Source organism: Moschus berezovskii, chromosome 3 (assembly GCF_049115385.1).
Source record: "Moschus berezovskii isolate FMDL1 chromosome 3, NW_MosBer_1.0, whole genome shotgun sequence".
Taxonomy (NCBI): Eukaryota; Metazoa; Chordata; class Mammalia; order Artiodactyla; family Moschidae; genus Moschus; species Moschus berezovskii.
The window spans coordinates 27,123,321-27,267,499 of record NC_142462.1 but is presented as its reverse complement, the minus strand read 5'-3'; the positions used below and the strand labels follow the sequence as shown (position 1 = coordinate 27,267,499).

The following is a 144,179-nucleotide window of genomic DNA, read 5'->3' as shown; positions in this document are numbered from 1 at the left end:
AGGACTGGAAAAGGTCAGTCTTCATTCCAATCCCAAAGAAAGGCAATGCCAAAGAATGCTCAAACTACCACAAAATTGCACTCACCTCACACGCTAGTAAAGTCATGCTCAAAATTCTCCAAGCCAGGCTTCAGCAATATGTGAACCGTGAACTCCCAGATGTTCAAGCAGGTTTTAGAAAAGGCAGAGGCACCAGAGATCAAATTGCCAACATACGCTGGATCATGGAGAAAGCAAGAGAGTTCCAGGAAAACATCTATTTCTACTTCATTGACTATGCCAAAGCCTTTGACTGTGTGGATCACAATAAACTGTGGAAAATTCGGAAAGAGATGGAAATACCAGACCACCTGACCGGGCCTCTTGAGAAACTTGTATGCAGGTCAGGAAGCAACAGTCAGAACTGGACATGGAACAACAGACTGGTTCCAAACAGGAAAAGGAGTATGTCAAGGCTGTATATTGTCACCTTGCTTATTTAACTTATATGCAGAGTACATCATGAGGAACGCTGGGCTGGAAGAAACACAAGCTGGAATCAAGATTGCTGGGAAAAATATCAATAACCTCATATATGCAGATGACACCACCCTTATGGCAGAAAGTGAAGAGGAACTAAAAAGCCTCCTCATGAAAGTGAAAGAGGAGAGTGAAAAGGTTGGTTTGAAGCTCAATATTCAGAAAACAAAGATTATGGCATCTGGTCCCATCACTTCATGGGAAATAGATGGAAAAACAGTGGAAACAGTGTCAGACTTTATTTTTTTGGGCTCCAAAATCACTGCGGATGCTTATTGCAGCCATGAAATTAAAAGACTTTGGAAGGAAAGTTATGACCAACCTAGATAGCATATTAAAAAGCAGAGACATTACTTTGCCAACCAAGGCCCGTCTAGTCAAGGCTATGGTTTTTCCCGTGGTCATGTATGGATGTGAGAGTTGGGCTGTGAAGAAGGCTGATCACTGAAGAAATGATACTTTGAACTGTGGTGCTGGAGAAGACTCTTGAGAGTCCCTTGGACTGCAAGGAGATCCAACCAGTCCATTCTAAGGGAGATCAATCCTGGGTGTTCATTGGAAGGGCTGATGCTGAAGCTGAAACTCCAATACTTTGGCCACCTCATGCGATGAGTTGACTCATTGGAAAAGAGTCTGATGCTGGGAAGGATTGGGGGCAGGAGGAGAAGGGGAAGACAGAGAATGAGATGGCTGGATGGCATCACCGGCTCAATGGATATGAGTTTGAGTGAACTCTGGGATTTGGTGATGGACAGGGAGGCCTGGCATGCTGTGATTCATGGGGTCACAAAGAGTTGGACACGACTGAGCGACTGAACTGAACTGAGCCTGCATCTGGAAATGGACTGGGAAACAGACTCATGGAGGCCACAGACAAAACCTTGTGCACACCAGGTTCCAGGAGCAAGGAGCAGTAACCCCACAAGAGACTGACCCAGACTTGCCTCTGAGTGTCCAGGAGTCTCTGGCAGAGGTGTGGGTCAGCAGTAGCCTGCTCAGGGATGGGGCACTGAGTGCAGCAGTGCATGGGACATTTTGAAGGAGGTCGCCATTATCTTCATTTCCTCCACCATAGTTTGGCCTCAGGTCAAATAACAGGGAGGGAACACAGCCCCGCCCATCAACAGAAAATTGGATTAAAGGTTTACTGAACAGAACCCCTGATCAGAACAAGACCCAGTTTCCCCCTCAGTCAGTCTCTCCCATCAGGAAGCTTTCATAATCCTCTTATCTTTCTCAGTCAGAGGGCAGACAGAATGAAAACCACAGTGACAGAAAACTAACCAATCTGATCACATGGACCACAGCCTTGTCTGACTCAATGAAACTGAGCCGTGCCATGTAGGGCCACCCAAGACGGATGGGTCATGGTGGAGAGTTCTGACAAAAAGTTGGCTTAAAACTCAACATTCAGAAAGCTAAGATCATGACACCTGGTCCCATCACTTCATGGCAAATAGATGGGCAAACAATGGAAACAGTGTCAGACTTTATTTTGGGGGGCTCCAAAATCACTGCAGATTGTGACTAGGTATGAAATTAAAAGATGCTTGCACCTTGGAAGAAAAGTTATGACCAACCTAGACAGCATATTAAAAAGCAGAGTCATTACTTTGCCAAAAAGGTCCTACTAGTGAAAGTTATGTTTTTTCCAGTAGTCATGTATGGATGTGAGAGTTGGACTATAAAGAAAGCTGAGTGCTGAAGAATTGATGCTTTTGAACTGTGGTATTAGAGAAGACTCTTAAGAGTCCCTTGGACAGCAAGGAGATCCAACCAGTCCATCCTAAAGGAGACCAGTCCTGGGTGTTCATTGGAAGGAGAAATGCGGAAGCTGAAACTCCAATATTTGGGCCAACTGATGTGAAGAACTGTCTCATTTGAAAACCCTGTGATGCTGGGAAATATTGAAGGCAGGAGGAGAAGGGGATGACAGAAGATGAGATGGTTGGATCTCATCACTGACTTGATAGACATGAGTTTGAATAAGCTCGGGGCGTTGGTGATGTACAGGGAAGCCTGGCGTGCTGCAGTCCTTTGGGTTGCAAAGAGTCGGACACGACTGAGCGACTGAACTGAACTGAATGGAATGTGCCATCTTCTTGGTCAGCTGGCTCCCTAAATCTATCTCTTCCTTGTCTTAACCTCTTTTCTCTTAGATTTATTGGCTGACCATGCAGCCAGCAGAGTGAGTTTGGACTAGGTAACAAGAATACCTGTGTTAGGAAGGCTAAACCTACTCATAAATTTCCTCAACATCTACCTATGTGTTTAGCAGAGCTCTGTTATGTGGCCCTTAACTCTAAGTCAAATAAGAACAAGTAGCTTTCTGTCTGTTTTTATATGTCTTTTAACCTGGGTATTTTGCTACTTTGAACAAAATGAGAGCTCTGTTAATAAGAAAGAACTAAAAATGCCATTTTGACTAAATAACAGAATTTACCACAGGAAATTTTATGAATCCCTGAAATATTAAAACATTCTCTGTCAGGTCCTTTTTTCATTGTCCCTTGCTGCTGTTTTCACCTGTAACATTTTTTCATAACTCTGATGTACCTGGCTAACTTCTACCTATGCCTCAGGTCTACCCTAAATATCACTCCTTTCAGAATGTATGTTTTGAACCACTGTTGTTTCACTTTCCCTCAGATTGCAAACCAACACTTCCCGTGTACTCTCATGATGGTTGGATTTTTAGACTCTGACATAATTTTCTTTTTACTCCCCAGGCTTTCCCACAAGACTGTCTATTTTGCTCACCATTGTATGTTCAAAGTATGCAGTATATACACTCAGTATAACTTGTTGAATGAATATGAAATACACAGGAATATGTTAGTGATTGGAAGGATGTATATAATATATATATACTATTTATATATGTTTTATATCTATTTAACACAGTATACAGATATTCAGTTCAGTTCAGTCGCTCAGTCATGTCCGACTCTTTGCGACCCCATGAATCACAGCACGCCAGGCCTCCCTGTCCATCACCAACTCCCGGAGTTCACTCAAACTCATGTCCATCGAGTCGGTGATGCCATCCAGCCATCTCATTCTCTGTCGTCCCCTTCTCCTCCCACCCCCAATCCCTCCCAGCATCAGAGTCTTTTCCAGTGAGTCAACTCATCGCATGAGGTGGCCAAAGTATTGGAGTTTCAGTTTTAGCATCAGTCCTTCCAATGAACACCCAGGATCAATCTCCTTTAGATGGACTGGTTGGATCTCCTTGCAGTCCAAGGGACTCTCAGTCTTCTCCAGCACCACAGTTCAAAAGCATCGATTCTTCGGCGATCAGCTTTCTTCACAGTCCAACTCTCACATCCATACATGACCACGGGAAAAACCATTGCCTTGACTAGACGGACCTTTGTTGGCAAAGTAATGTCTCTGCTTTTTAATATACTATCTAGGTTGGTCATAACTTTCCTTCCAAGGAGTAAGCGTCTTTTAATTTCATGGCTGCAATCAGCATCTGCAGTGATTTTGGAGCGCAAAAAAATAAAGTCTGACACTGCTTCCACTGTTTTTCCATCTATTTCCCATGAAGTGATGGGACCAGATGCCATGATCTTTGTTTTCTGAATGTTGAGCTTCAAGCCAACCTTTTCACTCTCCTCTTTCACTTTCATCAAGAGGCTTTTGAGTTCCTATTCACTTTCTGCCATAAGGGTGGTGTCATTTGCATATCTGAGGTTATTGATATTTCTCCCGGCAAACTTGATTCCACCTTGTGCTTCTTCCAGCCCAGCGTTCCTCATGATGTACTCTGCATATAAGTTAAATAAGCAAGGTGACAATATACAGCCTTGACGCGCTCCTTTTCCTATTTGGAACCAGTCTGTTGTTCCATGTCCAGTTCTGACTGTTGCTTCCTGACCTGCATACAGGTTTCTCAAGAGGCAGGTCAGGTGGTCTGGTATTCCCATCTCTTTCAGAATTTTCCACAGTTTATTGTGATCCACACAGTCAAAGGCTTTGGCATAGTCAATGAAGCAGAAGTAGATGTTTTTCTGGAACTCTCTTGCTTTCTCCATGATCCAGATATTAGTAGTTAGAATAGGAAAAAGGAATCCAAAATGGCAGTGGCTAAAAGACAAAGAAAGGGAAAAGCCATCGAAAATGGAACGAAAGAAAATCCAGGGACTGGAGTGAGAACCTCAGGTGAAACAAATACACCCCCTTCCTGGCTAGGCCAACTTGCATAGGGCAGCCTGGTTGGGAGTGGGGTGGGGGTGGGCGGAGGAGGAGACAAAACATACAAAAAGAGGAAGCTAAGAGGGATTGAGGCCTCTCTTTTGGGGCCAGCCTGCCCTCACACCTCCAGGGTTTACTATCCTTTGTTTGCCAAATAAAACTCTGAGTTGTAACCAAGCTATAACACTGGTTCACCATTTTAAATCTTTGTTGTGGCAAGACAGAACCAAGGAAATGACACACTCTCCCACACAGAGATCCAAGGAATTAGAACATACTTGAAGAAAAATATGGGCTGAATCATGTGGGGTGGATCAGTTTTACTCAAAATTAATAATATGTTCTCACTATCCCCTGCCACCACCCCTACAATGTTACTGGCCACTTGCTTGGATGTGTCATTTTTAAGATGTGAGTATATGGAAGACAGATCAATGAGATTCAAAAAAGCTAGCTACTCTGAAGAAATGAATGACTAGAATAAAGATCAGGATTAAAGAATATACCAGATGATGAATCAAAAGAGAGACTGTAATATTTCTCTCTTTCTTTCTCTCATCTTGGCAATGAAAGCTTTCTAATTGGAACATAATAGTTTTATTATCACTTTATGAAGCCTTACTCATGTTTTAAACTATCATAATCAACTTTCAAATGTCATTACACATCCTCTCCAACTTCCCAATGCCTTAGCGTTTAGCAGACAGTAAACAAAATTCTGTTGGATAAAAATGTGCCAGGAAAGTGGCTGGATATGTCAAGAAGCAACAGTTAGAACCAGACATGTAACAATAAACTGGTTCCAAACTGGGAAAGGGGTATGTCAAGTCTATATGTAGTCACCCTGCTTATTTAACTTATATGCAAAATACATCATGCAAATGTTGGGCTGGATGAATCATAAGCTAGAATTAAGATTGCCAGGAGAAATATCGACAACTTCAGATATGCAGATGATACCACTCTAATGGCAGAAAGTGAACAAGAACTAAAATGTCTCTTGATGAGGGTTAAAGAGGACAGTGAAAAAGCTGGTTTAAAACTCAACAGTCAAAAAAATAAGATCTGGTCCCTTCACTTCATGGCAAATAGAAGGGGGGGAAAGCAGAAGCAGTGACAGACTTTATTTTCTTGGGCTCTAAAATCACTGTGGACGGTGACTGCAAACATGAAATTAAAAGATGGTTGCTCCTTGGAAGGAAAGCTATTAAAAAGACAGCATATTAAAAAAGAGAAGACATCACTTTGCCAGCCAAGGTCCATATAGACAAAGCTATGGTTTTTCCAGTAGGCATATATGGATGTAGAGTTGGACCATAAAGAGGGCTAAGCACTGAAGAACTGATACTGGAGAAGACTCCTGAGAGTTCCTTGGACTGCAAAGAGATCAAACCGAGTCAACCCTAAAGGGAGTCAACCCTGAATATTCATTGGAAGGACCGATGCTGAAGCTCTAAAACTTTGGCCACCCGATATGAAGAGCCGATTCATTTGACAAAAACCTGATGCTGGCAAAGACTGAAGGCAAAAGAAGAAGGGGCTGGCAGAGGATGAGATGAATAGAAAGCGTCACTGACTCAATTGGTATAAACTTGAGCACATTTTAGAAGATAATGGAGCACAGAGAAGCCTGGTATCCTGTAGTTAATGGGGTCACAAAGAGTTGGACATGACTTAGTGACTGAACAACAACAACAAAATGTCATTATTCTTCATTTAAGGAGAAAAATGGCGAAACTTAGCTTAGAAATTGTTGTCTAAGGATTTCCATATTGTATTTTGCAGAAGAATAAGACTCCATGCAGGTTTCTCAGGCCTAATTTTTCTACTTTGTAGAATTCTGTATCTTTTTATTAATCCTTATGACATGTATCGATAATTTACCACATCCATCTTCCCTCTTAGGTAAACCTGGACTCCAAAATCTATATGAATTATTTATGAATTAATGCTTTCTGAAAATTGAAGAAAAATTGAAGTGTAAGCTAAAAATTAAGATTGAAGAAGAGTTAATGTTTGCTAACCTCATTCTGATGCTGGGAAAGATTGAAGGCAGGAGGAGAAGGGGACGACAGAGAATGAGATGGCTGGATGGCATCACCGACTCAATGGACATGAGTTTGAGTGAACTCCAGGAGTTGGTGATGGACAGGGAGGCCTGGCGTGCTGCAGTCCTTGGGGTCGCAAAGAGTCGGACATAACTGAGCGACTGAACTGAACTGAACCTCTTTCTAAGTGGGACAGTCATCAGAGAATATGCTTTGGGAAGATAAGCCATATCTCTGAATGAAATAAATACTTTAACTTCCACATTTCACTAACATGAATAATGTAAAACATTACAATGTAAAACATCAAATGATGACATTTACATTTTCAGTGAGCTGATATAATGTTATGAAACATTATTTAAAAATTAAAGAATGTCAAGGCATAAGTGAAGTTAAAAGTCTTCTTGTAAATAAGACATTACTTATTCATTCTTTCTATCTTCATCCAAATTAATCACCTGCTGTGATACAAGGGAGCAAATGTTTGCTTTCAAACCTAGAAACAATATTTTTCTTCTTTTCTCCCTCTAATATTACTTCTTCTCAGATTTACTGAGATATAATTGACATATAACATTGTCAAAGTGAAAGATACATAGCCTGTTGACTTGATACACTTAAATATTGTAAAGGATATCCTTTATAGCCTTAGCTAACACTCCCATGCCATCACATAATTACCATTTCTCTTCTGTAGGTAGAACATTTAAGCTGCTATTCTCTTACCAACTCTCAGTGTACAATGCAGTGTCATTACCATAATCACCATGCTCTATGTCAGACCCCTAGAACTTGTTGATCTTATGACCAAAAGTTTGTACCCTTTAACCATTTTCTCCCTATTTCCTCCACCCAGACCCTGGTGACCACCACTCTGCTCTCTGTTTCTCTACTGTTTTTTTGATTCTGTATTTAAGAGCAACCATGCAGTTCTTTCTTTGTCTAACTTATTTCACGTAACATAAAGTTTTCAAGATAGAACCAACATTTCTTAATTAATCATTTTGTGCACTCTCTGGGGAATAACCTTCACTTCATAACTTTGGTGGATTTCCCCCAAAGGATGATGAGGAAAGCAGCTTTTCTGATTCATACAAGGCTAATACATCCTGTTTCACATTTCTATTTGAGTCATCAGAAACTGAATGAGTGTCCAAAAAAATTGGGGGAAAGTAAACTCCTACATAATAGAGAGTTGCCAAACAGAATTTACATAATTAAAAAAGAAAGAGAAAAAGGAAGGAAGGAAGGAAAGGAAGAGAGGAAGGAAGGAGGGAGGCCTCTCTGTTTCCAGTGGTTTTCCCCAAAATGTTTTTCTTTTACCTTGGCTTTTCATCTATCTCTGAAGACCTTACTATTCAAACCATCTCCAGAATCTATAGATAAGCTGAGTCTGAGCCTGTGTTTGGAAAGATGGTAGGAGGAGTTCAAGCGAGAACAAGTTCTAAACAGCTGCAGGAAATTACTGAGAAAGTCCACAAGCATTAATAGTAGCTACATAGATTGGTTCCTATTGATTTCCTCATAAAAATCTACATTCTAATAGTCTTTGACTTTTCTTTGTTTTTGAGTCATTTCAGTGGGTTATCTCCACACTAGCTCAGAGTCACTGCCAGCTTCACTGGCCGTGGACAGCCCACGTATGTCATTGCTTTTCCACAGAACTTACTAGACCCTAGATCCTACTAGCTAAATGCATTTTGTTGTGCCTTTCTTGCTCTTTAATCAACTCTTTGCTTTGGATTCTGTTCTTTCTCTTCGTCTGTTTCCCATAAACTGAATGTTAAGACCGTCCCCTCACCCCCTCTGACTCTGGCCTCATAAGATGGTACTTCCAACTCAACTCTCATGCCAGAATGTGCTTCCAACTGCGACCAATTTTCGACCAGGGTATGAAGAGCTTCTTGGTTTGTTTCTCCGTCCTCACACCACCATGCTGCTTCTATGAAAGGGAGCAGAGGCTAGCAGAACCTTGCCCCACATTTGTTTTTTTCTTTCTTTTTATTTTTTTGCCACACTGCAAGGCATGTCGGATCTTTGTGCCCTGAAAAGGGATCTAACCTGTGCCCCATGCAGTTTCGTTCTGTTTTTATTTACTTTTTAATTGGCTCTCTAAAAGATAGTATTTGTTTATTTTTAAGGGTGTATTACAACACTGAGATCACAGACAGCTGGTAAGGAACATTTAAGTGAGATTTTTATGATCAGAAAATAAAGGCAATTTCTCTGAAAAGTTAGGATGTGTGTATGAGTGTGTATATGTACACCAGGCTACTCATGATAGCTCATATTCAGAGATGGTTATAGATGTTCAGGAAAAGAAAAGATTTCTTCTGACCTGACCAGAGTCACCAGATCCCTCCAGCCTGATGCTGTCAGGACTTTCAATTCTAGTTGGACAACAGATGTCCTCTCCACACCTTCAGAACTTCATTCCCTGCACGATGTGCCTGGGAAACTGATTCCCAAAATATTACCTTCTCATCTGAGAGTGAAAATTGCTATCATATTGCCTTCTGGACTGTGCTGCACTAATCCAGTTACAATCCATTGCAGCCTGGAGCAACTGCAGGTAAGCCTGGGACCCTGCATTTTCTGGCCCCAGAGCCTCCTTATTTTAGCACTGCAAACCTGTCAGAGTTTATACCCAGGGCACCTTCCAAAACAACAACAGCAGCAGCTATATTGTAAAACCCTCTGGAGCCCTAGCAGCCAGTGTGAAAGAAAGTGAAAGTGTCCATTGCTCAATCATATCTGACTCTCTACATCCCCATGGATTGTAGCCTGCCAGGTTTCTCTGTCCATGGAATTCACCAGGTAAGAATACTGGAGTGGGTAACCATTCCCTTCTCCAGGGGCTCTTCCCAACTCAGGTATCAAACCCAAGTCTCCTGCTGTCAGTTTGCTGCTTCTGCTGCTTCTGCTAAGTCGCTTCAGTCGTGCCGACTCTGTGTGACCCCATAGACGGCAGCCCACCAGGCTCCCCCGTCCCTGGGATTCTCCAGGCGAGAGTACTGGAGTGGGTTGCCATTTTCTTCTCCAATGCATGAAAGTGAAAAGTGAAAGTGAAGCTGCTCAGTCATGTCCGACTCCTAGGGACCCCATGGACTTCAGCCTACCAGGCTCCTCTGTCCATGGGATTTTCCAGGCAAGAGTACTGGAGTTGGTTGCCATTGACTTCTCCGTGCTGCCAGTGTACCAGGGACTAATAGACGTAGCCAATACAGGACAGTACCTGTACTCTGAAAACTTTGCTTTTTTTGAGTCCCATTTGATACTGAATAAGTGAAGCCATCATGAGCATCAAATACACTCCAGTAGTCTACATATGTGAAAATTCCAAGGCCCCCTATGGGATGCTCTGTGTAAAATGGGGACTATATATTTTGGGGAGCAGCCCGTGGCCAGGATTTGCCACTATGGCATTTTAGCCGGCTACTGTGGTTCTCTTAACATATTAAATATGGTTTAGAGGAGGGATAGTGATTTGTATTGTGATATCTATCTCGAGTTAAGTAGTAGTCTAATGCATTATTTAAGCCATTTTCTTCTTCTGGATGACCATGTCAATACTTTTTCTGGATTTTTGTCTCCTTCTTAATGTGTGGTGGTGTTCTGTACCCACACCAAAATGACACATGATCTCTAGCACGTCTTGTCTTATCACCACTCCAGGCATCACCAGTTAAGGTAATCTTCTGATCCCATAAACAGGTCCAGCTCCCTGATTTATGGCTTCTAATTTTTAAAGATGGTGTTCAAATACAGCCAAGTCTGCATTTACCTTTCCACGGGGTACTGTCCGTACAGAAGCAGACCAATCCATAGACAAATGCAAGATCAAATGTGCTCTCAAAGAGGATAAACATCTGTGCAGTTGCCTATTTTCACCCACCGAGTTAAAACCTACAACAGCTCTGTCCAGAACACTTCATACTCTACAGCAATTACAATTCCTGTTTCTCATATTCCATGAGTTCCCCAACTTCACTGATACACTTGAGGCAGTCTGTATCTAAAAGAAAAGATGTGTGCTGTGTGCTCAGTCATGTCACATGACTCTTTGAGACCCCATGGACTGCAGCCCACCAGGCTCCTCTGTCCCTGGAATTCTCTAGGCAAGAACACTGGAATAGGTTGCCATTTCCTACTCTGGGAGATCTTCCTGACCCAGGGATTGAAGACACGTTTCCTGAATCTCCTGTATTGGCAAGCCAATTCTTTTACCTCTGAGCCACTGGGAAGCCCAAAAAGAAAAGATAGGATGGTTAACAATACCTCCAGGATGGCATTTTACCCATAGGCAAAAGGCAGGACACAGCACCAAACTATAGAGAGATCATACAAGGAGTCTTAGCTTCACCTCTCAACACAACCACTCTTTACAATCACATGTCTCCTCTAAAATGATGGAGACAATGAACCTTACTTCAGTTGCCTTCCTTCCATGTTTATCTTAACCCCCAAACTCTATCCACTGTGAGCTCCATAAAGCTTAACCATGCGAAGCAAGACTTTCCAGAAGGTATTGCATTACTGAGAGCTCCTAACTCAACTGCTATTTCCAGTTCATTGGAAAGGGAAGGTATCAGGAGAAATTTTTATCTCCATAGCATCTATGATGGGTCAAAAGTCCAGCAAAAACCTACCCACATTCATCTAATCCTCTGACCTTTCTAAGGAGTTAAGAACTATTCTTGGTTGTTCTCACTTTACCCCACCCAGGGCTCATCAGTCTCAAGGGGAAGAAAGATCTAACAAAATATATTCCAGTTATAGATCTAGCACAAGCTAATGCCAGTGCCAGATAATTAGTAAAACTGAAATTAGTTCATTCTTGTTTACTTGTTTACCAAGGAGTTGGCATTAGCCAGAATGATTAGGATAACATCAACATTAATCTTAATTCATGAATTATTAAAACCTTAGACTGAGTCACAGTAAATATGCAGGAATAATATTTTAATTTGGTTCTGTTTGCAATCAGTGCTGAAATGATGGAAAAGCATCTTATGATTAAGTGTTGGTAATAAAGGTGTCATTTTCATTATAATAACATTAAAAATAATCCCTCTAAATAAGATGAACTTTGTCAGGTTAACTAAATTAAAAGACCCATTTTTCACCAGGATGTTCATTGGAGGGACTGATGCTAAAGCTGAAACTGCAATACTTTGGCCACCTCATGCGAGGGGTTGACTCACTGGAAAAGACTCTGATGCTGGGAAAGGCTGGGGGCGGGAGGAGAAGAAGACGACCGAGAATGAGATGGCTGGATGGCATCACCGACTCTGTGGACATGGGTTTGAGTGTACTCCGGGAGTTGGTGATGGACAGGGAGGCCTGGCGTGCTGTGATTCATGGGGTCGCAGAGAGTCGGACACGACTGAGTGACTGAACTGAACTGAACTGAACTGAACAGAAAATATTATGACTCATGAATTCTTATTCTTGCACTAGGAGAAAAATATGTTAGAAATCATCATTCTGAACAACTAGAGACCAGGCAAAATATATGCAAATATCACAGCCAATTATATACTGAAAACGATATCTTAATAGGAGACTTATGTTGTCCAATAATAGTCAATTGTTTTTCATATCACTATGAAAGAAACACAAGTTGCAAAGCACAGGGGAAACAATATTTCTGATTTATCTTCCAGTGACTGCATTATACAAGGAAATTACTAATCAGTATCTTCAATTCTTTGCCAATGCAAAAAAGAAACTTATCACTTAAAAATTCAGTTACATACCTTGGTGAACTTTTATATGCATTTCTGTTGGGTTTATTCCATGGAGTAGAATTTCTAGGTTATAAGATGTGTGTGTGTGTGTCTTCAGTCACTCAGTCTTACGCAACTCTTTTGTGACCCTGTGGACTGTAGTCTGCTAGGCTCCTCTGTCCATGGAATTATTCAGGTAAGACTACTGGAGACAGCTGCCATTTCCTTCTCCAAGGATATGTGTATGTTCATTTTAATAGAAAGTGAAAGCTTTTCAAAACCAACGTATCCTTTCATATTTTCACCAACCATGGATGAGAGTTCCAGTAACATCACATCCTCTTTAGTATTTTTACTTTGTACTAACAACTAAAATATTTTATTTTAGCCATTCCCCAATGAATACTTTTAACCACTTTCTGTAAGTCTAATGGCTTTTGTATATCATTCTTTGTGAAGTGCATGTATAAGCCTCAAGTTATTTGTCTTCCCAGGGACAACAGCAAGCTAGAATGAATGGTCATTCTACATGTTTTAGACCTATGCAGCTTTAAAATTCAAACCCAGGTCAAATACATAGTAAATACCTATCATTTTCTTCCTCTTAGTTAAGTACGTCTCAACTTATTATTTTAGTAGAAAAGCAGGTTTCTTTACACAATGATATATGTTCCCAGCGTATAGTTTTGGAAAATGACTAATATGAAAACTGCTGCATGGCTGAGTGATGAGCCAAGTGGACAGATGCTTAAAGTTATCGTGTGTTCCTAACCATTCAGTTCAGTTCAGTTGCTCAGTTGTGTCCGACTCTTTGCAACCCCATGAATCACAGCACACCAGGCCTCCCTGTCCATCACCAACTCCCGGAGTTCACTCAAACTCCCCTCCAGTGAGTCGGTGATGAAATCCAGCCATCTCATTCTCTGTCGTCCCCTTCTCCTCCTGCCCCCAATCCCTCCCAGCATCAGAGTCTTTTCCAGGGAGTCAACTCATCGCATGAGGTGGCCACAGTATTGGAGCTTCAGCCTCAGCATCAGTCCTTCCAATGAACACCCAGGATTGATCTCCTCTAGAATGGACTGGTTGGATCTCCTTGCAGTCCAAGGGACTCTCAAGAGTCGTCTCCAGCACCACAGTTCAAAAGCATCAATTCTTCAGCGATCAGCTTTCTCCACAGTCCACCTCTCACATCGATACATGACCACTGGAAAAACCATAGCCTTGACTAGACGGACCTTTGTTGGCAAAGTAATGTCTCTGCTTTTTAATATACTATCTGGGTTGATCATAACTTCCCTTCCAAGGAGTAAGCTTGGCAACCATTACTTGAGGCCAGATATTAGAAAAATACAATATGGAGGCAATTCTATTTACCAGGACTGTTAGAAATAGGTGGTGTGAAAATCTATTTGATAAGCAACATGAGCTAGGAGATGAGAATACCAAGAATTATGCTTATATAAATATTGATGATCTCAATAAATGACTCAAGGTAAGGGTTGTTGTTGTTGTTGTTCAGTTGCTAAGTCAAGTCTGACTATTTGCAGCTCCACAAACTGTAGCACGCCAGGCTTTCCTGTCCTTCACTAGCTCCCGGAGCTTGCTCAAACTCATGTCCTTTGAGTCAGTGATTCCATCCAGCTATCTCATCCTTGCTGCCCCCTTTCCTGCCCTCAGTCTTTCCCAGAACCAAGGTCTTTTTCAATGAATCACTGATAGAAGAGAGTATGTACTTTGAGCACCTGAATGACAAAATGGGAATGGTTTCTGCTAATAATAGATCTGCATCCCTGCTGAATCCAGGAAAAGGAAACTTCTTTCCTTGCATGTGATTATATATTAGGTAAATATGCCAAAATATCACTTCCAAGGGATGTTAAAATACTAGCCTACTCAAGAACATACATTTCTCTCTCTTTCATAGGTATCCAGTCAAATGTCTTTGTTTAGATCCGTGCGTGTTTGATAAATATAAAATGTTTTGGGTGTATTTTAAAAAAAAATATTACTGCACTACACATCAAAAGTTTTGAGCAATTTGTACAGCTATTAAGGGTGTATTTGTGAACCTGTGTCCCTATACTCTGATGATTACTAACATTTTGATATTTTAACATTTGCCAGTTTGGTAGATAGACAAAAAATATGTTTCTTCTGTTTAATTTTGAATTTATTAAATTATGAGTGTCATAGAACATCTTTTCCATATTTATTGGTCATTTTCATTTTTTTCTCTGAACTATCTCTTCATATCTTTTGACCGTTTCTCTATTGGACTGTTGACTATTGATCTTTAAGAGTTCCATTTCAATGACAGAAATTAGTATTTGTGTAGTGATAATGTTAGCTGTATGTATTACATATTAATTTCCAAGTTTTTCAGTTTTGGGTACTATGTATGTCACAGTTTCATCTAATAAAGCATACTATATTTTTCTTTTAATGCCTTCTGAGATGGAGAAGGAAATGGCAACCCACTCCAGTATTCTTGCCTGGGAAATCCCATGGACAGAGGACCCTGGAGGGCTACTGTCCATAGGGTCGCAAAGAGTTGGACATGACTGAAGTGACTTAGCACACACTAAGCAGTGACAGGGATGACTTTAAGCACTTTGCCTTATGTACTGCGTCACTTAATTTTCATAGTGACTCTAAAAAAGTGTCCATTATGTTCCTTATAAGCACAGACAGGGACTAAAGAGCTTTTATACCTTTGTAGACAGTGCATTGGTATGCTCCTTTGGAGGGCAATTTGGTAGTACCTAGCAAAATTGGAGAAGGAAATGGCAACCCACTCCAATGTTCTTGCCTGGAGAATCCCAGGGACGGGGGAGCCTGGTGGGCTGCCGTCTATGGGGTCACACAGAGTCGGACACGACTGAAGTGACTTAGCAGCAGCAGCAGCAGCAGCAGCAGCCTTCTGAGAGCCTATGCTTTTGCTGTGATGCATACAGAAATTGTCTGTACAGCTGTGGTTTTTTTTCTCTCTCCTTCAGGCTGGTTAAAACTTTTGCAACAGGATTAAGTAATCATTTTAGGATCTAAAATCATTCTATTTTATCATCTTGCCCAGATCCCATTTTTTTAGATTTCCATTCAATGAATATTAACTGAGACTCAGTTATTTGCCTAGGCCTATGCTGAAATATGGGATGAGAAAAGCCAATAGCTAAACTACAGAAACTTAAATACAACTTACATTGAACCAGCAACCTTATTCCTGACTAATTTCATGAAAAAGTCTTCTTTAGACATTTTCTTCTCACTAGCTTTGAAATATACAATTAAGCTTGCAGGAGGAGAAGGGGCCAACAGAGGATGAGATGGTTGGATGGCATCACCGACTCAATGGGCATGAGTTTGAGCAAGTTCTAGGAGATGGTAAAGGACAGGGAAGCTTGGCGTGCTGCAGTCCATGGGTCACGAAGAGTAGGACATGACTGAGCAACTGAACAACATAAGATATTAACACTTATAAATATACATGTTTTTATTTTTTACTCCATCATTATTCCCAGAAGTAGCTAGATGGCTTCCTATAGCATTCTTGTTGAGTGCAGGGAAAGTGCTACCATTATTAGTGCTCAGGTTAAGCTGCTGTAGCAAGACAAATTTAAAAAGAAAAAAAAAATTATTTTTGGCTGCACTGGATCTTTGTAGCTTTGTGAAGATTTTCTCTAGTTGCAGTGAGTGGGGGCTACTCTTTGTTGCAAATTGCAGTGGCTTCTCTTGCGGAGCACAGGCTCTGGGCACGTGGACTGTAGAGCACAGGCTCAGCACTTGTGGTGCATGGGTTCGTTCAGTTGCTCTGTAGCATGTGGATCTTCCCAGACCAGGGATCCAAACTGTGTCCCTTGCACTGGCAGGCAGATTCTTAACCACTACACCACAAGGGAAGTCCACAGATGACTTCTTAGGCAAATGTCTTATTAGGTAAATGTCAGCACTGAGTCACATGGCCACAGTCAACTCCGAGTGAGGCTGAGAAATTTCACTTCTACTTGGACCACCATATATTTGCTAAAATTCTGGTGGCTTCTATGATTAGAAGGAATTAAGAGATATTGATACTAGGGACACTTGGCAGCTTTTGCCATAACCCATTTGGGTGTAACTCAACTTTTTTTTTGCTTCTTTTACCCCAAGTGGACACAGCTCTTTTCCAAAGGTGAACAATGTAGAGTCCAACACAGTTCAGCTCAAAATTTAGAATTCCTACGTGATGTGAAGTTCTTTCCATGAGTCCTGAGCAGGTTTCATCTGGTTCTGTGATTGACTAACAAGTAGATAATTTCCCTGCCACTTCCCATAGCTCCCATGTTCCCCAAAAAACACGATATACAGTAGTGCAATAGAACCAGGACAACTGCAATAAAAATTCCTACTTGGCAAAGAGAAGGATATAAATGACACAGAGAAGCTGGTCTCTAGCAATGCAGAAATCTTGCTGGGCAGCAAGTGCAGACTCCCCTCACTAGCACTGGAGTGAGCTCCTTGATGAAATCCTGGCTCTGCCCTCTTGGAAACCCACAAGCCACTGTCCTTGTGGTCTACTGGCTGTGCTATAGGAAATTCTTCTTTATCCATCATCCCCAGGAGACTTCTACAGTGCACCCTGGAAAGCATATTCTCTTTTCACTTTAGATGTGATGATAGACAAGGAGTTTCAGGGTTTAAATTGAATGCAGCCCAAGTTTCTCAGTTCCCTGCAAATACAGGGTTAGAATCTCAGGAGGTGTTTTCTTAACAAACTTTTACACCTTTTACACACTAGACTTGCAAGTCTTTGGCAGTATAATTTGCTCAAAAAATGATTGAGTTCTTGTCTATTCCAGGTAGCTGTAGGTGAAACAAAACACAGCCAAAGGTCTTATCTGTGTATAACCCTGATGATGCTATATTCTCTCTCTCCCTTGAATTAACAGCAGTTACCCTGGGGTTTTTTTTTGGGCTCCAAAATCACTGCAGAGGCTGATTGCAGCCATGAAATTAAACGACGCTTACTCCTTGGAAGGAAAGTTATGACCAACCTTGATAGTATATTAAAAAGCAGAGACATTACTTTGCCAACAAAGGTCTGTCTAGTCAAGGCTATGGTTTTTCCCGTGGTCATGTATGGATGTGAGAGTTGGACTGTGAAGAAAGCTGATCGCTGAAGAATTGATGCTTTTGAACTGTGGTGCTGGAGACGACTCTTGAGAGTCCCTTGGACTGCAAGGAGATCCAACCAGTCCATTCTAGAGGAGATCAATCCTGGGTGTTCATTGGAAGGACTGATGCTAAAGCTGAAACTCCAATACTTTGGCCATCTCATGCGACGAGTTGACTCCCTGGAAAAGACTCTGATGCTGGGAGGGATTGGGGGCAGGAGGAGAAGGGGACGACGACAGAGAATGAGATGGCTGGATGGGATCACCGACTTGATGGGCATGAGTTTGAGTGAACTCCGGGAGTTGGTGATGGACAGGGAGGCCTGGCGTGCTGTGATTCATGGGGTCGCGGAGAGTCAGACACGACTGAGCGACTGAACTGAAGTGAACTGAACCCTGGGTTTGGAAACCACATCCTTAATATGATTTTGGACTGGCTCACATTCATGGAGAATCCTTAAGAGAGGGCACTAGAGCAAGGTCCTGGGTGACAACTTTTATCGGCTATGATTTTGTTTACAGAAACAGTTGTCTTTTCCAAGTTACTAATCCCTCAGTCAATTTAGATTAAAGGCCACCTGCTGAGAATAGAGCCGAATTATACTCCCTTTTCAGCTCTGTGTCACACTGATTAATCCTTGCCTGACTCATCTCTCTCTTAGTGCATTGCTAAAAGCTGCAAGGGACAGCCAAATCACATTTATATTCTGCAACTTTCTGATCCCTGTTCCAGGAGATACAGAATTGGTATGCACATGATCTGCCTTCTTAGTTACCATGGGTAACAGTTTTAGTTAATGTTTACCATAAAAAGAATTACTGGCTCTTCAGTCTGAAGTATCTATTTACACATGCTCAGCAAGTCTGTCATCAAGGAAGGGCCATGTATGTCAGAATAGTTTTACAGTGTAAAACTCCACGTATGGTATCAATTTTTGTATTAATTAGGGTTGAAGCTGAACTGCTTTAAAAAGAGACTTCAATGGCTCTAAGGAGAAGAACATTCTTTTTATCTATTCATCTTAAACAAGATTGTAATAGGCAAGCTCTGTTAGCAACTACATGTGGCTTCCATCTCTGAGCCCAAGGTGGCTGTTTGAGCTCTTGCTGTTTCACAGCCAGTGGAAAAGAGAATAGAAAAGTGGAGGACAAAGAGCTTTCTTTTCAAGGAAGTGACTACTCACCTGTCTTCACAACTCAAAGAACTTTTGCTCATATCATCAGCCTGAATTTATTCAGTAGGGACACAGAGAATGTGACCTGCTAAGTCACTCAGGGGGGTTTCTGTTACTAACAAGAACAGAAGAATGGATAACAGACAACAATCAGCGGCTACAGAAAACACACTAACGTATTTTACAAACAAACATATTGCTTGTTTTTTTGACATCATTTGGGGGAATGGTATGCATATTTACACAGTTTTTAGCTTCCAAGTTACAAAATTACATATTTTCAATCTACATTTCATATCTTTTGAATATTCAGGCTGTTTATCATCACCAAGTCACTAATCAATAAAAGCATTTTTTATCTGTTACTTTCAGCTTTTATGTTTTTTCTACTTCGAGTTACACATAGTTTTTTTTTTCAAAGCTCTCTAAACTTCTACCCTTTACTTTCTGAAATGTTCAATAAAACAAATGCTTCTTGCTAATGTGTTTGATGGTAGGAGACTATATATGCTAATGCAAAAGATGAGTGAATACATAAAACAGCTGTTGATATTCTATTAAGAAGTGTTTTCTTCCTTCCAACAAAGGAGGAATTCTCCCTACCTTCTGAACTGGTATTCTTCATCTTAATTTTTACTTCTCACCTCTGCATATATAACCCATCTCATCACGAGTAAAGTACTGCAAACTAATAATAGTTTTGGGCATTCAGTTTTGTTCCCTATGGCCCCGCCATCACCGTTTTTGTTGTTTTATTTATTCTACTCACCCCTTGAGCTTTCCCCAATATTCCCTCCTTTCCACAAGGTTTCCATGAGCAGTTGAACAATTATGCCTATATTTCCCTTTCTCGGCACTCTTGGATGCTATCTGTTCATTTTAGTTTTGTTCAGATAGTCTTTCTTTTTTCACCATATTTTGCATGTCCTGAGCCTGTGCCATCCTCTCCTTCTCTTCTCATTTAGCTTAACCAGGGGCAGCAGTTCAACAACCCTGTGCTGACTTCCACCAGCTTTGCTGTGTTTTTTTTCCCTAGCACCCACACTGAACAGTGAAGGGCACTGAGCAAGTGGAGTGTAAGAAGAGTAGGCAAGCAGATGCATGCTTAACCTTGAGAGAAACTGAGGTTAAAACACAAACGATTTACCTCATATATTTAGTTCAACTAGCAGTGGTGGAATTAGGATTCATCCCAAGAATCCTGACATCCTTTTAATTAGAGGATTAATTAAAATACTTATCAGGACATCATACAGTGTTCTTTAGCATTGCACTGCTATTGTAAACAGCCACACTGCTCTCAGACAAAGCAAAGGAAGTCCTAGAGCCTCAGTAATCTGTCAGTTACATTTGACTATTAGGGGTGATCCATGGGAGGCTCAGGCAGGGAACTGGTTCTGCCAAGGCTGAGTAATGTACCTTCTGGGAGAAAAACCATGCCCAGAAATTTGAATGAAATTACACCCATTTCTTTTGGGTCTCCCTTAAAAATTATGTTAAAAGCTAACAAGTACAAAATGCACTTCAAAAACCTATAAAAGTGGAAATTTTAGGATCATAGAATATTTTAACAAATTATAGGGTACAACCAAGGTCCATCTAGTCAAGGCTATGGTTTTTCCTGTGGTCATGTATGGATGTGACAGTTGGACCGTGAAGAAGGCTGATCGCCGAAGAATTGATGCCTTTGAACTGTGGTGCTGGAGAAGACTCTTGAGAGTCCCTTGTACTGCAAGGAGATCCAAGCAGTCCATTCTAAAGGAGATCAATCCTGGGTGTTCATTGGAAGGACTGATGCTAAAGCTGAAACTCCAATACTTTGACCACCTCATGCGACGAGTTGACTCACTGGAAAAGACTCTGATGATGGGAGGGATTGGGGGTGGGAGGAGACGGGGACGACAGAGAATGAGATGGCTGGATGACATCACCGACTCGATGGACATGAGTTTGAGTGAACTCCGGGAGTTGGTGATCGACAGGGAGGCCTGGTGTGCTGTGATTCATGGGGTCGCAAAGAGTCGGACACGACTGAGCGTCTGAACTGAACTGAACTGAATTGAGGGTACTTATAATCCTTGTTGGGAAACAGAACAAAAACTTCCATACATTTTGTTAACTATTTTTTCATTAAAAATTGGGGAATCATTATTCTATTGCTTTTTTCTCCAACACATTATTCTAAGTTTGTGTTCATTTTAGTGCTAGACTTGATGGAATGATTTGCTCCATGTATCATTTATGAAATTCCCTGAGAAATATATTGTGGTTGGCAGAAACCTCTTCTCTTAAGGAATATCATCATGGAAACATAAAGTAGAGGCTTAAGTGGATTCTACAGGAGTAGTTCACCATTATATAAAGTTTCTGCTTTGAGTAACTGATGACCACTTGGGCCCTGAAACATTACAAAGAAAAGAACAAAACTACAGTCTATTCAACTATCGCTTAAAAAAAAGATGTTATCTTTGGTGCTTTAAATAAAAGTTCACGTAAAATAACTGTTGTTGTTGAGTTGCCAAGTCACATTAGATTCTTTTCAACACCACGAACTGTAGCCAGCAAAGCTCCTCTGTCTATGGGATTTCCCAGGCAAAAATACTAGAGTGGATTGCAATTTCCTTTCTGAGGGGATCTTCCCAGACCAGGGATCCAATCTGTGTCTCCTGCACTGGCAGGTGGATTCTTTATCACCTAACCACCAGGGAAGCACCATGTAAAACAATATTTGATGTTATAAAAACATGATCTTTTCCAAACACTTTAAAGGAGAAAAGGAAAGATATAAGCATCTGAATGCAGAGTTCCAAAGAATAGCAAGGAGAGATAAGAAAACCTTCCTCAGCGATCAATACAAAGAAATAGAGGAAAACAACAGAATAGGAAACACTAGAGATCTCTTCAAGAAAATTAGAGATTCCAAGGGAACATTTCATGCAAAGATGGGCTCGATAAAGGACAGAAATGGTATGGACCTAACAGAAGCAGAAGATATTAAGAAGAGGTGGCAAGAATACACAGAAGAACTGTACAAAAAAGATCTTCATGACCAAGATAATCACGATGGTGTGATCACTCACCTAGAGCCAGACATCTTGGAATGTGAAGTCAAGTGGGCCTTAGAAAGCATCACTACGAACAAAGTTAGTGGAGGTGATGGAATTTCAGTTGAGCTATTTCAAATCTTGAAAGATGATGCTGTGAAAGTGCTGCACTCAATATGCCAGCAAATTTCGAACACTCAGAAGTGGCCACAGGACTGGAAAAGGTCAGTCTTCATTCCAATCCCAAAGAAAGGCAATGCCAAAGAATGCTCCAACTACCACACAATTGCACTCATGTCACACACTAGTAAAGTCATGCTCAAAATTCTCCAAGCCAGGCTTCAACAATATGTGAACCGTGAACTTCCAGATGTTCAAGCAGGTTTTAGAAAAGGCAGAGGAAGCAGAGATCAAATTGCCAACATCCACTGGATCATGGAGAAAGCAAGAGAGTTCCAGAAAAACATCTATTTCTACTTCATTGACTATGCCGAAGCCTTTGACTGTGTGGATCACAATAAACTGTGGAATATTCTGAAAAAGATGGGAATCCCAGACCACCTGACCTGCCTCTTGAGAAACCTGTATGCAGGTCAGGAAGCAACAGTCAGAACTGGACATGGAACAACAGACTGGTTCCAAATGAAAAGGAGTACGTCAAAGTTGTATATTATCACCCTGCTTACTTAACTTATATGCAGAGTACATCATGAGGAACACTGGGCTGGAAGAAGCACAAGCTGGAATCAAGATTGCCGGGAGAAATATCAATAACCTCAGATATGCAGATGACACCACCCTTATGGCGGAAAGTGAAGAGGAACTCAAAAGCCTCTTGATGAAAGTGAAAGAGGAGAGTGAAAAGGTTGGCTTGAAGCTCAACACTCAGAAAACAAAGATTATGGCATCTGGTCCCATCACTTCATGGGAAATAGATGGAAAAACAGTGGAAACAGTGTCAGACTTTATTTTTTTGGGCTCCAAAATCACTGTGGGTGCTGATTGCAGCCAGGAAATTAGAGGACGTTTACTCCTTGGAAGGAAAGTTATGACCACCCTAGATAGCATATTAAAAAGCAGAGACATTACTTTGCCAACAAAGGTCCGTCTAGTCAAGGCTATGGTTTTTCCAGTGGTCATGTATGGATATGAGAGTTGGACTGTGAAGAAAGCTGATCGCCGAAGAATTGATGCTTTGAATTGTGGTGCTGGAGAAGACTCTTGAGAGTCCCTTGGACTGCAAGGAGATCCAACCAGTCCATTCTAAGGGAGATCGATCCTGGGTGTTCATTGGAAGGACTGATGCTAAAGCTGAAACTCCAATACTTTGGCCACCTCATGCGACGAGTTGACTCACTGGAATAGACTCTGATGCTGGGAAGGATTGGGGGCAGGAGGAGAAGGGGACGACAGAGAATGAGATGGCTGGATGGCATCACCAACTAGATGGACGTGAGTTTGAGTGAACTCCGGGAGTTGGTGATGGACAGGGAGGCCTGGCATGCTGTGATTCATGGGGTTGCAAAGAGTCGGACATGACTGAGTGACTGAACTGAACTGGTCTGAATATTCGGAAGTTATGATCTCAAATAATAATTATTCTCATTCAAATCTGAGTTGAATATTATATACCATTAGAAGCCTGTTGGCTAACCTTTCTATGACTCACTGAGAATATTATCATTCTAGCAATGTTATTACTGGCTCTTCAAATACATAACATTTACTACTCTCAAAACCAAAGCTCAGGGCTCCTGTGGTGGCTTAGTGGTAAAATATCTGCCTGCCAATGCAGGAGACACATGTTCAATCCCTGGTCTGCAAAGATCCCAGATGCTGTGGAACACCTAAACCCGTGCACCACAACTGCTTAGCCTGTGCTCAAGAGCCCGAGAGCTGCAGCTAAGAAGCCTGTGTGACTTGAGCCTGTGCTCTGCAACAAGGGAAGCCACTACAATGAGAAGCCTATGCAACTAGAGAGTAGCCACCACTCACCATCGGAACTAGAGAAAAAGCCCATGCAGCAACAAAGACCCAGTACAGCCTAATAAGTAAATAAAAACTCCAAAGCTTAAAAATGACCTTACTAAGTTAGATGTTTAATTAATCAAACTATTTTATTGTTGGTTAGACCCTGAAAAATTGTCATACCTACTCCCTTGTCTCCAAAGTGTCTCACGATAGGATATTTACCAGCGTTACTCTAATTGTGAAGATAACAAGTGCCTTACACGAACCTAGTATGAGAAATTTCTTTCTGCATCTGTTTGTAAGAGGGTCAGGTTGAAAGCAGAATACTCTCTTGCAAGGATTAGGAAAGAGATGAAATATTGACTAGATTTCCCACTAGCTACAATTATATTTATTTTCTATTTTAAAATTGGAGTCTAAGCTGAAGGACAGAAGAGAGTGGGAAAATGTACTGGCTTCCCAGGTTATCAGCTTTTATCCACTATGGCAACCAACTAGAATACTGGCTTCCCTGTATATCTTTCTACCCAGTGGGGCAGTGGAGTAACAGCCCCTAAAGATGACCACATCTTGTCCTGAACCTGTGAAAGTATTACCTTACAAGGCAAAGGGACATTACAAGTGTGAGTAAATGAAAGATCTTGAGAAGGGGAGATTATCTAAGATTGTTCAAGAGGGTCCAAGAAAATATAAGGATCCTTATAAGTGAAGGAAGGAGGCAAGAAAGAGCGAAGGAGAAATGACTGATGGTCACATGGCAAAGGGCAGATAGGGAAAGAGATCTCTGAAGATGCTACACGGCTATCTTGAAAGACTGAAGAAGTGACCACAAGACAAGGAATGCAGGAGGTAGGCCAGTAGAACCCAGAAAAGGCAAGGAAAGGAACTTTTCCCCCAAAGCCTCCAGACGGGATGTAACTCTTTGGCCCAATTTAGAATTCTGAACTCCAGAACTGGAAGATGATATATTCATGCTGTTTTAAGCCACTACATTTGGGATAATTTGTCACAGCAGCAATAGGAAATAAATATACCATGATTCAACAATATCAATTTTAAATATAGAATATCAAAGAATAGTGGAGTGAATTGCCATGCCTTCCTCCAGGGGATCTTCCCAACCCAGGGATTGAACCCATGTCTCCCGCACTGCAGGTGGATTCTTTACCTGTATCCATATATCTTATCTTATTTTATACTATTTTATTTACTCATTTATTTTGGCTGTGCTGGTGCAGTTTGTGGGATCTTAGTTCCCTGACCAGGGATTGAATCTGCGCCCTTGGCAGTGAAATCATGGAGTCCTAACCACTGGATGGCCAGGGAATTCCCTATCCATCTGTTAAATAATTAAATCTTGGGTATAGGGTTTCTGTTTCATAATGGCAAGAATATATAGCAAATTTAGTTAATTAATTAAGAGCTCTCATTTAGTCCTTCATGTGAAACAACATGTTAAAAAATAAAAATAAAATGAGGCAGTTGTCCTACCATATGGTAGTTCTCATTTTAGCTTATTTCCTTAAAATTTCTCTGAAGTAACAGTGTATTTTCATTTTGCACTGTAATGACTCTAGGTTAGGGATTCACAGTCTTGACACTACTGACATTTTAGACTAGACAGGCCTTTGTTGGCAGAGACCTTCCTGTGCATCCCTGACTTCTCTACCCTCGAGGTGCCATAGTGCTAGATGTCCCCCAGCTGTGACAACCAAAATGCCATCAGACATTGTCAAATATCCCAGGGGGGCACAATCGACACTGGTTGAAAATCACTACTTAGCTAACGAATTATTTGGGGATAAATACCCGACAAGTATCCACTAGAATATTCACAAGAATATTTGGCTATGCTATTAGGAAATAGAATAATATGCTATTATTCTTTTTATTTCTTTTGGCTGCATTGGTGCAGCTTATGGGATCTTAGTTCCCTGACCAGGGAACTGGTCCGGGCTTCCCAAAGGTGGCGCTAGTGGTAAAGAACCCACCTGCCAATACAGAAGACATAAGAGAGGCGATCCCTGGGTCAGGAAGATCCCCTGGAGGAGGGCATGGCAACCCACTTCAATATGTTTGAATCCCATGGACAGAGGAAACTGGCGGGCTACAGTTCACATAGTCGCTAAGAGTTGGACACGACTGACGCGACTTAGCACACACACATTAGGAAATGATCAGAAAGACAAAGGCTGCTGTTTCTTTGAAATTCATGTTTGTAACTAAAGGAGATGGAGAACCTCAACAAGGCAGTCTCTCGTGGGCTCTCTTGGTTTTCTTCTTGCCTCACCAGGATTTTCGCATCCTCTTTGCTGCCTCTGCCTCACCTCTACATGCGGGAACAGCTCAGGACTCAAGTTATCCACTCAGAGGTCTTCTTTATTGACACCCTAGGTCGTCATATTCACTCTTAAGTCCCCAAAAGTATCTGTACACTGACTCACAGTAAATATACGTCCCCGGCCATCAGTTCTCTACTGAACTAGAACAGCTACTCAACAACTTCAATTAACTGTCCAATAGGATAAGCATCTCAAAAATAAACACATTCAGCTCCTGCTTCCCAACTCAAACCTTCTCCTTCCACCTTCCCAGCTCAGTAAGCTACAGCTCTTCTGATACTCAATTTCTCTTGTTTTCTCACAGCCTCTATCAAATCCACTATCCTCTCACTGGCTCCTTATTCAGAACACATAGGAATCCAATCCTCCTTTGCCACCAGCACTATCAACTCTGTCTGGAATTAGAATCAGCGCCTCCTAACTGGCCTCTCTGTTCTGTCTTCTCATCCTGCAGTCTCTTCTCAACTCAACAGCCAGAGTGATGCTTTGAAAATGTCAGACAAATCGCATCATTCCACTAAATCCCATCCAGAGGGAAAATGAAAATGCCACGAGTTGCATATGATCTAATCTTTCTGATTTCGCTTCCCACACTTCTCCAGCTCTCCATCACTCTAGTCACACTGACTTCCTCACAATTCCTTGAGCAAAGCAAGTAGCTTCTGAGGCCTCTGCATAGAAAGGCCCCAAGCAGAGATGTGCCCAAGGCTCTGCGTTAGTCATTAGTCATGGTTCTTCATGGAACAAAACCAACAGGATAGACAGATAGATACAGATCTTGGTATCTACTTACATCTATCTATACAAAATAAGATTTATTATAAGTTATTGGCTCACATGATTATGAAGGTTGAGAAGTCCCACAATATGCCATCTGCAAGCTGGAGACCCAGGAAAACTGGTGGTATAAATTTCCAGTCTGGGTCCAAAGGCCTGAGAACAGGGTTTCTGAAGATGTAAATCAGCCCAAGCGCAGGAGAAGACTGATGCCTCACCTCAAGCAGTCAGGCAGAGAGAGCCAATCCAACCTTCCCCCACCTTTGTGTTCCAGTAGGTGGAATGATGCCTGCCACATTGAGGAAGGCTGTCTGCTTTACCCAGTCCACCAATTCAAATACTAATCTCTCCAGGAAACACCTTCACAGATGCATCCAGAAATAATGTTTAACCCGGTAACTGGGCATCCCATAGCCCATCAAAATGACACGTACCATTAACCCTCACAGTTCATTCCCTCACTCACCCAGGTCTCTGTCCAAATACCACTCTGGAGAGATCTTTCCTGTTCACTCTATCTAAAATAGAATTGCTCATCTCACAATCCCTGGTCTTGTTTTCCTTCATAACACGACTAATTGACAGAATATGGATTTTAGTATTTGCGTCTTTCTGTTTCCACCCACTAGACTGTAGCTTCACTGAGGGAAGGTATCCTTAACTATCTACCCTCTGCTGTATTGCCAGCACCAGGCTATGGAACAGGATACAGAGATTGAGAAAGATATATATTCACATGTATCTATCTCAGAAAGACACACACACATCAGGATATACATGCCAGGATAGCCTAGCAAGTAGCAAATATATTTTAAAAGCAATATATGGTTGCATTCTGTTAGGCTTCCCTGGTAGCTCAGATGGTCAAGAATCCACCAGCAATGCAGGAGATCCAGGTTCGATCCTTGGGTCAGGAAGATCCCTTGGAAAAGGGCATGCCTCAGGATATACATGCCAGGAGAGCCTCAGTTCATTTCAGTTCAGTCGCTTAGTAGTGTCCGACTCTTTGCGACCCCATGAATCACAGCACGCCAGACCTCCCTGTCCATCACCAACTCCCGGAGTTCACTCAAACTCATGTCCACAGAGTCGGTGATGCCATCCAGCCATCTCACTATCTGTCGTCCCCTTTTCCTCCCGCCCCCAATCCTTCCCAGCATCAGAGTCTTTTCCAGTGAGTCAACTCGTCACCTGAGGTGGTCAAAGTATTGGAGTTTGAGCTTTAGCATAAGTCCTTCCAATGAACACCCAGGATTGATCTCCTTTAGAATGGACTGGTTGGATCTCCTTGCAGTCCAAGGGACTCTCAAGAGTCTTCTCCAGCACCACAGTTCAAAAGCATCAATTCTTTGGCAATCAGCCTTCTTCACAGTCCAACGCTCACATCCATACATGACCACGGGAAAAACCATAGCCTTGACTAGACGGACCTTTGTTGGCAAAGTAATGTCTCTGCTTTTTAGTATACTATCTAGATTGGTCATAACTTTCCTTCCAAGGAGTTCAGTTCAGTTCAGTCGCTCAGTCGTGTCCGACTCTCCACGACCCCATGAATCACAGCACGCCAGGCCTCCATGTCCACCACCAACTCCCGGAGTTCACTCAAACTCATGTCCACAGAGTCCGTGATACCATCCAGCCATCTCATTCTCGGTAGTCCCCTTCTCCTCCCGCCCCCAACCTTTCCCAGCATCAGAGTCTTTTCCAGTTCCAAGGAGTAAGCGTCTTTTAATTTCATGGCTGCAATCAGCATCCGCAGTGATTCTGAGCCTAGTAGGTAGCAAATATATTATAAAAGCAGTGTATGACTGTACTCCACTCAACTTCAAAATTGGAAAACAGTATAAAATACTTCCACAGCCACATCTGACCTCTTTAGAAAGTCATTCAGTTGTGTCCGATCTGCTTACAAGTACTCTTCATTTCCAATCTAAAATAAAAGTATTGACTGTACTTTTCAGTGTTTTCAAGACCCAGCAAAAAATCTTTCTTTATTAAAGTGAACAAAGAGTGCCCTCTACTGTGCTATACAGATGCATGCATCTCTGAAGGGATTTTTCAGTTCAGTTCAGTTCAGTCACTCAGTCGTGTCCGACTCTTTGTGACCCCATGAATCACAGCACGCCAGGCCTCCCTGTCCATCACCAACTCCTGGAGTTCACTCAAACTCATGTCCACAGAGTCGGTGATGCCATCCAGCCATCTCATTCTCTGTCGTCTCCTTCTCCTCCCACCCCCAATCCTTCCCAGTATCAGACTCTTTCCCAGTGAGTCAGCTCGTCGCATGAGGTGGCCAAAGTATTGGAGTTTCAGCTTTAGCATCAGTCCTTCCAATGAACACCCAGGATTGATCTCCTTTAGAATGGACTGGTTGGATCTCCTTGCAGTCCAAGGGACTCTCAAGAGTCTTCTCCAGCACCACAGTTCAAAAGCATCAATTCTTCGGAGCTCAGCTTTCTTCACAGTCCAACTCTCATATCCATACATGACCACGGGAAAAACCATAGCCTTGACTAGACGGACCTTGGTTGGCAAAGTAATGTCTCTGCTTTTTAATATTCACATGGACATCACCAGATGGTCAACACCGAAATCAGATTGATTATATTCTTTGCAACCAAAGACGGAGAAGCTCTATACAGTTAGCAAAAAACAAGACCAGGAGCTGACTGTGGCTCAGATCATGAACTCCTTATTGCCAAATTCAGACTGAAATTGAAGAAAGTAGGGAAAACCACTAGACAATTCCGATATGACATAAATCAAATCCCTTATGATTATACAGTGGAAGTGAGAAATAGTTTTAAGGGACTAGATCTGATTGCTAGAGTGCCTGATGAACTCTGGACGGAGGTTCGTGACATTGTACAGGAGACAGGGACCAAGACCATCCCCATGGAAAAGAAATGCAAAAAAGCAGAATGGCTGTCTGAGGAGGCCTTACAAATAGCTGTGAAAAGAAGAGAAGCGAAAAGCAAAGGAGAAAAGGAAAGATATAAGTATCTGATTGCAGAGTTCCAAAGAATAGCAAGGAGAGATAAGAAAGCCTTCCTCAGCGATCAATGCAAAGAAATAGAGGAAAACAACAGAATAGGAAACACTAGAGATCTCTTCAAGAAAATTAGAGATTCCAAGGGAATATTTCATGCAAAGATGGGCTCGATAAAGGACAGAAATGGTATGGACCTAACAGAAGCAGAAGATATTAAGAAGAGGTGGCAAGAATACACAGAAGAACTGTACAAAAAAGATCTTCACGACCAAGATAATCAGGATAACGTGCTCACTGACCTAGAGCCAGACATCTTGGAATGTGAAGTCGAATGGGCCTTAAAAAGCATCACTACGAACAAAGCTAATGGAGATGATAGGATTCCAGCTGAGCTATTTCAAATCTTGAAGGGATTTTTGGGTTTTTTAATTATTTATTTCTTATTGGCTGTGCTGGATCTTCATTGCTGTGTGTGTTTCTCCAGTTGTGGCTACCAGGGGCTTCTCATAACAGACTCCAGGCGCACAGGCTTCAGTAGTTGTGGTAGATGGACTTGGTTGGTCTACGACATGTGGAACTTTCCTGGACCAGGGATTGTACCTGTGTCCCCTGCACTGGCAGGCAGATTCTTATCTGCTATACCACCAGGGAAGTCCTGAAGGTATCTTTTTTTTTCTTAATTTTTGCTTTAATCAAGCAGAACACTGTTTGAAGAGGTTTACACAGAGATAATTTTCATCTTTGATGCTATTAGTATTTCTAGAGTAAACAGAAAGTAAATCTTACGCCGCTAGGGTGTAGATTTTTCGTTAATGGCTATTTACCACCTTACATTGGATTTGAGGCAACAGTAGAAGCAAGCCACTCCAGTACTCTTGTCTAGAAAATCCCATGGATGGAGGAGCCTGGTGGGCTGCAGTCCATGGGGTCGCTAAAGGTCAGACTCGACTGGGCGACTTCACTTTCACTTTTCACTTTCACTTTTCACTTTCATACATTGGAGAAGGAAATGGCAACCCACTCCAGTGTTCTTGCCTGGAGAATCCCAGGGACGGGGGAGCCTGGTGGGCTTCCGTCTATGGGGTCACACAGAGTTGGACACGACTGAGTGACTTAGCAGCAGCAGTAGCAGCAGTAGAGCATAAACAGAGTTTTTAAGTCAAAGAGATGTTTTGCCAGTTATCAAATACTGTGAAGGCTAAGCAGCTACAGTTTTTGTTGCTTCTTGCATCTGCTTCTTGCATCTCCTGGAGAGCAAAGCCAGGAGAGAACTGTATGTGATTTGCAGAAGGCTCAGTACTCTTGCCTGGAAACTCCTATGGAGGGAGGAGCCTGGTGGGCTGCAGTCTACGGGGTCAGTAAGAGTCGGACATGACTGAGCAACTTCACTTTCACTTTTCACTTGCATGCATTGGAGAAGGAAATGGCAACCCACTCCAGTGTTCTTGCCTGGAGAATCCCAGGGATGGGGGAGTCTGGTGGGCTGCCGTCTATGGGGTCGCACAGAGTCGGACACGACTTAAGCAACCTAGCAGCAGCAGCATATTGTATTCACCTGGGAGCAGTTGAAATTATTAACACCCAGATCACTTCAGCAACAATACTCAAGTCTTCCTTGCCAGTCTGTGAGCATTTTAGTTCTTTCTCTTGCTGCACTGAAGTGGTTTTCCACTGGGGGCAATTTGGCTTCCTTCTCCCCCGAAGGATATCTGTAACATCTGGAGACAGTTTTAATTATTACACTGGCAGAAGGGGTAGGGGAGGAAGGGGTTACTGGTATCTGTTAAGCAGAAGCCAGTGACGCTACCAGTCATCCTGTAACACCCAGGGGAGCTCCCAGAGCAAGAATTCTCAAAATGTCCATAGTGCCAAGACAGAAACTCTGCCTTCTCAGCCTGGTTTTGACCTCCAGAAAAGCACAGAAGGGATGGAAACAAACTTCTGTATTCCATACCAGTCTTAGTGGGAAAACATTTGGTCTTCTGCTCTTAAATTTGATATTGGCTGGTGGTGCTCAGTCATGTTCTACTCTGTGACTCCGTGTACTACAGACCCATCAGGCTCCTCTGTCTATGGGATTTCCCAGGCAAGAATACTGGAGTGGGCTGCCATTTCCTTCTCTGGAGGATATTCCCAACCCAGGGATCAAACCCGTATCTCCTCCATTCGCAGGTAGATTTTCTAGCGCTGAGCCTCCTGGGAAACCTACATATGGTGTTAGCTGCACATTTTTTTTTTTTTTTATAGACACCCTTTTTAACATCAAGGAACTTCCATTCCATTCTATACCTAGTTTGCCCAGTTTTCATTATCAGTGATTGTTGAATTTTATCAACTACTTTTCTGCACCTATCCAGATATTCATATGATTTTTTTCTGTTTAGTCTGGTAATATGGAGATTAATTTTTAAATGTTAAAATGGGTTCCTAGGATAAAACCCATTCAATGTAGATTCAATTTGACAAATTTTAAAGATTTTTACATCTATGTATGGAGGAATACTGGCATATAGCATTCCTCTCTTATAATTATTTGTTTAGCTTTGATATTAGGGTAGTACTGGCCTCATAAATGGGTCCGAAAATGTTCTCTCATCTTCTGTTGTTGGGAACGGTTTGTACAGAATTGGTATAACTGTTTTTTCAAATGGTTGATAGAAGTCACCAGTGAAGCCCAATTAGACCTAGGCCTTTTTCTGCCAGAGACATTTAACTACGAATTCCATTCAATCCCTGGGTTGGGAAGATCCCCTGGAGAAGGAAAAGACAACCCACTCCAGTACTCTTGCCTGGAGAATCCCATGGACAGAGGAGCCAGGCGGGCTACAGTCTGCGGGGTCGCAAAGAGTCGGACATGACTGAGCGACTTCACTTTCACACATTGGAGAAGGAAATGGCAACCCACTCCAGTGTTCTTGCCTGGAGAATCCCAGGGACGGGGGAGCCTGGTGGGCTTCCGTCTGTGGGGTCACACAGAGTCGGACATGACTGAAGTGACTTAGCAGCAGCAGCATGTGCCACTACTGCTCCCTGGCGGCTCAGGGTAAACAATTTGCACAGCAATGCAGGAGACTCAGGCTTACTCCCTGATCTGGGAAGATCCCCTGAAGAAGAAAATGGCAACAGACTCCAGTATTCTCCTCCGGGAAATCCCATGGACATAGCAGACTGGCGGACTATCATCCATGGGATCACAAAGAGTAGGATACAACTCAGCGACTGAACAACAATAATGTGTTGCTACTTAAGTTCTGTTTCTTCCTGAGTTAACTAGTTTCTGTCTTCCAAAGAATTTGCCCATTTCATCACTGTCAGATTCATAGGCATAAACTTATGTTTCTTATTTTCTTTCCAGTGTCCATAGATTCTGTGGTGTAACCCCTCTTTTATTCCTGATATTAGTATATATAAATATAAATTTATATTTCCCCCCATTTTCTGTAATGAAAGTGAAAGTGAAGTCGCTCAGTCGTGTCCGACCCTTAGCGACCCCACAGACTGCAGCCTACCAGGCTCCTCCATCCATGGGACTTTCTAGGCAAGAGTACTGGAGTGGCTTGCCATTGCCTTCTCCGCAAGATGATAGTAGAAACCAACAAAAGTTTGCAGTTGACACCTGCTTTATAACATAGCAGTAAAAAGGAGGGTCCATTACAGTAGAAAGAGCCTAAAGACAATAATAGTCTGTATTAATCATTTTCTTCTGTTTCCTTTAGATTTAATTCACTCAGTTTAAGGAGGAAGTTTACACCATTGAGGCCTATTTATCTAATATTAACATTTAGTGCTATAAATTTCCTTTTAAACCCAGAGTTACCTCTATCCCACACATTTTAATAGGCTGTATTTCAATTCTCTTTTTTAGTTCTACCAGTTTATTGCTACCAACCCATCTCCCTCCACCATCATGCACACATGCTCAGTCATGCAACCCCATGGACTGCAGCCCGCCAGGCTCCTCTGTCCACGGACTTTTCCAGGCAAGAATACTGGAGTGGGTTGCCATTTCCCTCTCCTTCAATTTTCATTGGGATAAAAAAAAATTTGTTTCCCTTGTGATTTTTTCATTTATCCAAACATTTGCAGATTAGAAAGATATCTGCCTGTTATTTCTATTTTAATTCCATTGTAATTAGAGACACAGTTTGTATCTCAATATGTAACATTTGTTGAAATTTGTTGTATGGTCCCGAATATTTTCTCTCTTGGCAAATAAGTTAAGTGCCCTTAAAAACCAACGTGTACTGCCATTATTGGTGCCGGCTTCCCTGGTGGCTCATATGGTAAAGAATCCACCCTCAGCATAAATACAGAAATATAGATCAATGGAACAAAATAGAAAGCCCAGAGATAAATCCACGCACCTATGGACACCTTATCTTTGACAAAGGAGGCAAGAATATAAAATGGAGAAAAGACAGTCTCTTTAACAAGTGGTGCTGGGAAAACTGGTCAGTCACTTGTAAAAGAATGAAACTAGAACACTTCCTAACACCATACACCAAAATAAACTCAAAATGGATTAAAGATCTAAATGTAAGACCAGAAACTATAAAACTCCTAGAGGAGAACATAGGCAAAACACTCTCCGACATAAATCACAGCAGCATCCTCCATGACCCACCTCCCAGAATATTGGAAATAAAAGCAAAAATAAACAAATGGGACCTAATTAAAATCAAAAGCTTCTGCACAGCAAAAGAAACTATAAGTAAGGTGAAAAGACAGCCTTCAGAATGGGAGAAAATAATAGCAAGTGAAGCAACTGATAAAGGATTAATCTCCAAAATATACAAGCAGCTCCTACAGCTCAATTCCAGAAAAATAAATGACCCAATCAAAAAATGGGCCAAAGAACTAAACAGACATTTCTCCAAAGAAGACATAAAGATGGCTAACAAACACATGAACAAATGCTCAACATCCCTCATAATCAGAGAGATGCAAATCAAAACCACAATAAGATACCATTTCACACCAGTCAGAATGGCTGCTATCCAAAAGTCCACATGCAATAAATGCTGGAGAGGATGTGGAGAGAAAGGAACCCTCTTACACTGTTGGTGGGAATGCAAACTAGTACAGCCACTATGGAGAACAGTGTGGAGATTCCTCAAAAAACTGGAAATAGAACTGCCATATGATCCAGCAATCGCACTCCTGGGCATACACACCGAGGAAACCAGAATTGAAAGAGACACATGTACTCCAATGTTCATCGCAGCACTGTTTATAATAGCCAGGACATGGAAGCAACCTAGATGTCCATCTGCAGACGAATGGATAAGAAAGCTTTGGTACATATACACAATGGAGTATTATTCAGCCATTAAAAAGAATACATTTGAATCAGTTCTAATGAGGTGGATGAAACTGGAGCCTATTATACAGAGTGAAGTAAGCCAGAAAGAAAAACACCAATACAGTATACTAACACATATATATGGAATTTAGAAACATGCAAATGATAACCCTGTATACGAGACAGCAAAAGAGACACAGATGTATAGAACAGTCTTTGGGACTCTGTGGGAGAGGGTGAGGGTGGGATGATTTGGGAGAATGGCATTGAAACACGTATGGTGTCATATGTGAAACGAATCACTAGTTCAGGGTCGATGCATGTTATAGGATGCTCGGGGCTGGCGTGCGGGGATGACCCAGAGGGAGGATAAAGGGAGGAGGGAGGTGGGAGGGGGGTTCAGGAGGGGGAACTTATGTAAACCCGGGGCGAATTCATGTCAATATATGGCAAAACCAACCAATAAAATATTGTAAAATAATCTGCCTCCAATAAAAAATAATTACTTAAAAAAAAAAAAAAGAATCCACCCTCAATGCAGGAGACTTGGGTTCAATCCCTGGACTGGAAAGATCTCCTGGAGGAAAGCCTGGCAACCAACTCCAGTGTTCTTGCCTGGAGAATGCCCATGGACAAAGGAGCCTGGTAGGCTACAGTCCATAGGGTTGCAAAGAGTTGGACACAACTGAGCGACTAAGCACTTTATTGGTGAAGTGTTCACTACACATCAGTTAGGTTAAAGTGGCTGAGAAAGCTGTTCAAAATCTGAAAGTTATAACCAACCTAGATAGTATATTAAAAAGCTGAGACATTACTTAGCCAACAAAGCTCTGTCTAGTCAAGGCTATGGTTTTTCCCGTGGTCATGTATGGATGTTAGAGTTGGACTGTGAAGAAGCTGATTGACGAAGAATTGATGCTTTTGAAGTGCGGTGTTGGAGAAGACTCTTGAGAGTCCCTTGGACTGCAAGGAGATCCAACCAGTCCATTCTAAAGGAGATCGATTCTGGGTGTTCATTGGAAGGACTGATGCTAAAGCTGAAACTCCAATACTGTGGCCACCTCATGCGACGAGTTGACTCACTGGAAAAGAGTCTGATGCTGGGAAGGATTGGGAGCGGGAGGAGAAGGGGACGACAGAGAATGAGATGGGTGGATGGCATCACCGACTCGATGGACATGAGTTTGAGTGAACTCCGGGAGTTGGTGATGGACAGGGAGGCCTGGCGTGCTGTGATTCATGGGGTCACGACTGAGCGACTGAACTGAATTGAGGCCCTTACTGATTTTCTTATTCTATCAGTTCTTGAGATTATCTCCCCATTACAATGGAATTCCATGTTTTAGTCTATTATTTGCAGTTTCAATTTCATATTTATAATTTTGAAACATATGGATTTATCCAGGCATATACAATAAAATATGTATCCAACCTTTTCTTTTTCTTCTTTCATCACTAAAGTATTTCATTATTAATATTTTAGGTAGTACAATAAGGAAGGTATTTAGGAGAGACTGTTTTAGAAAATATATAATATACATATCATACTTTAAAAATATCTAACATGTATTTAAAACTAAAAAGGGAGAAATAATAATGGGAAAAAACCTAAAGATAGAGCAAGAAACAACATTTTGAAAATACAGTTTTTAAACTACAAGATGTGCTTCCTTATATGCAATGAATACTAATATTCTTTTCTTTCTTTAACTAGAATTTAATCTCTCTGAGTAATCTGTCTAGCACAGAAACTATTTTGAAGCCAATTCTAGGACAATCTTGAAAAACAAACAATGCTCAGACACAAAACAATAGTTCACTTTACATAGGTTCTTTGTTTCCTGGTCTTTTGTTCAAAGTTAATGCCATGATCCAATTCCTTATCTGAAATTCCTGAGCCTGCTACTTCAGAAGAAGTTGTAAATAAGAAATACTTATTTCTGACGAGTACTTGACTTTCGTGGATTCACTAATGTTCTTTCCGGTCACAAACTTCACACAAAGACCAGTTTGCTATAGTTTTTGAAGCAAAGAAAGGTCTGTAAAGCACTAGCTGAGAGCTAAATTTGTTACAGTTTTTCATCCCAAAAATCTTTGAGGAAAATCAGAGACAATAAAGCAATCTAATCTTTCATATTAAATATTAGTAGCAATAGCTGCATTCTAGAAAAATAGAAAATAAATGTGACTTTTATATTTATTAATTCGGCTGTATGAAAGTGCATTTCAAATCCAAGAGACTAATTTCCATATGTGTTTACGTGTAATTATAGTTTTAAGGCTACACGATATCACAGAACGATGGCCCTGCTATAATCCACCAAATGTCCTTTTTAGAGTAGACTGGTTCCCCTGCCCTAGGCTGACTTCACACGTGTTGCAGGCATTTCTTCCAGCCACATCAGTTTTGGGTGTGAAATGCAAAAAGGAATTCCCTAGCTCACCTTTTTCAGGTAATTTTTACAGATCCTCTTTATCCCCACTGTCCACCAGCAGCCCTTCAATTGACTAACGCAGGACTGATGCTACAGCAGCTGTATTTGCTGGTAATTTCTGTGACCGCCCTCAGGGCTTGTATTGATGATGCACCTCAGGCATTGTCATCCCTGCCTCCGAGTGCTTGCCTTCGGGATTTGAGAAAGTCATGTTTTCACAGCGCAGGCTTAAACAGCTGGGTCTGTTAAGGTGACTGTTTTGTAGCCCAGTGGTAATAGGAGAGAACCCGGAGGCATCACCCCGATTTTTTAGGCTTCAGACCCATTGAAGTGTGTTCTCTTGGTAAAACTCTATTAGCCTTTGCCCTGCTTCATTCCGTGCTCCAAGGCCAAATTTGCCTGTTACTCCAGGTGTTTCTTGACTTCCTACTTTTGCATTCCAGTCCCCTATAATGACCCAGCAAGCTCCCACCTCCAGAAACAAACCAAGATCTAAGACTGTTAAATGCCTCACAGGTTACGAAATCCAAACCTAAGGAAAGCCAATCACAATCAACTAGGCTTCAAGCTTTAGCCAATCAGCAGCAATTTCCTTGCTTTCTTGCCACATTTTCTCCATGAAAATCTCTCGCCAGTGCTCTGTTTGGCACTGCTGGATCCAAGAAGGTTTTTGCGCAAAAAAAAATTCTTAAAATGGTTAATACGCTTCTATTTATCTTTTAACAGGGCCTGGGTTTCATTTACACTATGATATTTAACTCTATAATGATGGAAAAGTTTAATTCTAACTACTTAATGAGAATGTAGACATTCTAGGAATGAACGTAGACATTCTAGAATGAAGGTAGACATTCTAGGAATCAGTGAACTGAAATGGACTGGAATGGGTGAATTTAACTCAGATGAACATTATATCTACTACTGTGGGCAGGAATCCCTTAGAAGAAATGGAGTAGCCATCATGGGAAACAAAAGAGTCCGAAATGCAATACTTGGATGCAATCTTAAAAACGACAGAATGATCTCTGTTCGTTTCCAAGGCAAACCATTCAGTATTACAGCAATCCAAGCCTATGCCCCAACCAGTAACGCTGAAGAAGCCGAAGTTGAGCAGTTCTATGAAGACCTACAAGACCTTTTAGAACTAACACCCAAAAAAGATGTCCTTTTCATTATAGGGGACTGGAATGCAAAAGTAGGAAGTCAAGAAACACCTGGAGTAATGGGCAAATTTGGCCTTGGAGTACAGAATGAAGCAGGGCAAAGGCTAATAGAGTTTTGCCAAGAGAATGCACTGGTCATAGCAAACACCCTCTTTCAACAACACAAGAGAAGACTCTACACATGGACATCACCAGATGGTCAACACCGAAATCACATTGATTACATTCTCTGCAGCCAAAGATGGAGAAGCTCTATACAGTTAGCAAAAAAAGACCAGGAACTGACTGTGGCTCAGATCATGAACTCCTTATTGCCAAAATCAGACTTAAATTGAAGAAAGTAGGGAAAACCACTAGACCATTCGGATATGACCTAAATCAAATCCCTTATGATTATAGAGTGGAAGTGAGAAATAGATTTAAGGGACTAGATCTGATAGATAGAGTGCCTGATGAACTCTGGACGGAGGTTCGTGACATTGTACAGGAGACAGGGACCAAGACCATCCCCATGGAAAAGAAATGCAAAAGAGCGAAATGGCTGTCTGAGGAGGCCTTACAAATAGCTGTGAAAAGAAGAGAAGTGAAAAGCAAAGGAGAAAAGGAAAGATATAAGCATCTGAATGCAGAGTTCCAAAGAATAGCAAGGAGAAGGAGATAAGAAAGCCTTCCTCAGCGATCAATGCAAAGAAATAGAGGAGAACAACAGAACAGGAAAGACAAGAGATCTCTTCAAGAAAATCAGAGATACCAAGGGACTATTTCATGAAAAGATGGGCTCGATAAAGGACAGAAATGGTATGGACTGAACAGAAGCAGAAGATATTAAGAAGAGGTGGCAAGAATACACAGAAGAACTGTACAAAAAAGATCTTCACGACCAAGATAATCACAATGGCGTGAGCACTCACCTAGAGCCAGACATCTTGGAATGTGAAGTCAAGTGGGCCTTAGAAAGCATCACTATGAACAAAGCTAGTGGAGGTGATGGAATTCCAGTGGAGCTATTTCAAATCCTGAAAGATGATGCTGTGAAAGTGCTGCACTCAATATGCCAGCAAATTTGGAAAACTCAGCAGTGGCCACAGGACTGGAAAAGGTCAGTCTTCATTCCAATCCCAAAGAAAGGCAATGCCAAAGAATGCTCAAACTACCGCACAATTGCACTCATCTCACACGCTAGTAAAGTCATGCTCAAAATTCTCCAAGCTAGGCTTCAGCAATACGGGAACTGTGAACTTCCAGATGTTCAAGCTCGTTTTAGAAAAGACAGAGGAACCAGAAATCAAATTGCCAACATCTGCTGGATCATAGAAAAAGCAAGAGAGTTCCAGGAAAACATCTATTTCTGCTTCATTGACTATGACAAAGCCTTTGACTGTGTGGATCACAACAAACTGTGGAACATTCTGAAAGAGATGGGAATCCCAGACCACCTGACCTGCCTCTTGAGAAACCTGTATGCAGGTCAGGAAGCTACAGTTAGAGCTGGACATGGAACAACAAACTGGTTCCAAATAGGAAAAGGAGTGCGTCAAGGTTGTATATTGTCACCCTGTTTATTTAACTTATATGCAGAGTACATCATGAGGAACGCTGGGCTGGAAGAAGCACAAGCTGGAATCAATTGCTGGGAGAAATATCAATAACCTCAGATATGCAGATGATACCACCCTTATGGCAGAAAGTGAAGAGGAACTAAAAAGCCTCTTGATGAAAGTGAAAGAGTAGAGTGAAAAAGTTGGCTTGAAGCTCAACATTCAGAAAACTAAGACCATGGCATCTGGTCCCATCATTTCATGGGAAATAGATGGGGAAAAAGTGGAAACAGTGTCAGACTTTATTTTGGGGGGCTCCAAAATCACTGCGGATGCTGACTGCAGCCATGAAATTAAAAGACGCTTATTCCTTGGAAGGAAAGTTATGACCAACCTAGATAGCATATTAAATAGCAGAGACATTACTTTGCTAACCAAGGTCCGTCTAGTCAAGGCTATGATTTTTCCAGTGGTCATGTAAGGATGTGACAGTTAGACTGTGAAGAAAGCTGATTGCCGAAGAATTGATGCTTTTGAACTGTGGTGTTGGAGAAGACTCTTTAGAGTCCCCTGGACTGCAAGGAGATCCAACCAGTCCACTCTAAAGGAAATCAGTCCTGGGTGTTCATTGGAAGGACTGATACTAAAGCTGAAACTCCAATATTTTGGCCACCTCATGCGACAAGTTGACTCACTGGAAAAGACTCTGATCCTGGGAAAGATTGGGGGCAGGAGGAGAAGGGTACAACAGAGAATGAGATAGCTGGATGGCATCACCGACTTGATGGGCATGAGTTTGAGTGAACTCCGGGAGTTGGTGATGGACAGGGAGCCCTGGTGTACTGTGATTCATGGGGTCGCAAAGAGTCGGATACGATTGAGCAACTGAACTGAACTGAAATAGAATGAGTTTTTAAAAATTAAATTCATATTTATTTATCTATAAAAGTAATTTAATCTTAAAAGTTGACCGTGTAATTAACTCACACATCACACTTGAATAAAATGTCACAACATGTCACCTTTTTAAAGATATGTATTTTAATGATAAAAGATAGTATTAGTGAAGCCTTTTTGTATGTATCTTTTGTGACATTAAACATGTACTGTCAAATATATAGATGTATATAATAGCGTGTTAAGAATATAAATCATTTTGTCAAGGAAGAGCTGTGCTTTCAAAGCCTTCTTAAAAGGCCAAAAAGGTAAAGTTTCTCTTAGGAAATGATGCTTAGGAGTTAACACTATCACAGTTACATCAGCTAAAGAAGGAAAATAACAAACTTGTTAAACCATCTTAACAGAAATCTTACTGCAAATAGGTGATTCTTTTCAACACAACACAAAGAAAGAATAACCTCAAAGGCAGGTGTAACTTTCTTCCATAGTGTATTAAAAGTACGAGTTTGGCTAATGGCTCCTGAATTGTAAAAGTTGCTGACAAACTCCCCTAGACTGTGTATAGTTTTTCCCCTTTAAAAAGTCATATAAAAAGATATGTCAGCGTCCAGCAGAGCTAATATTGGTCCATAAGAAAAGTTATAAAAATATTAACATAAGAAAATTCCAGTTTAAAAGAAATTTCAAACCAATTCTAAGCATGGAAAAATAGCCATATGGCTGAGGTTAATTTTCTAAAGTCAAACAAGCTCCTCCTTCCCCCTAAAACAGTAATGGGACAGCTGCCCCATTATATTTGTTTTTTTTCCTACAAAAATCAGTTTACCACCTGCTGGAATCCCAGCCCAGGAACCAGCCTGTGAAAGTATGTGGCTCATGCCCCTGTTTTATGATGACAATTGGCGTCCTCTTATCTCTTCCAGAAGGGTCAGTCTCAAGGTATATTTTGGCTAAAAAGAGTTTAAAAAACAAATAAATTCAGTTAGTTTCAACTAAAGTAAAATAACTAAAGAATGAGAAGCCTTCCAATAAAAGTAATAAATCAAATTTTCATTGGCCCAAAGTAGCCAACGCTACTCTATTTGAACAGTTCCTTATTATTTTCTCACATCTGGAATGTGCATGTCTCATTATTTCCTGAAAAAAATTCCAAACTTTATGGAATTATCCTTATAGCATAATTATTCTTTACTTTGCAATAATGAAAAAAAAAAAAAAGTACTGCCAGAAAGAATAGCATTCCTCAAAAGGAATTTATAAAAATCTAGATTATCAGAGTAATGGAGCTTTTACTATTTCCATAATTTAAAAAAATGAATTTAAAAGTCTCAGAATAAATTGACATACTTATATCCTAAATTAGATAACAAAACATAATTTTGTGGTTCCTATTCTGAAATTCTTCAGTTTTTAAAAAATTCCATTACTCTTTACTTCTGAAGATGAAAGCTAAGATTCTTCTCATTCTCGGTTTTGATACATGGTTTTGGAGGATGTGGTGCAAAAAGAAATCAGGGAACTTTCTAACAACTGTTCAGAATTATGTCCTAATTGCCCATGGGATCCAGCTTACCAGACTTCAAAGATTCTGCTTTCTCAACTTCATTGGCATCTTTTCCAATCCAAATAAAAATCTGAAAAATGAAGCAATAATAATACTCATAATTTTGGGAGTATCGATGCGGTGTGAGCCTTATGCAAAGTGCTTCTCATACCATCTCACTTAATCTTCACAACAGCCCCAAAGTCAGGGATGTGGACATGCACGTGCAGAGAAGTTCAATCGCTCTCCTAATGTCTACACTTATTAAGAGCTGCCTGAATTTGTATCCAGCCAGTTTGACTCCAGATATCACATTCTGGTATTTAATGTTTATGTAGTATTTTTCTAGTTTACAAAGTGAGCCTTCCTGAAAACAACAGGCTGGTTGTTTTGCACACACGCTCCTGGGGTGTGTAAAGCAGGCATTATTCCCATATTATTATCCTGAGGGAGCCACATGTAGCTTGTTCATGGGCACCCCACACTCTCTTTAGGAACCCCTAACTTAAACCTAGTCTTCTCCTATGTTATAGTATCCTGTCACACTTTGGTAAAAGTGCTGTGTGTGTGTGTGCTTAGTTGCTCAGTCGTGTCCCACTCTTTGCAACCCCAAGGACTACAGCTTGCCAGACTCCTCTGTCCACGGGGATTCTCCAGCCAAGAATACTTGGAGTGTGTTGCCAATTCCTTCTCTAGGGGATCTTCCTAACCCAGGGATCAAACCGGTGTCTCCTGCATTGTCAGGCAGATTCTTTACCAACAAACCACCAAAGAAGCCATTATTAGTTTACATAGAGATTAAAGGAAAACGACTCTCATGTATGACTTCCCTGGTGGCTCAGACAGTACAGAATCTGTACAAAGAGTCAGACACAACTGAGCAACTAACACACATCGATGTGACATACAAAATCACCATTAATTTGCTACAAATAAAGATATCTATATTAACAGTAATGTATTTTAGTGTGTAGATTCAAAAGTATTCTGTTTGTTTCTTCTCCAGAGGAGAGGTCTCCTATGACTTCTTGTCAGATTTCAAGAGAAATTCTGAATATTTCAGTCTCCCTGAGGCATTGGAATCCACTAATGCATTTATTACTTAAATGTATGAATAAATACGGAGAAGGCACTGGCAAGCCACTCCAGTACTCTTGCCTAGAAAATCCCATGGATGGAGGAGCCTGGTAGGCTGCAGTCTATGGGGTCGCTAAGGGTCGGACACGACTGAGCGAGTTCACTTCCACTTTTCACTTTCACACATTGGAGGAGGAAATGGCAACCCACTCCAGTGTTCTTGCCGGGAGAATCCCAGGGATGGGGGAGCCTGGTGGGCTTCCGTCTATGGGGTCACACAGAGTCGGACATGACTGAAGTGACTTAGCAGCAGCAGCATGAATAAATAAGAATAAATGAATGTCTGAATAAATAAAAATGAATGAATATCTGAATAAATAAGGAACAAATGAATCTTACAAAATAAATGAAAAACAGGAGTTTTCTGTTGTTTGTTTGTTTCTTGTTTTCACCTAAATCTATACAGCCAAAGATGGATAGCCATGGAATTATTTCCAGCTTAAGAAAACAACGTGCCGTATGCATTAGTTTTATTTTTTGCCAAACCGTGGAAATTTTCTTATAAATATAGCCTAAATCCATGGGTCTATTTATTATTAAACTTGCCATTTCTCAAGGAAGGTTGTATCAGCTCCCATCTATAAGCACGCACTCTCGCCATGAACAAAACACAGTTTTACCTGTTCCCAAGCATCTAAGAGCATGACATCATCTTCTGCTAAATCATCCTGGGTGAACTCTCCTGGAACCTCTTCAATCTGAAATGTATAAAAAAGCTTTATAACCCAACAGTCAAGCAGTGATTTTTCTAATATAAAGGATACAAATGTTTTGTATTATCTGGAACATAGGGAAAAAATAAAGCTTGTTAGTCATTTTTTCCTTCCCTTTGGGCAATAAAGACTTAAATAATTGTTTATCTATTTAATCATGTATCACAAACTGAGGCTATCTTATTTAGGGAGGGGAGTACTTAACATAAATATTGCATATGGCTTTAGAGAGACCATGCACAAGCAACATAGCCATAGTTTCCTCTACTTCCAGTTCTTTGTGACAAGTTGCTTCGCAAGTTTCTGTTGCCTTCCTAATTCCTAAAGACATTTAAGTGTATGATGCAGGTATTAAATCTTCTTTCATTTTGTAGGTAGGTCAAGATTATTTTAATAAAATCAACAGGTGTGGTCATTTTTAAAAAGCAACCATTTTCAATAAAATATTATAACAATATTCCACAAGCAAAGTGTCATTATTTTTATTTTAAATGGGTTAAACTGTGTTCTCCAGAGCTAACACTAAAGGGTAATGGGCTAGTTTAACACACCCAATATCAGCAGGCATTCATTAAAGTTCAAATTTTTGAAAGAATTCTGGATGAAACTCCCCCTAATCATTAGGAAGGTGGTGACAGATTGGATTAGGGTTTGCAGTTCTTCACGTTTCCTCTCTGCTGTGTGTGACACTGCAGGTGAAGTTGACTCTGGCCTTGGCCATGTCTTGGTAAATACAAGCTTTACTTTTGAACACACACATGAAAATTAATATTTTAATGTAAGCCAGTGGGACTTACTTAATTGAGCCAGTGGGACTCAGCCGAGCATCCTGTGCTCCTGGGCTCTGTCCACGGATAAACGGGCATGAACCTAACCTGCAGCCCCTTAAGCATGACAGTACCTATTTGTTGTAATCTTATGGTATTCTCAAATTGTTACACAAAAAACAAACACTAGCCATTTACAGAGGGCAAGAAATGAGTTTATATATCTTTTTACAGAATATACCGTGCCAGGCACCGTTCTAATTCTTTATATGCAACAACCAAGATAATATTCACAACTCTCTGTAGTCAGTACGAGGATTAGCCCCATTTTTCAGATGAGAACATTATAACACAGAGAGGCTAAGTGACCAGCCTAAAGTTACACAGCCAGGAAGAAATATCACCAAGTAAGTGATATCGAGCAGGCACACTGGTTCTAAAAGCTGTGCCTATAGACTCTGCTGTCTTGTATGAATCTACACGTCTAGAGCCTGTTTTCTGATGATGGTAATAAGATCAAACACTTGTTAGCAACACTCCTTTTCCTTAAAATGTTAAGAATTAGAGTTCCAAATGTCAAACAAGAAAATGAATAAGTGTAAAGAAAAAAGTATATTTTTCTTAAGTATGTAAATAACAAAAGCCGAAAACTAATAGATTTTTTTAAACCTAAGAAAAAAGCCTAGGAATTATGTTTGTAAGTATATATTTGCATATTCATTTTTGTAAAATATATCTTCATTGGAAACAAGCATGATATTTATGGCAATATTAGCAAATAATACTCTCAAGAAATTAGAAAGGCTCACACTGAAAAAGATGTTATTTGGATGCGATATCAAATAACAATCAAAAGAGTAAACAGATTTTCCTGACGATGAATTTATAAAATACAGGGATTTCCTGCAAAGCAGATGAACAACTGTGGTGCCTAACAACCTAATATTTATCACAATTCACCATTTAAATCTTTAATCTTTAGGTCAAGTCACTTGTAAGCTTCAAGTGTGTTTCACATATGAGCAGTTTCTTCTTCAAAGCATTTTATTTCAAACATGCAATGTACCTGGGAAAATATTAATTTTCATGTGTGTGTTCAACAGTTAAGCTTATATTTACCAAGACATGGTGACCAAATCTTTAGATCAAATTTTATCAGCAAAGAATCTGTTCCTTAAATGAAAAATTTACACAAAAGCCTAGTATGTCAAATGGAGAAAGCAGAATTTTTGTGATTAAACTGAGATGAGGGGCTAAGCCCAGGATATTTCAGAGACCCATAGAAAATCACTCTTGTACACTGATATTTTTATTTCGAATTGCCTAGAATTCAAAGCTTGTGAATGTGACTGTGACATAAAATATTCCTGCTGATTTCAGCTCACTTGCAGGTGTGTGTAGAGTTCTGTGATTTTGCTCAATGATCATAATATTTCCATAATGTTTTTCATTCCATCAACATGGTGAGACTTTTTACTCCCCTGGGAAACTCAAGTGTAAAATTTTACGTAGTTTGATCAGAGGAACCACTGTTGCTGCCCACCGAAAGTGTCAAATTATTAAATTAACAAATCCAACCATGTGCATATGCATACAGCAACAACCACGCGCTGACACAGGTGCAAAGTAGCTGATATTTTTAAGAGCCGCTTGATTTACATGGTACATTACAGTATTCCTATGCTTTCCTATCCATTATCACTGGCTCTTAAATCAACCCTGCGTGGAGCAAAGATTGTCATTCGTGGTTTGCAAGTAAACCAAAACTGAGAATTGGAGTAGGAATGTCACTGGAAAGAACCAGAGCAGTATCAGAATGCCTCTCTTTCCTTCCCCCTACTGTTCGGTTCAACCCCGTGGTTTCTCAGGACACTTACAATGAATCTTCCAGTTTTGTTGGAGCAGCCGTAAAGCCGAGGTGGATGGTCTTCAGCCTGGGATTCTAGCAGAGGAGAGGTCTGGTAGTCTTTTTTCCCTCCAAGGGAATTCCAAAATTCCTCTGTGGAAAACACACTGAGTTAACCTATGCATTTTCAGGAGCATATGATCGGTATTGCTTTTCAGTAACAAATAATTGCATCTCACGTCAAGTTCATTGTTAAGTTACTTAAATACAGCAGGAGAGGTTACACAAATAGAGCAGGTACCATCACCCATTCTTGAAGCTAGTAAATGGGTTCTTAATGCCCTATAACCATTACAAAGTTCCTATTTATAAAAAAGATAAATTACATGATGAGCAAGTACACCAAATATAAGTTCTGGCTGGAGTCCTTGGCGCCACCTATACACACCTGGTTCCTCGCCCTCCTGAATCATTGCAGTTTTGCATTTGAGGACACTTGCCACGTATTCTGCTCCTTTCTCCTCCTCCTGTGTGGCACCTTTTCCTACCCAGATGTAGCCATTATTTTGTCGCAGTTTCAGGACAAAAACATCATTGGAATTCAACGAATTTGCATCAACATCTACCTAGAGTATGAAGAAAAATAACACGATTTAAATTCATTGCTGGTCCCTCAGTAAACATGCCCAAGAAGCTGTGCTGCTGCCAAACTACCTACAGACTTCTGTTCTGATCCAGGAATTAATTCAGGGGGCACTAGGACACCACTTGTTATTGTTTTTCAGTTGCTAAGTTGTGTCCAACTCTTTACAACTCCATGGGCTGCAGCACACCAGCCTTCCCTGTCATTCACTATCTCTGGGAGCTTGCTTAAATTCATGTCCATTGAGGTGGTGATGCCATCCAACCATCTCACCCTCTGTTGTCCCTTCCTCCTCCTGCCTTCAATCTTTCCCAGCATCAGGGTCTTTTCCAATGATTCAGCTCTTCACATCAGGTGGCCAAGTATTGGAGCTTCAGCTTCAGCATCAGTCCTTCCAATGAATACTCAGGACTGATTTCCTTTAGGATTGACTGCTTTGATCTCCTTGCTGTCCAAGGGACTCTCAAGAGTCTTCTCCAACACCACAGTTCAAAAGCATCAATTCTTCAGCGCTCAACCTTCTTTGTAGTCCATCTCTCACATCCATATATGACTACTGGAAAAACCATAGCTTTGACAAGATAGACCTCTGTTGGCAAAGTGATGTCTCTGGCTTTTAATATGCTGTCTAGGTACAAAAACATTCTCAGAGCCATGTTTCAATAGTACATAAACTGTGAACTTTCACATGTTCAAGCTGGATTTAGAAAAGGCAGAGGAACCAGAGATAAAATTGCCAACATCCACTGGATCATTGAAAAAGCAAGAGTTTCAGAAAACCATCTACTTCTGCTTTATTGACTACGCCAAAGTCTTTTACTGTGTGGATCACAATAAACTGTGGAAAATTCTGAAACACAGGAATACCAGACCATCGGACTTGCCTCTTAAGAAATCTGTACGCAGGTCAGGAAGGAACAGTTAGAACTGGACATGGAACAACAGACTGGTTCCAAATAGGAAAAGGAGTATGTCAAGGCTGTATACTGTCACCGTGTTTATTTAACTTATTTGAAGAGTACATCATGAGAAACACTGGACTGGAAGAAGCACAAGCTGGAATCAAGACTGCCAGGAGAAATATCAATAACCTCAGATATGCAGATGACACTACCCTTATGGCAGAAAGTGAAGAACTGAAGAGCTTCTTGATGAAAGTGAAAGAGGAGAGTGAAAAGGTTGGCTTAAAGCTCAACATTCAGAAAACGAAGATCATGGCATCCCATCACTTCATGGCAAATAGAGGGGGAAACAATGCAAACACTGAGAAACTTTATTTTTCTGGGCTCCAAAATCACTGCGGATGGTGACTGCAGCCATGAAATTAAAAGACGTTTGCTCCTTGGAAGAAAAGCCATGACCATCCTAGACAGCATATTAAAAAGCAGAGATATTACTTTGCCAACAAAGGTCCGTCGAGTCAAAGCTATGGTTTTTCCAGTAGTCATGCACAGATGTGAGAGTTGGACTATAAAGAAAGCTGAGCACTGAAGAATTGATGCTTTTGAACTGTGGTGTTGGAGAAGACTCTTGAGAGTCCCTTGGATTGCAAGGAGATCCAACCAGTCCATCCTAAAGGAAATCAGTCCTGAATATTCATTGGAAAGACTGAGGCTGAAGCTGAAACTCCAATACTTTGGTCACCTGATGGGAAGAACTGACTCATCTGAAAAGACCCTGATGCTGGGAAAGATTGAAGGCAGGAGGAGAAGAGGATAACAGAGGATGAGGTGGTAGGATGGCATCACCAACTCGATGGACATGAGTTTGAGTAAGATCCTGGAGCTGGTGATGGACAGGGAAACCTGGCATGCTGCAGTCCATGGGGTTGCAAAGAGTTGGACATGACTGAGCGACTGAAGTGAACTCACCTAGGTACCACTAGGTAACCGCTAGGGGGTTAGAAACATTAGAACAGGAGCATATATTGCTGGGTCACTGTAAGGCTCACCTGCCTGAATAATCCTCTGAGAATAAAATGAGGCAAATTTAAGTGATACATAACAAGGATAATATTCAAAGAGACCGCAAAAAGGATGATGGCCTATAACTGATATTTGGAAAGAGGATGTAATATTCCCAAATGACACAATAAAGCACAATGTTCAGGTTTTCTCTCCCCTACTGAAGAGGTTTGTCAAATAATCAAGGGGACATCTAAAAATCATAAAACAGGGATTGAGATTTAATGTAAGAAAAGACTGTAACAGAGATTGACTAAAAGCTTCTCCAGGCTCAGATAAATTATAGCTCAGATTATAAAAGGATATTTAGAAGGCATTAAAAGCATATGACCAACCTAGATAGCATATTAAAAAGCAGAGACATTACTTTGCCAACCAAGGTCCGTCTAGTCAAGACTATGGTTTTTCCAGTAATCATGTATGGATGTGAGAGTTGGACTGTGAAGAAAGCTGAGTGCCGAAGAATTGATGCTTTTGAACTGTGGTGCTGGAGAAGACTCTTGAGAGTCCCTTGGCCTGCAAGGAGATCCAACCAATCCATTCTAAAGGAGATCAGTCCTGGGTGTTCTTTGGAAGGACTGATATTAAAGCTGCAACTCCAATACTTTGGCCACCTCACGTGACGAGTTGACTCACTGGAAAAGACTCTGATGCTGGGAGGGTTTGGGCCAAGAGGAGAAGGGAACGACAGAGAATGAGATGGCTGGATGGCATCACCGACTCTGTGGACATGAGTTTGAGTGAACTCCAGGAGTTGGTGATGGACGGGGAGGCCTGGCATGCTGCGATTCATGGGTTCGCAAAGAGTCGGACATGACTGAGCGACTGAACTGAACTGAACTGGAAAGCATAGCACTGACAAACCCCCTTCCTTTTAACCGAGATGTCGTGGACACCGTCTGGGATGAGCCACATGAGTGCAGTTCTGGTCCCTGTGGCCCAGAGCCAGTGAGAGAGGCCTGGCTGAGACCAGACTCCAGCCTGAGGGTGAGCCTTAAGGTGGAGCCTCAGAGCAGCAACAAGGCATGAGCAGAGTCTCAGGCTTGGGAGGGAGCCTGAGGTCCTAGGATGGGCTTGTGTCTGTAAGCTTGTCATCGTGTGTCTCTGCACTGGTCTGAGGCCCTCTGGACACAGGAGTGTGTGACCGTGACTGTGTGTGTGACTTTCCATAGAACTCCATGTGACGTGTGCTAGCAGGGAGATGAAGAAGGAGGAGGAAACAAGACTGTGATAGGGAGGCCATGAGTGAGGAGGAATTCCAGAGTGTGGTGTCCTGAGGCCGAGTGCAGAGAGCCCTTCGGGAAGCAGCATGTGATGCCGTTTGACCAACTGTGCGGAGTGGCCAGAGGAAAGCATCAGCGTGTGGAAAGCTGGTCTCGCCCAGGTTCATCAGGCCCCTGTCCCCAGAGACGGCACCGGAGGAGCAAGTGAGCACTGCTGGAAGATTTGAAGATGTGCCCCAGGTGTTGGTCACATTCAGGGGAATGGTTATCATCCTCCTTCAGTAAGAAGTTGGCCCCATGGACCAAGCTCGAAGGAATCCCTCAGATGTGATGATGAAAACTGATAGGAATTGTGACTCCCAATTGCTAACCCAAATGACTCCTTGTGTGTGTGTGTGTTTTCAGTCACTCAGGCATGTCCAATTCTTTTTGACGCCATGGACTGTAGGCCCACCAGGCTCCTCTGTCCAGGGAATCTTCCAGGTAAGAATACTGGATAGGATCCCCACATTCTCCTCCAGGGGATCTTCCTGACCCAGGGAACGAACCTGCGTCTCTTGCACCTCCTGTACAGGCAGACAAGCTCCTTACCAACTGCACCACCTGGGAAGCCAAATGTCTCCTTGCTGGTATCGAGGCAAGAGCATGGAAGACGGAGAGGCAGGTGATAAGAGGCCCATGCCCAGACTAGTGTGAGGTCGGGGTAGGAGCTCCACAAAAGAACCTTAGAAAGTTTTAGCCTCCCAGGAGATGAAAACAGAAAGCCTTATCAAAAGCGTTTCGGCCGGTGCATTTCAGAGAGGCTAGGAATGCAAAGGTTAGTTTGAGAGGCTGCAAGAAAAGAAAGAATCTTCATCACAAGCAGCTCACGATGCTTCATAAAGAAGTGTCCACTGGGAAGAGACCAGGACTGTTACGATTCTCCTTGACTCTGGCCTCTGAAATCAGCTAAGAAGGCCTGGAGATGAAAACTTCACTTTCAATTTGACAGATTAAAAAATCAGTCACAATTGAACACATGAGAATCTATGCACAGAATGTCATGGATGAGTTGATACAGAATGGCATTTAAATTATATGACTAAACCAGATCACTCTAAAGAAGGCCAAGACAGCCCTGGAGAGCTCAGGAGCTTTGAGGACAAGCAGAGGGGGAGAATTCAGCAACTGGGTGGGAGTGAAAACAACCTTCAGAAGGGTGACCCTCAAGTGTGGAAGAAATCCTGGTAAGTGTGAGGTTTCAGAAGCCTAGTTAAAAAATAGTGTTTAAGACAGAAAAGAGCAACTGAGTCAAATGCTACAAAGAGGTTGAAAACAATAGCATCAGAGAAGAGAATTTTGATGGCAAAAGGCAGGTCATTGGCAAACTAGATAAACCCCATGTGGATGGTGTGGCGGGAAGGGATGGCTGAGTGGAGTGGCTTTTGATAGAGGAGGCTTGGCACAGCAGGGACAGTGAGGGGGCGAAGATGACTCTTCTGAGGATCTGTACTCTCAAGGATGTACTCTCAGGGATGTGGTAGCCAGGAGGGTCAGAGTCAAGAGAGTTTTTAAAGAAAGGATGAAAGTGTCTTAAAGGCATGTTTGTGCTGCAGAGTAAGTAATCCAGGGGAGAAGAATAAATCAGTGATATGAAGAGAAAGGAGATGACTGCCTGCAAGAATGATGAACTAGAATTAGGATGATAGCATCGGACAGAGAAATCCAGGGAAGTCCTCGGAAAGCCCCAGGACAGGGGACCCAGGACAGAAGTAGTGGTGGGGAATGGGGGCAGATGGACTTTGAGCTGAGAGACAGGAGTCATTTTATTTATGTAATAAATATATAGCCATTTATTTACCAGTATATTAGTTTATACAAACATTATTATTTTATTAATGTATGCATAGCAATATATCAATATTAATGTGTACTTTAGTGTTTACATGTAAATTACTATTATAAAATATTTATTAATTGTTCAGTTCAGTCGCTCAGTCGTGTCCGACTCTTTGCGACCCCATGAATCACAGCACGCCAGGCCTCCCTGTTAGCTATCAATAAATTAACAACTTAAATTGATTTCATAAAATAGGCAAGAAGGAGAATTCCATATACAGATGCAGACAAGCTGGTGATATTGGAGGAGAGCAGATAAGGTAATCAGGCTTCCCATGTGGCTCCAGTGGTAAAGATCACCTGCCAATGCAGGAGACATAAGAGATGTGGGTTTGATCCCTGGGTCAGAGGGCATGGCAACCCCCTCCAGTATCCTTGCCTGGATAATCCATGGACAGAGGAGCCTGGCAAGCTACAATCCATAGAGTCACAAAGAGTCGGACACGACTGAAGCAACTTAGCACGCACGCATGTAGATAAGGTAAATCTTGTGGGATTATTTTTAAATTCTCTGTGAACTCAGAATCCATTAAAATAGAGAACTGGGATGTTGGAGACGTTGGGGGATGTGATGGGTGGAGAGGGTTCATGGATTCAGCCATGAGACTGGAGAACTGCTGGAAGAAATGGGGGCTAAAGGACAGGAGACACTTGTCACATATTAGATGCTTGAGGTGCTAAAGTTATCACCCAGGACAAGGTCTGGTACAGGACCACAAGCTGAAGTGGGGTCAAGATAAGACTGCTAGATGAGAGGAGCCGCGATGGAGATAGTGAGACAAGAAAGCCATTAAAGAATAAGAGAGTAGGACTCTTGGCTCAGCAGACAGAAAAGGGATGAAGGAGGGAAACGGATAAGAAGGAACGGAGTCAACGGGGCAAAACTGAGCAAGGAGGGGTGCCCACTGTCCTATCCCTGGCCAGCCGGCATCGGGGAAAAACACAGCTTCCACTCGAGAGGGCTGTATGGGCCTCTGTGACCTCAGAACACAGAACAAGCAAGGGGCGGCTTAGAGGAGAGGTTCCAGCGGAGGGATGCTGTGACCCACCTGCTTTTAAGGCTCATCCGAACAACATGGCAGAGCAGTCCAGGTTTGCAGACACACAGAGAGTGCAGGGCAGTTAGGAGACCTGGGTTTCAGTGATGACTGAGGTGATGGGGTGAGGAACTGTAAAGAATCCTCCTTGAAGTCAAAGTACTCAGCCATTTAAAACCCTGGGCCCACTGGCCTGCTCCATCCCTGGCGGGCTGGGGGCCTGACACCGCGATCTGGGGCTTGACTTCTTTCACAGCTGCCACTCAGAGGCAGCTCGTTCGGCCAGCTCAATGATGACTCTCGCCCAGTGGGGCAAAGCTTGCTTTCCGTGTTCTTTACATTTGTGCAAATAAGGGCCTTCTCTTTCAACTTCCCCAGTGTGGTCACCGGACCATCACCCGTGATCTATCTTCCCCCAGGCCTTGCAAGACAGAGCTTAAGCTGTCTCATGCCTTCAACAACTTGATTTGTTACATCCTTCTTTTTTGTATATATTAAACTTATTTTTAACTAAAGGATAATTGCTTTACAGTACTGTGTCGGTTTCTATCAAACATCAGAGTGTCCTCTCTCTATTATTCTTAAACCCATTTGTTTTGTTACAGTGTGGCTGAAAAATATGAGAGGCCTGTTATCTGATTAACTTTTTTACTTTTTACTTGATTCTCCTGCTTTTAGTATTTTTAACGGTGAAAACTGGGTAAGTTACAGCAATGAAATTGGTTTACTTGCCATTTTTTTTTAAAGACTAATATTGGCTGATGGCTCAGGTCCACTGGGAAGTCCATGAGCAGGGCAGGTTTTACTGACTGCGTGACATTACCTCCACAATTCTGGTGATCGAAGCCAGGTTTCTTCGGACTTGAAAGAGGCGTGTAGGGGGCGCCGGCGCCTGACCTTCTTTCTTTGATGTTCCATTCTTGTAAATAATGAGTGGTTTGTCTTTGAACAAACTCAGCAGGTGAGCAGGTTCTTTGCCTTGGGAGACTCGAATCTGGGGGCAGAGGGGATAAAGAAATGCAATAAAGAGGGCAATGAAAGAAGCCTGCATTTCCAAAGACATCCTTATTTTTCTTTTCGAAAAAAAAATTAAAAGTAAATAAAAAGTCAAGTGCAGGAGGAACGATGATTAACAGAAAATATAGGTTAATAATAATCAAGCACAGCTTCCTTGCTGACTTAGGAACCATTCGTTATTCCAGATACAGAACACTGGGGCTGGGGGAGGTAGGTACAATGCCACATTGCATAGCTTTCTGCTTCCACACTGCACCACTCACATCTTAGCACAAAGATGTAAAAAAAAGAGTAATTTTTATAAAAGATGACAAAGATGAGCACTTCGTTGTTTTCCCCACTTGGAGATGTAGATGGACACATGTGTGCAAGTGCTAGTCGCTCGTCCTGTCTGACTCTGTGTGACCCCATGGACTACAGCCCGCCTGGCTCCTCTACCCATGGGATTCTTCAGCAAGAATACTGGAGCGGGTTGCCATTCCCTTCTCCAAGGGATCTTCCCAACCCAGGGATCGAACCCAGGTCTCCTGCATTGCAGGCAGATTCTTTACCATCTGAGCCACCATCGTAATCTAGGAGTGAATAAAGATTTCAATCGAAAACAACAAATGCTGGCAAAATAAACAGAATAGACTTTTATTTTTTAACTTACCTATGGAAATGGTAATAGTAGATTTACTTAATATAATCATTTGTCAGGATAAGGAAATTGAAGAAAATAAATGGTAAATGACTTAATTTCATCTATTAGTTTAACAGTCAGATACTGGATTAGACATGAATTTCCTATTTTTTGCATAAAGTATTGATGCATTTATTTACATGAAGAGTTCAAATTCTGTGTCAGTCTATTTTTTTCTTTTCTTTTTTTTAGATTCTCAGTAAGTTATTATTATTTTCTTTTCCTTTTTTTCTATTTTTTTCAATTACCTTGCCTTTTGCAAAAATTGAACCATCTCCCCTACCCTGGTCTGTTTTTTTCTAAGAAACCAAGTGAATAAGAATGCTGAAGTACACACCATCATGGGGAGGCCTAGGGAGTGGTGCAAGTAACTCCACAGATAACCTTCAGTTAGCAGACATTTATTTAAATAAGCAAGCAGCCAATTATGAAACTGTGCTGGGGCAAGGTTAGCTAAGAGTACCTAAAACTGTTGTTGGCTTAGCATTTCCCATACCATTGAGAAAACCTCAGCTGGCAAATTGAGAGAAAGAGGGCTACTGATTGAAACCCATTCTCCACTGTGAATGAAAGCAAGACAGAAAAAGGGGAATTCCCTGGCAGTTCATGCTTAGGACTGTGCTTCCACTGCAGGGAGTTCAGGTTCGATCCCTGATCAGGGAACTAAGATCCTGCAAGCGACACAGCAAGGCCAAAGACAGAGAAAGAGAGAAAGGTAAACTGAAAATTTTTCAGCACTGTATGAAGGAATGTTTAAAACAAACAGTTTATAACAAACAGTATACTGTTATAAACAAACAGCATGTAGGAATGTTTAAAACAGCGATTTTATTTATTGTAAACCTCTGCCATCTAGTGGTAAAATGAGGCATTACGTTTTCATTGTTAATTCAGGGTTCAAATGGCTGACAATAAATTCATTCATTGGGTGTATTAAATATTAGTAAACTCTGAAATATTAGTAAACTCTGAAATATTAGAATTTATAAGGCACAGTGCATATCTTCAAAGTTTTGTGTGATTTGGTAAGAATAGTTGAAAGGTTAATTAAATGACGTAGATGATGTCAGTTCTTAGACATATTTCATTCAGGAAATGAATGTAATAAACAGTTCATGGGGAAGTTCACAGGGAGTTAAGTGTATTTAAAGAATTCAATAATCTTGTTAACTTGTTAACTGACAATTAGAAACGTTAGTTTATTTTTAAAAGTTAATATGCATCTTTAAATTTAAGTCTAACTTGCTTTATTTAGGAACTAAAAACCAAGACGGAAAGAAAACCAGCTAGAAGATAAGATTGGACCTCCATATCTTACATATTATGCACTAAAGTATTGGACTTACTTTTTTAATTAATTATTACCTTTGAATCAGGTAATAATTTAGATAGAGATTTGATTTATAAAGATCTGAAAATATATAAAGATTTGAAAACTGGAAAGTGATCAGCTGGAAGTGATAACTCAGGTAGAATGGTTTTAATACTTAGTAACAGGTGGCTGCCATTGATCTAATATGATTCTAAAGGAAAGATTCTTTGGGGCTCTAAATTTGTTAATAGCTTATTTTTGTTTCTATTTTTAAAAATTTGTTTGTTCCCTCTTTTGCAGAATCTGAGAGAACAAGTACGGCATGAGAGTAGGAATATTTAAATTCTTAAATGAAAAAAAGGAAATATTTAGAAAGTGTCAAATCTGCATCCTGACGTGGGAGAAGGGTTTTAATGAGACATTGGGCTTGCAAAACTTGTATGAGTTTAGGGGGTAAAAACATCCCAACCTGCACAGCCTGTCCCCCAAGGGATCTATCCAACTGAACAGTCAGGAATGCAGAGGTGGTCAGCTCATCCCGTGTGGCATTTGCTCCTTGCCTGGAGGAACCAAAGTAAAACAAATTAGCTTATATTTAAGTTTTAAGATCTTCTAATTAAAAGACGCTTACTCCCTGGAAGGAAAGTTATGACCAATCTAGATAGTATATTAAAAAGCAGAGACATTACTTTGCCAACAAAGGTCCGTCTAGTCAAGGCTATGGTTTTTCCCATGGTCATGTATGGATGTGAGAGTTGGACTGTGAAGAAAGCTGATCGCTGAAGAATTGATGCTTTTGAACTGTGGTGCTGGAGAAGACTCTTGAGAGTCCCTTGGACTGCAAGGAGATCCAACCAGTCCATTCTAAAGGAGATCAGTCCTGGGTGTTCATTAGAAGGACTGATGCTAAAGCTGAAACTACAATACTTGGGCCACCTTACGCGACGAGTTGACTCACTGGAAAAGAATCTGATGCTAGAAGGGATTGGGGGCGGGAGGAGAAGGGGACAACAGAGAATGAGATGGCTGGATGGCATCACCGACTCAATGGATGTGAGTTTGAGTGAACTCCGGGAGTTGGTGTTGGACAGGGAGGCCTGGTGTGCTGTGATTCATGGGGTTGCAAAGAGTCAGACACGACTGAGTGACTGAACTGAACTGAACTGAAGGCAGGCATTTCAAACAGAAACTTAAGTTAGTATGAAAGATCAAGAAGAAACCTTGCTGTTTTGACATAAAAAAGGCCATAGAAGCTATTGTTTTTTAAAGTATTAACATTGAGCCATGATCTATCCTATGTATTGTTTAGAACAACATATCATAGATATGTTTAATCTCCATTTCAAGGGTCCATTTTTAGCTCCATAATAACTTAGCTAATTTATTAGCTGATTTCAAGTTGGAGCTGCCTATTTTGGAAAACAATCTCAACAGTGAAAATAATCCATTTGAGTAGTATATGAGCCACATCTACAGGGCTGGATATTAGAGGCAGTTTATTTTTCCATGACTATTTGGTGAGCATAGTAACAATTGTGTGGACCCACAAAAGTCAAGAAAATAATGATCAGAAACAGGCAATGGAGGGGTGTTCCAGGTGGCTCAGTGGGTAAAGAATCCGCCTGCAATGCAGGAGACGCAGGAGACGTGGGTTCAATCTGTGGGTCAGGAAGATCCCCTGGAGGAGGGCATGGCAACCCACTCCAGTATTCTTGCCCAGAGAATCCTGTGGACAGAGGAGCCTGGCGGGCAGTCTATAGTGTCACTAAGAGTTGGACATGATTGAATCAACAGATTGCGTGCACGCACACACACACACAGGCAATGGAGAGGCCTCCATTTTGTAATTCTGGTCATTCTTTTTTTCTTTTTTGTAAATGGTACAAAGCACAATGCCAAAAACATCAACAGTTAAAATTTCACCAAATGAACAAATACTATAGAATGCTGCTGCTAAGTCACTTCAGTTGTGTCCGACTCTGTGTGACCCCATAGACGAAAGCCCACCAGGCTCCCCCGTCCCTGGGATTCCCCAGGCAAGAACACTGGAGTGGGTTGCCATTTCCTTCTCCAATGTGTGAAAGTGAAAAGTGAAAGTAAAGTTGCTCAGTCGTGTCCGACTCTTAGCGACCCCACGGACTGCAGCCTACCAGGCTCCTCCATCCATGGGATTTTCTAGGCAAGGGTACTGGAGTGGCTTGCCATTGCCTTCTCCGATATAGAATATACAACTATAGAATATACAGTTGTAAAAAGCTACATTAAGTTATTTTACAACTGCCTCAAGCTGCAAAAAGAAAAAAAAACCCAAGACCATACCTAAGTTATCCCTCTCTCAAAATAATGCCATTTATGTTATAAACCATGATCACCCCATCAAAAGATAGGAACTGCTTTTGTTAATTCATATATATATATATATATATATGACTGTATCACTTTGCTATACACCTGAAACAAACACAACACTGTAAATAAAATATAGTACAATATAAAATAAAAATAAGTAACAGACCTTTGGGGCTTTACACTGAGTTAGAGTTCCTATCAGAGGGATAACAGCACCACAGCCATACTGAATCCACATGAAGGAGGCACACGAATGACTGGATTACAAGAGTTACAGGACTGAGACCTGCTCACTTCCCAGAAACTACAGCTCACAGAAAGCCAACAAAGGCACGAGATACAGACCATGAATGTGTAAAACTCAAGAAAGTCCACATTATTCCTACAACATGTTGAACGTGCTTCAGAATCCACACAATACTGATTTTCTTATGGTTCTGATTAAATTATATGTACCAGTTTATAACAAATGGTAAAATCTGTAACTCTGTTCAAAGTTTTAAAAGATTACTTAAGAATAGTTTCTTGTATTTCTATGCCACCTTTATAGTTCTGGTTTTTCATTTCTTAATTAGTAAATTCAGCGTGAAGGCTCTATCCCAGGTTCTATCTGGTCATTCTTTAAAGGGATTTCCCATGGACAGAGGAGCCTGGCGGGCTGCAGTGTATAGTGTCACAAAGAGTTGGACACGAATGAATTGACTGAGCGCGCGCGCACACACACACACACACACACACACACACACACAGGCAATGGAGAGGCCCCCATTTTGTCATTCTGGTCATTCTTTAAAGGAATTATGAATAAAATGGTAAGAGAAGCTAAAGTATCAGTGACCGGATAGGAGTCAATAAATCAGTTCATTCAGTTCATTGGCAACTTCTCTTTCTAGGATAACTTGTGGCTCTAACTCCAAACACTGGCTTAACCTACACAACAGCGTCTGGGAGATCTGCTCGTTTGATGACTGTGGGAGGGAAAAGCCAGGGAAAGCACTGAGCATTGTTTGTAGCCAACCCTCCCATGTCTACATTACTACAGGTTAGCAGGAAGAATACCAACCCTGGAAATGGATTTTGATAATTAATTATATTCTTGCTTCTGAAGGTTTGAGAGTGACCTACCTGTTCCATACCCAGAACCAGATTAACAGTAGGCTCCCAAGCTGGACAACACACACAAACACACACACTCATACACATCACACAGGCACATATGCACACACATCCCCCACAGCACTGCGTGTAGGAAGCATGTCTCATTTATCTCAGAATAGTTCATTGAACCAACAGAGTCAAATGGTTGATATGAAAATGCTGTACAGTGTGGTGAAAAAAAAGGGCATACTTATGTCAGACATATGTTTAAAAAAAACAGAAAATGCTTTCCATGATAAGGGCACACATGAAGATATAGTCTTTTAATGCAAATAACTAAAATTTTCCATGAGCCTGTCATGCTAGCAAACACTTCTGGGAGCCGCTGGAAGCACCAGGTGGGGAGTAACACAGAGCTGAGGAAACAGCAGGGTCTGTTATCACCTGTCCTTTATTCTCTAGCTCGGCGATTTCTTGGATATTTCTTTATTTTCTTTTTTTATTTCTCCAGGAAAACACCAGCTAACAGACAACATCACTAAACTTTTGTCATCATTTTACTTGCTGTTGTTTTCTTCCCTGGAGTATTTCAATCAGCAATACTGAAAACCCTCACCAAACTTTTGCCTTGTGACACTCTCAATAAATATTTCACTGTTTATCTCAAACCCTTCTTCCTCATCCTGTCAAAGTGACCACGCTGCCACCCACACAGATTCAAACCAATTTGCTTTACGGATCTGTGACCCAGGCAGTCAGTGACTGCCCTGCAATCAAGACCATAAGAAAATTGCTCTTTGTCTTGAACTTTGAAATCCTGTGCTTAGAGGGAGAAAAGACGCTGTCTACTTTGATATGCTTTCTTCTTTATAAATCTGTGGTACTTGTTACTCATTAAAAATAAATACTGCATGAAAATGGAATTTACTGCTTCAAGAGACTCATCATCACCACTGATCAAAGTTTGTTTAATTTCAGTTACTTTACATTTCACAGAAAAGATCACTGCTGAAATTAGTTTTCTCTTGTCATTTAGAGTATCAGTAGTTTCAGAAATAAAAAGACAAATTTGTGCATTGAGCAGTGATTTCATTCAAATTTGTCACCTTTAACTCTGCCTCTTGGATTTAACCTGTTCATATCCCATGAGTGAAATGACCACATAAACTGGAAAGTTGTTCAATCTAAAGCTAGTCTTCAGGAGGCATTTCCTAAATGCCTCTTAACTATGCTTATGGAAGTTTTCAAAGTGTTGCAAACTATACATCAACAAACTGACAACTTTAACATCTGTGCTATTAAACAACCCCATGGACTGTCGCCCACCAGGTCCTCTGTCCATGAGATTTCCCAGGCAAGAATACTGGAGTGGGTTGCCATGCCCTCCTCCAAGGGATCTTCCTGACCCAGGGATCAAACCCAGGTCTCTGGCATTATAGGCAGATTCTTTACTGTCTGAGTCACTAGGGAAGCTCAACTAATCACTTGGCTCCTTCTCATTCACTGGTTTTATCTTTTGCTTCCTAACTTTGCTCGTGCCATACACCATTACTAATAGATTAGAGCACGCTTTTTCTTGCATTGCTAGGAACACCTTCCTATTTGCTTGCTTTCCTCACTCTCATTTCTGCTCCCACTTAGATGTCACTTTAGGAGTCCTTCACCAATAAGTGAGCAGTGAGCTTGAGTGTCTGTTCCTAATTCTACACAGATCATTCAGCTTGGTTTTATCTTAAGCCTTCATACTTTATTGAAATGGCTGATAACCATCTTTCTCTAAGTATAAATTCTTGGGGAAAGTTTTTTCCACCATTGTATCTTTAGTATTTAGGTCAGTGCTTGGCACTTAGAAAGCGCTCAATGGATACTTTCAAATGATTTAAAGAATAGCTTTTACATTCAAAATTTGTAACCTGATTTAATCCGCTTTATCTATATCCACATAGTTATTTATATGGATTGCAAATTGCTAATTCCTCAAAACATTCTCTTGAATTACTTATTTAATCTTTCCTGTTTGATATAAGTGCCACAATTATTAACTATATTTTTTACATACCAAAAAGAATTTAGAGGAAGACCAAGAAACAGAATATAAAAGAAAAGCTTACTCAGAATGTAAGTAATGTAAATTCATTACCTACTTACAATGAATTTACCCCTACAGATGCCATGCTTTGCACAGATAGTTTTCTGAAATAAAATTTTAGAAAAGGAGATTGCAAAATAAGGACTTAGCTTCTACCAGGGGATAGCTGCAGGCAGGCCTTAAAGACAGCTGCAGATCAAGGTGTGAAATGTTGCTTCACCCGTTACAAGAGTTGTGACTTTGCATTAAATTATTTACTCTGATTCCCTCCTCCTTTTATATCTTTTAAAAATTACCGGATTGTGAGGAAGAGAGATAATACATGGTAACATCTAGCTTTTTGCTGGCACAAACTTGCTGCTCAAAAAAACTGGTTGCTATGAAGATGGCGTCTTAAACACAGAGCTAAATAGCTAAATACATTCATCTTTGACAGGATATGATGCGACTGTGGGGTCAGAAACATCTCTGAACACAGTGGTTCTCATTAATGCCATGGTGTACATTAGAAACTCGAGTCCCGCCAACTGGGGGTCTGATTTATTTGGTATAAAGAGGGCACCAGGTATTCCACTTTGGGAAAACTTATCTGGATTAGTATGTGCAGCTAGTGTTTGCAGCCATTGCCTAAGGCCGTGCCTGTCAATCATTAAGGTGATTCTGAATCATCCTGATAACTTGTTAAAACACACGTTCCGCTTTAGCAGGTCAAAGGTGGGGCCTGATATTCTCTATTTCTAACCAGCTCCCCAGTCACGCTGATACTCCTGGTTTCCAGACCATCCTCAGGGTACCAAGAACCCATGGGGTGGGAACAATCATCTCATCTCCTGATCTTGGTTAAGCTCAAGGCACTGGCCAGTATAAGGGGGAAGTGGTCACACTGTGAGGACAGATGTCTCTGTCATCCGGTGGGACACTCACCATAGAGAAAAGTCACTCTGTCAGCAGATACCCGAGTCCTCGTCCACTGAGCAGCCTCACTGAAGACAGCTACTGCCACGTAGGCAAAGGCAGGATCCTGCTTCATCCTCGCAACTTCAACCTATACCTCTCAACTTTAATATCTTTTTTGAAAATTCTTTTCTTTATCTCAGGCTTCTCAGAAATATTCCACTTTATCTGATTTCACTTAATGGTTTGAGAATCCAGCATTACATGATTCGTTGCAGAATCCTGTCCATTTGGACTAGTCCAGCATGCTATGTGTGCTTCACTTACTTGGTTGGACATTTCCACTGGCACTGACTCTAAGTCAACTTGAAGGTGAAAGTGTTAGTCGCTCAGTCATGTCCTGATGCTTTGAGACCCTATGGACCATAGCCCACCAGGCTCCTCTGCCCATGGGATTCTCCAGGCAAGAATAGTAATGTGGGTTGCCATTTTCCTCTCCAGGGGACCTTCCTGACCTGAAGATCAAACCCAGGTTTCTGCACTGCAGGCAGATTCTATACCATCCGAGCTACCAGGGAAGTAAACTTAACCTTCAATTAACTCAAATCATTATGCAAAAGAAATGGATAAGAAATGGAAGCAACAGCATTTTTTATTTAGTACTGCTATGAATTTCCTGAGGACAAAGGATAAGGATGCATCAATTTGAGATCTCCAGAGTCTGAAATAGAACCATAAATTAGATATATGCCTTAGAGAATCTGATTCATTGGAATGTTGCAACTCCCATCAGGATGAGCCTCTGTGAATTTTAACAATAAGAAGACACGGTACCTGATGCTGGCCAGTTGGAGTGTTTGTTAGCTTTCAAAGGAGAGGAGTTATTCAACCACATATCCACTAAAAGAACACTACCCTTCAGCTATCAAAACCTTTCTCCTAAATTAGTAAGGATGAGTTTTATCTAAACTGCTCGTGGACAGCAGCTACAAAACACATCATACTAGAAGAAAATACTACATTCATGTTATACAAAGCTCACTAGGATGAATTATAGGATAATTTTATCCCATATTGCATGGAATTTAATGAAATTTAACTTTGGAGCAAAATGTGGCCTCTACAGAACTTGAGATTTTATGAAAAAGGGAAACTTACCACGTGTAGATAATCTGTCCTCTGGGATAAGTGTAAAGTATAATGTAGCAGTCACCACCATAGAATTCACCATATGAGTTTGGGTCAATTTCGACCCTACCGTTGTTTTCTACACGCCAAATCTAAAAGGAATAAATATGTGTATCAAAATCAAAATCTTCTTTATCTAATAATACTTCTCTAAGGTTTAAAAAAACATTTTGGTTTAGATCTGTCATTAAAAACCTTTTACTTTTCTAACTAGTTACAAATCAAGTAACAGGAAGAAATTTTTGTCAGTTTGGTTATTGACTTCTTAAGTGTTTAGAGTTCTTTTATACTCTTTTCTTTTATACCCTTCATAGTACTTATCTCAGCTATGAGCCTGTTGATTAATAAATACCTATTTGATTGATCAGTGAAAATAACATGACACTCTAGTTAAACGACAAACCGAAATATTTAGCTCAGAAATACATCTCTTAACTTATACAAATTTTTCATCAGTTGGGAGGCAATTTTTTAAAACTTCTCCTTCCCTGTGCTTTAAGGCATGAGACTGTTTCTTTTTCCCCAGGTTAAGAGTGGCAGATTGTGACTAAACAATAAAAATGCCAAATTGCATGACTTCTATTTTCAAAATGTGCCATAAGACTAAGATAGAAGCAGGCAGAACTAGTTATTTTCTGTTACCTCCTCCTCATCACGAACTAAAGATACTTTTAATTAAAGGTTAAAAGTTGGAGAGATGAGAGTTGTAAATGAAATGGGAAAGTAACATGTGAGTGAGAGACTGTAGGCATGGCATGCACACACATCCTCCTGCCTGGGTCCTGGGGAGGCTCAGGATAGATCCTCTGTTTTGAAATTGAAGATGAGCAAGTGGAGCGGACCAGTGCAGTGCTTTCAGAAAGCAGCCTTCCTTCCATCCCAGAGGAACAATGGCAGCACGGCTTGGCTAAACCCAAAATCCTAGAGAAAACCCTGGACATCATCTTCCCAGGGTGGCATGGGAGGACGTCTCAGAACACTATGCTCTGATGTGGAGATTGCAGCCAGGGCGCATTTGGAGCTGGGGATCCATGTCCACCATGGGGCTCTCTGGCTGTGCTGAGCTCCAGAAAAGGATGTCTGAGCAGGACACAGACTTAGGCCCCAAAGCTGATAACCCTCTGACAGTGACCCCAGGAGGCACTTCTCCCTTTGTAGTTCCCATAACCCCTACCCAGCTTAGATTCACATTTCAAGTCTTTGAAAAAAGGAAAAACACCTTCTTAAATCTCTTACATTAAATCTCTTAAATCTCAGACTTTGGTCTGAGCAGTGTGTGATAAGCTCTGGGAATGAAGAGACAGATTATTCAATTCCTTCCCTCAAGGAACGACAAGAGGTCTGGGAGGAGAAATCTCTAAGTAAATGAACAACTCTGTGGTACTTCTACGATGAATCTGTGAAGAACATGGCTTCTGGCTTGAGAACAGAGAAAGGTCATTTCAGCGCAGAGAGAAGTCTCTGCAGAAGAGATGAAGCTTGTCATTTGACTGAGTTGCACAGGAGTGGGAATGTCACCCAGACGGCGGAGGGGAGGAGCCCTCGAGGCTGTGAAGGCTGAGGTGCAGAGAGCAAGGCTCAGTCATGGAAGGCCTGGGAGGCCCACCTAAGGACGGATGTTCTCAGGAAGACTGTGGAGAGCCACCAACATACTCTAGAACAGAAGTGATCTTAAATGCTTCCCCTTAATTAGATGACTCAATGGCAGACCAAACATGAAAAGATTTTAGTTAGGGAGAATTCTTAGGAGGGTTTCAACAATTTTGGTCAAAAAATAGCAATAATCAACAAGTTCATTTTGAATGCTCTAAAAACATCTTGCACATAACACACAATTTGCCTTTGTGAATGTCCCTAAGGAGCAAGGGAAGGACAAACTTAGGTCCTTGGAGCTTTTGGAACAATGTACCCATATGGACAAGTCTAGTTCTGAGAGCAGAAGCAGGCTTGGACCAGGAAACAAGATGGAGACAGCTGGGTTCCTTGGAGGCCTCTAAGGTGATTAGGTGATCTTACACAAATTACCTAGTTTCTTAGAATCTCAGCAAACACACTACACACTAGGACTGAAGGTCAGACAACGCTGTCTTCCAACTTTCAACTCCCTGGTTTCATATACAGTCTTGGATCATCTTCATTAATCATTAAAATGCACATTTTATAATTTGTAGCTTCCTGCAGTTATATTTCCACATAAACTGGCATAAATGGGCTTGACAAACAAATAAACAGAAATATGTAAATACCTCCACTTTGCCAGAACCATCATCCACCATATGATGCTTGGCTGCCATCTGTGGAGAACTGTGCAATTTTGAGGCATCAAATGGAATTTGTTTTATTTGAGCCACTTTTTCTGTGACATACACCTTCCCGAAGCCATCGCTCTGATCTCTGTCTCTCCAGTCCTTAAAGAACTGTTTGAAGATTGGTGTTTCACCTCCTTCTGGAAGAACTTGAATCTGAAATGTAAAAAATTATTATTATTATTAGCTCAGTGGGTAGAGCATCAGATTTTTAATCCAAGGGTCCAGGGTTCATGTCCCTGTTCAGGTGCTCTGGTTTGGGCTTCCCTGGTGGCTCAGCAGTAAAGAATCCGCCTGCCAATGCAGGAGACATGGGTTTGATCTCTGGGTCAAGAAGATCCCCTGGAAAAGGGAATGGCAACCCACTCCGGTAGCTTTGCCTGGGAAATTCCATGGACAGAAGAGACTAGCAGGATATAGTCCATGGGACTGCAAATAGTCGAACACGACTAGTGACTAAACAACAATAATTATAAACAGAAAAATAAGAGACCAAGGAGAAACAATAATCTAGTTGTGGAGAAAAAAATAAGGAAATGCAAAGAGGATCCTTTTTTGTTTTTTAAAGATGACAAATGTACACTTAGACGCTGGAATTCTTATATGAATACTAAAGGAAAAGTATCAAATATGAAGCTAAAACAATTCAACCCTGCTTTTTTTCTTATAGTTAAAGTAATTGCCAATGAATTTGGATGTTTGAGAGAAGAATCAAGTCATTTCATATGTTTCCATTACAGTCAAATAAGTTTGACTGTTTCTCTATATTAGGTTCATGAGAGGTCTGTGACCTGAAAGAAATTATCTTCTTGCGCTACTTTTGCCAGGACATAAAAATGAAGAGAAAAGATGAAGCTAGGAGATTCAGAAAAGAAGAGCAACTAGTCAGTATCTAAATTAATCTCCATGAAGGCAAGTATTTTCTGGGCCTTAGTCCATGTTTATACAACTTGCTCTAGGGAATAATTGATATATGCTCTCAGTTAATTCAACTGTGCTTGACCATCCTAAAGGCTGTGCAGGAAGTGAATGGGCTTTTATTCTAATCACAGAGTCCAATTGAAAGTCTAATCTCCAATTTCTGCAAAATTCCATCCTCCACACAGAGTTCTAGGAGCACAGGACACAAGATTGCACGCACATAGGTAAGAACGACTTCTGTGTATGTTTTTTTTGAACCAAATTCGCTCAGGAGTTTTGCGGTGATGTCATGAGCTCCCATATCTAAAAAATTTTTCCTAGCTAGTTCATTTCCATACATACCTGGGTATTCGCAGAATAATTCATTTGCTCTAGGAATTCCTCAGCTGTCTTCATGGCAGCCTTTCTCTCCTGGGGATTAGCATCTTTACCTAACATGCAACATAAATGAAAGAGAATTTTAGAGAGGCAAGATATTACGTGATTAAGAGATACTTGAGCACCAAAAATTAAACATAATTATAATTTAACCACAACACTGAAAAATGGCAAAAACTTCCTAGTATACTAAATATATTTAACAATGTTATAATATAGAATATATAAAAAATTCTATTTCTAGTGCCCAAAGACTTTCTTTTACCCCATCATCCCTAGTAAATAAGGCAAATAGAAAGAAAATATGGTTTTGATGTCTGCATTGTATAGACCATGCAGAAAGGTAAGCTTTTAAGTCAGAAAAGATGTTTTATTTCTCTTTCTGAAGAAATACATATAAATCTGAAGTATGTCAACAATGCCACGGCATTGTTTTTTTTTCACCTTTCCATACGAAAATCTGTTTTGCAGCACTGTGGTCCAAAATGAAGCATTCTTCAGACAGAAGCATCGCCATGGAGAAGGGGTTTTCTTCCGCCACCACACTCACTTTCATGGAGCCACTGGCATCTGAAACCTGACATGGAAACCATGAGCTTGCTTGAGGATGATCAGTGAGTTCTAAACTGTGATCACGGTGACAGCTGCACAACTCTGCGCATGTAATAAAAACCACCAAATTGCACACTTTAAATGGATAAACTATATAATATGTAAGTTATATCTCAACAAGGCTATTTCAAAGAAAACAGAGACCAAAAAACACCCCTCACGAACCCAGTTATACCTAGGAAAAGACTTTCTTAAAGCCCTTTAGGATAAAAGTACTACTAATAAAAAGCTACGTTTCAACACAGAAAATAATAGTGATAATAATCATGGATAAAGTTTGTTTCAGTTTTCACATATACCAGGCGCCACACAATGAACTTTACATGATTATTTCTTAGTCTTTATAAAAATCTTTGAAATAGATAACCTTGTACTCATTCAGTTCAGTTCAGTTCAGTCGCTCAGTCGTGTCCGACTCTTTGCGACCCCATGAATCACTGCACGCCAGGCCTCCCTGTCCATCACCAACTCCTGGAGTTCACTCAAACTCATGTCCATCGAGTTGGTGATGCCATCCAGCCATCTCATTCTCTGTCATCCCCTTCTCCTCCCACCCCCAATCCCTCCCATCATCAGAGTCTTTTCCAGTGAGTCAACTCTTAGCATGAGGTGGCCAAAGTATTGGAGTTTCATTCAGTTTTAGCCATCAGTCCTTCCAATGAACACCCAGGACTGGTCTCCTTTAGAATGGACTGGTTGGATCTCCTTGCGGTCCAAGGGACTCTCAAGAGTCTTCTCCAACACCACAGTTCAAAAGCATCAATTCTTTGGCGATCAGCTTTCTTCACAGTCCAACTCTCACATCCATACATGACCACCGGAAAAACCATAGCCTTGACTAGATGGACCTTTGTTGGCAAAGTAATGTGATTTTGGAGCCCCCAAAAATGAAGTCTGACACTGTTTCCACTGTTTATCCATCTATTTCCCATGAAGTGATGGGACCAGATGCCACGATCTTAGTTTTCTGAATGTTGAGCTTCAAGCCAAGTTTTTCACTCTCTCCTTTCACTTTCATCAAGAGGCTTTTTAGTTCCTCTTCACTTTGTGCCATAACGGTGGTGTCATCTGCATATCTGAGGTTACACACACACAAAGCTGAAGCTTAAACGTTCATTCATTCAATATTCACTGAGTACTACCATACACCAGACACTGCGGTAAGGAAGGCACTGATACATTATAGCTTATGCTTACAGACTTCCTTCAATATGGAGCCTGTAATTTACTTAAATACTTTGTATAAATTATCAAAGTAAACCTCATGTCACAAATAAAACATCATAAAATAAAACTTGTGACATCTGTATCACAAGTAAACTTACCTAGACTCCCGAAGTTTGGAAACGGCAACAGAACTTTTTTTTTTTTTTTTAAGCTGGAGACTTACAGCTTACAAAGTCGTACAAAATTTCCTAGGTTAGAATTCAGTTTTTTCAAGGCCTGGTAGGTTGCAAGGTAATCCACCTGGGCACTTGTTAAAATATGCAGATTTGAGGGTCCTCCCTAGATGAGTGGTAGGGTTTTACAGCACTGCAGTGGGGCTTGAATTCTGTATTTTTAGAAATCACCCTAGGTGACTCAGCTTCGCAGCCCTGTGTTGTTGCGTTAAGTCACTTCAGTCGTGTCCAACTCTTTGAGACCCTGCCAGGCTCCTTTGTCTATGGGATTCTCTAGGCAAGAATACTGGAGTGGGTTGCCATGCCCTTCTCCAGGGGATCTTCCCTACCTAGGGATCAAACCAGAGTCTCGCGTCTCCTGCATTGGCAGTAAAGGTCTTTAACACTAGCGCCACCCGGGAAGCCGTGTTACAGCTATTTCAAATTATTTTCAGGACTGAAATAGAAGTATGCAATACATGATATACCCACTAGAGGGAGCACTGACTCAAGATTAACATGTGTGTGTTAGTCGCTCAGTCGTATCCGACTCTTTGTTACCCTATGGACCTGCCAGGCTCCTCTGTCCATGGAATTCTCCAGGCAAGAAATCTGGAATGCGATGCCATTCCCTTCTCCAAGGGATCTTCCTGACCCAGAGATCGAACCCCGGTCTCCTGCACTGCAGGCAGATTATTTATCAACTGAGACACCAGGGAAGCCCCAGGATTAACATGTTCATGCTCATTTCTTTACTCTCATGATGCTATCTGAGGGGAGAACAGCTTTATTAAACGAAGTGACATAAAAGGTATTTGTTAAACTCTTGAAATCGGGTTTTAGAAACCCAATTCTAACAATAAAAATAATAAACATAAATTAATGTTTTAAAAATAAATAATTATTTAATTAAAATTAATTTTAAAATAAATAAATAATTTTAAAAAATAAATAAAAATCATAAAAATGAAACCCAATAATAAAAAATAAGCAGTCACAAAATCTTTAGAATAACAACTTCTGTGTGGCTTTTATTAAAATTATCAGCATTTAGGAGTGGTAAAGACATTTTTCCCTTGCCATCTAGATAAAAAGTATTTCTCCTTTCTTTCTACAAAAAAGGAAGTTATTCTACATAAGACAGTAACTTGAACTTCATTTAAAGATCACAGTGTGTCTGAGCTAGACCATCCCTTTAAAGAGCAGAAAATAGAAGTCCTTCTTGTCAGAGATGAGGAAAGGACTCAGTTCTACAGGGAGATTGTGGTCTGCTCCAAATCATGTGCTTGGAAAGTTGCAAAGGGAGGGAATGCTTAATGGATCCCATGTGAACAGTTTCCTCACCTGGTACATCTTGTGGATTTTGTTATGCTCACCAGCAATAAAATCATAAAATTGTGGATTGGAAGGAACCTAAGTAGTCTTCCAATTTAATCTCTCTTTTTTCAGATAAGAAAACTAAGACCCAGAATGGCCATGTCTTGGCCAAGATCACCCTGGCAGTCCTTCCCACAGAGTTAACATGGAACTAAGTCTGCCAACACCTAGGACAGTTTTTACCCTTTTTCCTTTCAGCTGTTTGATTTATAGCCTTACCCTGTTATAAAAAAGACTTCATGGTGGCTAAACAGGATATTTCAAGTGAGGTCACAATTTTATAGCTCATTAGGATTTCTTAAGAAAAAGCTTACAGTCTTTTTACTCTATGAAGGAAACACTTTCCTGAATGTATTGTACTGAATGTAAGATATCAGGACATATTGTCGCTGGAGCAATGAGCAGTGGCTGCGCAGCGCTGGAGCAGCAAGCAGCCGAGAAGAGATATCCCATGTCCAAGGTCAATAGTGGTGGCCGTGAGGAGATACCCCATGTCCAAGGCAAGGAGCACCAGCTGCGCTTTGCACCAAAGAATTGATGCTTTTGAACTGTGGTGTTGGAGAAGACTCTTGAGAGTCCCTTGGACTGAAAGGAGATCCAATCAGTCCATCCTAAAGGAGATCAGTCCTGAATAATCACTGGAAGGACTGATGTTGAAGCTGAAATTCCAATACTCTGGCCACCTCATGCGAAGAGCTGACTCATTTGAAAAGACCCTGATGCTGGGAAAGATTGAAGGTGGAGGGAGAAGGGGACGACAGAGGATGAGATGGTTGGATGGCATCACCGACTCAAAGGACATGGGTCTGGGTAAACTCCGGGAGTTGGTGATGGACAGGGAGGTCTGGCGTGCTGTGGTCCATGGGGTCACAAGGAGTGGGACATGACTGAGTGACTGAACTGAACTGTTGCAAACTAGTACAGCAACAATATATATAATTTTTAACTTAAATCACAGCAAATTATTTGTTGTTTTTAATAAAAATTTTAAAAGTAAAAGAAATAGGAGTTTTAAATAACTGTGTTAAAGCAAAGAACAAATTCTTCCCACACATTTCTCTTTGAGGGCAACCAGGAGCATTGTCATCTGTGGCAAACAGCCCTTCCCCAGCAGGTCTCCCCAGCACCATCCTTTCCAATAAAAACAACAGAACTTCCTACCAGTGAACTCACCATGTAGAGTTTAGCCATTTTCCTATTAGTTATATCTGCTTTGATGTCATCATCATCTTCTCCATCCCTAAGCTCTGGCTTCTTCCCTAATACCTGGAAAAAAGTACAGATGAAAAGATAAAGACCTCGCATTAATGGTGCAAAGTTTAAAAAAAAGATTCTAATGTCATAGATTATAAAACATTAGCAACTGAAATGACGAGGCTCGGACATTTCTCACCAATCACCCTTAACTGGCCTTCTCCCACAGGTCAAATCAATCGAAAGCATTAAGTAAACAAACACTGAGCTTGCTGGTGATGTGAACTTTCAAGAAAGTGAAATCCCAAACTTGAAAGTGTAGGTCTCTGTATTATTGAAAACTAGTGGGAATTAATTAAAATATGAGTTCTAAGTTCAGCTGTGCAACAAAATATCTTCCATAACCTCTGTTTCCTCAAGCAGTCTATAGGTTTTATTAACTTATTATAACAAAGTCTTGGGCAAAATTACTATTTGAGGGTAGGGTACTATTATTATTATTGATATAGGCTTGGCTAGATAAAATGTCATTTAATCACATCATGCTTTGCTTCCTGCTACATTTTTGACACAGAACAAATGAACGTCGAATGAATGAATGTGCTTATGTACTCTTTGCACACCTGATGCAATCCAAAAGTTTAAGGAAAGCATTTGGTAGAAAATACATTGGGATCTGCTCTGAATTTCTGTACACCAAAATCATCCAAAAAAAATGCCTATAAAGACCTTAAATAATGAATTTAATTAATTGACATAAGTATCATGGTATGTTAGGAACAGGAATCAAATATAAATTTATTGAAAACAATATGAGTTTTATAACACAAAAATATAAATTCAAGTTTAAAAATGCAAAGATGCTATTCATTTAGATTTAATAAATATTTAATATACAATGAGATTCCATGCATAATGTGTTTTACAGTCAGTATTCCTTACAAATATACTGTATGAAAATACATACTGCTGAACACCAGACAACACTAAAAGTTTAAATTCTATTCTATGCATGAGTACAGCACAATCTCGAGCTTAGAAATATACTAAAGACTTATTTTCCTCTGGGAATATGTCCATCTTTTTGCTTACACAATGATCCATAAAATCCTTTAATTATTGAACATACTAAATGATTGCAATGTAGTTTTTCTTCTTTGCTAAAAGTAGGATCAAGACAAAAGTTAAAATGCAACCAAAATTGCTTTTTTTTGTGAAGATTTAGATTTTCTTTCTTTCTTTTTGATTTATTTTATTGGAGGCAAATTACCTTACATTAATATATTGGTTGGTTTTGCCATACATTGACATGAATCCGCCCCGGGTGTACATGTGTTCCCTTTCTTGAACCCCCCTCCCACCTCCCTCTTCCCCATATCCTCCCTCCAGGTCATCCCCGTGCACCAGCCCCAAGCATCCTGTATCATGCGTCGAACCTGGACTGGTCACTTATGATAATATACATGCTACAATGCCGTTCTCCCCAATCATCCCACCTTCACCCTCTCCCACAGAGTCCCAAAGACTATTCTATATACCTATGTCTCTTTTGCAGTCTCGTATACAGGGTTAAGGTTACCATCTTTCTAAATTCCATATATATGCGTTAGTATATGTGAAGAAAGCTGATCGCCGCAGAATCGATGCTTTTGAACTGTGGTGCTGGAGAAGACTCTTGGGAGTCCCTTATACTGCAAGGAGATCCAACCAGTCCATTCTAAAGGAGATCAATCCTGGATGTTCACTGGAGGGACTGATGCTAAAGCTGAAACTGCAATACTTTGGCCACCTCATGCGACGAGTTGACTCACTGGAAAAGAGTCTGATGCTGGGAATGGTTGGGGGCGGGAGGAGAAGGGGACGACGGAGAATGAGATAGCTGGATGGCATCACCGACTCTGTGGACATGAGTTTGAGTGTACTCTGGGAGTTGGTGATGGACAGGGAGGCCTGGCGTGTTGTGATTCATGGGGTCGCGGAGAGTCGGACACGACTGAGCGACTGAACTGAACTGAACTGATACTGTATTGATGTTTTTCTTTCTGGCTTACTTCACTCTGTATAATTGGCTCCAATTTCATCCACCTCAATTTTATCTTGGTTAGAAATATGTATTCCTTATAAGAGCAGTGAAAGATATCATATACCCTTTTGAAATTCTACTCCAATGAAGACAGTAGTTTGGAATCAATAGTTTGGGTTAAAGGACATATTTAATACTGAAACAGAGAAATCTTATCTGAGAATGCTCCTTGAATGTTTCACCTAAACCAAGACCTGTCATTCCAGTTTGGAGTTCCCCCTTTCCTTCAAGTATTTCCTGTAAGTTTACACTAAAAGTACCACCATCCTCTAACATGCTCCAAACTTAACTTTATCTTTCCAGAAAACTGACCATATTCCATCCGTGTCAGTGAATCTCTATTCTTCTTTCCACCTGGACTTAAAATCATGACATCAGTTTTGAATACCTGCTGTCCTTCATTTTGAATCTCTTAGCTGCTTAGTCGTTAAATTCTCCCTCTTCACTGATGATGGTGAAAGTCTCTGATTCCTGTCTACATTAACCTCCACCCTAGTGAAGCTCTTCATCACCCAAGTCACAGGTTATGTCTACTCCTGTCAGTTCCCTCCTGTCTTCAGTGTCCACTCATCTTTTCATCCAGAAAGTTATTCTTTACAGTGGCTGGAAGACTCCTTATTTCACTTTACTTCAGCGTTTCAGGACGATGACTCCAGATAAGATTTACATCTTTTATCTGCAGTAGTGATTCTTTTTTTTTTTTAATTCGTTTTATTTATTTATTTATGGCTGTGCTGGCTTTTCCAGTGGTCATGTACAGATGTGAGAGTTGGACTGTGAAGAAAGCTGAGCACCAAAGAATTGATTCTTTTGAACTGTGGTGCTGGAGAAGACTCTTGAGAGTCCCTTGGACTGCAAGGAGATCCAACCAGTCCATTCTAAAGGAGACCAGTCCTGGGTGTTCATTGGAAGGACTGATGCTGAGGCTGAAACTCCAATACTTTGGCCACCTCATACGAAGAGTTGACTCATTGGAAAAGACCCTGATGCTGGGAGGGATTGAGGGCAGGAGGAGAAGGGGACGACAGAGGACGAGATGGCTGGATGGCATCACCGACTCGATGGACATGAGTTTGGGTGAACTCTGGGAGTTGGTGATGGACAGGGAGGCCTAGCGTGCTGCGATTCATGGGGTCGCAAAGAGTCGGACACGACTGAGCGACTGAACTGAACTGAACTGGGTCTTCGCTGATGCCCGGGCTTTCCTCTAGTTGCAGAGAGCAAGGGGCTTTTCTCGTTGTGGAGCATGGCTCATGGCTCTAGGGCATGCGGGCTTCAGTAGTTGCGGCTCCCAGACTCTACAGCACAGGCTCAGTAGTTGTGGCACACTGGCTCAGCTGCCTCAAGGTGTGTGGAATCTTCCTGGACCGGGGATGGAACCCATGTCCCCTTCGTTGGCAGGGGGATCATCAGTGAGCCATCAGCGAAGCCTGGCAGTAGTGATTCCTAAGGTTCAATGTGCTCAAGCAACATCTAGGTAACTTGATAAAATATAGATCCCCAACTGCCAGTTATTACAGTGGATTTGAGGTGAAACCCAGGAATCTTCAGGATTCCCAGGCGGCACTAGTGGTAAAGAACCCACCTGCCAACTCTGGAGCCATAAGAGAAGTGGGTTCAATCCCTAGGTTGGGAAGATACCCTGGAGGAGGGCATGGCAGCCTATTCCAGTATTCTTACCTGGAGAATCCCACGGACAGAGGAGCCAGGTGAGCTACATTCCATGTGGTCACAAAGAGTCAGACACAATGGAATCGACTTAGCACACAGGCATGCACCAGAAATCTGCTAATGATTCTGAACTGGATGCTACTGACAGAGCCCCAACTCCTCTGCTTGGATTCCAAGGCACCTCCAGAGGCTGGATGTAACGTACTCGGCATTATTTCCCAGCATCTACCAAGTAACCTCCTCTAATCAGGCTGATGTTTTCCATGTTCCCTGGCGGCCATGCACTTTCCTTCCCCAGGGCTGTACATAATGCTTCAGGTAACTGTCACCCAGGTTGACTGGGTGTGGCAGAAGCAAAACCGAACAATTACTCTTTGGTTGATTCAGCTAATTATAATTAGTACAATACTGTTCAGCATAGTATTAGCTACCACTTATTGAATGTCTCCTATGAGTCACACATTGGATCAGGAGATTTAGACACATGTTAATTTCAACCTTATAAGAGCTCCCGTGAACCAGATACTGTTATCATTTTACAGAAGAGGTCACTGATACCCAATGAAGCAAAGGGATTGTTTTACACACTGCTACGTGTTGAAGCTGAGATTCTGGTTGCTGTTCAGTTGCTCAGTCATGTCTGACTCTTTGTGATTCAATGGACTGCAGCACACCAGGCTTCCCTGTCCTTCACCATCTCCCAAAGTGTACTCAAACTCATGTCCATTCAGTGATGCCACTCAACCATCTCATCTTCTGTCATCCCCTTCTCCTCCCACCTTCAATCTTTCCCAGCATCAGGGTCTTTTCTAATGAGTTGGCTCTTCGCATCAGGTGGCCAAAAAGATTGGAGTTTCAGCTTCAGCATCAGTCCTTCCAATAAATATTCAAGGTTGATTTTCTTTAGGGTTGACTGGTTGGATCGCCTTGCAGTCCAAGGGACTCTCAAGAGTCTTCTCCAACACCAGAGTTCCAGAACATCGATTCTTTGGCTCTCAACTCTCATAACCATACATAACTGCTGGAAAACTGTAGCTTTGACTATATGGACTTTTGTCAACCAAGTGATGTCTCTGCTTTTTAATACACTTTCTAATTTTGTCATAGCTTTTCTTCCAAGGAGCAAGTGTCTTTTAATTTCATGGCTACAGTCACCATCCACAGTAATTTTGCAGTCCAGGAAAATAAAATATTTTATAAGGTTTCTCAGGAGGCAGGTAAGGTGGCCTGGCATTCCCATCTGCTTAAGAATTTTCCACATTTTGTGGTGATCCATACAGTCAAAGGCTTTCAAGTAATCAATGAAGCAGAAGTAGGTATTTTTCTGGAATTCCCTTGCCTTTTCTATAATCCAACAAATGTTGGCAATTTGATCTCTGGTTCCTCTGCCTTTTCAAGACCCAGCTTGTACATCTGGAAGTTCTCAGTTCACATACGGCTGAAGCCTGGCTTGAAGGCTTTTGAGCATAACCTTCCTAGGAGGTGCAATGAGCACAACTGTGTAGTACTTTGACCATCCTTTGGCATTGCTCTTTTTTGGGACTGGAATGAAAACTGACCTTTTCCAGTCCTGTGGTCGCTATTGAGTTTTCCAAATTTGCTGACATATTGAATGCAGCCTTTTCATGGCATCATCTTTTAGGATTTGAAATAGCTCAACTGGATATCCATCACTTCCACTAGCCTTGTTCATAGTAATACTTTCTAAGGCCCACCTGACTCCAGACTCCATGATGTCTGGCTCTAGGTGAGTAACCTTACCATCATGGTTATCTAGGTCATTAAGACTTTTTTTGTACAGTTTTTATGTGTATTCTTGTATTCTTCTTAATCTCTTCTGCTTCTAATAGGTCCTTACTGTTTCTGTCCTTTATCATGCCCATCCTTACATGAAATGTTCCCTTGATATCGCCAATTTTCTTGACATGGGTTATTTTATATTTGTCTGAGATTGATGATTTTATTTCTTTGAAAATTATCCATTAATGATAGTACCCCACTTATCTAAACACCATGTAGTGGGATGCATTTATATATTTATTGCTTTTTATTATGTTGCATGTATTCAACTAAAACTTTTCAAGTGCCATAATGTGCCACACTTAATATAACTGATGCTTACATATCAATGTATACCAGATACCTTTCTAAGCACTTTACATTTATTAAATTGTTTCATATTCATAACAAGCTCTGAGGTTGCACTTTCATTATCCCATTTTACACTTGAAGAAACAAGACTAAGTTCATGCAGCTAGTAAGTGACAAAGTCCAGATTTGAACTCTGACTCCAGAGTATGTATTCTTAACTGACAGGCTGTGCTGTCTCTCCAAGCTATGTCAAAAAGTCTTCACTTAACTGTTTAGGACTTGCGCTGGAGATGAAGCCGAAGGTGTTTCATCTCAGAGATTGTATATTTCTGTTTATTGTCATGTTTATTTCTCCCATTCTGATCAGAACAATGCGTGCAGCACTCATCCTACACACAATGGGTAGAGTACTCTCCCTTCCTCGCCACATAGCTTTCATTTTTCTCCAAGTCCTATCTGTCTACTCCCCTTTCCTTTTGGTTCTGCCTATGCTGTGGGCATTAAAGGCTGAAAGAGAGAAGTTCTTTCATCTATCAGTGTTGTGGGAGCAAACAGCCCTTAAAAAGAGAAAACAAACATGAAAGAGCTATTAAAAACTAAAATAGTAAAACTATGATACTTTTTTATCCATAAAATCATCAGAGGTTAGGAAAAAACTGATAATATCCAGTGTTGGGAAAAATTCATTATTCTACCAGGCATTCTGGTGAGAAGGAACATTCTTCAAAGTGATGAACAGTAACAAATATCTTAAAAACATGGCCTATCCAGCCTACTCTGTTGACCATACTTCACAAGATACGTGAAATGTCCATTAAATACATATCCTAACACAAAAAACCCATCTGTTCACCTTCTGAAAGTCACAGCCACCAATAATCCCACAGCACATTTCTCTGTATACACATAGTTTAGCCAGGTATGCTACTAAATTATTAAAAGCAAACTTCATAAATTAAACTATGAACGATGGCCACTCCTTTTATAATTATATTTTAAGGATATGGAAGAATAATAAATTTTCAGAAAAATGCATGCGTGGCATCAACAGTGCTTGCATCATGTTTTAAAATAATACAGGTCAGAGATAAGAAAGAGTTCCTCCACCAACTATGTCTACTCACATTTGGAAGGTAGCTCTGCTCACCATTATGCCACCAACACTGTACTCTATTTACTCATGTGTAAGGTAATTCGTGTCAACATATGCATATAAATACACATTAAGGAATACGATGGCGTTTCAAATAAATGACTTGGATAGGAAAAAAAAAGGATGCCTATCATTTGATCCAATCCTTCTATTCTAGTAGTTTATTCTAAAGAAATAATTAAAATGTATGGACAGGGAGACCTGGCGTGCTGTGATTCATGGGGTCGCAAAGAGTCGGACACGACTGAGCGACTGAACTGAACTGATGTAAAAAATTAACTTGGTAAATGTTCATTACACTGTTTTATAATATTAAAACCACCTAAATGCTCAACATGGAAGGAACTGATTAAATAAATTAGGCTATAGCAATACAGTGGAAAATTGTACAGTCATTATAGTATGAAAATTATTTGATGATCAGGAAAATGTTTACAACATTTCAAGTAAAAATTTAGATTTCAAAACATTATCTACAGTATGAACTCTTGCTTACAAAAGCACTGAGCTGTGTATGTGAAAACAAAGACTAGAGAAAATTTGGTTACTCTATTTTCAAAGGTGGGACTTAGGGTAATACCTTTATTATGACTAATTCAAAAATTTCAACAACATGTATTTTTCTTTAATAAAACTGTAAGGTCGAAATGGCCCAATGATATTAAATAAAAGAACCCAGACGCCAAACAGATAATGTAACAGGCTTTACTGGCCAGGCGCCCCGGGCAGAATTCCAGGACCCAACAGAGTGGGGGTCGAGGAAGTCCGCACCGAACAAAGGCAGAGAGCAACTTTATAACCTCACAGCTGAAACTGTCCCAAAAAAACCAAGGTTTGGGATGGCAGTCTCTCATAGGTCAGCTAGTCGAGATGGCGGGACCAGATTGGTTGCTCCGGAGGTCTAAGAGGGAGGGTTTTCTGTCGAAAGCTGTTTCCTCAGAGGCTCTTCTCCGGTCTGGCGGGAAATGAAGAGGAGAAGAAGAAGCCAAGATGGCCACCGGGGTCCAGCCTTACAAAAACTATAAAAACTTTTATTTAAAAAATGTTGACATCTCGTATTTGTTTCCCAGTGGTAACTTATTACTTTTTTTTTTTTCCGTCGCTCAGTCGTGTCCGACTCTATGCGACCCCGTGGACTGTAGCCTACCAGGCTTCTCTGTCCATGGGATTCTCCAGGCAAGAATACTGGAGTGGGTTACCGTTTCCTTCTCCAGGGGATCTTCCCGACCCAGGGATCGAACCTGGGTCTCCCGCATTGGAGGCAGGCGCTTTAACCTCTGAGCCACCAGGGAAGGCCCAACTTATTACTTAAACTAGAGTAATTACCACTTCATTTTAACTTTGTGATGGTTGTTTAGTCGCAAAATCGTGTCTGACTCTTTGTGACTCCATGGTCTACAGAGTCCAACAGACTTCTCTGTCTATGGGATTTCCCAGGCAAGAATACTGGAGTGGGTTGCTATTCCCTTCTCCAGGGGATCCTCCCAACCCAGGGATCAAACCCAGGTCTCCTGCATTGCAGGCAGATTCTTTACCTTATCTGTCTCAGCCTTATTCCCTCAATTCATCAAAGGATAGTAAATATTCAGTTCAGTTCAGTTCAGTTCAGTCGCTCAGTCGTGTCTGACTCTCGGTGACCCCATGAATCACAGCACGCCAGGCCTCCCTGTCCATCACCAACTCCTGGAGTTCACTCAAACTCATGCCCACAGAGTCGGTGATGCCATCCAGCCATCTCATTCTCTGTCGTCCCCTTCTCCTCCCGCCCCCAACTTTTCCCAGCATCAGAGTCTTTTCCAGTGAGTCAACTCGTCGCATGAGGTGGCCAAAGTATTGGAGTTTCAGCTTTAGCATCAGTCCTTCAATGAACACCCAGGATTGATCTCCTTTAGAATGGACTGGTTGGTTCTCCTTGTTACTGGATCCCTAACAGCTCTAGGCATTTTGACCAGAGAAGCACTTGTTAATGTAAAGACCTAGAAGGAGCCAGCAGGGGCCCAGGGTTCTTAAGTTTTCAGCTAGAAAATGAAGTAGCTCCAAAGATCATAGGGACTAGTTTGTTACAGATGAGGGACTAGTTTGTTACAGATGGGATGTGAATACAAAAACGGGAGTATCTGTATCTTTTCCTCTCTGTTTTATCAGTAACATAATGGAAATGCTTACCAACGTAAAACACTACTCCAAATATATTAAAGAGGTTGGAAATTTGTGGAAATACAATTTTGTTCTTTGCCTAGACTTTCTTTTGTGTTGTTTCTTCTTTGCCTTCAACAGGAGCTCAATTCAAAACAACTCAGGAGATATTTACATTTAATTATTAAAGCAAACACACAACCCAGCTCTATATTCACAATCCCCTGTCTTCAGAATTTCTAGGTTTTCATGACCTGTGCCAAGACCATCCTCAGCGTCCTGTGTGTTTCTTTTTTAAGATCCACTGCAACTTTGTTTAAAGCATAAGTAAATTTGTTTTCTTAGAAAGAAGGATCAAGCAGTTAAGGAAAACTTTGCTATACTTTCATAATCCTTACTGACTTCTCACATTTGCAGTTGTCTTTATTTTGAAGCTTTTAGCCAGAGCCATCTATTTTGGATACAAAATTCCAACATTTGCAATCCACCTCATCCAAGATGCATTTTCCCTTCTTTGATATTCAACAGAAATGTCAAGATGCTTGGACACTTTACAGTAAGAAATTGAAGTAAATCATAAGAAAGGAAGAGATAATTACGTGGCCTGGAAGAAGAACAGTACATAACTCAAACTCCAAATCACCTGGGATAAAAATTATTTACACTGGGGTCAAGTCCTACAGTGTTAAACAGAGGGTCTTATGTACTTCTTAACCCAATTTCATCTCAAGATTAGGAAAATGAGTTAGGGGTGTGCCTTAGGCCCAGGTCTTAAAATCACTGAAGCAATGATGTAACTAATCGCCTGGAATTCCAACTCCTACTGCAGTGCTTTTAAGAGAATGAGACATGGCATTGTTTTTACCTTAATTATTTTACTGTAAATGGCTCTGCTTCTTTTTTCAGTAAAAACAGAGTAAGTTTCTGCATTCTAAGAGCTAAAGTTTTAATTGTTCAGTAGTTTTTGTGTCTTATTTCCTTTCCCTAATTGGAAAAAAGATCAATACAGTGCAAGCATATGGTGAATAGAAAGAAACTGTTCAAGTGAAGGACAGCCTCATAGTTACGGTGTATTTACTCACTTCGAGACAGTCTATGTCTTTGCTAAGACTAATGTTTGATAACAGGGAAGAAACATTCATATAAAATGACAGGCAATTCTGAGAAAAGCGGCACCCTCCCGTAGTCAGCTCCACCTAATATGGAAACAGTCCAACATTTGCCCTCCTGCTCTCTCACTGATGTACTTCCCCACCTCTAAAACACCATTATCCCTTTCCTGATAAGTCATATAAAGGGTAATTTAATACATCAAATAGTGGGTAAGGTATTTTAGACTGAGAGAAAGCGTGTGAAATACATGTTTGGATAAAAGGACAGACATGAAATGAGTGTCTTCAAGAGAGCTTCACTTCATTATCTCACTCAGGGCTGTCCAGTAGAATTTTCTGGGACTCTAATGTTTCATATCTGTGTGCTCCAATACAGTAGTCACTAGCTACCTGGAGCTAATGAGCACCTGAATGTGCTGAATGTCACCAAGTAACTAAATTTTAAGTGTTATTTAATTTCAGCTAATTTAAATCAAAGCCTAAATAGCCACTTGGGTCTCACACGTCAAATACAAGCTTCATTTGACAATGTAGCGCAGGAGGATGCAGAGAATGCTGTGGCCTAGGGGAACTGATCATGACAGAGACCTGAACTCAGCATTACTGTAACATCCACATTGTAGAGATTATAATCAGGGGGTCAACGTCATGAGAAAGTTAACTCATAAATTATTATAATATAGAAAGCTAATCCACAAATTACTGCTACATAAAGCTAACATGACTTTCTTTAACATGGAAACATAATTCCCAAGTTATTAAAATATCTAAGCCAGAATGTCAACTTACTAAACTAGAGCAGCTGTTTTCCGCTGACTGCATACTAGAACCACCTAGGAGTTCTGATAAAGAACACTCAAGTCTGAATCCCAGCCCCAGAGATTGTGAATGAAGCCCTGGCACTGTGTATTTGGAGAGACTCTGGACTGGGTACAGTGATACAATTTAAACCTTTAGTGGTATCAGCTTTGTTAGCATGGCTCACTCATCTTAACCATCAGGACAAGTCTGCCGAGCATTTCTGACTTTCACTGCATGCAGGCTAAGTCACTTCAGTCGTGTCCAACTCTTTGCGATCCTGTGGACTGCAGCCCTCCAGAATCCTCAGTCCATGGGATTCTCCAGGCAAGAATACTGGAGTGGGTTGCCATTGCCTTCTCCAGGAGATCTTCTCAACCCAGAGATCGAACCCACGTCTCTTACATCTCCTGCAGTGGAAGGTGGGTTCTTTACTACTAGCACCACCCGGGAAGCCCGTATCTTCACGAAAAGAATTAATCTTGTGGACAAATTAGCATAGGCTGGTGGTCTGGAGGTTGCCCTGGGTCAAATCTTAAAGATTCTAGGTTTTCTGCTCCTCTGGGGATTATTAAACCTTTTTCCTGTAAGATCTCAAACCCATGTGGACATTTCTAGCTGATCAGCGCTTGAATGGACACTTTCATCATTGGCCTTTATGGTTCCTAATCTTTATGCTTCACGATGAGCACCCTCCACCCTTGTCTTTTTCACAATCCTTTCACTTACTAATATTAGACAATCTGAGCTGGATGGACCCACAACTAAATGGCTCTGTCACCTTATTCTCATATTTAAAATGGTATAATAATTAATACCACTCACAGTTATGATCATGATTAAATGAGGTAAATAAACCTGACTTACATATAACATATAATCAGATTAGGTAGAGTTTTATGACAAGAGAGTTGTGAAAGTTTCCTCTTAATCTAATTCAGAAAATTCCCAAGCACCAACATTCAACTGAGCAAATTCAAAATGGCTTTCATGTACTCTGAGGTGCTTGAAAAATATCTGCCTACCTTTTATACTCACATTAAAACAATGTATTATCTTTCAAAGAAAATGTCTACCTCAATTACCCTGCACCTAATGCCTCTACAGTATGGATGAAAGGTTGCATGCTAATCCTAAGTGATATAAAATAAAGGGTCAAAGCAGCCCATTGAGCACAAAAATTGTGCTACAAAAGGTAACACTTTCAATATGAAATACACAAAATAGGTATGACTGTCAATGCATAGCAAAATTTTGGAAGATCAACAGATGTGGGTCCCCTCTCTCTGTATGTTTAAGATCTGCCATGGAATGAAAATCTGCCATGATGTATGAACCACAGATGTCCTATTCCCAACCCACGTAGGCAAGTTACATAAGCTCTCTCCAACTTACTTTCTTCATAGAGTGAGGATGCAGAGATGCTATTGGTGTTTTGCCCATCTCACCTGGGTCTACCCCCAGACTCATCAGCAAGTAATTCCCTAAAGACCAAAGCCTTCTGCTCTCTTATCTGATGGCATGATCTGGCCACGAAGCTGTACCCCACCCACACACAAGGCAGTTGGAGGTTCTGGGGAGCTAATACCCAAGGGGTGACCCTCAACCAGTGAGGGATGAGTTACCAGCTAAATCCTGCAGCCACCTCAGCCTTCAGTGGGCCAGTTCTTAAGTGTTTTCCACACAATTTCTCAGAGGATCCCTCTGGGACTAGGTCCCAGTTGCCTCCAGCAGTAAGTAATTTACTAACAAACTATTGCCTCATTTTACCCCTACTCCGTGCTTCCAGGATCATCTTCCAAATAACAATCTGCTTTCAAGTCCTCTTCCCCAAATAGGCATTTGAGAAACATAAACCAAGACAGGGGATAATAAATGTATCCACTTCACAGGGCTGTTTATGAAGTAAATGAGAGGGTAACAGGCAGGAAGGCCAGGGGTCTCCAATCGGAGGAAATAGGCTGAAAGCGACAGACATTTTTTCTCTCTCTCTTAAGTGGAAGGAGGAAACAAACTAGAGATATTTTTTTCCTTCTCTATACAAATTTTAAAAGGAGGTTCCTCTTAAAATACTGTGCTGCCATAATGACACCTGGTTCCACCTCAAGTTAACTATTCTCAAACCTTGAGTTTACCAATGCATTTTTCTTATGGAAATGTTTGTCTTAAGCTATGTTAATATGCTATGCATTTACCCCAGACTCTGTCTTCAAGTCGATAATGCCTAACGGCTCAACTTGACAAACCAGTGTGTTATACTCAGACATTGTTCCCTTAATCTATGTAAATGAAACTATTTGTATGGTAATCTGCCTTTCTACAAGATTCAGGTCAACCATTTCTTGGCCCTGGATGACTCCCCTGTTGCCAAGATTATCCCAAAAGACATCTTTTGGATGAGGGGTTTGGTGCCATTCTGAGTTTTAAGACATTCCTTTCTTTCATTAATAGATTGCTAGTGAATATATAATATCCAGCTAAAAACTAGCAGGCGGGTATTCTTTCCGCCCCCTTCTGATGTCTGTCAGAAGCTTTCTCTATTTCCTTTATACTTTAATAACATTTTATTACACAAAAACTGAGCGATCAAGCCTCGTCTCTGGCCCCGGACTGAATTCTTCTCCTCTGGAGGCCAAGCAACAACCTTTCATAAACTAGCTTATCCATGTACAGCCCATAGAAGAATGCCAGTTGCAAGTAGGCCCTGGATGTCTGTCCCGGGGCTGCTTGTTTTACCTCCTCTGCAGCAAATAAAATCCATAACAAATTTGTTTCCTAGGTTATTGAATTTTTGTATCCTTGATAAGAAGCACTTGCATCACCTAAAGAAAAATGCAGCTAGAAAGAAAAAGTGAACAGAAAATTCAGCCAACTAGTGAACCATTTACGCTTACCCATGTAAAGGAGGACAAGATGAAATTATTATTATATATTTTAATATTTAATTTACAAAATGAATGTCAAGGACTTGCGAATCACTGAATCTCAGAGATCTGGCCCTTTGATATTTGAGTCTGGCTAATTCTTAGCACAGGGATAAGAAGAAATCACCTCAAACTGCCAAAAGAAATACAGTCTTACTATCAGTTCTTTTTTTACTATGCATATTTTTATATACATGCATATATATATATAATCACTAATATCACAGCAAACACGAGGAGAAATATAACTAATAGAGAAACTAGAAACAGACCATTCTAGTGTAATATTTGTGTTAGTTTATCAATTCAGATACAGAGAAGAGCCACCCTTCCACACAGGCCATCTGTCATGGAACTGCATTGTCCTATTGATAGGGCTTATCACTCTTCCCTCACTTCAGCTATAAACTAAAGGAGAAATTACCTCATTCAGAAAATCTTGCCAAGTAGTATTAGCTTGGATTGACTATATAAAGTGACATCTTATCAGTAAGGTCACACATCTTTATGTTGAACTTTGGTGTGATAAAGTAAATTATCTGAAAAATCATCTTCTTGTAGTATATGGTTAGCTATACTTTGACTATATTTCTTATCTTTGTTCAGAATATTTCAACTGCCCCCACTGGATAAGCCAATGAGGAACAAAATAGGTATCTGAATTAAATACTAGACAGGGCTTTGCTGAAGGCTCAGAGGTAGAGAATCCGCCTGCAGTGCTGGAGACCCGGGTTCGATCCCTGGGTCGGGAAGATCCCCTGGAGGAGGGCATGGCAACCCACTCCAGTAATCTTGCTTGGAGAATCCCAAGGACAGAAGGGCTTGGCAGGGTGCAAAGTCCATAGGGATGCAAAGATTTGGATACAACTGAAGCAACTGAGCACACATCCAATAAAAACATTCGTTAAAATAAGTAACAAATGAACAGTGCCTTGAACAGTGCCTGGCACATAAAATAAGCTATCAATAAATGGTAGATACAAGTAGCTACAGCAACTGTAGTGCTCTTACAAGCATAACCTTGCAGCATGCCCTACTTTCACTATAATTCTGTTGATTTGGCATGTGTACTAAGTATCACTTACTGTAAAGCAAAATGGGGGATAATTTAAGTGTACTGCAACAGAGAGAAGAAAAGGAAAGATTTCTATTTGCTGGTACCTCTGATACTTCCTCTCTACTTAGTATGTAATATGAGGATTACTCTAGAGAGAGTGGCAAATATTTTGAATCCTTTTACCTCAAAAATCTTTGAATGGTAAACCAATAAATGGGCCACGTGGCTCTCATAACAATGTTATTTCAATCACACAACAAATTCTGGTGAACTTCTCTGAACTTTGCCAGACACCACGCGACATGACTAGGAAATTCCAAAGTATGTAAGACATTGTTCAATTTCCCAAGAACTTAAAGAGGCTGGAAAATAAAGGAGTAAACAAGGAAGCCAAAGCTACTTGGATAGCACAACAAGAGAAGGGTACTTCTCTAACAAGTGCATTTCTCTACCAAAACGTTTACTGTTGTCTCTTAGTGTTAACATGTTTACTGTGTCTACTGAACAAACTAATATCTTACGCAACTCAGATTTCCATCCTCGCAAAGCATAAAGTTGTGACTAACAAGGGATTAAGAGGGTGAGAGATGCTTCCCAGGTGGCTCAGACACCTGGTAAAGAATTTGCTTGCCACTGCAGTAGACGCAGGTTCAGTCCTTGGGTCAGGAAGACCTCCAGAGAAGGAAATGGCAACCCACTCCGGTATTCTTTCCTGGGAAATCCCATGGACACAGGAGCCTGGCGAGTGACAGTCCGTGGGGTCACAAAGAGCAGAACACGACTTAGTGACTGAGCACACACACAAGAGAGCAACAGAAACTAATTTAACAAGTGATGTGTGTGTGGGTGTGTTACAAACCCCCAAAACAACTTTGTGCTTTACATTTAAAGAGTTCAAAATACCCATGTTTATTCTGACACTAAAATACCTCTGATTTTTATTCTTATTTATACTATTTCCCTATAAATCTTTAGACCCTTTAAAAATACTACATACTCATTGTTCCAAAATTGTCATGAGGGGATTTTCAAAATAGCTCCCAGTTTCTATTAGTGGTACGTCTTTGGTTCATTTGACACTATTCTACAAAGATAAATGAGGACTGATCTATTTAATTAAAAATCACCCCCAGAAAATAAAGTTTCTCCTATTCTCTGTGGTATCACTTTCAAAATGATCAGGCTTGATTCAAATATACAGTATTATTTTAGTTAAAAGATTAAAATATAATCCCATATAAATCCATTGAACTCAAGATTATGCTATGAAAGCAAACGTTTCCACAAAGAAGCTTCATGGAATGTCAACAGAATTAAAAATTTGCAAATTCTAACTTGCTTTTTCTTCATCTTTCACTTTATGTGATAAAAATGTATGACTATTCCCAGTGCTTAGATTATTAAACATTCAAAATCATTCCGTAAATTCAAACTGTACAACCTTGGGAAGCATTCATACCCCAGCCTTTAATGTAAAGTATTGGAGAAAAATAAATATAGAGGGTGATTTCAAAAATAAAGCTCTACATCTCGATAGTTTCTGGGAGTTCATGGAGCATATTACTTTTAACACAGGCGTCAGGAGAGGCAGCACCAGGATTGTTGACAGAGGCCATGCCAAGTGGCCAAGGTCAGTGGCCAGCACTGATGTGTGCTAGGGAGCGAGAGGAGAAGGCTTCAGACCCTAAGTGAACAAAAAGAGAAACGGGGTCCAGTTTTCCTGAACACTAAATGGGGAGGTGACTAGACCTGGGAAGGAAGATTTTACAGATGGCAAGACCCAAATGTAGCTCCTGGGGACCTGCACTTTCACAGAATGAACAGTTTTAGACATCAGATATCTATTTCCTCCTGTACTGGGTATTCTCATCTGGAGAACATACAATCTACCTAATACACGGGAAGGCAGATAAGCTCAAGATTCGGTTATCACCTTCCAGGAGATAAGTTGTAACTATCGATTTATAGAAAGAAGACTAGCAGAATATATAGACTATGCTTATCTAAAGAGTAACTGCTCCCCTATCAATGTTGTCAGATTTAAAAGTTAATCAGTCATATGGCTTTCTTCATATCTTCGCCAACACTATCATCTAAAACACAGGAGAGTTTGTAAAGCAATACTATCCTCTATGCAACAGGAAGACAAATGTAACTGGTTATCTAGTACCTCAAAGTTCGCAGTTAATTGTATTAATTATCTTCATATTAACGAGCAATGAGTTAGAGCTGTGAGGGTTACACAGATAATAAGGCAGTACTTTGCCCTCAAGGAATTTAGTGTAGGATCATAATTAAGACACAAATTTCACTGGGCAAAGTACTTTGGGGAAATATAACTACAATTTTACTCTTTGTCTAAACAGACATCTCTAAAGGATAATTTAAGAAACACCTCTACAATTCAACTCTAGATTTTACTTACAAGATACTCAGATCTTAAATATAAATATCCATCATGAATAGCTAATCAACTTGTCAAAAGAATGACTGAATAAACTTTCTTATTTTCAAGCAATTACGACTTATAATAACAAGATGAACATAATTACTACATGGGGAGATCCTCTAGAGATTATCTTACATGCTATTGTCACACAGTTTAAAATACCTAAGTTTGGGAGGGATGTATTGGGAGTTTGGGGTTAGCAGATGCAAACTACTATATACAGAATGGACAAGGTCCTACTGTATATATTGGAAAGAATATGAAAAAATGTATATATAAGTGAATCACTTCGCTGTACTGCAGAAATTAACACAACTATACTTCAAAAAATAAATAAAAAAATAATAACATAAAATGCACAAGTTTTATCATGAGAAATCTTTCAACTTCTGATGGTATCACTCTGACTATGCTTTCCAGCATTTGAGGACCCTCACAATCTGTTCCTACTCTTGGACTATGTTTTAGATTCAGTGCATGATTATCTTCTCAATCAGACAATAAAATATAGCCTCTGAACTTGATTGGGAACCAACCTGGTGTTCAATAAACACTGATTGAGATATCATGTGACATTCTAATTTTTCTTTCCAGTTTTCTCTTTTAATCCAAAATTTAAAATAATGATTATACATATGACTTTCTAGGGAGCCTTAGTGTTTTTTATAGAAGCAAGGAATCTAACAGTTCAACAACACAGCATCTGTTCATAATCTCCCTGTAGTATTTTTACTGCCAGGATTCCTTCGCTAGCACGTACAGTGATTATGGGCTAAACAAGTTCATTGAATTACACTGAAAAAAAACTCTTTCCAGTTTAGTTGCTTTGTTGTTGTTTCAAACTACTTGCTCCTTCTTTTTGCTATCTACCCTATAGATAGCAAGATACTGTCTTTTTAAAAATGAAAGTCTATAAAACATACTGATAAATTATTCATCTTCGCCATTCTTCCTCAAGGGACTTTCAGCCTCCCTTCTGATGTTTAGAGAATGAGTAGAACCAACAAAGAAAGTTTGAGACCTTCGGGCTAGTGAGATATTTGATTTTCCTTCACATCCACTGATTATTTTAAATAGGAAAAGAAAAGACCAAGAAAAAAAGCTTTACATAATTTATATGCAGCTTTTCATGGTAAATATGCTTACAAAGAGGAGAAAACCAGCAGAGAGGAAATGCGACCCTAGTTACAGGTTTTAAATAGTTCTACTTATAGTATCACTTTCATTATTTAGGCATATGACTTTTAAAAGTGCTGAAGATACAGAGAAGAGGCTGACCACACATCCTGTTTCCCCAGACGGTTCTTGTTAATGCATGCGATGTCCTGTCTGGTTAGCGCCCCCTGTTACTAGGATGATAAACGTATGATCATCCTGGAGATAAGCCATATGAAAACAGTGTGAAAATATTACAATACTGTGATCAACAGATAGCTGAACCACCTCTAAATAAACATCAATTTTTCAAAAGACTCTCAGAAAAATGACATTATTTTCTGTGTTGATCACTTGAATGTGTTACAAAGACATGTTCCAAAAATGCAGCATTAAATATGGAGTCATGACAACTGCATCATTTAATTGGTTGAAAAGTCCTTGAGTTCAAGCCATTACCAACCTTCATATACAGACTTTCAAAATTTGGGGAAATAACTTTTTAAAATTCTCATTAAAAATGAGTCATTTAAAAGATCAATTTTAGAAGATATTCTGAAAGATTTTTTAGAATGAATCCTCTAGCAAAGTCAACAGTGGCATTAGAATCTCAGAAAAAAAAAAACAAGTGGCATTCCCTCATCTTAAACAAGGTAACCTTTTTTTGGCCCTGTGCAATGGACCACTTTGGACCATTTTTACCAAGTCTGTGAACCCTACTAATGAATGTATTTTTAAAATGTTTAAAATAAAATACTGACTATTACAATGAAAACCAATTATATTAGAATATAACCATCAAAAATCAAAATACATGTTAAAAAACAAACATGATAAAGTACTAAATAAGCTCCTTCATATACTCATTATATAATATTATTGACCAGCCAGTCTAATAACTGCCATAATTACCAAATAGTGAAAAGCATAAATGATATTTTGAAGTTGTCTGCAAAACGTATAGTGTGACCTGAAAAGTCACAGGTTCTGCTCGTGCAACTGTGGTTTATTAACTACATCCACAACTGGAGAAAATTTTCATGAAGAGGTTAGTGAAAATGAAACTGTGATTTTTTTTTTCCCAACCAAGTTCATGAACTTTCTGAATTCTATTGTTACAGGTACAACATTAAGAAGGCCTAGAAGTCAAACCAGTTAATCATAAGTGCATACTTAATTCATCAAACAACTACTTACCCAGGTAATCAAGCTACAAAAGAACATTTCTAAAAACAATACTTCTCACTGAATGCTTTTTAACAACAAACAATGAAGGCTTCCACTGAAAATTCAGTTAGGATCAGTTGTGAGAACTATTAATCATAACGCAGTATACATTGAACGTACTAATTAGAAACAAAGTAGGCATTTTCTAGGGTTTATTTTTTAAGAAAACAAAGATCCCCTAAAGCACAGAAAAAGCATTTTTATATTAAACAGTGTGTCCCTTATTCCTATCTCTAATATTTTAAAATCAGTTACATTTTTACACAATTTTTTCCTCAGATTTGCATTACTTTGTTTTAATTTAACAGCATCATACAGTCATACTTAAGCTTTTATTTCTCAGAACTTTGAATGAAATCCAACAAGCAAAGACCTAAAAAATACATATGCACAGTTAAGGCCCTCAGCCTCAGCAGCTTTATTTTCTGGAACAGACTAAAGTGACTGGTAATTAAACATGTGGAATCACAGATCACTGGAACCAAATGGGACCCAAGAAGCCACTTTGTCCAACCCTCACTTTACTAATGAGGAACGAGACAATGAGAGTTTAAGGGACTTCCAAGATGACATGGAGAAGCTAGCCTGACAGTTAATGCAGCACTCCCTCCAGCTCCCGGCAGGGACCAATCATGTTCCAGGGGCCACTTCTATAAAAATATAGCTATTGAAACAAGGGGTTACAATCAATTAGAAATACATCTTATTTATGGGTTTTTGCTTCTTAATATGAGAATTCGATAACTTCAATGATGATCACATTTCCAGAAAAGAGGTTTTTAAAAAATATGAAAAGATCAAGAATTTTCTGTAAATAGTTTCAAGGTCTAATTTATTAGTAATGTAATTTTGACTATTGAAAACCCAGGCAAGCCATTCCTAATTTTATTTTTTCAGATGGTCTTTTTTCTCTGATTATAAAAGGAATCCATTATAATAAATTTTGAAAACACAAATGAAGAGGGAAATAATAAGAAGCCATATATCCAGAGTCAAAGACATTATTGATAATGTTGGTAATATTTCAGCATATTTCTTTCCAGATATAAATGAATATGAATAGACAGCTATATGATATAAGCTTTCATATTAAGATAATATTACACATAAAATTTTACAGCCTATCTCTTCTCTTAGCATTACACCAAGATCATCTTCCCATTGAATTCAAATTATTTCCAAAACATTAATATGAAAATTTGTGTTTAGTGGTTATTAAAGTAAAAAAGTTTAAAGACACTATAATCAATAAAATGATTCCATTATATAATTTTTGCTTACTGGATTATGTAGCCTAGCATTGGATCAGGTAACTCTAATGCATTCAGTTCAGTTCAGTTCAGTCGCTCAGTCGTGTCCGACTCTCCACGACCCCATGAATCACAGCATGCCAGGCCTCCCTGTCCATCACCAACTCCCGGAGTTCACTCAAACTCATGTCCACAGAGTCGGTGATGCCACCCAGCCATCTCAGTCTCTGTCGTCCCCTTCTCCTCCTGCCCCCAACCTTTCCTAGCATCAGTCTTTTCCAGTGATGTTTATAAAACTGTTTTAAGAAAAACTTAAATGCAAATGGCTAAAATCTTTGGGAGAAAAGGTGTAATATGCTAGGAAATTAGAGAAATGAAAACTCAAAGAGAAAAGTGGGAAGATTCAAAAAGGTACTATGACAGGAAATGCTGACAGGGCTCTGTAAAGTCATGAAGGAACACAGTACTTATGCAAGTAAGCAGCAACTGGTACAAATATTTAGGGCCTCGCTCATATAGGAAATCAATAAATATTTGTTAACTGAATGGGAATCAATTTACCAACATGTATTTAGAGAGTTGAATATGATTATATCCTTTGACTGACAATCTTATTTAAGGGAATATATACAATATATTGGAGAAGGCAATGGCAATCCACTCCAGTACTCTTGCCTGGAAAATCCCACGGGCGGAGGAGCCTTGTAGGCTGCAGTCCATGGCGCCGCTAAGAGTCGGACACGACTGAGCGACTTCACTTTCACTTTTCACTTGCATGCATTGGAGAAGGAAATGGCAACCCACTCCAGTGTTCTTGCCTGGAGAATCCCAGGGACGGGGGAGCCTGGTGGGCTGCCGTCTATGGGGTCTCACAGAGTCGGACACGACTGAAGCAACTTAGCAGCATACAATATATAGACTCAGGTAATCACTGTAATTTTCTTAAAAGGGAAAAACTGTTCACAACTAAATGTTCAGGACTGGTATACTGATTAAGTAAATGACAGAGATGTAAAGAGCCATACAGAAAATTCATGCTAATTTAAGAACTATACTAAAATTATAAGTTCCTTACCTATAATTCTTAGTTTAAAATGATTGAAATATTTAAAATATTGGTGTATTTAATCTCCTGGTATAAGACTTTATTTCATTCTTTTAATGAAATAATTAATTTTAAAATTGAAAAAAATCACATTCAAAAATTTGAGACGCTCAAATAAATAAACTTGTTTTTCTTCCAAAATATTGTCTCACAGTCAATCGCAAAGGTGTTGCCCACCTATCAGTCCTTGAATATCACAGAAGGTAGGGAACAAGGCTTCCTTTGATAGTCATTCCAATGGTGGGGAAAAACAGTCGTGATACTCTATTCTCCTAGTACCATGACTTAGAAAACTCTGATACATCCTTTTACCTAATCTGAGCTTATCAGAGATGTTATTAAATCTAACACACATGCTCACAAATACAGCTTAGAGTGGCAAGCTTTTAAAAACCTACACAACTCATAATACCTGTATAAGCTCTGATGGTTCACTCCCTTCTTCTACCACAATTAGCTGAGATCTTCCTTTCCTTTCATTGTCCCGAATGCCAATGGCAACCTGGCTGGCTTTCAGTCGCTCATACTTGTTGCAAGAGGATCCACACCACTGGTAAATTTCCTAAAAGAAAGAGACAGATCATTTGACCCCATGAATATATGACAGACATTCAGCCTGGGTATAATACACACTGTGATTAATTAGGAACAAACAAAAAGGCATAAAAAATAGCTATCCATTGTTGAGGTATATATAACTTGATATATTTAATTTATACCTCATTGTGTAACCTGTTGCTTTCAGTTAGCATTATAAAGTGAGCATTTTTAAACATGGAAAATATAAATACATATCTCAGCATTCTCTGTGTATATAATCTACAAAGTACAATTTATGAAAGTAAACTTATACTAGTTATATATATTTAGAATAATAAATCTAACATTCTTCAGAAAGTTAGTCAAGAATCTATTACAGTAGTAATATGATCTTGCTGGTCATAAAAAATGATATATCACTTTTGTAAAGCAATTTAACAATCTTTACCAAGTCATAAAAAGTTAAACCTTTGACCCAGTAATATCACTAACTGGAATTTATTTTAATAAATTATTCATAAAGAAGAGAAAAAAACACGTGTACAGGGGTTTTTCACAGCTGAGATTTTTGTAAGACATTGAAAAGACATTAAATGCTCAACAATAGGATAATAGTTATATAAATTATGATATAAATAAAAAATACTTATACATAAAAATTATACTTTAACAGAAATTAAAAAAATAGAAACAGAACAGCAGTTTTATAAATAGTAAATCAAACACATTACTTGCCATTTATATTACAGTATATATTTTGGACTTAGGTACAATGTTCAGAAAGTATACAATAATAAATGTAAAGTAACAATAAATGTCATTTTCTCCACTAAATGTGATTTAACACAAGAAAGAAGTTTAATGGTACCCAGGCTGATGGGATGTGGGAGTAGGTATTATCACACACTATTTGGGTGACAGATACTGAGACAGGCTCTTTTCAAGGGTAGTTTGGCGTCACATCAAAAAATTACATGTGCTTTTAGAATCAGGACCATTTCTAGGAATCTATTTTACAGAAGTATCAGACACCAGATGCAAAAACAAAGAAACAAAACCAAATGACCACTCAATAGGGAAATCAGCATAAAAATGTCATTATGTGGATACTACAGACTGTCCTTCAGTGGTTAGAAATTAAGGACAATGTTTAAACACTGATGTTGAAAATATCCAGGTACATCATAAAGACTTAAATAAAACCACACAATAATACAGTTCCATTTAACTAGATACAAAAATATAAGCTCTGTTTCTGCCTTTGCAGGAAAAAGATTTTTAAAGCTACGCTATCTCATGGGGAGGGACACATATCTGCAGAAAGAAAGCCTTCAGTTTTTACTCTGTCAGTGTTTTTTTCCTTTTTTTTTTTAAAATAATGTCACTCATTTATTAAGTGCTTATTAGGAGCTAGATGTTGGGAATAGAGATGAACGAGTGAACACAAGCCAGGAGAGACTGACATGTAGACAACTAAGGCTAGTCTCGTTGGCTTTCAAAACGTTTCCATACATACTTGTTTAGTCAATCTGGAGAGGAGGTTGCACTGTGGTTAAGTGTAAAGGAGATAGACTTTAGCAGCCCTTTACTATGTGACTTTATGTTTGCAAACTCTCAAAAGAGGGAATAAATAATAACAGCAAAATAAAACAGCACCCCCAAAATCAGAGAAATGGTCTCTTTTCTCTGATACAGTTCAGAGTTGTTTCTTCATTCAAAGATAGCTTCAGTTCAGTTCAGTTCAGTTCAGTCGCTCAGTCGTGTCTGACTCTCCGCGACCCCATGAATCACAGCACGCCAGGCCTCCCTGTCCATCACCAACTCCTGGAGTTCACTCAAACTCATGTCCACAGAGTCGGTGATGCCATCCAGCCATCTCATTCTCTGTCGTCCCCGTCTCCTCCCTCCCCCAACCTTTCCCAGCATCAGTCTTTTCCAGTGAGTCAACTCGTCGCATGAGGTGGCCAAAGTATTGGAGTTTCAGCTTTAGCATCAGTCCGTCCAATGAACACCCAGGATTGATCTCCTCTAGAATGGACTGGTTGGATCTCCTTGCAGTACAAGGGACTCTCAAGAGTCTTCTCCAACACCACAGTTCAAAAGCATCAATTCTTCGGCGATCAGCTTTCTTCACAGTCCAACTCTCATATCCATACATGACCACGGGAAAAACCATAGCCTTGACTAGATGGACCTTTGTTGGCAAAGCAACGTCTCTGCTTTTTAATATACTATCAAGGTTGGTCATAACTTTCCTTCCAAGGAGTAAGCGTCTTTTAATTTCATGGCCGCAATCAGCATCTGCAGTGATTTTGGAGCCCCAAAAATAAAGTCTGACACTATTTCCACTGTTTTTCCATCTATTTCCTATAAAGTGATGGGCCCAGATGCCATGATCTTTGTTTTCTGAATGTTGAACTTCAAGCCAACCTTTTCACTCTCCTCTTTCACTTTCATCAAGAGGTTTTTTCCTTACTATTGCCTAAAACTGGGCAGGCTCCCTGTCCGTGGAGGGTGCAACTTCAAAGCACACAGGCCAGTAACAGTTTCTCTAGACCCTTAAGCTGTACCTTGCACTCCAATGTTCCTTATTCATCTGCTCCACTTTCCTTTTCAAGAAGAAAATATAACTCTTAGGAATTCACGCCTTCAAAAGAAGTAAAACGGACTATGCTTTTTTTCCTTCTTTTTTTCTCTTTTTCTGTTTTCTACACCTGGGCTTCTGAATGTGAGACTCACATTTAGAGGTGATTTGAATACCAGGTCCACGTTAGCAATTTCAAACAGTGAAAACAAATGGTTTCCAATGATCAGCCAACACCTAATCACTGAGCATTAACATCAGATGTTGGAGTAGAATAGTGATTTTTTTTTTTCTTTTTAATATGGATCCCTGAGCCTACCCTTTAGGGACTCTCAGGTGTGTTCTAGGCAACTGCGTTTACTGACACTCCCCTGATAATTCCAAGCATTAAACCAGGGCTGGAACATCTGCTGGTGTCTAGGAGCACACTGCACCTGGCAGCTGTTGCTGGGAATCTATCATTTCTAATTACCCCATGAAGCAAAGCAGGCTACTCTGCCAGTACACGTAGGCTCTTAGCTTACATACCTTTTCTACCCTATTCCGTGATATTTTCAATTGATTTTTTCTTAGTAGATCTGAGAAACAAATATCTAATATTTACGTTACAGTGAAATATAAGAAGTGGATAAGAAGTTATCTCTCAAGATTTCTCAGACTGTTAGCCACTTTCATTACTGATTTGCTCTGTATTTTTACATTCATCCCATAGATGTTTATATTCTCCCTACTTTAGTTTTATAAATGACCTCTTATCTACTTCAAAGAAATTATATAAAATCACACTAACTGTAAGGAAATCAAACTAGTCAATCCGAAAGGAAATTAGTCCTGAATATTCATTGGAAGGACTCATGCTGAAACTGAAGCTCCAATACTTTGGCCACCTGATGCAAAGAACTGACTCATTTGAAAAGATCCTGATGCTGGGAAAGATTGAAGGCAGGAGGAGAAGGGGACGACAGAGGATGAGATGGTTGGATGACATTACCAACGCAATAGACATTAGTTTGAGGAACTGGTGATGGACAGGGAAGCCTGGTGTGCTGCAGTCCATAGGGTCGCAAAGAGTCGGACACAACTGAGAGGCTGAACTGAGTTTTTATTAGTGTTTGTAAAGCATTAAGGAAGCCTGGTAAACTATGTTTAAAAATGAATTATAGTTAATGATAATTTTATAAATATTATTATTTAACATAGAATTTTATAATATTCTTTGGACCCCAAAATATTTTCTATGATATTACGTTGAGTTTTTTATGTGCAGTATCAATTCACAGATAAATTTAGTTTTAGAAAATATTCCTCACCATTGCTTAGAGACCAGTTTCAACCTTTAAAATAGCAAAAATATATCTAGGAAAAACTCATAAAAATAATAAAACTTTTAAAAGTGAAGTTTTCCTTTTAACTCAAAGAAGACTAAATCATCAAAGAAAGCATTGCCAAAAAATTTCTAACTGAGCATGAAAACAGATGTTGTGTGTTATGCTTACTCTTGTATTATTGTCGCTTTATTTTGTGATATTTCTAGAAGTAACATAGCTTATTTATTAGATTTAATTTTCAGTGATTAACTCAGACAAGAAATGCAATAAAATGTGGACTTTAAATTGCTAAAAGCCAGAACTGTTTAAAAAGTTAATTAAAAAATAAAATTAAAAAATTTTAAAGTTAATAAAAAAAACTTCATTCAAGACTATGTTTTTTGTACAAACGTAGTTTGTTCAGTTATGGACATTAAAACATACTTCAAATTTTAAACAGAATTTGAGCAATTCATTCAATGTGAGCAATTCAAATTTTACCACATGTAGGTGATGTGGTTAAGACATCTCATTTTAACAGAGTGCTACAGTGATGAAATGCATGTGGCAGTACTATTAATAAGCTGCACTAGCGCAACACGCACCCTATTCAGAGGCAGTTGGTTAAGACTACTTCACCACTCTGCAAATGAGGAAACCTTGTACTCAATTGGCCCCATGCTTAAAAAACTCCCCTAAAATTCAACTTAACCTTTTTTTAGAGGGCAAGGGCTAAAAAATAAGAAATTCTGCACAGAGCTAAAAAATAGAATTGATGTGATAGGTTGATGGGTGTTCTTAAAACAGAAAAAGTTTTCATTATAATTTAAATTGTTTTGATCATAATACTTGAATGGGAGTTAGATAAACTTTTTGTAAATCTGACTTAAGTGTATTGGACACTGAAACTGTAAAGCAAATACAGTTTCAGAGGCAACTATTTTACCTTCTGTATATTAAAAAGCAGAGACATTACTTTGCCAACAAAGGTCCGTCTAGTCAAGGCTATGGTTTTTCCCGTGGTCATGTATGGATGTGAGTTGGACTGTGAAGAAAGCTGATCGCCGAAGAATTGATGCTTTTGAACTGTGGTGCTGGAGAAGACTCTTGAGAGTCCCTTGGACTGCAAGGAGCTCCAACCAGTCCATCCTAAAGGAGATCAATCCTGGGTGTTCATTGGAAGGACTGATGCTAAAGCTGAAACTCCAATACTTTGGCCACTTCATGTGACGAGTTGACGCACTGGAAAAGACTCTGATGCTGGGAAGGATTGGGGGCGGGAGGAGATGGGGATGAACGAGAATGAGATGGCCGGATGGCATCACCGATTGATGGACATGAATTTGAGTGAACTCCGGGAGTTGGTGATGGACAGGGAGGCCTGGCGTGCTGTGATTCATGGGGTCGCAAGAGTCGGACACGACTGAGTGACTGAACTGAACTGAACTGAAGATCCTGATGAATTTAATAACTCAACATTAAACATTACATTTTTTGGGGGAAAGGACATAAAAACTCCCTGTAAACATGGAACTATCCATTCAATTCAGACAGAAGTCCACTTAAATTTTGGCTGAAATTTGCTGATGTATGTATTGCTCATGAACACCCTCTAGTAGAAGCTTGTGAAGACACAATTAACTCAATGCACAAACTATTTAAGGAAGGTAAAATTATTCTGGATAGTTGGAAAAGGAAGAAATGAGGGAGTAAAGACACTCTGTTACTGGCAATTAGTTTGGACCACCAGTAACAAGAATAAAAGTAAGTGAGTAGTATTCATAGAAACAACCACACCAGGGGCAGACCAGAGGTTTCTAAAATTTCTTCTAAACTACATGGTCAGAGCTAACAAGTCAAACATCGAAGTGTAGCCAAACCTCATTCGGGGACAGGAAATAAGAGCAGAAATGAAACAATGGTTAATGATGCCCTTGAAGGGAGGCAAGAATTCAGAGGCTGAGTTTAAAGGAACCCTCCAATGATGGTGACTCATAACATGGGCAAAGAACTCAGCATGGACTTGCTCCTTTTTCCAAGCTATTTATTCTAAATACACCTAAAAGCTTATAAAAGCTGGGGGTGGGAGGAACAGACCACTTATTCTTCTTGCTTCAATTGGTTTTATGTTTCTGGTGCTTAGTTTTCCCTTTGTTGTTGTTTAGTCACTAAGTCGTGTCTGGCTCCTTTGTGACCCCATGGACTGTAGCCCACTAGGCTCCTCTGTCCATGGAATTTTCCCAGGCAAGAATACTGGAGTAAGTTGTCATTTCCATCTCCAGGGGATCTTTCCTACCCAGGGATCAAACCGGTGTCTCCTGCGTTCCACGCAGGTTCTTTACCCAAAAATCGAACCCGTATCTCCTGCATTGCACGCAAGTTCTTTACCACTGAGCTACCAGGGAAGCCCTAGTTTTCCTTAGATCTATTTAACCAAATATGGAAGTTCATTCAGATACCCCTATAGGCTGAAGAGTCTTTAAGCACTGCTTTAAAAAAGATATTAACTTGCACAATATTTATAAGAATCTCCATTTTTTTTACTTTAAAACATGATTTTTAGTTTTTGGATAAACAAATGTTCATTTATATTCTATTTTGTTGTTGTTTAAAGTCAAGCTACCTCAACATCCTTCAATGACATGCATATGTGTTTTTAAAAGCATCTCTGACTGAAGGATAGAGGTGGATGCAGAGGGTGCGGATGGTCGCAGAATGCTAGGTGACCAGAAAGGAGGAATTGCCTGTGAGGAAGGACAGAGCAGTGCTGACGGAGAAGCAGAGAAGAACAGAGGGATATGGATAAGATTAACGTCTACAGGGAGGGCCAACCATGCCTTTGGGTGGGTACTGGAGGACAGGGAAAGCGGGAAAGGACTTGGACAACTCTAGCATGGCTGCAGCAGTGATGTCACCTATCGGGACCAAGTGACAGCTTTTGAAGCAAACTTTTCATAAGAAGAGAAGGTGAGAAAAGTACCTAGCAAATGAAGGAAGTCTTATAGTCACATCTTATTAAAATAATTTCCGCCAGCCACATAAGTAGGTGACTCAACTATTTCTAACTGATTTATTTATTATTTAGACATATGACTGTGAACTTCCCAGCACCTTTAGACATTTCCCATATTAAAATGGGAATGTTCAATAACCTGGGGGTGGGGCTTAAAAAGAATTTACATCAGGACTTCCTTGGCAGTCCAGTGGTTAAGACTCCCCACTTACAATGCAGAGAAATGGGTTTCATCACTGGTCAAGGAACTAAAATTCCTAGTGACATGTGGCACAGCTAAAAACAGTTAAAAGTTTAAAAAAAAAAAAAAAAAAAGAACCTATACCAAAGGTCCATTCCAAAACTTTAAAATCAGAATTCCAGGAATCAAATCACAGTATCAGTACTCTTAAAACCTCTTCTAAATGATTCCAGTGTGAAACCACGACTGAGAATTAATATATAATTCCCAATACCTTGAGAGCCATCTTTCTTGGTGCCCTCATCCATTCTCCAGTTACAGCACGCGTGTAGCTCTGTTCCAGAGCTTCTAACATTCTACCTGATCACACTCTGACTTGTGTGTGTGTTTGTGTCTCTCACCACTTCACAGCACCTTGAGGTCAAAGGCTATCTGGTTTTCATCTTTATACTCCAAACACCCAACACATGTTAAGAACACACTAAATGGCATTCGTCCGTACTTTTACTTCAGAGCAAATTCTACAGGTTTAAAATCAGGTTGATCTTTCCCATTTCTCTTCTTGCTGCCTGAAGGCTCTCTCCAGTAGATCTAGTGGAGTACTTTGGAGTAAGGAAAACTGTATCCAGAACGAAGAGGATTCTGCTCAGTTTTCAGTTTTAAAGTTAGCCTCCTTAAGTCATAGTAGAGAAAAAAGTCTGAAAGCCAACAACATTTTAATTTAAAAGAAACTTGATTTTGCCAGAGGTAAGGGTTTTGCAGGGGAGGAGTGAGGATTGGTCTAGAAAGGCAGATCTGTGTATCAAGAACCACAGTCTTGGCCTTGAGGACTAGAGTGCACTGCAGGAGCCACCAAGAGGGCAGCCGTGTGACATGGTGTCAGGTTAGTTTGTCTGGTCAAAAAAAGGAGGTCATTACAAGAAAACTAGGAAGCATGACCAGGTGCAATTAATCTTTGAGAAGAGCTTGGGAAAATTCTTGTCCTACATACTTGTCATACACTTATCTGTGATGCTGAGCAGGAGAGCAGAAACAACCCTGGACAGTGTCCAGGCAGTTGGACCAACAGATATTGGCAACAACTTGGACACACTGTTCCTGAAACTTTTATGTGACACAGGAAAAACTAAGCAGAACGCCTAAGGGTAGGTACAGTTGTGGCTGACAGAACCAGGAAGGGTCTTGCCGTGGAGATGTGGGCATCTCAAAAGACCAAAGTGAGGATCAGTTCAGTTCAGTTCAGTTCAGTCGCTCAGTCGTGTCCGACTCTCTGCGACCCCATGAATCACAGCACGCCAGGCCTCCCTGTCCATCACCAACTCCCGGAGTACACTCTTTCCAGCAAATGCCTTAGTATAGAGGTCAAAGCCCAGCACTTAAGATTCGGTGAAATGTCAAGGCCTCTAGGAAGGTTAGAGAGGAGGGAGGCTGAAGACTGCAAACCAGATTCACACTTCCATTCTCAACCCTGTCCCCATCCCAGGCCATAACATTCCATAGACTTCCTCTGGGATGGGGGAGAGGGTGGGTGGGATAATCTGACACACTTTAATGACAACAGTCAGTTCAGTCAGTTCAGTCGCTCAGTTGTGTCCAACTCTTTGCGACCCCATGAATCACAGCATGCCAGGCCTCCCTGTCCATCACCAACTCCCGGAGTTCACTCAAATCCACCTCCATCGAGTCAGTGATGCCATCCAACCATCTCATTCTCTGTCATCCCCTTCTCCTCCCGCCCCCAATCCCTCCCAGCATCAGAGTCTTTTCCAGTGAGTCAACTCGTCGCATGAGGTGGCCAAAGTATTGCAGTTTCAGTTTTAGCATCAGTCCTTCCAATGAACACCCAGGATTGATCTTTAGAATGGACTGGTTGGAGCTCCTTGCAGTCCAAGGGACTCTCAAGAGTCTTCTCCAGCACCACAGTTCAAAAGCATCAATTCTTCGGCGATCAGCTTTCTTCACAGTCCAACTCTCACATCCATACATGACCATGGGAAAAACCATAGCCTTGACTAGACAGACCTTTGTTGGCAAAGTAATGTCTCTGCTTTTTAATATACTATCTAGGTTGGTCATAATTTCCCTTCCAAAGAGTAAGAGTCTTTTAATTTCATGGCTGCAATCAGCATCTGCAGTGATTTTGGAGCCCCAAAAAATAAAATCTGACACTGTTTCCACTGTTTCCCCACCTATTTCCCATGAAGTGATGGGACCAGATGACATGATCTTTGTTTTCTGAGTGTTGAGCTTCAAGCCAAGTTTTTCACTCTCCTCTTTCACTTTCATCAAGAGGCTTTTTAGGTCCTCTTCACTTTCTGCCATAAGGGTGGTGTCACAACGCAGTGTCAACTGCAGCACAGGAGGCAAGCATTGATGCTCATATAGTTTTAAAGAAACGGTGGGAGTGAGAGTCAGAAGACGTGGGTTGAAGGCCACGTCTGGTCAATGAGGAAGTGTAGGCTGCTTTCTCGAAGCAGATGACTGACAGTGAGAGAGGGCAGGATAGATTATAAATAACAAGGCAGTTGACTCACTGGAAAAGAGTCTGATGCTGGGAGGGATTGGGGGGTGGGAGGAGACGGGGACGACAGAAAATGAGATGGCTGGATGGCATCACCGACTCGATGGACATGAGTTTGAGTGAACTCTGGGAGTTGGTGATGGACAGGGAGGCCTGGCGTGCTGTGATTCATGAGGTCGCAAAGAGTCGGACATGACTGAGCGACTGAACTGAACTGAGGGCAACACTGCATAACTGACCAAATAAGTTAACAAGGGAACAGAACATGCAGAAGATCATGATTAAAAACCCACCATAGCAATTATCCTTCAACTTAAATAAATTTTTAAAAATAAATAAAATGGATAACCAACAAGAAAAAAAAATTCAGCACAGAATCCTATTTCTCTGAAACCGAATTCTCCACTAGTGGCTGGCTCTGATAAACACTTCTAAAAGAGTTAACTTCAGATCCCAAACTTTGAGAATATGGGCTTTTTTTCATTATCACTCACATTCTCGGGTTACAGATGTTCTGTTGCAATATTAAGCTGTGATGTTATTAATTTCTACAAATTCCTCATATCTTTAAAAATAGTGGGAGAGTAATGATTTATAAATTCAGCAACATTAAAATATATATTTCAAAAGCATTTTTCCAATAATTCAGTAAATTCCAAATTGCTGAAATCTAGACATGTCTCATTATTTACTAAAAATACACTAAATATAAGACAACTTATCCAAATCAACCTCTAAAACAATAATTTTCTTAACTTCCAAAGTGATTAAATGAATAATTTTACAATTTCATGCTTTAGGTGAAAAGGTTATGCTGTCGTGCCTAGGGAATATTTTGTCATTGTTGTTGTTCAGTCACTCAATCACGTCCAACTCTTTTGCAACCCCATGGATGATAGCCTGCCAGCCTTTTCTGTCCATGGGATTTCCCAAGCAAGAAATCTTGGAGCAGGTTGCCATTTCCTGCTCCAGGGGATCTTCCTGACCCAGGGATCGAACCCTCATCCCTGCACTGGCAGACAGGTTCTTTGCTGCTGAGCCACCAGGGAAGACCCAAGGGAATATTTACTCTAGTCCAAAATCCTATCACACCAAATGTTACTAAGGTATATGCCACATCACCTTAATACTAGTGATTGTTTATCCAAAAAAAGCTCACTTCCCTCAAAAACAATCAAGATACAGGATTTAGGTTATACCCATAACCTTAGTGTTGGCCATGTGGCTTTAGCTGAATGACAGTTTTAGATGTCCAACCCATCTTCATACCCAGGTCATAGAACACACGAAGTAACAGTACTGGCTTCCCTTTGTGCCCACTAAAGCAGAAAGTGGTCATGAAATAATTAACTCAATAACTGCTATTAAAATATTATGACAGAGATTTTGATTCCATTCTTCTTGGTTGACTGTGACACACCCCAAAAATAAAGTCCCCAAGGTAATTGCAAGATCTTATCACCTTTTAGAAACTTTTGGCAACATACCAACTGGTTAAAGGTTAGTAATATAAACACAGGTCATGTGGGTGTTTGTTCTAAAATACTTAGGAATTCAGAGTTTGAATCCTACTAGGATATCCCTGGGAGTGGTGGGAAAGTTCCACAACGTAAGAGGGAATCAGCATCAAGTATTGTTGCAAGAAAATTATCCCAAAGGTCTCCAATCAGCCACGAGAGCAGGAGATAACTTGAAAGTCATTGAAAATATTAACTACATAAAATAAAGAAAATTTACTATTAAATAGGTCAATGTCCTTGAACCTTTTTATAGAGACTCTACCCTACGACATGAGCCTGGATTTGTGGGGAAGATTCCTATGACAGATATTACCTATGGGAAGACAGCATGTTACCAGAGCTATAATCAGGCTAGCAAAGCATTGAACTATGCAGCCCATTGTGGAAACTCAATGCTGCTGCTGCTGCTGCTAAGTCGCTTCAGTCGTGTCCGACTCTGTGCGACCCCATAGACGGCCTCCTACCAGGCTCTGCTGTCCCTGGGATTCTCCAGGCAAGAACACTGGAGTGGGTTGCCGTTTCCTTCTCCAATATGTGAAAGTGAAAGTGAAGTTGCTCAGTCGTGTCCGACTAGTAGCGACCCCATGGACTGCAGCCCACCAGGCTCCTCTGTCCATGTGATTTTCTGGGCAAGAGTACTGGAGTGGCTTGCCATTGCCTTCTCCGTGGAAACTCAATACTTATTCAATAAAATAATAAGTAATTTCATTGTTATTTAGTTGCTCAGTCGTGTCCAGCTCTTTTGCAACCCCATGGACTATAGCCCACTGGGCTCCTCTGTCCATGGGATTTTCCGGGCAAGACTACTGGAGTAGGTTGCCATTTTCTCCTCCAGGGGATCTTCTGAACCCAGGGATCAAACCTGCATCTCCGTGTCTCCTATACTACAGGCAAATTTTTTACCATTAAATCACCAGGGAAGCCAAATAATTTCATTACAATACTAATTTCAGTAGATTCTAAGCCAGATTAGATATAATCTGTTCTGAATTAAGCAGATTCTGAAACTGCTGCAAGATACTCTGTTATAGAGCCACATCACACTTCACAGAATGTAAAGGATGTAAACTGTGAATAGAAAAATTCAGGTCCCATCCCAGATCTCCATTCAACCTGCTTTAACACAAGGGACTTGCTCACATCTAAGGTGGCTTTTCCTTGAAACTGGGATGGTAATTGCCATTTCCAGATATGACTGTGTGTCAGATGGGACTGAATCACCATCAGCTGAGATCAGTATGTCACTAGAAACCACAGTCAAGATGAAAAAAGAAAAAAAAAACAAGGAAGTTAAAGCTCAAAGAGGTTAATGACTTGCTCAATATCAAATAGAGGGTTGGAAAGTTCAGTTGGACACTATTCATGACAAAGAGATTATTGCACTTTTAAAGCAAATACATTATATATAAATTTTTTTTTTAGGAAAGAAATATTTTCAAGTAATGGCAATGAAAAATTACATTATCAATGGGAAGTATTTACAGACCCCAGAGCACATCTAATCAAATACCCAAATTTATAGACGAGAACCTGAGATTATATTCAACTTAATGAAAACTGAGGTCTACTTTTTCCATGAACCATAACACCTTATATATAAAAATACTTTGTAAATTATAAAGGGATAAAGGGCTATAAAATATAAGTAGTTAAGAGAGAAAATTAATTATTGTACATTAGCTGTGAGAGATTCCAAGTGCTGTGGCTGTCTTTGGAACTGCACAGCTTAATACACCCGATCATCTATTTATATGTCATGGTTTTGCTTGCTGGTGAGCGGAGAGAGAGAATAGTATATGTTTTCTGCCTAGATATGAAGGTTAGGGCTTAAGTCTGGTTAGGGCAACAGGATAGCGTCTAAAGTTGAAAAGGACATTTCCATGAAATTCACCGTGAAATACAGGGCAAGAATACTGCCATTTTGCATGTAGCTGTCTAAGTGTGACACTGGGCACTGGGTACTTTCGGCATTAGTAGCATAATTTCAACTATGCACACAGCTAGTATAATCTAAGACAGTTGGATTATATACTAGTAGTAATAAAAGTAGAGGTGACCCTAACTTAGAGAACCCAATGAAATTTACAATTTGGGTCATTTTCCAAACCATTTATAACCTTAGCATATTTAATTTCTGTGTTCCTGCCAGCTTAATACTGCTCACAGAGCTTTGTGTAGTTCCATTTTTAAATTCCTTAGTATCACTTCTTTCTACATACATGAATAAACTCTTTTGGCCTCTGACTGATGCTCTTCCCCAAAATACTGCCTAAGGAGAGGCAGTAAAACAAAATACTTAGGTAGGAATCACTGTTCCCTGGTGGCTCAGTGGTAGAGAATCCACCTGCGATGCAGGACACACGGGTATGATCCCAGGTTTGGGAAGATCCCCTGGAGAAGAAAATGGCAACCATGCCACTGCACATGGTTTCCAGTAACAGGAAATATCCTTTATTTCTACTTTTTTTCTTTTCCTTCTACTTTTGAAACCTTAGAAAGTTTTAAAGACTTAAGTCAGATATTGCCCATCCCACTAAGATAATACCTGACATTTGTACTTGTGCCTTTTCTTCTAACAATTCTGAGAGAACTAATAAGTATGAAATAGTGTTATGTGTGTGGATATATGGGATATATTAATATTTGTTGAAGTACTTTCCCTACACTCTTCAGGCAGGCTATCTACACTCATCCTGCTGCTGCGTCACTTCAGTCGTGTCCGACTCTGTGTGACCCCATAGACAGAAGCCCACCAGGGTCCCCCGTCCCTGGGATTCTCCAGGCAAGAACACTGGAGTAGGTTGCCATTTCCTTCTCCAATGTGTGAAAGTGAAAAGTGAAAGTGAAGTTGCTCAGTCGTGTCCGACCCTTAGCGACACTCATCCTACATCCATGTTAAATTCTAGAATCTTTGCTTCCTGGGGGAATCAATTTCCCCCTCAAGCAATGTTTTCCCACACACATTTAAGGACAAAAATAATTAGAGGAAGCTCTGTTCAAGAAGAAGGGGAAATATATTAAGAATTATTCAATTTCTGTTCTATTGTAGGAAGAACTAAATCATTACTCCATTCTGATTAAGTTTCTCAAAAGAAATAAAAACTTCTGAAGTATTATGTGTCATTTAAATACTTGACAATTAGTCGTATGATATGACTGCATCTCACATAGCCATGACCACTTTCTAGTGTGTAGAACAAGTGAATATCTTCCACAACACACACATCTGATTTGATCTGAAGACAATTTACCTTCCTCTAGACATCTCCAGGTAAGCATACAACTTACAGTGCCAAGGTCAATGATGAAGCAGTCACCCTTGTTGAAACTGTCCCAGCTTAGGGGAACTTCCGTGGCCCTGACAACTCTCCGACCTTTCACGTGCAGGAGCCTTTGAGCAGTCAAGTCATTTGTAAGCACGTGATTGAGTCCAGACGCCACACCTCCAGCCTGATCAGCAAGAGAAAGAAAACAAAAACAAAATAGATGAGGCTTTGACATGGCAGCTTAGAAAACCACAGGTGTTTGTGCCAAACTGCTTGCTAGGCCAAGAGAAAACAGCCAAGTGCATGTGAAAAATTAAATATGCAGAAGAGAATTTCCAACAGGCAAATCAATAGGTAATTGTTTTGTTTTAGGCTCTTTGTCCTTCCTGTTTTAACCATTCCAGTTAATACTGCAAATATTTACTGTAAACCCTCAGTATATAAAACCTGCTACATAAACAGAAAAGAGCTGTTATTCTTTTCCTTTGGGGAACTAATGATTTTCAAAGCACTGAATGAGAAGGCAGATAAGGATTTCAGAGGAAAAGGTGACAGGAGTTTAGAGAGTCAGAGGTCACAAGCATACAGGAAGAGGGCCCGGGAACCAGGCAGCGTGACGTTCCCACGGTCACAGCCTCAAGACAGAGGAGGGACCTGAGTGCTTCCCAGGTATGGGCTGCTTCTAATCTTAGTCCTTGATTTTACATTAAATAATCACTTGTCTTATTTATCTGTTTATTTAGGTAAAAAGAGTTTACCAAACATGCCAGGCTTAAGTATTTACAGTCTAAATTGGTTGCATATCCCCACTAAAACAAAAAGAAAATCAAAGTCCAACCACGTCGAACCAGGAAATGGGGACGAAAAAAGATGAACTATATCAAGCACGTCTTCTTGCATCATTTGAAATTAGCTTTCAGCTTTTTCAAGTTTTTCATTCTCTTCCTGAATTAAAATGTTAGGGACAATATTTATTTACTTCCATAATTAACTACGAGGTAATGTGCAAAATAAAGGTGCACTGGAAATAAATCTGTTATTTATTGATCAAAACCCTCCCATGATAATATGGAAAGAAAATTAGCAGTAGAAGTCTATATGGGACTTCCCTGGAGTCCGGTGGTTAAGACTCTGCCTTCCAATCCAGGGGTGCGAGTTCAGTCCCAGGTTGGAGAGCTAAGATCCCACATCCTCGGGGCCAAACAACCAAAAACATAAAACGGAAACAATATTGTAACAAATTCAATAAAGCCTTTAAAAATAATTTGTTCACATCAAAACAAAATCTTTAAAAAATTAAGTTTATTAAATAATCCAAATTTCAAGTTTATTACATCAATATATACAATAAATCCAAAGAAAGAGGTCAAGCTTCAGATATAATTAATAGCATATTCTTTAAATTTCCAATGACTTTTAGACTTCGTTTTTCCAGAAAGCCCTCATGAATATAAGGGTTTTATTCAGTTCAGTTCAGTCGCTCATTCGTGTCCGACTCTCCGCGACCCCATGAATCACAGCACGCCAGGCCTCCCTGTCCATCACCAAATCCCGGAGTTCACTCAAACTCATGTCCACAGAATCGGTGATGCCATCCAGCCATCTCATTCTCCGTCGTCCCCTTCTCCTCCCGCCCCCAACCTTTCCCAGCATCAGAGTCTTTTCCAGTGAGTCAACTCGTCGCATGAGGTGGCCAAAGTATTGCAGTTTCAGCTTTAGCATCAGTCCCTCCAATGAACATCCAGGATTGATCTCCTCTAGAATGGACTGGTTGGATCTCCTTGCAGTCCAAGGGACTCTCAAGAGTCTTCTCCAACACCACAGTTCAAAAGCATCAATTCTTCGGCGGTCAGCCTTCTTCACAGTCCAACTCTCACATCCATACATGACCACGGGAAAAACCATTGCCTTGACTAGACGGACCTTGGTTGGCAAAGTAATGTCTCTGCTTTTTAATATACTATCAAGGTTGGTCATAACTTTCCTTCCAAGGAGCAAGCGTCTTTTAATTTCATGGCTGCAATCAGCATCTGCAGTGATTTTGGAGCCCAAAAATACAAAGTCTGACACTGTTTCCACTGTTTTTCCATCTATTTCCCATGAAGTGATGGGACCAGATGCCATGATCTTTGTTTTCTGAATGTTGAGCTTCAAGCCAACCTTTTCACTCTCCTCTTTCACTTTCATCAAGAGGCTTTTGAGTTCCTCTTCACTTTCTGCCATAAGGGTAGTGTCATCTGCATATCTGAGATTATTGATATTTCTCCCAGCAATCTTGATTCCAGCTTGTGCTTCTTCCAGCCCAGCGTTCCTCATGATGTACTCTGCATATAAGTTAAATAAGCAAGGTGACAATATACAACCTTGACGTACACCTTTTCCTATTTGGAACCAGTCTGTTGTTCCATGTCCAGTTCTAACAGTTGCTTCCTGACCTGCATACAAGTTTCTCAAGAGGCAGGTCATTAGCACGGGCTTAAATGTTGACTTCAGGATAACTATAACCAAAAGCTTTTACAAATACATAATAATTTCCCAGTTCATAATTTTAAAAGGATTGCCATATTTCTTGACAGCACAAAGTATTATACAATAAAAATAAAGTTTTTTATCTACATATTACTATGCTTGACCACTTAAATTTTTTAAAATAAGAATTATACTGTGATCTGATAACAAAAAATAGTGTAAGAACACTGTGTTCTGAAAAAAAGTCATAAAATTTAGAGTTGACTTAGGCTGAAAATAAATATATCATATTAGGATAATTTCATACGGTGAACTATCAGAGTGATATATATATACAGTCTGTGAACATTTAATAGTATTTTTTAAATTAATTTTGTCTCTAATATTTGATGCCAAAAATGAACAAAAAACTTAAGTTTCATATATATCCATATCGGAAAGTAATTCTGTGAACATTGCTTGAATGAACCCTAGAAACTCCCAGTCTCCTTCGACCTACTTTATAGAATGAAAGCAAGGCGGATGGCCTTCTAAACCGAGGGCACCATAAATACAGTTTCACTGGCTGACAGATGTCTAATTGTTGCTACTTAGAACCACAGTTGCGGCTGGGTCGTGTTCAAGCTGGGAAAGGGGCTTGCTGCTGCTGCTGCTAAGTCACTTCAGTCGTGTCCGACTCTGTGCGACCCCACAGACGGAAGCCCACCAGGCTCCCCCGTCCCTGGGGTTCTTCAGGCAAGAACACTGGAGTGGGTTGCCATTTCCTTCTCCAATGTGTGAAAGTGAAAAGTGAAAGTGAAGTCGCTCAGTCGTGTCCGACCCATAGCGACCCCATGGACTGCAGCCTACCAGGCTCCTCCATCCATGGGATTTTCTAGGCAAGAGTACTGGAGTGGCTTGCCATTGCCTTCTCCGGGGAAAGGGGCTTAGCCAGAGATAAAATATAAGGAAGCAGTAGTAAGTAATTAATCCTCTATAACTCCTCCCCAACTCCCTATAAAATCTCACAGAGGAAAAAACCACAAGTCAATTAAATGACATAGGACATGGGAAGATGGTCTCAACGTTTCCTAGCTACATCTTTATACTGCATATGGCAACTAAATGTGACCATTGCTGACTTGGTAATGATAGACTGTGCCAAGTTTTACTCATTTCAAATGGACACAATATCCTTTTCAAAGAGTATTCTTAAATAAAAAATGTATCCAGATGTTTGAACCATTTACTTATATTGAAAGCATCATTAATATCATGGTTACTAGCTTAGGCACTGGAGTCGGTCACCCAAGTTAGTCATACAGCACCTATGAGACCCTCACAAATTAGGCTCTCTAAGCTTCCATTTACTTATTTTAATAGGATGATAATGATAGAAACTGTACTACAGGGCTGCTTTTTTCAATTAAATTAGATGACATGTGAATTGCTTAGTATATCCCTAAAAGGATGAAATTAAGTATAACATAACAAACTTTGCTGTTCTGGGTGGTAAAATGATCTCTGTTTCCATATCTCCTATCAAGTCTAGCTACAACTACACATGTTACAATCTGGCTAATGTCACTAACGATAAGATAGTAAACTAATTTTTTTGCTGATAAATTTGACCTCCATGTGCAAATATCCTCTTTCTAAAAAATGCTGATTTGTGGTGGTCTTCTAATGTTGACAATTAGAAGACAATTATTCAATAACTGTAAAATTACTTTTATCATGTCCACTTTTAAATATATTTCCAGAAACTTGATTTCAGAAGACCCACTAATACCAGAAGAATTAATAATAGCATGAGTCTCAAATGATTGCATATGCACTATAACATACACATTTTTATCATTTAATCTAATCCTTACGACACCTACACAAGACAGCTGTTGTTACCCTGTTGCACACTTGAGGAAACTGAGCACAGAAAACCTGTTTCCCTGAGGCAAACAAGCTACATGTGACAGAAATGGGTTCATAACCAGATGATGGTATAGTACATGCATTTAGTAATACAAGCTCCAGCTTACTCTAAATCTTGTATTCACTGATATACAGGACATTTTAGGATCATTTGACATAAAATAACTCATGTGAATTAAATAAATAAAAGGCAATAGTTTCATATTTAATAATCTCTAGATTAGAGTCAGAATTCTAGTTTAGTAGTTTACTTCTGGGAGAAGGCAATGGCAAGCCACTCCAGTACTATTGCCTAGAAAATCCCATGGATGGAGGAGCCTGGTTGGCTGTAGTCTGTGGGGTCGCTAAGGGTCGGACACGACTGAGCGACTTCACTTTCAATTTTCACTTTCACACATTGGAGAAGGAAATGGCAACCCACTCCAGTGTTCTTGCCTGGAGAATCCCAGGGATGGGGGAGCCTGGTGGGCTTCCGTCTATGGGGTCACACAGAGTTGGACACGACTGAAGTGACTTAGCAGCAGCAGCAGCAGTTTACTTCTGAGGTTTTAGGTCTCCACAGGGATAATATACTGGAGGGGTGGGGTGGTAGGGTCTCACAGAATACCTGTTGAAGCACGTTTGATTTTAAAAAGACTGTTTCTGGGGTGTTTGTAGGGAAGGTATTCCTCACACTTTAACTGAATATTCTCAGGGGCATGGGGAATAATGAAAGATGGACAATCTGCAAGGGTCACTGAGAGAATTCCAGAAAAAGCTATCCTTTGCTGAAAGTTGCCTTAAAGGTATAGAGATAGTTAATTATCTGATGTTTATTTCCAAAGTAAAATCATTTGATGATGAATTTCAGGCCAAAACACATAAACTCTGTGAGTGTGTGTGGGTATGTGTGTATGCCACTGTATGTGGAGGAGTTTGCGAGGCTGAACCATCAGCTCAGTTCAGTTCAGTTCAGTTGCTCAGTCGTGTCCGACTCTTTGTGACCCCATGAATCACAGCACACCAGGCCTCCCTGTCCATCACCAACTCCCGGAGTTCACTCAAATTCATGTCCATCGAGTCGGTGATGCCATCCAGCCATCTCATTCTCTGTCGTCCCTGTCTCCTCCCACCCCTAATCCCTCCCAGCATCAGACTCTTTTCCAGTGAGTCAGCTCGTCGCATATGTTCCATTCAGTGGTTTCATTTGTAACATTTCTAAGACTAAGCTATTTGGGAAATGTATGTATAGTTCTATGTATTAACTGAAGTTATAATTGCTATAAATACTGGATTCATATGTTCCAGATCAACTGAATTTCCTGAGTCATGGGTTATTTGTAGCAAATTCAGCGATTCTTTAGAATAGCAAAAAATAAACACTATTAATGCCCATGCTGCCTATATTTACTTAACTTCATTAAAAATTACCCTGCCAAATGAGATTAAGTCAGAATATGTCACACATTATACATATATTCCACAAACATTTATCAAGCACCTATTATGTGTCTAGAGAGTCCTGGGGCTATATCAGTGAACAAAATAGATTAAAATGAAAACAAAATACCCTGCCCCTTTCTGAATTACTTCACTCGGTTTACGTAGCATTGACATATACTGCCATGTGTAAAACAGCCAGTCAATGGGAAGCTGCTGTATAGGCACAGGGAGCTCAGCCCGGTGCTCTGTGATAATCTAGAGGGGTGGGATGAGGTGGTGGGGGCGTGGAAGGGAGGTCAGGAGGGAGAGGACATGTGTGTACTGACGGCTGATTCACATTGCTATATGGCAGAAGCCAACACAATATTGTAAAGCAATTATCCTCCAATTAAAAAAAAAACTCTGCCCTCAATGAACTTTTATTCTATCAAGACATGAGGTGTGGATGCATAGGAAGAGAAAGGGGGTCATAAATCAATTTGAGGGAGATGCTTACCTTGTATTTCAGACCTCCTCTAAAGTAGCCAACAAAATCCGTAGACTCATAGCCTTGAAGTTCTCTGTTCTGCACAGGTTTGCCACCCAAATAGTCATCCATCTGAACAGTAAAGATGGCAGCTGCTGTGCTTTCATCCTGAGTACATTCCTTTCCTGAAAGAGCAAATGACAGTATCTCATTTGTCACCTGAGAAACAGGATTAAGGCAGAATGTCTGATAAGAAAAAACTCAGAAACTGTCTTTGAATTATATACCAGTATCATAAATGTATGTATAAATTGTTCATCTTCAACAGAACTATCTTTCAGTGGAAATGATGCAATATAAAATACTATTTTGCTAATAACTAAAATAATTGCTCTGTACCTGCTTTCCAGTTCTTTTTTTTTTAAACTTTAAAAGAATCACCACTGTCCAAATATGTTCAGGATGATATAACAATATATTTCAGTAGGACTGAGATTCACTTGGTACAGTCGATAAGATCAGGCTGTCAAAACATTTTTCAATTGTCTTAGCCTTTCTCAGCATTAATCTCCAGGTTTCCAACATGTCAATATATTAATATTTGTAAGGAATACAAATATCATAGACCAGAACTTAACAACACTTTGAGAATGAAAAATTAATGTAACTTGACCTTATCCCTATTTTTTTTAAGTATAAAGGTTTTTTTTTTTATATAAGTATGTGTAACATAGGCATAATTAAGTCAATACATTTTTAAGGAATTTCACATGTCCTGATTCTTTCCACTACCAAGCACCTTAGTTCCTCCAAAGTCATAATCTTCAAGATAAGATAGCCCTTTCAAAAAGCTCAACCCACAGCTGTTAGTCAGTCCATAATTCTTTTAGTTGGGTTTCTCTGAACTCCAAAGGAATATGGTCACACTTCAAAATTCTCCACATGTAATCTTTGGAATCCAATTTTCTCAAGCAATTTACTTTAGTACCATGTTTAAGCACCAGATATCAAATTGTCAACATCTGCTGGATCATGGAGAAAGCAAGAGAGTTCCATAAAATCATCTATTTCTGCTTCATTGACTATGCCAAAGCCTTTGACTGTGTGGATCACAATAAACTGTGGAAAACTCTGAAAGAGATGGGAATACCAGACCACCTGACCTGCCTCTTGAGAAACCTGTATGCAGGTCAGGAAGCAACAGTCAGAACTGGACATGGAACAACAGACTGGTTCCAAATAGGAAAAGGAGTACGTCAAGGTTGTATATTGTAACCCTGCTTATTTAACTTATATGCGGAGTACATCATGAGGAATGCTGGGCTGGAAGAAGCACAAGCTGGAATCAAGATTGCTGGGAGAAATATCGATAACCTCAGATATGTAGATGATAGCACCCTTATGGCAGAAAGTGAAGAGGAACTCAAAAGCCTCTTGATGAAAGTGAAAGAGGAGAGTGAAAAGGTTGGCTTGAAGCTCAACATTCAGAAAACAAAGATCATGGCATCTGGTCCCATCATTTCGTGGGAAATAGATGGGGAAACAGTGCAAACAGTGTCCGACTTTATTTTTTTGGGCTCCAAAATCACTGCGGATGCTGATTGCAGCCATGAAATTAAAAGACACTTGGAAGGAAAGTTATGACCAACCTAGATAGTATATTAAAAAGCAGAGACATTGCCAACAAAGGTCCATCTAGTCAAGGCTATGGTTTTTCCAGTGATCACGTATGGATGTGAGAGTTGGACTGTGAAGAAAGCTGATCGCCGAAGAATTGATGCTTTTGAACTGTGGTGCTGGAGAAGACTCTTGAGAGTCCCTTGGACTGCAAGGAGATCCAACCAGTCCATTCTAAAGGAGATCAATCCTGGGTGTTCATTGGAAGGACTGATGCTAAAGCTGAAACTCCAATACCTTGGCCACCTCATGCAAAGAGTTGACTCACTGGAAAAGACTGATGCTGGGAAGGATTGGGGGCAGGGGGAGAAGGGGATGACAGAGAATGAGATGGCTGGATGGCATCACCGACTCGATGGACATGAGTTTGAGTGAACTCCGGGAGTTGGTGATGGACAGAGAGGCCTGGCGTGCTGTGATTCATGGGGTCACAAAGAATCGGACACGACTGAGCGACTGAACTGAACTGAACTAAAATCAAGAGATAGATCTGTCTGGTTCTGAATTTGACAACTTTAAAAATGGGGCTTCCCTTGTGGCTCAGTGGTAAAGAATTCATCTGCCAATGCAGGAGATGTGGGTTCGATCCCTGGGTCAGGAACATCCTCTGGAGAAGGAAATAGCAACCCACTACAGTATTCTTGCCTGGAAAATCCCATGGACAGAAGGTCTGATGGGCTAGAGTCCAGGGAGTGACAAAAGAGTCAAATACAACTTAGCAACTGAACAACAACAAAAATGTATTAAGTTCAAATCATATTCACTCCTAAGTGATAAAATCCTAGAACAGTACAGATTATTGGGATATACCAATACTTCTCTTTTTAAGTCCAGACACTGTGTTCTCAAGATAAACATAAAGATCGCTTCTAGGACTACAGAGCTGATAATTTCCCTCCTATCTTAAGCTTTCCCCTATGTTGACATCCCAATGTCCCCACTTCATTATCTTACTGGCATCAGATTATACTCTCTGAAGGAAAAGGGAGAATAAAAGAAGCAGCACGCTCACATCTTTTGAATGTTAACATATGCAGTATTATCCTGGGAATTTAACATATAACACACATTTAATTTTCATAATTCTAATACAGATCTGATCCAGGCAACCTCACTGAGGTTAAAACACCAATTCTTAAGTGTCCTCAATATACACAAAGATCAGAACCAGGACAGACCTGAGAGGACCTCAAAATTTATAAGACATTTTAAAACTTTTACTATACCTAACCTGTGTGCAAACCGTTAATGATTCTAGAAATAATAGTAGCTAATATACATTTATAGCACCCTTGCTATGGGCCAGACACTGTGCTAGGGTTTTACATTAATGATCTGCTTTAATTTTCAAAGGACCCAAGGTAGCAGAAATCATTTTCTACCATGTTACAGCAGAGGATATGGAGGCTTAGAGAGAAAAAGTAACTTTCTTGAGGTCATAAAGTTGACCTTTGGCAGACACAACCCAGGTTTCTAAGACAGGTTTCTGTGACTCTGAGGCACAGATGTTAGAAACTACAATGCTAGTAGGCATTTTTTAAACTCAGACTCTCACTAGCAGTAAAATTTTGAGGAGACCGGGGAATGTAATTTTCCTCCCTGGATAACTGACACATAAATGTTTAGAAGCTGTAACAATACTAGAGTTCACCTGGAACCCCAACTAGGAGTATTCACTAAGGTTGAAGAAAGGAAGTCAGTCAGGTATATTAAAGAAAGAATTGGATTTATTTATAACTCCTCTCTTACTCTCAAAGAAGACTGGTGTACTATCTTCTCAGGAAAAAAAAAATCAGTAGCTAGATATCAATTTTATGAACTTGTTGCGGTCAAAGGAAATGACTTAACACACATAAAAAACACATGCAATTTTGCAGCCTGAAAAGGCTCGAGTGTCATTCTTCTGTCCACTTCCCCATTCATAAATTAGATTACCAATGAAGGCAAAGATGTTAAAGGAGGGAAACTTAAATCAACCTTAATAGGAAAGGTGTTAAGGATGACGCCTCTGATACACATATTCTTACTTGAGAACAAGTTGAAATCCGAATTTCTTGAGGTAGATACAAATGGATAGGTATGTGATTAATGAATGAACTGGAAGTAAGTTAATTAAATTATCCTATAATTTGTTGATGCTTATGTACTGTGCTAGACCAGGGAAAGTCAGCATGAGTAAACCTGAGTCTTCTAAAAAAGGCTGAAAGGTCTTAATGAAACCAATACTAGCCTTTGAATATAAAAACTAGAATCAAATTAGGTTACAGCATGATGAAATTCTCATAAGTGTTCTAAAACTATTGAGTGTTCTGAATGAATTCTTTTGACTTCATTTATTTTTCCCATGCTGATTTTCCCAATGCCGTTCATGTTATGTTGTTTTATGTTATGCTATTTACATTATATTATGTTATATTTTATTTGTATATATGTTGTATATTTGTTTAGTCTCTAAGTCGTGTATGACTCTTTTTTAATACCCATGGACTGTAGCCCGCCAAGCTCCTCTGTCCATGGGATTTTCCAGGCAAGAATACTAGAATGAGTTGCCAACTCCTTCTCCAGGGAATCTTCCTGACCTAGGGATCTAATTTGCATCTCTTGCACTGCAGGCAGATTCTTTACCACCGAGCACCCTGGGAAGCCATATGCTGTAAACTTCCTGAAATTGTTTTGAGGATGTGATGATTTTACATATAAAACATAATAAAAAGAGAGGTTTAATGACTAGGTTAATGGAATATTCATTCATGATAAAAGCTCTTGGCAAGTCTGGAATACAGGGGAAAATTCTCAACTTAATAAACAGCATCTTCAAAAAACATAAAACTAACATAATTTTTAATGATCAAGGACTGAATCCTTTTCCCCAAAGATGGGGAACAAGGCAAGTACTCTTACTGAACATAACACGGGAAGTTCTAACTATTGCAGAAAGATAGGATAAAGAAATAAAAAAGTACAGATTGTAAAGGAATAAAACAATGTGTCTATTTAGAAATGACAGGATGTCTGCATTGAAAATCCTAAGAATAAAACAAACCCTTAAGAATAAATACATTCAGCAAGATAGCATGATAAATATTCATCAATAACAAAAAGCAGTCTCATTTTTAAACAATGAACATGCAGAAATTGAAATTGAAAGCACAATACCATTTTCAGTCACTTCAAAGAAAGTGAAATACTCAGGAATATGTTTAACAAAACAAGTACATGATCTACAAGCTAACAACTACAAAATGATGATAAAAATCAAAGACCTTAGTAAAGACAGTGTTCATGAATTGTAAGTCTTGTAATATAATAAATATGTCAATTTTCCCCAAATTGATCTATAGACTTAACACTATTCCTGTCAAAATCATATCAAAGTTTATTACAGATTACATGAGTTTGTTATAAAATTAATGTGAAAAGGCACAGTCCCTAGAATAGCTAAAACAATCCTGACAAAGAAAAATAAGGTAAGAAAACTAACTCTATCTGATATTAAGTTTTCCAATACAAGCACAATAATTAATTAAGATAGTGTGGTATTGGTTGAAGAATAGACAGATGGATCAATAGACCAAGTTTCCTCCAATGGAACATTCTGTAAAACTTTAGCATGTATAGTTTAGTATACTAAATTAGTATATCATATGTATACAAATTCAGTATGCTGCTGCTGCTGCTGCTAAGTTGCTTCAGTCGTGTCCGACTCTGTGAGACCCATAGACGGCAGCCCACTAGGCTCTGCCGTCCTGGGATTCTTCAGGCAAGAACACTGGAGTGGGTTGCCATTTCCTTCTCCAATGCTTGAAAGTGAAAAGTGAAAGTGAAATCACTCAGTCGTGTCTGACTCTTAGCAACCCCATGGACTGCAGCCTACCAGGCTCCTCCGTCCATGGGATTTTCCAGGCAAGAGTACTGGAGTGGGTGCCATTGCCTTCTCCACTAATTCAGTATACATATATTAAAGTATATATATGTATATACTTTATACATATATAAAGTATGTATATATGTATACATATATATATATATATATATACACACATACATAGACTGCTGCAACCAGGATATTGACACTGATACAATCCACTTACACTTTTCATATTTCCCCAATTTTACTTGTAGTCATCTGTATTTGTACATTAGTTAAATATAATTTTATCACATGTGTAAATTTACATACCCATCATCATAGTCAAGACACTGTATAGTTCCATCACCAAAAAAATCCCTTATGGCGCCTTTTTAAAACTCCACCCACCTCCCACCTGAATCACTCTGTCCTCACTTCATCCTTAACCTCTGGTAACAATGAATCTAGATTTTAAAAATGTTGTATGAGTAGCATCATATAGCATGAGACCTTCTGGCGTTGTTTTTCTTCTTCCCATTAGGCACAATTCCCTAAGGGATTCATCTGACTTATGTTTATTCGGAGTTTGGGGCTCTCATACAGAGTGATGTCAGAAAAAGAAAAACAAATATCATATATTTGCGCATATATGTGGAAGGTAGAAAAATTGTATAGATGATCTTATTTGCAAAACAGAAATAGAGACAAAGCCATAGAGAACAAACATATGGACACCACGTCAGGAAGGAGAGTGGGATGAATTGGGAGATTGGGATTGACACATATACACTACTGACACTATGTATATAATAGATTACTAATGCGAACGTACTGGAAGCTCAGGGAACTCTACTCAGTGCTGGGTGGTGACTTAAATGGGAAGGAAATCCAAAATAGAAGAGTATCTGTATATAATATGAATGTATAGTTGATTCACTTTGCTGTACAGTAGAAACTAACATAACATTGTAAAGCAACTACACTCCAATAAAAATTAATTTAAAATAGTTTGTTCCTTTTTGTTGTTGAGTAGTAGTCCTTGGTATAGACGTGCCACTTGTTTAATCAGTAACCTGTTGAAAGATCCACAAATTTCTGAACACTGTCCATAATATAGACCTGGTTGGGTTGATATAAGGGTTGTTTGGTTTAGGCGACCTGGAATTGCATCTGTTTTTAACCCTAAGGAAGGTACAGCTCATGAGTGTAGTACGTCTTCAGAGGAGATTAATATTCGAATTGTTATTTCTATTGGTAATACTACTCGATTGTCTACTTGTAGCAGTCGTAGTTCTCCTGGTTTTAATTCTGATGTTGGGATTATATAGGAGTCAAAGTTTAGGTCTTCATAGTCTGTGTACTCGTAACTTCAATATCATTGGTGTCCTATAGTTTTTACTGTGAGGGATGGGTTGTTAATCTCATCTATTATATATAGGATTCGTAGAGATGGGAGGGCAATTAGAATTAAAATAATAGCTGGCAAGATTGTTCAAATTGTCTCAATTTCTTGTGCATCTATTGGCTAGTGTGGGTTAGTTTTGTTGTTAGTATGAGTGAAATAATATAGAGCACTAGTGAGCTAATTAAAAAGACAATTATTAGTGTATGGTCGTGAAAATGTAGAAGTTCTTCTATAATAGGTGATGTTGCATCTTGAAAGCCTAATTGTATGGGGTATGCCATATGAGATGTACAGGGTTTTCACTTGTAACTTAACTTCGACAAAGTTATGTAATGTTTTACTAACATCTCATTGATTGAGAAAGACATAATGGTTATGATGTTGCTTGAAACCAGTAATAGGGGGTTCGATTCCTTCCTTTCTTATTTTGAGTTGATATACGTAGGTTCTTCAAATGTGTGGTATGGTGGAGGGCATCCATTTAGTCATTCTAAATTTGTTGTGGTTAAATCTACAGTTAGAACTTCTCGCTTGGATGTGAATGCTTCTCAGATAATGAAAATTATTAGCATAACTGCTGTTAGGGAAATAAATGAGCCTATAGATGAGATGGTGTTTCATACTGTATATGCGTCTGGGTAATCAGAGTAGCGTTGTGGTATTCCGGATAGTCCAAGAAAGTGTTGTGGGAAGAAGGTTATATTTACACCTACAAATATAATTATGAAGTGGATTTTAGCTCATGTATTATTAAGGGTGTAGCCTGAAAATAGTGGCAATCAATGTACAAATCCCCCTATAATAGCAAATACAGCTCCTATTGATAGTACGTAGTGGAAGTGTACGACTACATAGTAGGTATCATGAAGAACAATATCAAGGGAGGAGTTAGCTAGGACAATTCCGGTTAAACCTCCTACTGTAAAAAGGAAAATGAAGCCTAGGGCTCATATTCTAGCAAGAGATCATTTGATATTACCTCCGTGGAGTGTTGCTAATCAGCTAAAGACTTTTACTCCAGTTGGAATAGCAATAATTATAGTGGCTGATGTAAAGTAGGCTCGCGTATCAACGTCTATTCCAACTGTAAATATATGGTGGGCTCATACGATAAACCCTAGAAATCCAATTGACATTATAGCCCAGACTATACCTATGTATCCAAACGGTTCTTTTTTTCCTGAATAATAAGTTACGATGTGAGAAATTATTCCAAAGCCGGGTAGAATAAGAATATATACTTCGGGGTGTCCAAAGAATCAGAACAAGTGTTGGTACAGGATAGGGTCCCCTCCTCCTGCTGGATCAAAGAAAGGTGTGTTTAGGTTTCGGTCTGTAAGTAGCATTGTAATACCCGCTGCTAGCACAGGGAGTGATAGGAGTAGTAATACGGCAGTAATTAATACGGATCATACGAATAAGGGGGTTTGATATTGTGAAATTGCCGGGGGTCTTATATTAATAATTGTTGTAATAAAATTAATAGCTCCTAGAATTGAGGAAACACATGCTAGGTGTAAAGAAAAAATAGTTAGGTCTACAGAGACTCCTGCGTGGGCTAGGTTGCCAGCTATGTGGGCTGACTGAACTTTTTGTCTATTCAAATAAAGTTGCTATGACATTAATGTACTGGTTTTTGCATGAATATGAAATTTCTCTGGATTAAATGCCCATGAATGCAACTACTGGATCACATGGTAGTTGCATGGTCAGTTTCCTAAGAAAGTGCCAAAGTCTTTTCCATGACGGTTGTACATTTTATATTCCAGCCCCACCACAAGCAATGTATAAAGCTCCAGTTTTCTCGGCATCTTCCCCAGCCGGGGTATAAGTTCTTTGTATTGTATGTTGTATACTGTCACCCAGTTTTTTGGATTCACAGTGCCTTGAAATAGAACCCAGCACAGACTAGTTGGTAGATGCATTTAAACTGCTAGGTGCAAAACTGAAATGTTTTTTTCAGGAAGAACCAATGCAACAACTTCTAAATTACATGCAACAAATGCTTACTTTGTAAAGGAAATAAAAAAAATAATCAAATAAAAAGATCTGAGATATGCAAGGGTATTATGGAAAGACACTGAGGGAGAGCCCAGGGAAGATAACTTCCTCTGTTCTCCTGTTTTGGGTCCCACTTCTTCCTGTTTCCCTTTTCTTCCTCTCAGCGGGCCTGTTTCTTCATTTCTATGCTATGTCCCTTCTCATCCCAGGCTGATTTTAACTCTATTCTCTTTCATCTTCCTCTCAACTGACTTCCTTTAGTCAGACTTTCTCTTCCCTTGAACCTTCAGCTCTCCCTCTTGGAACTTCCTCTCAATCTGTTTTTCTGAATAAATCTCATGAATTCACCCAAATTTAGGTCTAATGGTGTGCTTGTGCTCAGTCATATCTGACTCTTTGCTACTCCATGGACAGCAGCCTGTCAGGCTCCTCTGTCCAGGGGATTTCCCAGGCAAGAATATTGGAATGTCATTTCCTCTTCCAGGGGATCTTCCCAACCCAGAGATTGAACCCCCACTCCTGTGCATTGACAAGGGTTCTTTAACCACTGTGCCACTTGGGAAGCCCAAATTTAGGTCTAATTATATCCAGGTCCTGCTGGCTACTGTGCTCTAAACTTTCCACATTTCCCATGAGTTTCTATCACACAATCCCTCCCAACTCCCCTCATTTTCCTTTTTTTTCCAAGGCTTTTCTGCTTCCCAGTGACCACAGACACTTTGTGTCTCTTTCCTGGTGCTCATCACATTTTACCTGTGTTCTATCACTTTTGTTTTATTGCATCATTGAGACTGTAAATTTTCAGGGAAGTTTCTTAAGTTATTCGTATGCAAAAATGCCTTACACAGTGCTGGACACATTGAAAGTTACTAAAATTAACCTATTAATTAACACACTATTAAGTTCAGTTTTTATAGATCTTTAAGATCATAAAATGTTTCTGCCCAAAGCATTTCTATTACATTTTTTGAAACTGATGAACTAAATCAGTTTAGTTTCTCTTCCCTTTCTGAAGTCTGATTCATTCATTCATTTAGCGTAAGAGTTAACTTGAATCTGTTATCCCTATGAAACACAGTGCCTAAAGAACTTATCTAGATAAGAAAGAAGCTACAGAATTAAAACAACTGAATAGGTTCTTCCTTACCCAGATAAGCTCTTCAAGCATTGTGTTTTGTAGGATTTACCTATGGAATTAAAACAATTGTGGGGCTTCCCCGACAGTCCAGTGGTTAGGATTTGGTGCTTTCACTGCCATGGCCCCAGGTTCAATCCCTGGCTGGGGAACTAAGGCCCCACAAACTATACTGCTGCTGTTGCTGCTAAGTCGCTTCAGTCATGTCCGTGTGTGAACCCATAAACAGCAGCCCACCAGGCTCCCCCGTCCCTGGGATTCTCCAGGCAAGAACAAGCTATACTGGGTGGCCAAAAAACAAAACAAAACAACAGTGGTTAAAGCTCACTTGTATTCCTCTGACAAAGTCAGATTTAATTATTGTCTGCAGCAAGATATGACTTTCTCATTTTAGTTCACCAAAATGACAAATGTGGCATTTCAGACACTTTTACTCGTTGCAGAGCTAAGTACTGAACAGAAAGACCAAGGTGAAGGCGTTACTATTCTATGTGGCATCATTCATTCATGAACATAAGTTATACATTAAGATTTCAGTGGGGTGATTCTTGGTATAAAATATAAACAGATCACTGTCTGTGATAAAAGGAATAGTGACATTACACTAGATAACCACACTGAGTTTGGATCTCAGCCTCAGCCTCCTCAAGCAGGCACAAAATTTTAGTATCAAATAAATGTTATAATGAAACAGTCCTGTCTCCCTGTATGGATTTCTCATTTGGAGTGTTTGCTTCAGGTGGTGGCTAATATTGAGCACATTACTTCTCAATGTTCTCTACCATCTTGCCTCTCAAAATCTTCAAATGCTAGGAAAGAAAAATGACTTTTAGGGACTTCAAAATGTGTATGTGTGTGCTTTCGTGTGTTTTCCCCATAATGCATAAAACTAAAAATAAACACAGTCTGGGGGAGGCAAGCTGATTCTCAACGAAGGCAATAAGGCTCAGATAATCGGTGTGTTGTTAGACGGGGTGTGCCCACTGGCACAGGATCTCACAGGGAGAGGTTAGACATTCAGGATGTTTACGAGTAAAAGTAGAAGGTGGAAAAAGTAGAACACACAAGGCCCAGTGTCCTAAGAGCCCGGCGCGGGTGAAGCCCAAAATAATTACTACCGATGAAGGAGCTGTTTTGTTCCAAACTGTTTCCTTGTTCAAACACATAAGTAATAAATATAAAAACAGTCATTACAAAGCGACTCATCTAAATACAAAATCTGCCATAGATAAGTTATTTACTTTGTATTGATAAAGCCGCCAGCATCCTAATCAAGAGGAATTTCTCTTCACCAAAGCTGCAAGCAGCGCGGTGCAGACTTGGAATGTGATTTTTAAAGCTGCCAAAAACTTACTTAATCGTTGCAATTACTAGAGAACGCTAAGCTGAGTCCAAGGCAATATATATATATTTTAAAGGACTTCCCGCGGCTGCGGCGAATGCCCACAAACTTGTTTGACTTCATCTCCTCGCTGACAGGGAAACCATGCCTGAACTTGTCGGAAGGTGAGCCTACCTTGGCCAGCCCCAGGGCGCAGCTAGCAGCCTCCCTGAGAGGAAGCGGGAGTTTGGAAACTGGAAGGTGCAGGGGGAAGAAGCTAGAGGAACCAGCCGCAAAACCTGGGAGCTGGACTCGATCGACAAAGGTCAAAGCGATGGAGGTAAGACTGCTCCCCCGACTCGCCGCGCCCTGCGTTCGCCGTCGCGTTTGCAGGCGCGGACTCTCCCGAGTGGAAGGTGCCCAACCCCAAAGCTGGCGGGGGCGCCCCAGGGGCGCAGCCGGCGCGGCGGGGCTCCGCGTGGGTCCGGCCAGCGGCGCCTGCCCCCGGCCCGCCACTCTCCGTCCCCAGGCGGCCTCGCCCCTTACCCAGCCAGAAGTGCAGGCGGTAGGTGAAGCCCCGGCTGGCCTGCGTCGTGTGGAGCACCAGGTAGGCATCCCCGACGTAGAAGTCGCCATGCGCGCTCTCGGGCACCGGCACCAGCTCCAGCTTCTCAACTCTCCAGACCTGCAGCCCCGCCCGCTGGCCCGCGCGGGCGAACTCCTCGTGGTGCAGCCCCTGGGCCATGACTCGGGCACGCGACGTTCCGGGGAGCGGAGGCGGGTTCTCGCTGACCTGGGAGTCGGGCTGAACCCAGACCGGTTGGAAGGACCGCGGTCGCAGCGATTTTATAGAGTTGGCTCTGAGCGGGGCGGGGCGGGGGCGGGGCCCCCAAACGGGAGGGGCCAAGTGCCCAGGCCCGAGTTATTAGCCAGGAGGCAATCCCTTCTCAGCCTAAGCGCAGCATCCTGTACCAACCTCCTGCGCCCTTTCCTGCAACCCGAGGGGAATCGGAATCTCAGAAATCGTAGAAATCCTGAGCGAACTTACTGAAACTCCAGGAAGTGCGTCCTCCCAGGAAGGACATTTTCCCTGGCAACAGATGGAGGAGATCAACAATTAAAACTGTTTAGTGCATCGTTTAGGTAAAAAAAAAAATATTGGCTGTCCGGGTAAAAATCATCAACCCCACCGTTTTATCTGCCAGTCTCTCCACCTCCGCTGGCCACAGTTTCTCTCTGTCTTGATCTTCCCGATTTGAAAGTGCCATGAGAAACAGCTTGTCAGTTTTCTTGGAAAGAGTGAAAACCAGGAAGGATAGTGGTCTTACCCTGGGGACCGAGCTCTATAAGTCTTCAGGGTTTCAGGGAGCTGTGATTAACCTCTTTGCCACCTGCTTCCTTTACCAAGAAAATTTTTGGAAAAAAAATAAAAGCAGCAATCCTCTTGGGATGTTCTCAGGCTGGGCTGTTTGTGACTGTGATATTATATACTTAGCTTACCGTGTGAGTTACCTCTTACAAATGCTTCAGGGTGCTGATCTTATTGTTTTCCCTGCAGAGTTTGCTTTTGTAGCATGGGCAAAAAACTGTAAAGTATGTATGGAAGCTTACTCCTTATTTTGCATTCATTTAACTGAAGCTGATGTGGCAATTGATTTTATTGTTATCAAGAAAGCAAATTGCTCAAGATGCTGAGGAAGAAAGCTAGTTTTTGTGAATGTACATTTTCTGTCACTGTTTTCCAAATTATAGGCTTCTCTGGAGGTCATTAATTACATACAATTTGATTTTTCCTTAATTTGTTTTGAAATAGGTATTATATGACCATGGTAAAAAATTCAAAAGTATAGGTGAGCAATAAAAATGTATCTCTATTTCAGCTTTCAACAGAAGCAGCTGAGTTACCAGTTTCTTGTGTATTTTCCAGATATATTTGATATTCTTTCATATACAAGAATATAGATAACATCAGTTCGGTTCAGTTCAACTCAGTCCCTCAGTCGTGTCCGACTCTCTGTGACCCCATGAATCACAGCACGCCAGGCCTCCCTGTCCATCACCAACTCCCGGAATTCACTCAAACTCATGTCCACAGAGTTGGTGATGCCATCCTGCCATCTTATTCTCTGCCGTCCCCTTCTCCTCCAGCCCCCAATCCCTCCCAGCATCAGAGTCTTTTCCAGTGAGTCAACTCTTTGCATGAGGTGGCCAAAGTATTCAAGCTTCAGTTTTAGCATCAGTCCTTTCAATGAACACCCAGTATTGATCTCCTCTAGCATGGACTGGTTGGATCTCCTTGCAGTCCAAGGGACTCTCAAGAGTCTTCTCCAGCACCACAGTTCAAAAGCATCAATTCTTCCGCCATCAGCTTTCTTCACAGTCCAACACTCACATCCATACATGACCACGGGAAAAACCATAGCCTTGACTAGATGGACCTTGGTTGGCAAAGTAATGTATCTGCTTTTTAATATGCTGTCTGGGTTGGTCATAACTTTCCTTCCAAGGAGTAAGCGTCTTTTAATTTCATGGCTGCAATCAGCATCTGCAGTGATTTTGGAGCCCAAAAAAATGAAGTCTGACACTGTTTCCACTGTTTCCCCATCTATTTCCCATGAAGTGATGGGACCAGATGCCATGATCTTTGTTTTCTGAATGTTGAGCTTCAAGCCAACCTTTTCACTCTCCTCTTTCACTTTCATCAAGAGGCTTTTGAGTTCCTCTTCACTTTCTGCCATAAGGGTGGTGTCATCTCCTTATCTGAGGTTATTGATATTTCTCCCGGCAATCTTGATTCCAGCTTGTGCTTCTTCCAGCCCAGCGTTACTCATGATGTACTCTGCATAGAAGTTAAATAAGCAGGGTGACAATATACAACCTTGACGTACTCCTTTTCCTATTTGGAACCAGTCTGTTGTTCCATGTCCAGTTCTGACTGTTGCTTCCTGACCTGCATACAGGTTTCTCAAGAGGCAGGTCAGGTGGTCTGGTATTCCCATCTCTTTCAGAGTTTTCCACAGTTTATTGTGATCCACACAGTCAAAGGCTTTGGCATAGTCAATGAAGCAGAAATAGATGTTTTTCTGGAACTCTCTGGCTTTCTCCATGATCCAGCAGATGTTGGCAATTTGATCTCTGGTTCTTCTGCCTTTTCTAAAACCTGCTTGAACATCTGGGAGTTCACGGTTCACATATTGCTGAAGCCTGGCTTGGAGAATTTTGAGCATGACTTTACTAGCATGTGAGATGAGTGCAATTGTGCGGTAGTCTGAGCATTCTTTGGCATTGCCTTTCTTTGGGATTGGAATGAAGACTGACCTTTTCCAGTCCTGTGGCCACTGCTGAGTTTTCCAAATTTGCTGGCATATTGAGTGCAGCACTTTCACAGCATCATCTTTCAGGATTTGAAATAGCTCAACTTTAATTTCATCACCTCTGCTAGCTTTGTTTGTAGTGATGCTTCCTAAGGCCCACTTGACTTTGCATTCCAGGCTGTATGGCTCTAGGTGAGTGATCACACCATCATGGTTATCTGGGTCATGAAGATTTTTTTTTATAGTATTTTTTTAATAGTTCTTACCATGTCTTCTTAATATCTTCTGCTTCTGTTAGGTTCGTACCATTTCTATCTTTTAATGAGCCATCTTTGCATGAAAGGCTCCCTTGGTGTCTCTAATTTTCTTGAAGAGATCTCTTGTCTTTCCCATTCTATTGTTTTCCTCTATTTCTTTGCACTGATCACTGAGGAAGGCTTTCTTATCTCTCCTTGCTATTCTTTGGAACTCTGCATTCAAATGGGTATGTCTTTTCTCTTCTCCTTTGCCTTTTTGCATTTCTTTTTCTTGGCGATGGTCTTGATCACTGCCTCCTGTACAATGTCATGAACCTCTGTCCATAGATCTTCAGGCACTCTGTCTGTCAGATCTAATCCCTTGAATCTATATGTGTCACTTCCACTATATAATCGTAAGGGATTTGATTTAGGTCGTACCTGAATGGTCTAGTGGTTTTCCCTACTTTCTTCAATTTCAGTCTGAATTTGGCAATAAGGAGTTCATGGTCTGTTCCACAGTCAGCTCCTGGTCTTGATTTTCTTAACTGTATAGAGTTTCTCCATCTGTGGCTACAAACAATATAATCAATCTGATTTTGGTATTGACCATGTGGTAATGTCCATGTGTAGAGTCTTCTCTTGTGTTGTTGCTTCCAGATGTCCAAGCTGAATTTAGAAAAGGCAGAGGAACCAGAGATCAAATTGCTGACATCCGCTGGATCATTGAAAAAGCAAGAGAGTTCAGGAAAACATCTACTTTCGCTTTATTGACTACGCCAAAGCCTTTGACTATGTGGATCACAACAAACTGTGGAAAATAATTCAGGAGATGGGAATACCAGACCATCTGACCTTCCTCCTGATAAATCTTTATGCAGATCAAGAAGCAACAGTTAAAACTGGACATGGAACAACAGACTGGTTCCAAATCGGGAAAGGAATACATCAAAGCTGTATACTGTCACCCTGCTTATTTAACTTATATGCAGAGTACATCATGTGAAATACCGGGCTGGATGAAGCACAAGCTGGAATCAAGATTTCTGGGAGAAATATCAATAACCTCAGATACACAGATGACACCACCCTTATGGCAGAAAGTGAAGAAGTAAAGAGCTTCTTGATGAAAGTGAAAAAGCTGACTTAAAACTCAACACTCAGAAAACAAAGATCATGGCATCTGGTCCCATCACTTCATGGCAAATAGATGGGGAAACCATAGAGACAGTGAGAGGCTTTATTTTCTTCAGCTCCAAAATCACCGCAGATGCTGATTGCAGCCATGAAATTAAAAGACACTTGCTCCTTGGAAGGAAAGTTATGACCAACCCAGACAGCATATTAAAAAGCAGAAACATTACTTTGCCAAAAAAGATCCATCTAGTCAAAGCTATGGTTTTTCCAGTAGTCATGTATGGATGTGAGAGTTGCACTATAAAGAAGGCTGAACACTGAAGAATTAATGCTTTTGATCTGTGGTGTTGGAGAAGACTCTTGAGAGTCCTTTGGACTGCAAGTGAAATGTTGTTGCTGAACCCCAAAAGAAGCCAGGATTCTTGGCCTCCAGAGAAGAATTCAATACGGGGCCAGAGACAAGGCTTGACCACTCAGAAATTTTGTGTAATAAAGTTTATTAAAGTATAAAATAGAGAAAGCTTCTGACATAGACATTAGAAGGGGGCAGAAAGAGTGCCCCCTCGCTAGTGTTAGCAATGGAGTTATATACTTTTTAATTAATTATTAGAGTGAATCAAAAGAATGTCTGGAGGTTGTAAAGACCTTACTAGACCCACTCCCATAATTTACATTTTAAGATTACAAGATTAGCCAGAAGGTTTTTTCCAGAAACTGTCCTCAAGCAGGATACATTATTGTTATATAATCCTAAGGAATGTAGAGGAAAAAAGTTTGTCCTTTCCTCCTCCTTGAGAATTCCAGATCCCTCTCTCCTTGGGGACCCCCAGACTTCTTATCAACCCTCCAAGGAATTGACTCTCTCATTCCCCCCCCTTTTCTTTTAGGAGAATTATGTTGCCAAGGGAAAGGAGCATCATTTTCATTCCATAACTACTTCCTGCTATTTAGGGGCATGGTCCCTAAATTGCTGAGGCAACATATTCTCCTAACCCTCATATTGAGGTTCTCTATTCCAGGGGCCCTGAGTAATAGTTGGAGGAGGCTGTGGCACTCATAGGAGCTTGGACAACCATTTGAACCTTAAAAGCTTTCAGGTGGTTAGAAACAAACCCTGTTTTACAGTTATAGATGTAAGGCAAATAGTCATTAAATCAAGTTAAAATCAAAATAAAAAGTCACATTATGTTCATAGTTACATCAGTCCATCTTAGGATTGTTAGATGTCATCACAGAGTTGAAGGTGGAGATGTCCACCACGGGAAGCCTTCCACTGATGAAAAAGGGATCACTCCACAGACCCAGCAATTAGACTGATTGTGGAATGTGGCATAGGAATGAGTTCAGGACAGGAAGGCGTTGTCCTGAGGGTCAAATGGAAGACTCAGGACTTTTGGAGTCAGCAGAAGTAGGCTCACATAGATTATCAGGACCATCTGAAAGGTACAAAGTCAGAGCATGGAAAGTAAAAGCATAAAATGACGTTACTTAGTTCTGGTCAGGGAGAAGGCAATGGCACCCCACTCCAGTACTCTTGCTGGAAAATCCCATGGACGGAGGAGCCTGGTAGGCTGCAGTCCATGAGGTCGCTAAGAGTCAGACACGACTGAGCAACTTCACTTTCACTTTTCACTTTCATGCATTGGAGAAGGAAAAGGCAACCCACTCCAGTGTTCTTGCCTGGAGAATCCCAGGGACGGGGGAGCCTGGTAGGAGGCCGTCTAAGGGGTCACACAGAGTCGGACACGACTGAAATGACTTAGCAGCAGCAGCAGCAGTTCAGAGTGCCACCTCTTAACTCGAATGTGATGCACCCACGAATCAATTCCTGCCACTTTGACAGCTGTGGGAGAAGAAAGAATAACCTGGTAATTAGGGCTTCAAGAGATTGGCCCCCAGATCCCAATGTTTTTATCAGGACCTTGGCTCCTGCCTCAAGTAGAGGCTTGCTTGACTCAGAGGCTGGGTCAGGAGTCACCTCCTGGAGTTTCATTAATGCCTGTTGAAAAGCTGAGAGCTGAGTTACATAATTAATTAATTCCAAGGCTTTAGGAAAACTTTTCCATTGAGCATTTTTCAGTTCAGTTCAGTTCAGTTCAGTCGCTCAGTCGTGTCCGACTCTCCGCGACCCCATGAATCACAGCACGCCAGGCCTCCCTGTCCATCACCAACTCCCGGAGTACACTCAAACTCAGGTCCACAGAGTCGGTGATGCCATCCAGCCATCTCATTCTCCGTTGTCCCCTTCTCCTCCCGCCCCCAACCTTTCCCAGCATCAGAGTCTTTTCCAGTGAGTCAACTCGTCGCATGAGGTGGCCAAAGTATTGCAGTTTCAGCTTTAGCATCAGTCCCTCCAATGAACATCCAGGATTGATCTCCTTTAGAATGGACTGGTTGGATCTCCTTGCAGTATAAGGGACTCTCAAGAGTCTTCTCCAACACCACAGTTCAAAAGCATCGATTCTTCGGCGATCAGCTTTCTTCACAGTCCAACTCTCACATCCATACATGACCACGGGAAAAACCATTGCCTTGACTAGACGGACCTTGGTTGGCAAAGTAATGTCTCTGCTTTTTAATATACTATCAAGGTTGGTCATAACTTTCCTTCCAAGGAGCAAGCGTGTTTTAATTTCATGGCTGCAATCAGCATCTGCAGTGAGCATTTTTAGAAATTATTAATCAAACATCCTCCGACTGTAACCATCCTTTACCAGTAATCTTTGCTCCTTTTTTCTCGTATCTTTTAAATTCTTCCTCAGTATGTTGTGGTTTTTCCTGTTCCACAGGACCTGTCCAGATCAAGGGTGTCTGCAGTGAAGTGGTTTTATAAAATGCCGCTTTTCTGGCTCGACAGTCAGCCAGCTGATTACCTTCTGCTACTTTACTCCCATCCCTGCCCTTTGCAATGCGTAACAGCTACTTCTTTAGGACAATATACAGCAGTTGAAAGTCTCTTAATCTCTCTGAAATGCTTAATAGGTTCTCCTGTTGCCATATTAAACTGTCTTTCTTTCCATATTGCAGAATGAGCATGTAAAGTCAAATAAGCATGCTTAGAATCAGTGTAGATATTTACTCTCTGTCCTTTGCTTAACTCTAGAGTTCAGGTCAGAGCCACAAGCTCCGCTAACTGAGCACCGGTTCCCTGGGGGAGAGATTTTGCTTCTAAAACCTGTTCAGCCCTCAGCACAGCGGCATAACCTACTTTACGCTTCCCATCCCTAACAAAAGAACTGCCATCTGTAAATATTTCTATGTCAGGATTATCTAAGGGGGTATCCATTAGATCTTCCCAAGCTGCATAGTTTAAAGTTAGAAATTGGAAGCAATCGTGATCAGGTGTTTCATTTTCCTTCTCAGAAAGGAAAGTGTCAGGATTTAAATTTCCACAAACTTTAAAGCTTATTTATTGGTCCTTCTAACAACAATGACTGATATTTAAGAAGCCTACTGTCTGTCATCTAGTATTAACCTTAGAATTTAAGATTCCACTCATGTCATGAGAAGTCAGTACAGTAAGATTTCGTCCATAATTATTTTTAAGGCCTCAGGTGTTAATAAAGCCATTGCCCCAATTACTCTTAGACAATGCAATCTAGTGAAATTTTGTCTAATTCTCTACTTAGATAAGCAATAGGTTGCTGGTGAGGCCCTCCGGGTTGTGTCAAAATACCCAGGGCCATACCTTTTCTTTCAGTGACGAACAAATTAAATTCTGACCCTGTGGGCAAGCTCAGAGCGGGAGCTTTCAGGAGAGCAGTCTGAAGAGCCTTAAAAGCCTTTTGAATATCTGGAGACCAAACCAGTTTGTCGGTTTGGGTCTGCTGGGTCTCAGTCATAAGTTTACATAAAAGCCGGGCAAGTTCCCCATAATCCGGAATCCAGATGCAGTTGCTGCTGCTGCTGCTGCTGCTAAGTCACTTCAGTCGTGTCCGACTCTGTGAGACCCCATAGACGGAAGCCCACCAGGCTCCCCCGTCCCTGGGATTCTCCAGGCAAGAACACTGGAGTGGGTTGCCATTTCCTTCTCCAATGTGTGAAAGTGAAAAGTGAAAGTGAAGTCGCTCAGCCGTGTCCGACCCTTAGGGACCCCACAGACTGCAGCCAACCAGGCTCCTCCATCCATGGGATTTTCTAGGCAAGAGTACTGGAGTGGCTTGCCATTGCCTTCTCTGATCCAAATGCAGCAGTAGCCTGTGATTCCTAAAAATCCTCTCAATTGTCTCAAAGTCATAGGTAGAGGTGATTTAAGTATAGGTTTAAGTCTTTCGGGGTCTATGGCCCTAGTCCCTTCTGATATGATTAGGCCCAGATATCTAACAGATTGTTTAAAAAGCTGAGCCTTTTCTCTTGATGACTTGTAACCTCAGCCTGCCAGAAAGTTTAAGAAATCCTCTGAGGCTTGTGAGCAAGCTTCGTCTGTCTCAGCACAGAGCAAAATATCATCTACGTATTATAGCACAACTGCTTCGGAGCTATTCAAGTTTTGTAGATCCCCTGACGAAATAGGCAAAGTGGATTGGGCAATGGGTGGGACTGTCTGGGCAGTCCACCACAAAAGCGGATCGGGAAGAAAGTGGGCCGGGGCTTCAGTAAGCACAGAGTAAGTTGCCCCAATATCTAAAAGGAAATCAACGGATTGGCCCCCCACAATTATTACTACCCAGGGTTCTTCAGGTGTAACTATGATGGGAGCTTGTGTGGGGACCTCCAGGCACCTTCAGTTCTGATTGTTTTGAGAGTCCGACCCCTGAAACCTACACCTCTTGAGGCAGTCTCTCCTCAAGTGTGGTCCCTTGTAGACTGGACATGGAGCCAAGGGTGGCTTAGATGCCTGAGGGCAATTCCGCTTGACGTGCCCCTCCTTTCCACAGTAATAGCAAACCCATCCGTTTTCACCTGGTTCCCTCTTGGCATTTTTCTCAGGCTGTTTAAGATCGGTTCTGACAGCCATTACAAGGGCTTCCGCCTGTTCCTTTGTCTTTTTCTGCCTTTATTTTCCTCACATTTCCTACAATAATAGACTGTTTGAGCCAGTTGCAACAAATTATCTAAAGATTGATTTGGTCCATACGCCTGTTTAAATAGCTTATGGCGGATATATGGAGCCATAAGTGAGTGAGAAAACTATCTTTTAAGATATCTCTTCCCTCTTCACTTTTGGGATCAATCTCAGTGAATCTGTGAAGGGCTTCTCTCAGTCTATCTAGGAATTTACCAGGAGCTTCCTTCTCCTCCTGTTCTGTGTTTGCCACTTTGGCATCGTTTAAAGTCTTAGTGTGCACTTGCCTGAGTCCTTCACGAGTACATCTGACAAAATGAACCTTATCCCATCTTCCTTCAGCCTTGTTATAGTCCCAGTCTGGTTCTATTGTTGTAGCCACGAGTTCTGGGAAACAGTCTCACTCAGAAGGACAATGAAGATAGTGGACACCAACGGGCCCAAGGCAGAGTGTCCTCTTAGCCAAGGACTCCGACCAGTTTTTGTGAAAACCTTATATACCCTAAGTGTATAAGTTTCTCTGAAACTTGTCTGAACAAAGGAAAAAGAAAGATTCAATCAAAGTTAACCTGTAATCATATGCCTTAAGCCTAGATAGTTAACAGTGGACAATTATCAATAGGCCTGTGGTCATACCCCAATAAGCATAATAGAATGTATGATTCTATTTGGTTACACTGATAATTCGGGTATTCTTTTAGGTGACTGAGAGTCTAGGTATGAGTCCTGGGGCTCTTCCTTCGGGGGGCCTGGTTTTCCAGTTCATATGTCATTTCCATAGATACTGGGCATTTAGCTCAAAGTCCACAGTCCAGCCCAAGATGGAGTCCTGCTTTCAAGATGGTGCCTGTTCTGTTTCCTCCTTCACTATAGTTGGGACTGCCTGATTACCAGCGGGGAGAGCGGCTATCTCATTCTCCTCTTCCCTACTGATTCATTACCAAGCCATTCATCTCCAAAAGCAACAGCGTTCCCCAAAACTCGACTTTTTGCATCGGGAGTCAGCATTTGTCCCAAGATATATATCACAGCCTTCCATGTAAGGTCATAAAGCAGAGTAACACCTTTAAAAGCTCTAATATATTTTTCTGGGTCCTCTAAATAGTCTCTAAATAGACAACTGAGGATGAGATGGTTGGATGGCGTCACTGATGCGATGCACATGAGTTTGAATAGGCTCTGGGAGTTGGTGATGGACAGGGAAGCCTGGCATGCTGCAGTCCATGGGGTCGCAAAGAATTGGACAAGATTGAACAACTGAGCACGTATGCACATTACGTGGTGGTAAGCTTCCTTTTATGCCTCTAAACTCCTTCTCTGTCCTTCTGCACCTTGTAGCCTTCCCTTAAGACCAGACTGCATGGCCTAGAGCAACTGGGCTTCAGTGTCCTCTGGCTTAGGGGCTGCTTGAAAATCAGAGGGAGAGGAGAGTAAGGTCAGAATATTTATTTCCTCGACTTCCTTTACCAAAAGTCCCTGTACTTTTAAAGACAAATAACTGTCCTTTCCTCTCCTTCGGATTCAAGCAACTGTACCCTTAGGTGCACTATCCCTTTTGGTTCCTCTATCCTTCTACTAATATATGTAACCTCTAAAAAATTAATAATATGAATTTTTCTGTTTTGTATGTGCCTTCTGTCACAGATTGAGATCCTAATTGCTAAAAACTCTTAGCTATGTTCTTTTTTTTCCTAAAACAATGTTAGGTAGATATGAGAAGGCTTATTTTATAAATGAGGCAACTGAAGCTTTGTAACTAGTCAAAGATCATGGAGCTAGTGACTGTCAAAGGAGAATTCAAACTCACTGTGTCTAATTCAAAAGCACATGTTCCTTACCAAACCTTATTCTTTCAAGACAAGTTATTTGGCCAAGATTTGTTCATGTAAGTATGCTTCCTATTTTTATTTTCTTCAGACTTGTCCTAGAAAACTTCTGATCTCATGTGTCCCATTTAGCACTAGGAAGTTTAGTTTTGTCACTGAGCCATTGCATGTCTTGGTTTTCTTATCTGTAAAGTTAAAATCATTTGTTTTCCTCCTTCCTCTAGGGAAAAAAAAATATGAAAACTGGTGATCTAGAATTAAAACAATTTAAAAATCAGAGTTATCACTTAAGTTCATTTTCAGTTATAGTGATAATTCCTTCCTAGTGAAGGAATTCCTCTTAATGATTAAATAAAAATGAAAGGAGATCATTTCTTTTTATTGAAGAAATAAAAAAGAACTTTGATGGATAAGTGAAATTCCCTCTTGCTTGCTTATGCAGGCACTAGAGTGGGCTTCCCAGGTGGCGCTAGTGGTAGAAAATCCACCTGCCAATGCAGGAGACATAAGAGAAGTGGGTTCAATCCCTGGATCTGGAAGATCTCCTGGAGGAGGGCCTGACAACCTACTCCAGTATTCTTGCCTGGAGAATACATGGACAGAGGAGCCTGGTGGGCTACAGTCCATAGTGTCACAAAGAATCAGACACAATTGAAGCAACTTAGCACACAGCAAGTGAGGCACCTGCCTGGGATGCAAAATTTACAAGGGCACCAAAAATGTTCAATAATCAAGATCAATAATATTTTAAAGCAGTGTTTTTTAAATCAAGATTAATGCAAAAAGTTATGATAATAATAGCAAAATTTAAAATAAGGACAGAATTGTTAACAGTGCTAGATGGGACCATATTGGATGCTGAAACAAAGGAAAAAATACTGATCTTCCTTTATTTAAAATTTTGATATTTTTGTTTATTGTGGGTTTTTTCACATTGTTGTTGTTCAGTCACTAAGTCATGTCTGAATCTTTACGCTCTCATGTCTCATTTTTCTTGTCTGTGAAATAGGAATACAGATAGGAATTCTTGTAAAATTGTTGTAATTATTAAATGGATTGTTGTTTGCAACCCCATGGAGTAGACTGCCAGGCTCCTCTGTCTATGGGTTTTCCCAGACAAGAATACTGGAGTGGTTTGCCAAGCCCTCCTCCAGGGGATCCTTCCAACCCAGGGATCAAATCCACACCTCCTGCATTGGCAGGCAGATTCTTTACCAATGAGCCACCAGGGAAGCCCATCAAATGGATAAGTAAATATAAGCCTGCAATAGTGCCTGGCATAAACTCAGCTGAGATTGATGAATGGTTAATTCACTTCTCCAAATCCAGTCCTGTCAGAAAATGTTTCTAAGTCTAGTTCAGATAAGAACTGCCCATTTCCTATACAAAAATAGGTCTCTAAAACCAGATGTCAGTTCCTTTCCATGCCTTTATTTTCTCTTTGTTTTTGTCTCTCTCATAACCTAGGTTCTTAAAAGTGATTATTTTCTCCTCTTCATGCTATTGCCCTTCTTCCACTATCCATCTATCGAAGTTTTACCATTTCTTTCAGGTTTAATTGAAGATATACATCTTTGTTGTTGTTATACCCTGGCATCTCTAAATTTCAGGAAACTCTTTTCCTAATGCTCTTGGTATGCTCTTACATGATAGTAACTACCACAATCTGAAGCAAGTTTTCTCTCACAAGACTAGGCTCACTCAGAGACGAATATCTCATTATTTTATTCTCTGACCTTATGGTAACACATGCTGAAAACGTGTGGTTAAATAATTGATGTTGGATTAAATTACTTTTTTTTTTTCTATACTATGGTTTTTCCAATGGTCATGTATGGATGTGAGAGTTGGACTATAAAGAAAGCTGAGCGCCAACGAATTGATGCTTTTGAACTGTGGTGTTGGAGAAGACTCTTGAGAGTCCCTTGGACTGCAAGGAGATCCAACCAGTCCATCCTAAAGAAGATCAGTCCTGGGTGTTCATTGGAAGGACTGATGTTGAAGCTGAAACTCCAGTACTTTGGCCACCTGATGCGAAGAGCTGACTCATTTGAAAAGACCCTGATGCTGGGAAAGATTGAGGGCAGAAGGAGAAGGAGACGACAGAGAATGCGATGGTTGGATGGCATCACTGACTCCATGGACATGGGTTTGAGTGAATTCCAGGAGTTGGTGATGGACAGGGAGGCCTGGCGTGCTGCGGTTCATGGGGTTGCAAAGAGTCGGACACGACTGAGCAACTGAACTGAACTGAACTTTTGTTTTTGGTCAGTGTATCAATCCTCTCTCAGTCCAGATAAAAACTACCAAGGTGGATACATTTTTTTGTTTGTTTTTCCTGTTTTACTAAGAGTCTGAAGATTTGAGGTATGGGGCCTTGGTTGAATTCAAGGTCCTTGTTCTTCTAGAATGTTAATGCCCAAGGGGAAATGATACATAGTTTAATCTGTAAAATAAATAGCAATGTTAAATAATATAATTAATTCATTGTGCAATTCATTGGGATGAGCTAGTAAAAAAACAAAACAAGAAGTTGACTTCAAGTGGCCTTCATTCTCCGAATCATAAAATCTTAGAGTTGAGAGGCAGTTAATTTTATTTCTATTACTGATTCATGACCACGGAATTGTTGAAATTAAACATATGTGAATGACAGGATGTATACACTTTTTTTTTTTCCAGTAAAGGAAAATGCTTCATCTTATTTTTTGTTTTCTTTTGACTAAACAATAAAAGAACATAATTAAAAATATCGGACATGACTGAGCTACTGAACTGAACTGACTGAATTAAAAATATATTTCTTTTACAGGTAGTCCTGCTAAACTGTGCTAACATGTTTGATTTACCAAATGAGTTCAGGGTTTAAGCATGGAACCTGGAGTCAGAAGATGTGAGTGTTGTGAAGACTGAGAGAGGGAAGGTATATCAAAACCCTGTGAACACAGTCAATGAACATAGTTAATAATTAGCCTGTATCCTAAACCCCAGTGCTTTTCTAAAGCAGGTGATTATTAAAAGTGAAAATGCAATCTAAGGAAGTGTATTTCCATCTCTCCTGTCCATATCAGACAAAGTAGAACTTTTAAAAAATTCAACTTTCTTTCTTTTATTTAGATCAGTCAGAATCTAGGACTTTATGTTTTACCAGTTAATTTTTTTTAAGATTTTTAAATTTTATTATTTTTTTATATCTTTTTTTTTAATTGGAGGCTAATTATTTTACAATATTATATTGGTTGGTTTTGCCATACATTGACATGAATCCGCCCCGGGTTTATATGAGTTCCCCTTTCTGAACCCCCTCCCACCTCCCTCCTCTCCTTATCCTCCCTCCGGGTCATCCCCGCACACCAGCACCGAGCATCCTGTATCATGCATTGACCCTGAACTGGCGATTCGTTTCACAGTTAGTTTAAAATTGCACAAAATACTATAACTATAAAGGCATGTTCATGGCTCAATGCTACAGTAAAGGTTTTATTGGTCTTGAATATCTACAGTTGGGACTATTTATTTCATGTAAACTTATTTACTACAGCGGGTTGATTCAGTACTTTTCTGTAATTTTTTTGTTATATATAAAATCATTTATTATTGTTATTATATAGGAAATAGCTAACCCATATGAGATTATTGAGACATCATCATTACTTTATGAATATTAGAGAATGCACATGACCAAAAGAAGATTGAGAATCCAAGGTCTTACAGAAATTTATGATCTTAAAATGATAATTTTTGTTTTAAGCTTATTTTTATGCAAATAGGGGTCTGAGGATGATTCTAGCTTTAAAACTATGACAGAATTGAGACTAAAGCTGCTTGAACAGTACTTTTTATGCCTGCTTTTTCTAAATATATCTATTTACTAATGATCACAATGAACGTTTTATTTAGTTTTGTTTCTTTGTAACCCTGAGTTTACCATCTTGTGAGAAATAACCTAAGATTTTCGAGAAGTATGTCAACAATTATTTAAGGCATTTGAATGTCAGAACTGTGATCGTAGAGAATAATAGAAATCAGACATGATCAGATCATCATCATTGCTCAACTCAAACTCACAGAAACAGATACTGAGTCAAGAAGAGAATTAGCTAAAGGAAGTGACTTCTGCTCAGTGATAGGGGTATAGTCAAGCCTTAACTTTTCAGCAATCTGGTTTTTGGTTTAGGTGATTTAATTAACCCAACTTTTGCAAGTACCTGTACAAGAAAACAATGATCTGATCATATCTGATTTCTATTATTCTCTACGATCACAGTTCTGACATTCAAATGCCTTGAATAATTGTTGACATACTTCTCGAAAATCTTAGGTTATTTCTCACAAGATGGTAAACTCAGGGTTACAAAGAAACAAAACTAAATAAAACGTTCATTGTGATCATTAGTAAATAGATATATTTAGAAAAAGCAGGCATAAAAAGTACTGTTCAAGCAGCTTTAGTCTCAATTCTGTCATAGTTTTAAAGCTAGAATCACAGGGTTCTATGAACTATTGACGGAGAAGGCAATGGCAAGCCACTCCAGTACTCTTGCCTGGAAAATCCCATGGACAGAGGAGCCTGGTGGGCTACAGTCCATGGGGTCGCTACTAGTCGGACAAGACTGAGCAACTTCACTTTCACTTTTCACTTTCACACATTGGAGAAGGAAATGGCAACCCACTCCAGTGTTCTTGCCTGGAGAATCCCAGGGATGGCGGAGCCTGGTGGGCTTCCGTCTATGGAGTCACACAGAGTCAGACACGACTGAAGTGACTTAGCAGCAGCAGCATGAACTATTGAAATTGATTGGAAGGATTTTGTTAGATGTTTTATCTTATATATTTCAGAAAACATTGTATTCCAAACCTGGCAAAGGGAGCTTCACCTCTTCCATGTCTACCCAGCCTCTCTCCTGAAATGACCAAGATTTGAAATCAGTCATTCAATAACTGTTCACTGGATACTTGGAACTCATGCTTCTTGCTGAGGCCCACAGAGGAAAAATGGAAGACAATTTCCCTCACCAAAGAAATT

General features: G+C 40.4%; 1 protein-coding gene across 1 annotated transcript; it reads right to left on the bottom strand.

Moving 5' to 3' along the window:
* Positions 1-41,387: 41,387 nt before the first annotated feature.
* On the bottom strand, positions 41,388-128,464 carry SCIN (scinderin). The gene is made up of 16 exons (XM_055420504.2): positions 128,182-128,464; positions 116,277-116,431; positions 110,001-110,162; positions 95,459-95,608; positions 72,815-72,907; positions 68,718-68,850; positions 68,238-68,326; positions 66,915-67,130; positions 64,639-64,760; positions 57,520-57,610; positions 54,863-55,033; positions 47,743-47,920; positions 47,326-47,447; positions 44,589-44,666; positions 42,862-42,922; positions 41,388-42,238 (listed from the first exon to the last, which is right to left on the bottom strand). The coding sequence occupies exons 1-16, from the start codon at positions 128,378-128,380 to the stop codon at positions 42,111-42,113; spliced, it is 2,148 nt and encodes a 715-aa protein (XP_055276479.2). The 5' UTR covers positions 128,381-128,464; the 3' UTR covers positions 41,388-42,110.
* Positions 128,465-144,179: the final 15,715 nt, after the last annotated feature.

What these genes read in the sequence shown, in the direction of transcription:
- SCIN (XM_055420504.2), bottom strand. Translation starts at nt 128,380, where the DNA reads ATGGCCCAGGGGCTGCACCACGAGGAGTTCGCCCGCGCGGGCCAGCGG. An exon ending in TCATCATTGACCTTGGCACT is followed by an intron (nt 95,609 to 110,000) that starts GTAAGTTGTATG and finishes TCTTTCTTTTAG; the next exon opens with GAAATTTACCAGTGGTGTGG. An exon ending in ACAAAACTGGAAGATTCATT is followed by an intron (nt 44,667 to 47,325) that starts GTAAGTGTCCTG and finishes TATACATTTCAG; the next exon opens with ATTGAAGAGGTTCCAGGAGA.